Source organism: Stenella coeruleoalba (assembly GCF_951394435.1).
Source record: "Stenella coeruleoalba genome assembly, chromosome: 14".
NCBI classification, from domain to species: Eukaryota; Metazoa; Chordata; class Mammalia; order Artiodactyla; family Delphinidae; genus Stenella; species Stenella coeruleoalba.
The window spans coordinates 66,920,445-67,037,611 of record NC_137160.1 but is presented as its reverse complement, the minus strand read 5'-3'; the positions used below and the strand labels follow the sequence as shown (position 1 = coordinate 67,037,611).

At 41.3% G+C, this 117,167-nt stretch overlaps 1 protein-coding gene across 1 annotated transcript; it reads left to right on the top strand.

The window, feature by feature from the left end:
* Nucleotides 1–5,041: 5,041 nt before the first annotated feature.
* On the top strand, nucleotides 5,042–70,961 carry HORMAD2 (HORMA domain containing 2; the record flags this gene model as incomplete). Its single annotated transcript, XM_079943014.1, is given in 11 exon segments — nucleotides 5,042–5,406; nucleotides 9,355–9,496; nucleotides 11,420–11,483; nucleotides 12,015–12,051; nucleotides 14,901–14,921; nucleotides 15,852–15,878; nucleotides 21,681–21,748; nucleotides 24,931–25,082; nucleotides 25,259–25,518; nucleotides 70,858–70,936; nucleotides 70,939–70,961. Coding segments are annotated over 11 exon segments (924 nt in total). The 5' UTR covers nucleotides 5,042–5,355.
* Nucleotides 70,962–117,167: the final 46,206 nt, after the last annotated feature.

Genomic DNA, 117,167 nt, shown 5'->3' with positions numbered 1-117,167 from the left:
AGTCGGATCGGGAGCTTTGTGGGGGAGGGCTATCTATCTTCTAGGTCAGGTTTTCTCCAGCCATTGAGGTGTTCTGTGAGAATCAATGGCTGGCGCACACCAAGAGGTGTGAGTCCCCACGGGATGACCTCAGCTCCTCTTTCGCCTTATCCAGGATTTGCCGTTTAATCTCATGGACTTTAGTTCCCCAAACAGTGCAGGGGAGAGAGTGTCTTGAAACTCAAGATCAACCAATCACCGAAATGTGTTCAATTGTTCAGAGCACTGGACTCGGTGTGCAGTACATCATGTTACTTGGCTGATGAAAATGAAGAAAAAGTACAGTTCTTGCCCATAAAGGAGTTTTAAACTGATTAGGATAATAATCTAATTTCTCCCCCATTGGGCCATAAATCTCTTGAGGTAGGAACAGTATTTTACATCTTTGTAAGCCTACACGAAGACTAGCACGTGGTAGTCGCCCAGTAAATGTTGAATAGAATGAATAATTGAAGTAGCCTGAAGAAGATATTAAAAAACCAAAAGAGCATGAATAAATACCCAGTTAATATAGTGGAAACCATTTACTCTGAGTGAGCACAGAGTAGGGGAATTAACAGGACCAAATGGGATTTGTTAAAATGGAGAATAATAATTTATGGGAGCAAACTCTGTGAAACCTCTGAGTCACAGGGTGACCTTTAGCAAACCATGTTCCCTTACTGGACTTCACTTTCCTCTTCTTTGTACTGATAGTTTTATATTGTACATTTAAATCTATGATCCATTTTGAATTAATATTTGTATATGGTGTGAGATTTAGGTTGAAGGTTTTCAGGGTTTTTTGGTCTATGGATGTCCTGTTGTTCCAGCACTGTTTGTTAAAAAGACTATCCTTCCTCCACTGAATTGACTTTTCTTTAAAATGAAAGGATTGGATTAGTTTTAGAGGATGTCTCCTCCCCCTTCCAACTCTGATTTAAGCCCATTTATGTTGACAGGTACTTCCTTTGAGTAAAGCCATCTCCTTCATACCATACACATGTATGGAAGGTCATCTAGCTGCATTTTAGAATCTAGCTGTTGGACATTATACATTTGACAGAAAAGGGATTTTCTTGTTTTAAAAAAATGGTTTTGGAAGATTGGGAAAGATGGGTGAAAAGTATTAGGAAATCAACTATTATTGTCTTTGGGCAAATGTAATGAAACTTTTTTGTGTGTGTCACTCAGAATGCCTCCTACACCCCCCCCCCAAAAAAAAGTGGCTTAGGCCTTCAGAAACTAAACAACAGCTGGTTAATTTTTATCTGAATCTTGGATTCACACATAAAAGGGTAAAAGAGTAATTGTGCCACCATTTTAAATAGGGCAATTGTGATGTAGGTCAAGAAGTAAGCCCAGAGTGAGTCTTATCTGAGAAAACACAGAAATTTTGTTTTTCTGGGCTTCCCTGGTGGCGCAGTGGTTGAGAGTCCGCCTGCCGATGCAGGGGACACGGGTTCGTGCCCCGGTCCGAGAGGATCCCACATGCCGTGGAGCGGCTGGGCCCGTGAGCCACGGCCGCTGAGCCGGTGTGTCCGGAGCCTGTGCTCCACAATGGGAGAGGCCACAACAGTGAGAGGCCCGCTTACCGCAAAAAAAAAAAAAAAAAAGAAATTTTGTTTTTCTCAAGATCATAATCCTTGTCACAGAGTAGACATATCAAGCATAAGAGTGAATGTATTGATGCCCTGTGAAGTTTCGGATGTTTGTGGATCCAATATACAAGCAAATATATAAGTCAAAGACATTTGGAAGTTAAAGTTCTGTTCTCAAAACCCATAGTTATGAAATATCTCTTAAGTTTTAGATAATGAGTTAGAACAAGGTGATAAAAAAATATCAGAGTAATTCTCTGAGAGTACATGATCTGTAGAGTCATACCTCCTGGGGCTGTCAGCTTGTGAGCTTTCAAAATTAAGCAGAGTTTGTACTTGAATAGGAGACCTCCACAAAACACCTGCTCAAAGGGAAAAAGACAGTAGCAACAGAATAGTTAGAGGTTGAAAGGAGCCTGGCTATTTAAAATAATTATTTAGATCTTTTTTGCCTTTCTGAAGCCAGTTTATTTCAGGACACCAAAAAGAGACCCTACCATGTTTAGAAATAAGCAAGCAAGCCCAACAACTAAGAAGGTGCTGGTAATGCAGTATTTTAGATGGAATGAAAGCAAGGGAAATTTCATTACAGAGTCATTATAGAAAAACTCCTAAATTGTGAGTCAAATTTTCTTGATTTTTATTCTCAGTTCTGATTGACCTTGAGTAAGTCAATTGACTTCTCTGGACCTTGATTTTCTCATCTAGAAAATTAGATGTTTGGACTAGATGACATTTAAAGTTCCTTCTACTTCTAAAATTCTGTAATTCTATTCTAGACCCTTACTTTTTCCTTGTTCATGTAGTACTTCTCTATTGATTCAGCAGATATTTTTTGAGCACCTACCTACTTTATTCCAGTACTGTCATGGTGCTAAGGATTCAAGAATGAGCTAAACTAGACACAAAAGTTTATATATGATTCCATTTATATCAAATGTCTGGAATAAGCAAATCCATAGAGATGAAAAGTAGATTAATGGTTGCAAGGAGTCAGGCGAGGGGAAAATGAGGTGTGATTGCTAGTGGGTATGGAGTTTCTTTTAACGTAATGAAAATCTTCTGAAATTAGATGGTAGTGATGGTTGCAAAACTTCATGAATATACTAAAACCAACTGAATTGTACCTTAAAAAAAAAACTTAAAAAATATAGAATGAACTAGGCAGATACAACTTTGCCCTCACATTATCTCACAGCAGGGTGGGGTGGATACATAAATGCAATGATATCGAATATATTACAATGGGCACATAACCCAGACTTGGTGGTGAACCAGGGAATAATTCCTCGAGAAACTTATACTAAGCCATGTCTAGAAGATGAGTAGGAATTGGAAAGGGAGGAGGATGTTTCAGGCAGAAGGAACATTACAAAAGCCTGAAAGCTAGAGAGAATATAGGTTAATTAAAGTAGATAAGAGTAGCTGATGCATAAAAGTGTAAGGGAAAATGGTTAGAGATGTGGCTAAAGAGGCATGAGCCAGATCTTGAGGCTATGGTAAGGAGTTTGGATTTCATCCTGAGGACAGTGGGGAGCCACTGAAGTATTTCAGTTGAGGAAGTTACATAGTCAAGTTTGTACTCTAAAAAGAATACTCTGGCTGCAATACAAAGAACAGACTGGAGAAGGGTAAGACCAGTGACAGGCAGACTGGTGGTTGAAGAAATCCAGTCAAAAGATGAGGCTGATCTGATCTGAAGCATAGATGACAACAATGTGTATAAAGTGAGGAGTGGACACTTGAGAAAGGAGAATGGATGTGGGAATGAGGGAGGGAACAGGGTTGAGTCATAGTTTTTAGGCTTGAGCATCTAGGTATTTGATGTTGTCATTCACTTAGCTAAGGTACAGACATAGGTTTCGGGCAAAAGAATTCACATTTGGGTATGCTGGGAACATCAAATTGGAACTGGCTCATAGAGGTATAGATCTGCAACTCCCCAGTGAAACCTAGGTTGGGGGAATACATCTAAGAGTCGTTAGAATAGAAATATAATTGAAACAAGAAAGTATTTGTTCATCCAGGGAGTGTGTTTAGAAGTTAAAAAAAGAAAAAAAAGCTCCTAGGACAGAGCCCTTGAAGAACACCAAAAGCTAAGAAAGGGTCAGGTTACACTCAGAAATGAAGGTTATAATCTGAAGTCAACAAAAGGTACCTTGGAATCATTAAGGACCAAAGGACTATTAGGTGGTTTCAGCCTCATGTAAAATCTTGTAAAAGAGTGTCCCCTAGTGCTGCTCTGAAGAAATAATTTGAGAGAAATTATTACCTGTTTATAATCTCTATCACCACCTTGTGGCAGTGTCCTTAAATAATTCTGCCCTCTTTTATTTGCAAAATCTTCCAGAATCTTGCATTAATTTGTACACAAAAACAAGTCACAGGCTATCCTGAGTGATCCAGAATGGAATTTCTTTAAGTGGGTTATCTACAGATATTTTGGTCAGAACTCCATAAAACCTTGACAAGAAACTACAATATAAATTAAGTCCTTTGAAAAGAAAAAGGGAAATTTACTTCTTTTTTATGTTAGTGAAGCAACAGAATTGAAAACTATGTATTTTAAATATTAATACTTTTTATTGTGGCAAAATGTACATTACATAAAATTCATCATCTCAGCCATTCTTAAGTGTATAATTCAGTGGCACTAAGTGCATTCACAGTGTTGTACAACCATCACCACTACCCATTTCTAAAAATTTTTCATCATCCTGAACAGAAACTCTGTACTCATTGAACTCCCCATTCTTTCTACCCTCCAGCCCCTGGTGACTTCTATTCTATTCTCTGTTGCTATGAATTTGACTACTTTAGGTATCTCTACCTCATATAAGTGGAATCGTGCAATATGTGTCCTTTTGTGTCTGGTTTATTTCACTTAACATAATGTTTTCAAGTTTATCCGTGTTGCAACATGTATCAGAATTTCATTCCTTTCTAAGGCTGAATAATATTCCATTGTATATACCACATTTTAAAAATCCATTCAACTGTTGTTGGACATTTGGGTTGTTTCCACCTTTTGGCTATTGTAAATAATATTGCTGTGAACATTGGTGTGTAATCTGTTTGAATCCCTCCTTTCAATTCTTTTGAGTTTAGACCTAGAAGTGGAATTGCTGGGTAATATGGTAAATCTATTGAACTTTTTGAAGAACTGCCATACTGTTTTCCACAGCAGCTGCACCATTTTACATTCCTACCAGCAGTGTACAAGGATTCTGATTTTTCACATCTTCACCTCCACTTGTTGTTATTTTCCACTTTTTTGAATAGCCATCCTAATGAGTATGAAGTGTAAACTTTAACTTTTGAGTTTACTTTGAAAATCAGTTACACATGAAGTTAATTCAAGAAGTATTTTTGAGCCCCTGTTATATAGAGAGCACTGTTACACTCTGAGGGAATAACAAGGATGAGTAAAATATACTGTTGAATCTTTAGGGGATTTACAATTTATTTTTCCCCTCCAAATGTATTTGGGAACAAGTAAGTCAACTTAAATTTTTATCGGGTGGTTGGAAAAACTAATCCAGAGATCGATCTTTATAGAAAATTGGTAGTGGAGATAAAAATGTTTATTAAACTAATTTTCAAAAGAATACAATCAAATGCTAATTATATAGTTCTTCGGAAAATTCACAATAAGGATTACATTAGGCAAGGTCTCTAATTTTTTTTTTTTTTTACAGGTTAGGCTTGTTAAAAGAATCCTTGATAGATTGCTATAATGGCCACTGCTCAGCTCTCTCATTCTATCAGAATTCACAAGGCACCTAAGGTATTTATTAAGAATTAAAAGAAAATCAATGACTATTTAGTGAGTTAGTTCAGAATCATGACTTTAATCTTTGGTGTTTTTTTAAACAGCAGTTTTATCAGTTAATCGGCACATAATATTCTGGCAGAGTATGTCTACATTTTAACTGGCTAATGGACTGAGGATGTTCAGGAAATCAGAATAGATTTCTACAAAGTAACTTATTGGGTGCTTGTTTCATGTTTATATATTTAGACTTTGTAGAGGAAAAGAAATCAGAAACAAAAAAAAGATGTTTAAAGAGAATGGCTCTTTGTTAGACATTCACTTCCTGACACAATTAGGACACTTCTAATGCACACTATGATGTAATTATAATAACTGGAAGAGAGAGCACTTAGAGAAACTAGGATCCTGGGGCCATGGGGAAGCATGCCAGGGCCAGGCAACCTTGCTGGGTTCACCTGGGCAAATTTATCTTGTCCCATGACATTCATTAATGAACATTCATTGATTCATTGAGAGCTTAATATTATATAATATATATGTAATGCTGTGTTATTCTCTGAGAGAATTAAAAAAAAAGAATCTTCACATTCTAGAAGTTTATAATCTGGTTAGGGAAATAAGATTTACAGGAGGTAAGTCAATATACAAAGCAGTATATGCATTAAATATATGTGAAAAGAGTAAAGCAATACAATTATAGGAATTCAGAGATTTTATATAGACTGGAATGGTTTGTATATTCCTCACGAAGGAGATAGGACTTAAGGTGGACCTTAATTAATGAAAAGGATTAGGAGAGAGGTGAGAGAAGAGAATTCCATGAGGAAAAACTAGCATATGCCTTGGCTCAGAGTAAGAAATGAGCATGGCATGTTTCAGAGAATAACAAAGAATCCATCCTTACTGTAGTGGAGTGTCATCATGTTGGACAGAAGTAGGAAATACAATTGAATAGGAACTTTGGGGACAAATTAATGTGGATCTTAAAAGCCAGGCTAAGGAATTTATGCTTTATTCTGTAATCAATGGAAAGTCAGTGGTTTCACCAGGACAGTGAGTAAAATAATGTTTTAGGAATATTAAGCTGTAGCAGAGGCAGGGAAGATTGAAGTTGAAAGAGAATTAGGGCAGAGAGAAAGCAGTCATCTTTCTGGCTCAAATTCAATATACTCACCAAGCCAACTTCTGATCTCATTGCGTTTCCACTTAGGAAACCCTTCCTGGGGTGAAAATGCTGAGCTGGGTATATGAATTGCAATCAGCTTGGCAGTTATTTTTCTCACTGTAAATTAACAAATTGACCTTTTGATATAAACAGATCTTTGTAGTTTGAACTGCATGAGCTACTTCTCCCAGTAAATTTTAAGTGACTGTATGATTTTGCTATTTAATACTTAAAACAACAATAATAATAACTATAGAAGCTAACATTTATTCAGCACTTACCATGTGCTGGGCACTGTGCCAAGGGCTTTATATTATTATTTCACTTAAACCTTGAAATAAGGGGAAAACTGAAGCTCAGAGAAGTAAAGTAACTTGCCGTAGGTCATGTAGCTTGACAGCTGAGCTGTCAAACATTACTTATATCATTAGCACAATTTCTTATTAAAATAATTTATAATAGTGTTTTATATTATCAAGCCACAGTATTTTCATGTATTAGACATTTATAAAAACATGAATGATAACCCTTAAAGTATTAGATCAACTGAGCTGAGAAAAAAATCCCTGGAGTATAGAAAAGTAACAATTCTAGAGGGCTTTTCCAATCATTGATCTTCATTATTACAAATGGCCTTTTAGATTCTATATTTAAAGTAAACATCTTTATATTTTTAGGTTATTTAATTTAACAAGTGGTTATTACTCAAGTATTGCCTCTAAATTTTGGCATGTTTTCAATAAGTTATTATACATGTATGCCATGCCGGCTATTACCCAATTACCCCCACAGAACCTTAATTTCTCAGGATCTATGGGTACCAAAAGCAATTTTCTGTAAAATTTTACACACATACACATAGACACACATGCATATTACATATTCTCCTTCAACGTTAATCTTTCCTACTTCTGCTATAGCTTAATATTTGTAAAACAATTATTCTGCTCACTCTCCTAATCAAACCTGCTGCTTTTCCACTGGTTACAGAATAAAGCATAAATTCCTTAGCCTGACTTTTTTTTTTTTTTTTTTTTTGTGGTACACGGGCCTCTCACTGCTGTGGCCTCTCCCGTTACGGAGCACAGGCTCCGGACACACAGGCTCAGCGGCCATGGCTCACGGGTCCAGCCGCTCCGCGGCATGTGGGATCTTCCCGGACCAGGGCACGAACCCGTGTCCCCTGCATCGGCAGGCGGACTCTCAACCACTGCGCCACCAGGGAAGCCCTTAGCCTGACTTTTAAGATCCATAATAATTTGTCCCCAAAGTTCCTATCATACATGCAAGAATAATTTTATGTATCTTTTTAACAACTGAATATAATATGGTTTGACAAAATGATGAACTGATAATTCATTTTCGCTATGTAGTGTACCAAAGAGGAAGCAAGCTTACATTGCAAAATCATGTCTAGAATGTCCTGAAGACATTCTAGAACCAGATATAGATAAAGATTTTGGGGCGTTCTCTTTCATCTAAATGCATATTTGTGGGTAGTACCTGCCTCTAAGTAACAGAATTATTAAAACTTCAACAGTTGAAACTGTGCAGTATAGTAAAAAAGACCTCTGAATTTGCATGAGGTAATCAGAGATTTACCATTCTGACTTCTAATATCATAAATTAGTTTCACCTGCTTTTGTATTTTATATAAATGAAATCATACTTTAGTACTCAATTGTATCAGGTTTCTTTGCACTCAGCTTTATCTGTGAGAGTCACTTATACTGCAGAACTTTTGCTTAAGCAAAGCCCAAAGATGTGGAAATACATGGTAGTAGAATAGTAGATGAATAGTAGTTCCACATGGCTAGGGAGTAGGGTGCATAGGAGGGGATAAGGGAGGAGGGGCAGAAGGGAGGGGTGGGAGATGAGACAGGAAAGCTAGGCAAAGATAAGATTTTGACAGTTCTCAAACGCTACACTTGAACTCTACCCTGTATGAACACTGGGAGTGTCATGATAAGATTTGTATTCTTTAAAGTTAATAATGTTGGCAGTATGAAGGACAGATTGAATGAAAGGAACTGTTAGCAGGGAGGTCAGAGGCAACTACAGTAATAAAGGGGAGAAGTGACCATGTCCTGAGCCAAGGCAGTGGCAGTGAGAAGAGAAAGGAGAAAACAGATTTGAGAACTCTCCTAGAGAGGATTAATAGGACTTTGTGATTGGATATGGGGAATGGAGGAGAGAGAGAAGCCTAAGATGACTGTACTTCTAGCTTGGATGATTGGAGTGGATGCTGATCCATTTGTCTGAGAATGAAACTTGGGATCAGGTTTCAGTCAGGGTGATAGAGATAAACTGAGTTTGAGGATGTTATGGCAACTGAGAGAGAGGAGAGTGTAGGCAAAAGTGTTAAGCACTGCAGAGCAGTTTACATAGTACGAGGACCGAGATGAGGTCAATGATAGGATGTACTTGGTGACTTTGGAGAGAATAGTATAGAACAGAGCGGGTGGAAGACAGATTGCAGTGGGTTCTGAGGAGTGTATGAAAGGGAAAATTATATAACCATAGTAAAACTCCCCATTTTGCTTAAATCCATGGGTCATTGTAAAATAAATTATGTCAGTCTTGAATTACTTGGATAACCGTCTCTGCCTTTCTTCTTTGCCTTGCCAGTGAAGATCTAATCTGACGCAATATTCAAAGCCCAGTTTCCTTTTGATTATCTATAAAGGTATCAGATTTGAGGTCTTGAAAAATCTTTCCATTTTACTTGTGATAATGGCATGATGGGCTGAATATATTAAAGAATACTAATCTTTTTCATTTTCCCTCCCTCCCAGCAAACAGTTTTCCCATGTCACATAACTAAGGAGCATGAGTCATTGATAATGGTGAAGAAACTTTTTGCTACTTCTATCTCATGTGTAACATATCTAAGGGGCCTGTTTCCAGAGAGCTCTTACGAAGAAAGCCATTTGGATGGTAAAGTTTAACTAAATGGTTACTTTGGCTGGTGGAGCCCTTTTCCTCTATTTGGCAGGAGTAAAACTTTACTTTCTCACAGAGTGTGCTAATTCCAAGTCATGGGTTCTTTAAGATCAATTTGCTAATTCATTTTCCATTTTAATTTCACTATGTTTAGTGGTTTTACTTATAGGAACCATTAGTTCCTGGCTAATACCAAATCACGGAATGAAGAGAAAAGAAATATGTATGGACAAGCCCAGTAATTCTAAACTGTACCTACAAAAGCAGCAACCAGATCGAAATCTACTTGGGGGCTGTACATTTGCACTATTTTGTGTCTCAACTGAATTTTTTTCTTTGAGGTAGACTTTGGCCTTGAGGAATTTTAATTGAGAAGTTTAATTCTTTCTGTTAACATATACAAATATGTGGAAAATATGCATACCCATGCCAAACCCATTTGTTGATTAACATGGATATGTAGACAATTATTATTCTAATCAGCTCTGGTTTTTTCTTAATTTTCTGTCTTTTCTACTTTTCTTCCTTTTATTTCTTATGTCCTTAAACTCATGATCTCATTTCCTTGTATTGTATTTCCTTGTATTACTATTTCCTTGTAGCTGTTTCTGTCTCCTTTCCTTCTCTTGTATTAAAAAGAATGTACCTAGGACTCTTCAATTTTTCAAAAATCTTTTTGTTTAAAAAGATGGATTATGATAACAATTCAGAAAATTTTGCTGATTTGTCATGAAAGTGGGAAAGTATCATTTGGAAAATAAATATAGAGGGCTACAAGTTTCCTTGTAAGATGTTATTTTTCAAAATCTAACTTTACTTTAAATTTCTCACATCTGTATTTAATGATATACTTAGGCCTCATTCCAATTTAATTTTCTTAAACATTTGATTCTCTACATGAGCATCAATGAAATGCATGTGTGCTATAAACACAAAGGCATTATATTTGCAACTGTGACAGCCTCATTTGTGTTATGTCCTCTTTTGGTCTACAGGATATAAATCTGTAATAGTGAAAATGTTTATATGTAGCATATAGTTGCAGTTTCTCCTCTTGTTTGGAATATAGAATTGGAAAAAGACATATTTGGAGTAATTAAGCGCTTACTGTGTGCCAATCACTAACCTGTGCATGGAGGGCAATACCATTGTTTATAGCTTTATTTTTTGTGACAGTTTTAATGGAAGTTATATATCTCCCTCCCAGTGTTTGTACTTAAAGTAGCATATATCATAAAAGTGCCCAGTACTCCTAAGTTGCTCTCTTTTTGGCAATCTCTAAATGTTATACCAATATGGAATAATTTTCATATCTCTCAATAGCAATAGAGGTAACATCAATTTTAGGATAGGAAAACAATCTGAAAAGGTGAAGTGATTTATATAAAGTTATACATGAATCAGTAATTGATTTTAGACTGATCTAAACCAAAACTTTTAATGTGATTTTCTTATTCTTCCTTCCTATAGTAAGGTAGTCGAATTTCAGATGGAAATTAATATTTGAGAATAATCCATGGAAACATTTTTCATCCTTTTTTTCTTTCATTGAGAGAGAGAGAAATACCAGAGAAGTGATTTGAGACTGAGGTGTACGTTTTAAATTGGTTGATGGAGATGGTCTCAGTACTACCTTATGATAACTTAGAATTCAGCAGAAGCAAAGAAGTGACACAAATTGATTTTGCAACCAAATCAGTTGTGCTACATTGTAGAAGGGAAGACTGCTAATCTATAATAAAAATGGGAACTAAGTCAATTATCAACATAGGATTTATTTTTAAATTAGATATTTTGTGATTCAAAATGTTTTTATAAGCTATAAACTAAGTAAGTTATAAAAATAAAATCATGAAAGGAAATACCCTTATTTAGTATGGACAATTTTAGTGCAACAGACTGTTTCTATTTTTGTAGACCTCAGTTTAAAAATCCTCCGAGAAGATAAAAAATGTCCTGGGTCACTGCATATTATCAGGTGGTAAGTAATTGAAATTCCACCAAAGTTGAACAACATTATTTTTATCATAGCTGAAATTACCCATAAGACTTTATTTGGTAAGATCATTTCCTTAAAACTATTGTCTTCTTCCTTTCTTTCTTTTCATCTTCTTTTTTTTTAATTTCCTAGAAATGTGTAACAATTATTCAATATTATTTTAAGATACTGATTTAGTTTTGTTTTTGAAGAAAGTGGACTTTATATAAGAAAGAAAAATATCAATCAAAATTTGATTACTCATCATATGCATGTCAGTGTCCTAAACATTATGGGAGGCCAAAAGAAAAATAAGATGTGATTCCCTACCTCAAAATTGCTTACATATTATTTATAAAGTACTATCAACATATTAAAAGATATAGGAATTTCTAAAAAATGATTAAATGGGAAAGGTGAAATGGTTATCAATTTAATGTATTTCAAAGCAAGAAACAAATCAGTTTTGTACTTGGGATTCTTTCTGGCTTTGCATCTGGTCCAAATTGACACCAAACATTTATTTCTTGACAGGATTCGAGGTTGTTTTGATGCTTTGGAAAAGAGATACGTAAGAATGTTTTTAAATTTACACCAGGATCAAAGACTCATCCTTTATCCCTTTAAAAGAAAAATTTAGCCTTTATTTTGTTGTTGTGTTTTAACAGTATACCAGTTCCTACATTTGCATTCATGAACCAGTTTCTTTTTATTTTGTGTCTTTGTTGTCCTGTTGATGTCTCGTTTACATCAATTAGAAATGAAACCCTCATTTTTCTCTTTTACATACTCATATCTTTTTGACCACAGAATTTCCTCTGAAGTCACTGGAAGAGATCCACAGGATGTGGGAAAGGGCAGACAAGAATCTGGCATTTAGCACATTGAACATGTTCAAAATAGTGGCGATTCAATTTGCAGATATGAAAGGAAAAAATGGACTTGAATAATCGGTTTTTATTCTATGTTAGTTATTTTGTTAGCTATGCTTGGCATATGTATATAACCTGTTCCCTCAAAATAGCTAGTATTGTAGCTTGAATTTTTTTAAATGCAGCTTGAATTTTAAGTGCATTAGATTTTTCTTGCTGCCCAAGACAGCTGTGAAGCGTGTAAAAATTAGAGGCTCTAGTCCTAGTTGAAGAGATAATATATAAATGAACTTTCCACCACTGCTTTCTCCTTTCCCCATCTCTGTCTTCTTTTTACTTCTCAATTCCTATTCCTTTAAAAAACCTTAAAGTGAGTAAGCCTTACATTGGATTATTTAGTTGCACTGATATATTTCCTTTTTCATTGAATAGTTATTACTTATGATTTATTCAACACTGACTAGGGGGTTGAGGGATACAAAGATAAAACAGATATGAGATTGTGCACACAAAGAGCTTATAGTCCATGGCAGAAGATAGATGACATCATATGCACGGCTGATGATCAGCTATTGCACACTGGCATAGCTGTACCTGTTGTTAAAATGTTGAAGTACTCTATATCCAGTGGTAAATGGTTGCTTCTCTGAGATCCCAAATGACTCCCACCATGTCCGCCCCTTCACCCCACCAGTGTCTCTTCTGGGATGTCCCTAGACTGTTCCACAATCTAGCAACTAAAGGGTTGACACCTGGCCCAGGGGGGAGCTTCCAGGAACCCAGCACCAGGGCTAAGTTGGCATCTTTTCTGATTGGTCAGTACCTGTGCCATGTTGGGCTGTTAAATTTTGATTTTTTCATATCAGTTTGATATTTCATTAGAAAGTGATGCATACCAAAGGCAAGATATTGATCATGTGCAAAGGAAGTATGGAAAAGGAGGGGTTATATCCAGTGAGGGACATAAGGGAAATCTTTGGGAGAAAATGACTTTGAAGGCCCTTAGTATTTAGACAGGTTGAGAGGGGAAGAAGGTCCTCACCAGTACACCGAACAGCACTCATTCATTCTCCTTTGTCCATTCATTTAGCAACATTTCTTGAGTGCCCATCTTTGAGGGGCAGTGAAATATAGTTAAGAGCTCAAGGTTTAGAAGAAGTAAGTCTGAAGTGAATCCTAGTTCTGCCACTTAATACCTGTGTGATCTTGGCACATAACCTACCTCTTGGTAACTTAGTTTCTTTACAATAATAATAGAATGAACCTCTTAGGGTTGTTTGAGAATTAAATGAGTTAATAATCTAAAGCAGTAGTTTTCAAACATTAGCTTGCATCAGAATCACCTGGAGGGCCTGTTAAAACACACATTGCCAGGTTCCACCCCAAAATTTCTGGTGTAAGAATTTTCATTTCAGACAAATTCCAAGTGATGCTGAGACTGCTGGTCTAGGGACCATACTTTCCAAGGCATCACTCTCACCATTGCTCACCATGTTCAAGCACACAAGCATTCGAGAACATGCCAAGTGCCTTTTACCCTTGTACATATTGTTACTTTTGCCTGCAAAATTTTCTTCCCTACCCCACACCCTTTATCTGGCTAATTCCAATTTATCCTTCAGGTCCCAGCTTAAATATTTACTTCCACGGGGAGGCCTTCCCTGACAACCACCCCCCACCCCCGCCACCCCTCTCCCAGCCTAGACTGTCCATCTGTTTAATGGTCACAAGCACTCAGTGCTGCTACTTCATAGCAATTAACACAATTGTAATGATGTACCTATCTGTGTGCTTTTTTTGTTCTCTCCTGCTGGTCTGCATGTTCCCTGAGATCAGGGGCCATTTCTATTTTTGAATGAATGAATGAACTATTAATTAAATAATTAATATAAATTAGAGTTTTACTGTGTAGTCTGAAAATCAATTGTATGCAGTAACCAAAACGGCCACACAGTGTCACTAAAGTTTTAGTCTTTTGGGTGAAATAGGTGAATAATTTGATACAAAATTATGGTCCTGAAATTTTCTCATTTGTATCCTAGTTTTTAATAGGCTTGCTTATATCTCTATCTCTGTATCTATATATTCCATTATTCTTCCAAGCAGAATCTGTTTATAGTAATGTAGTTGTAGGGAGGGCAGAGATTTTGTAGACTTGTATCAGACTTAAAATTTTTTATTTTAGATTACTTTCAAAACACAAACTGTTTTCGAGATGCTTATGGCATAATTAACTTTTAGTAATAATGAATTATTTTGTATATCTTTTGCCTCCCAAACTAGAACGTAACTTATAAAGACTAAGGATAGTTATCTTCTTCTTTTTTTTTTTTTCCATCTCTCCCCTCCCCAGCAGAACCTTGGGTATGTAATAGAGACTCACATGAATGGATGAAAAATTAGTATCCATTTCTCTGACCTTCTGAATAGTATTTTTTTCCTACCCAGATCTTTTAATTTGAAAGTCATATTTTAATTAGACTTTATTGAAAATAATAATAATATAGGTGCAAGTGTATAGTAACAATAGTTTTCTTTTCTCTTGAAGCTACACGTGGCAGTACTTACAGTAAGTGCACATTTAAAGACCAAGCCTCTGTCTCTGCTTCATTGTCTTTTGGCAAGTGAAATAGTAAAACAGTACTCTCCCCCATCCTCCCTGAATTTCATTGTCTGTCCTATGCATTTTGGAAGAAAAAAAAAACTCTATCAGAAGTTTTAATAAAAGATCACAATCTACATATTTCTTTGGCATATTATAATACATGAGGAAATATATAGGCTATACTATCTGCTTCATCTATTGGCTATTAGCATTTCATTTTCTGAGTTAATTTACAGACTCAAAGCTCTTTGTTCTTGAAGTTTTACAGACTTTTTTGAAGCTTTGTATACTTCCTGGTATATAACACGGTATATGTAGTTATGAATAGAAGGAAAATGAGAAGATACTATTTTTTTTTTTTTTTGCGGTACGTGGGCCTCTCACCGCCGCGGCCTGCCCCGTTGCGGAACACAGGCTCCGGACGCACAGGCTCAGCGGCCGTGGCTCACGGGCCTAGCCGCCCCGCGGCATGTGGGATCCTCCCCGACCGGGACACGAACCCGTGTCCCCTGCATCGTCAGGTGGACTCTCAACCACTGCACCACCAGGGAAGCCTGAAAAGATACTATTGAGAGTCTTAGATATATGAGTTATTTTAAAATTTTTAAACCATAACAAATTACTGTGACTGTAGTGCAGTCGCAGTAATCATAAATATCTGGTTATCAATTTCCTTATAATCAGGGTTCACAGAATGCTCTAAAGACTCTCTATGTTCACAAAATAAGAGCTTATTCTATCTCTAGCTTGAAATATATATCTCAAGATACATATATATATATATTTCAGTACTCAATTAATATAGCACAAATTGAACTCTTCACATAGAAAATGTATTCTGTGGGGAGTAATCTAGTTTCAGAAATTAAATGCTGTTTATTTTTCCTTAAATAGCTTTACACAAATCCGAAGGAACCTGAGGTAAGAACACATAAAGAGATGGGCAGTATATTATATTTAAATATGTTTACCTGAGTTGAGGCTATAAATTCTATCACTAGACTACCATATGAACAAAGCAACTTGTAGTGAGCTTTTTCAGTGTGTTTTATTATAAATGTCACCAATTCTTTATTATGAGATTTAAAAAACTACCTAAGGGTATTGGGAAAAAAACATTGAGTAGAACTGAGCGTATTCCCTAACACGTTAACAGTAAGAATCTGTATGAAAACTACCTTTTATTTTTATTTTAAATGATGCTGAATCCTTTCTATTTCTGACCTTTGTGGCATAATGCTAAACTTTTTTTTTTTATGGCTAACTTAATTCTCTCCCTTCTGACATTTTCATAGATTTTTTAAGCTTTACCTCTTTACTTCTCTCTCTAAATTTCTCCCCTCTGCTTATTGAATCCTACTCATCCTCAACACCAACTTATGTTTAAAGCTTTCATGAAAGCCTCTTTGGCTGTTTTGTTCACACTAATTTCTCCTTTCTCTAAATTCCTTTCTCCAGCAGGACCTCACATTTAACACTCTTAATTAATTCATAAAGATTACTTTATCTCCCTAACCAGATTGTGATTCCTGAGGACAAATCTTGTCTTCTTTTCGATCTCCCAGTGTGAATTCATAGTCCTGGATACGTAATAGTAACTTGTGCTACTTTGAATGACAGCTGTGGCAGTGGCACAAATGGAGGGAGAAGCCCTTCGTTCTTTCTTCTCATTCTATCCTCTATTTTCCTCCCAGCTTTCTTTCCTCTTCCCTTTCCCTTTTGCTTGCTTTCAATTTTCCTTCCCTAAACCTATGGATTTAGCCTAACTGGTAACCTTCACAACTAAGTTAAGTGTTTTTTAGCCTTTAATATCCTTTCTTCTTTGGCAAGATTATAAACAGCTGTTTGAGCAAGGCAGAAGAAAACTGGTGCATGAGGTGGGTAACAATTCCTCAATGCCCAAGCTAAACCTATTTTTATCTTTGTCTCTAGTTTAGTTTCAATTTTTTTTGTTTTCAGTAGGTTTGAGGGGAGGTTTCCCAAAGTAAGATCTCCTGATAAATTGTTAATAAATTGGTCATTTCCTTAGTGCAATAAATTATTATGTTTTCTTATGCATGTAAAACTCATCTGAAACTAATGGTTTTGAGGTAGTGAAATGCTGAGGAAATTGGGCTATCTACAGAAAAATATTACAGAGTGGGAAGAAAACTGTGAAATGAGTTTTGATGCAGGCAATGTACATAATAATAAAGTTAGAAAGCAAAAGCTTATTATATAAGTTCTGAGCTATCATTTATGACCCAGAAAAAAATATTTTGAACTCTTACATATTATTTCCTATAGCAGTGATCCCTAACCTCTGTGTTCATGGCACACTCTTGATTACTAGAAAATTTGGTGGCATGTTTAAGGGTATTAAAAGACTTAAAAGGACACCAAATGTGTCAGCAATAATTATGGTATAACTATGGCACAGCAATGTTCATAGTGCCTGAAAGTATCCATGGGGTTACACTGTTTTATGGTTGCTCTTTAGCACCAAGTCACTGATAGAACTATTTACCTCTTTGATCTCTTTCTTCTATATACTCGCAAAACAGCATTCTCACATAAAGTCTTTCTTTGGCATTTATCTGATATGGTACCATGTTTCTTGACTCATACTGGTAGAAGTATATATTGTCCCCTAAGCAAAACTGCACAAACAGTAACAACATTAATATTTACCTGAAGCAAAAATGCATTTTACACGTGGACTAAAATTTGCAGCACTCTTGTGAAGAGTCTGTCATGGTACACCAGTTGAGAACCTCTGTCTTAAATAAGTTTGCTTATCCAGTCCAGAGACCAACAGAGTTTTGGGCATTGCACAAACACAGCTTCTGCACTTGAGGCTTTGTTCTGGTTGCTCCATCTTAAGAAAGAGATGAACTGACGAAAGTAACTAAAGTAGTGAAGAGGGCTAGTGTGTCTTTTCTGCAGATACACACTAAAGAATGGGTGCAGGGTATTAATAAGATGTGTAAGCCGAAATGTAAATATGTTAAGGAAATTTTTACACAGTTTAATGCATGATAGACCCATAAAGAATTACTATATTTGAATATTGTGAGGATTCAAATCCTACTATTTCACCATCTGTTTTTCTTTTTGCCTGTTAGAGGTGGTCAACACCACTTTTAACAGACTGCTTCAGGAACTGAAATATAGATGGTCCCTGCTTCTAGCCACAATATATTTTTAGATACTTTGTTTTTAAAAAATCCTGTAGGATGAAATCCTAATTGAATGTGAACTCTATCCTGGCTGAATATTTATTCATTCAGCAAGTATTAATTGGGTTCCCCTTATGTGCCTGAAACACAGGAGTTAATGGGTAGACAAGGTCCCTGCTGTCTGGAAGCTTACGTTCTTATGAGGGAGGATAAACAATAAACAAGTAAACAAAACTTAGCAAAACAGTTTCAGATAGATCGTAATGCTATGAAGAAAATAAAAGTTGGTATGCTAGAGAGTGCTAAGGTGGGAATGGAGGAAGAAAGATTGGAGGGCAGTCCCTGGAAAGCCTCCCTGAGGGGCCACTGTTTGAGCTGAAACTGAAGAAGAGTCACCCCATGCAGGCCTGTGAGAGGTAATAGCATGTGACTGCAGAACAACACAGTAGTTAACATTGCAGGCGCTGGAGTCAAATCCCAGCTCTACTACTTACTAGCTTCATCTATAATGATGTAATACCTACTCTGAGTGTGGCTATGTAAGAATGAATAGATGTAGAGCATTTAGGGAAGTGCCCAGATATCATGATTATTATCATCAACTGGAGACAACATTTTCCAGAGTACAGTTGTGTAAAGGCCCAAAGGCAGGAAGGCATCTTGTGTGTTCATGGACAAAGAGGGTGCCCTGAGCCTGGAACTGAGTGAGTGGGAGGGAAAGAGGCAGGAGATAAGGTCAGAGAGGTAGGCAGGGGACAGATGAGTAAGGCCCATGGACCAAGGTAAATTCTGGATTTTATTCTAAGGGCAATGGGAAACCATTAACAAAGGAGCGACATGGTCTGATTTGCATTTTCAAAACTTTTTTTGGCTGTAGAACAGAGAATGAATTTGGAGGAGGAGAAGTAGTTCGGAAGCAAGCAGATCAGATGGAAAGAGACGGTGTTGGCTTGGATAGGGTGAAGAGAATGAAGGTGAAGAGAACCAGATGGACTTGGGATGTGCTTTGGAGATAGACCTGAAAAGTCTTGCCGATGGATTGGAGTGTGGAGGGAGAATGAAAAGCTGTGTATGTTGCTGTTGCTTTGGACCATGTGGATGCATTCAGTATGATTAATAGAAACCATTGGTGAGCAGTTTAAAGACTCATACTTATTAGGCAACACATTAATCTGAAAAGCAGGAGAATGTTTTATGAGGTGTTAAGAAGAGACTAGTGCCTGCTGTAAATATACCTTCCTTGATCAATCAGACTCGGATGGAAGTTATTAAGGATTATCATCTTCTATAAAACAATTACAAACATAACTCTTTTATTAGTAGTTGCACTAGGGACCAAATAATAAAATGTTAATAAAATTATCAGCCACTAAAGGATCCACTCTTGATACATTTAAAAAAAATAAAAGATAGCTCAGAGCATCAAAAAGGTAGAGCTGGTTGAGAAACATGGGCAGTCAGGAAGAACAGGCATTGTTTACTTGACAGGGCAACTATACCGCATCAATGCATCAACGCATCAACGGAAGAGAGGATATTGTGTATCTAGCCTGTCTGGAGTGAACCTGTTGCTGTAGGCACCTCTATTCTCACATATCTCTCGTACTCACAAAGCAACATTCTGAACTTGGTTTGATTTCTCAAGTAGACTGTCTTGCTAGAAAAAATCTTTTTCTCTTAAAAATAACTCCATTACAAGTCAGTCTTTTTAGAGTATAAGCACCATGAGCCAGTTTCCCTAGGACCTGCTCACCTATAATTCATGGGATACCAAATCTCAGAATAGACAAAAGTAACAAGAACATTGTGATTTTTTCTGATCAGTCTAACATTCCATCCCCACATTGTCAAGAAACAAACACTGCAATAGATGAATGAAGGGTATTTTTTGTGTTCAGACTTAAATTCATACCCTTGCCTGTCTTTAGCACCTTCTCCAGCTCTGTGTACAGACTACTGTTGACCCTTGAACAACACAAGGGTTAGGGGTGGTGACCCCCAAGCAGTGGAAAATCCATGTATAATTTATGGTAGGTCCTCCATATACACGGTTCCTCTGTATCCTTGGTTCCTCATTTTCAGATTCAACAACCATGAATCATGTACAACTGTAGTATTTACTATTGGAAAAAAATCTGCGTGTAAGTGGGCCTGCATGGTTCAAACCCATGTTGTTCAACAGTCAACTGTACATGTATCTGGGTCAACTGTTAGCTTCAACTATTAGGCAATCACCTTATTTTAAATGGAGTACATCTCTCATGAGGAAATCTGTCCTTTATTTCTAGCTTATTTATATCTGTTTATATTTGTCCATATTTACAGCTAGCAGACAGCAGTGGTGTCTAGTTTTTAGTGCAGGATCAAAAGAACAAAAATAAAAAAACACCTGATACCATAGACCCTGGTTCCTTTCTGATTTTTTCTAGCTTTCCTGTTGCCATTCTAGTCTTCCCTGAATTACTACAGAATTCTCTCTCTCTCTCTCTCTTTCTTTTTTTTAACATCTTTATTGGAGTATAATTGCTTTACAATGGTGTGTTAGTTTCTGCTTTATAACAAAGTGAATCAGCTATACATGTACATATATCCCCATGTCTCTTCCCTCTTGCGTTCTCTCTCTCTTTTTTTTTTCAGAAGTCTCTTAATTGTTCTCATGGTTCCCACTTCTCTGCACTCTTAAAATAGCCAAGGTGATCTTAAAAAATGCAGATCACTCCCATGCTTAAAATCCTTCAGTGGACTTCTGGTTTACTTGGAATAAAGTCCAAACCCCTTAGTTAACAAGGCCCCACAACTTTCTCTACAACCTCATCTCCTACACTCTCCCCCTTGCTCACTCATCGTCAGCCATTTGGCCTCCTCTGTGATCCTAGAAGAGGCTTCCTTTCCTACTGTAGAGCCTTTGCATTGATGTTTCTTCTGCTGGGGTGCCCTGCTCTCCCCTAGCTCTGCACATGGCTGACCTCTCTCATCAATGAGGCTCAGCTCAAACATCACCTCTTTAGTGAGGCCTTCCTTGTTCCTTCCAAACCAAATCACCACCTCTCCCTTCTGTACTCTGTCACAGCATCTGCTTCATATTGTTCACAGCTCTTATTACTACCTGAAATTATTTTATTTGTTTACTTGTTTATCGACCATTTCTCCCACCAGTCTGTGTTTTCCAGAAAAACAGGGACCTTTTCTGTCATGTTCACCATAGTGACTCCACTGCCTGACACAAAGTAGACATTCAATAAATATCCTTATCATGAATGAATGGTTTCTTAACTAGTTCCACTGTTATTTACCTAAGCTGGGTCAGACACTTGACTCTGTGCTTTAGCTTCTCCAGCTTTAAGATGGTAACAAGAGATTATGCCATCTAACTCATTTTCAGCATGGAGGAGAAAAAGTGTTATCTTTATATCTGGAAATATTACTCCTGAATAATGTAATGCTATAAAACAAGTATGTAGGAGGTATAGTAGGTATACAATGAAAGTGTTCCTTACCTATTATCAGATAAGATTCTGGATTTTTTAAAAATAATTTCTTTCTCTATTCCCTTTGCTATTTCTAGAAAGTGACTGAGATATACCAGTTCAAATTCAAATACACAAAAGAAGGAGCCACTATGGATTTTGACAGGTAGAATCTAATTGTTTAATGAACATGAGAAATATGTAGGATTGAGGTAAACATAAGCTTCTTGAGGCCAGAGATAGGTCTTATACTTCCTTTGTAACTTCCCCAACAATCTCACAAAAACCACTATTATGAAAAGGGACTGTAAAAATTGTTTAAATTTCTGAAATCCATAGATGAAGCCAGTAGGAGAAGAGGCTTCCTTTGCTTCTTTCCTTCTTCTCCTATAGGTGATATTAGTAGGGTCTAAAGGCAATTTAGTGGTTAAGAGTTCCAATTCCTAAGGCAGAAAGATCTAGCTTGGAACCCCAGCTCTGACTATTACTGGTCATTTAACTTTGGACAGAATAATAAACCTCCCTAAATATTAGTATTCTCATCTGCAGAGTGGAATTAATAATATCTACTTCATTTGGTTGCTGTGATTATTAAATTATAATGCATATACAAAGCTTTACCCGTGCCTGGCACATAATAAACACACAGTAAATTGTACCTAGTGGTGGGGATGGTGGTGGTCTTTGGAGGCAATGGTGGTTGGTGGGTGGCACAGCAGTAGAAATTATATTAATGAGGCTGTCTATGTGGTGTTGATTGAAGAACTCCATGAGGCTCTATCTAGCCACTAATTCAAAGTTTCTCAATTGCTATGCCAAGATATTAACCCTTTCTACCCTCAATATAGCCAGATCAGGACTGGGGTAGATGAAACCCCTGTGCTATTTACCTATAGACACAAATATTCTCATCTGTTTACCCCAGTATGTCATACAAATATAATTATCTATGTGTCCCTGTATGGAAAAGACTGGAAAGCACTGCATTTTCCTATCAAGTCTGAAATTCCAAGTTTTAGATATACTAATGGGTTAAATAGCAAGGACAAGGACATTTACTTCAGAAGGTCCTTAGTAAAGATGGAGATGTTTTGTTGAGGAGCAACATTTATTCCCCTCCCAGTAGCTTTTGGATTCAGATAGAGCTAAGTATTGCTGATGAGACGGAACAGAAGTGGGGAGGGTGGATGATGGAGAAAAGCCTTGGGTGGTAGAAAGCTGCACCTCAGGGGGATGAGTTTCTCTGAAAGGAATAACACTGAAGAGAAATGTGGCCTAATTCTCAATTTTCCATACTATTAGCTCTGTCTCATCATTTATTATTACAAGTTTAATGATTTCTCTCCAAGATTCACACCCTTAATTATCTTCTCATTTGTAAAATATATGGACAGCATTAGGATGTGACGTGGAAGTAAGTTCTAGGAACAAGAATTAAGGTACTAACCATCATTAGCTAACATCTGTATAACACTTTACAGATTGTTCAGCACTTTTCACACATATTCTCGCACATAAAACAGCTGCCTTTTACTCTCTGTACAACTGACAAGCAGATTAATCTCTTTTGTTACGAAGGCACATATGTCTAGAGGTGAACAGTAAAACATAAATGGCCGAATCTGGGACTTCCCTGGTGGTCCAGTGGTTAAGACTCCATGCTCCCAATGCAGGGGGACCGGGTTCGATCCCTGGTCAGGGAACTAGATCCCACATGCCACAACTAAAAGTTCTCTCACACCGCAACGAAGATCCTGCGTGCTGCAACTAAGGCCCGGCAGAACCAAATAAATAAATAAATATTTTAAAAAAGAAAAAAGAAGAAATGGTCAAATCTTTTACTAAGGGGAAGAGAAGGTAATGCATACGTGACCAAAGGTGGGCACTTGTTCAAGTGATTGTTCATACAAAATTACCTTATCACCTCTTCTATAGTAAAGAAAATTTTCCTTTTAAAAGAGTACAAGGGAGTCTTGAAAATGATTTTACATGAGTATGATTTTATGAATATGGTGTATACTGAAGGATCCCATGTGCTACATGGCAACAGCCCCTCCCTCTCATTACCTATTTCAAATTGGTTAAATCCTGGTAGACAAAACTTTAAGTTTTTCAAAACTGAAAAAGGAGCAAATGTGATTCCTTAATGTTTGTTTTATGAATTCACACTATCTCTAGTAGTTCAATTACTAAGGATTATTTTTCAGTATTGAGAAAGGCATTGTAAAAATATATTGCAGTCATAGTCCTTGGAAACTACTCAAATGTGAGACTAATTGGGGAAAAAATTTTGGAGAGAAATAAAAAATGTTTAGAGTTGGAAGGTAATTTAGTCCAACTTGTCCATTCATTCATTAATACAACAAATGTTTATTGAGTACTTAATATAGTTGGGCACTAAACTTAGTACAGTGGAGATGAAAAATATAGCCATTCATAGTCTGGAGGGAACATACAGTTACAAACAGGGGTGAGGTATAGGGATTACCAGGGAAGACTTCCCTGAAGAGATGACACATGAGATGGGTATTAAAGGATAAATTCGGTAGAGTCAGGAAAAGAAGTGGGAAAAGCACAGTACAAGCAAAGTGAACAGCACATACAAATGCACAGGAGTAAGAAGGAACTGGGTAGTAGTTGCAGATGAAGGTGGAGGTGAGTGTGTGGTTGGTTGTGAAAGGCATTGTACACACACTGTTCTCAAATTTGATTGAAAGTTGATGGATATAATAGAAGAAACTTAAGCAAGAGCATGACATGAGTGGATTTTCCTATTAGGATATTATTTTGGTAGTAGTGTGGAGAATGTTTTGCAGTGTGGGCAAGAAGAAAAGCAGGAAGAATAGTCAGTCATTGTCATAATCCATGTAAGAGTGAGAAGGGGATGCCTCTGAGAGATAACCAGATGATACAAAGGCCCAGAGTTGATGATTGATTTAACTTGGAGAGGTATAGAAATGTGTGTAAGCTTATCTCACATAGGAGCTAACTGACATAGAGTGTCTAAGTGACTTGACTGGGGTCATTCAGCCAGTTAGCAGCAGAGCCAATATTAAATGTCAAGTCCATTGCTCTCACTATTATAGTATGCAGTTATTTGTAAATCAGATTTTTAAAAAATCAGGTCACATTGAAAATGTCTTAAAGGGAACTTGCTACTTAAGAAATCCTTTGTATATACATTGCAAAAAGTACAATAACTCCTCTAATTTACATTCTAAAATAGTCTCAAGAGTGTCCTGAGTTTATATTTATCTGATCATATAGTAAAAAGTTTTGTTCTTTTTAAAATAGATTTTCAGTATTATATGTGATTGAAAAGTATGCTGTTTTTCCATGTGGTTATAGCAGTAGCACAACCTTCGAAAGTGGGACAAACAGTGAAGATGTTAAGAAAGCCAGTGTTCTACTGATGCGTAAATTGTACATGATGATGCAGAACCTTGGACCCCTTCCTAATGATGTTATACTTACTATGAACCTCCACTACTATAATGCAGGTAAGTGGAGACCTCTAGTCAAATTCCTTCAGTGGTGAAGTAAATGTTTTGGATAAATAGAAGGATTTTGGCAAGCATTTGAAAGAGATGTCTGTTGTTACACATGAAAGATTATGCTGACTTGTTCTCCTGAAACTCAACAGTTTTCTCGGTTTTCTGCCCTTTTCATTTTGCAGTGACCCCACATAACTACCATCCCCCTGGTTTTAAAGAAGGGGTAAACTCACACTTCCTGCTGTTCGAGGGGAACCCTGTAAACCTGCAAGCGGGATTGGTCTCCACTGGCTTTCACAGCATGAAATTAAAAGTCACAACTGAGGCCACCAGAGTGTCTGATTTGGAGGACAGAGTCTTTCAGGAGAGCAGCACTACAGAGATCGCCCATCAGGGTCTAGACTGTGATGAAGAGGAAGAGGAAGAGGAATGCAACAATCACGTAAGGCAAAGCTGTAGCGACCCTCCATTGCTTCAGTTAAACCCAGTTGACATTTTTCAGTTCATACACAGGTCATATCATAGTAACAGGATCCAATGGAGTGTGCCGGGTGTAAAAACTGAAACAAAACTAGCCCCTAACCTCGAGTCTTTATTCTAAAAAAGCACTATCTTCGAGAAGGAAATATACTCTGTTAGATGAAGTGGTCCATGGCTAGGAGAAAAAAAGACTTTCTAATATACTTCTTTTTATAAAAGGTACCCATGAATTTAGGAAATTTTGGATTTTCTATAACTTATAAGAGCATATTAAACATATTTTAAAATATTATAGGTGTTTATTCATACTCACTGCAAGTATAAGTAAGTTCTTGATTACTGGGGTAGAAAAGTGTTATGGATAAACTTAAGTCAGAGTGCATTCATTTTCACTGCTGTAGATTATTCTACTCTTGACAGACATTCTTTCTTCCTCTGCAATTGTTATAAACATTCATGTATACACCTCCTCGTACACATATGCAAGAGTGTCTCCAGGGAATATACCAAAGAGTTCTAGGGCTTGCACATTTTCAACTTTATTAGGTAATGAAAAACTGTTCTCTAAAATGGTTGTACCAATTTATGCTCCACCAAAAGTGGAAGGAGTGCTGTACATTATTGTCAATACTTTTTTTTTAAGTAATACTTTAAATTTTATTTATTTAGTTATTTATGGCTGCATTGGGTCTTCGTTGCTGTGCGCGGGCTTTCTCTAGTTGCAGCGAGCGGGGCTACTCTTTGCTGGTGCGCGGGCTTCTCATTGCGGTGGCTTCTCTTGTTGTGGAGCACAGGCTATAGACACGCGGGTTCAGTAGTTATGACTTGCGAGCTCTAGAGCGCAGGCTTAGTAGTTGTGGCGCATGGGCTTAGTTTCTCTGCGGCATGTGGGATCTTCGTGGACTGGGGCTCGAACCCATGTCCCCTGCACTGGCAGGCAGATTCTTAACCACTGCGCCACCAGGGAAGTCCCCTTGTCAATACTTAATTTTACCCAAGTTTATGTTTTCTGCCTAACTCCTGGATGTAAATGGTAATGCTTCATGATTTGATTTTGATTTGCATTTCCCTGATTATTAATGAGTTTAAGTATCTTTTCATGTATATTGGCGGTTCTGGTTTTCTTATGTATAAAGTAACTGTTCAAGTCTTTCATGCATTTTTCTATTGGATTATTTATCTTTTCCTCATTGATTTAAAAATATGTTCTGAATAGTAATTATTTTTCATTATTTATGTTGCAATTTTTTTTCAGGTTTGTGGCTTGTCTCTTCACTTTCTTTAAGATGTTTTTTGCTAAAGAGAAGTTCTTAATTTTAATGTAGTCAACTCTTTTCCTCTAATATGTGCTTTTGGATATTAAGAAATTCTTCCTTATCTGAGTTCATTTTTAATATTCTCCTCTATTTTGTTATAAAAAATTTAAGGTTTTTCTTTTTACATTTTTATTCCACTTGGAGTTTATTTTTATTTGTGGGGTAAGGTAGACCAGACCCCTTTTACATTTTAAAATCCAAGTATAATATACATACAGAAAAATACATATATCATAGTGATACAGCTCAATAAATATTCACAAACTGAACACCAGGGCTGGGATGAGAGTGAGGCAAACAAGGTAAGAGTGAGTACCACCTTAAATATTACTTCCTAGGTATCTTGTTTGCCTCACCCCATTCCAGCCCTAATGAATACACATGTGAAATCAGCACCCAGATCAAGAAACAAAATACTACCAGCACCTTGAGAAAACTCAGTCTTACTTTGCAGTCACTGTTCTACTCAACAGGAGTATCTCTATCCTGGCTTCTATTAGCATAGATTAGTTTCTCTTGTTTTTTATTTTATAGATGTGGAATCATGGAGTATGAAACATTTTTTCACTGCTTTGAACATTCCGAACATGTTTTTTAGTGAAATATATACACATTTCTGGAGGGAATAGATTTACTAGGAGTAGAATTGCTGGGTCACAGGATATGAGTACATTTAGCTTCAACAGATACTACAAAGCAATTTCCAAAGTGCTTGTGCCAATTTACACTTCCATCAGCAAGTTTTGGTTGCTCCACATCCTCACCAAATGTTGGCATTTTCCATCTTTTTAATTTTAGCCATTCTGGTGGGTGTGTAGTGGTAGGTCATTGTGGTTTTAATTTGTAGTTTCCTGATGACTAATGAAGATGAGCACCTTTTCACATGTTTATTGGCCATGTTGGATGTCCTCTTTCGTGAAATGTCTTTTCAAGTCATTTGTCATTTTTCTATTGGGTTCTGTTGGGTTTGTCTTTCATTCTTATGGATTTGTAGGAGTTCTGAATATATATTCCACATATAAGTCCTTTGTCAGATACATGTATTGTGAATATCTCTTCAACTTTCTAACTTGCCTTTTTACTCTCTTAACGGTGTATTGTGATGAACAGAATATTAATTTTAATATAGTTCAACTTATCAATCTTTTCGGCTATCTTCGGCAGTTTTTATTTAAAAATTTTTATCCACTCTAAAGTTTACAGAGATGTACTCTGTTTTTCTCTAACAAGGAGAAATAGCTGCAGAAACAGAAGTGATTTTTAAAATTATAAGATACCTCCATGAATAACATCATACCAAAAATATAAATAACTGACCTTTCTCTCCCCTATCTTCAAGTATTTATATATTTTGGTGTGACGTTATTCATGGAGGTCTCATAATTTTAAAAATTGCTTCTGCTTCTGTAGTTATTTCCCTGTTTTTATATCTGGTATTTATTTGTGCCCCATTCATTTTTCTTGGTTAGATTGGCCCCAAATCAGTATTTTTTATTACTCTTTTCAAAGTCATCTTTCTTTTTTTTTTTTTTTTTGTGGTACGCAGGCCTCTCACTGTTGTGGCCTCTCCCGCTGCGGAGCACAGGATCCGGACGCGCAGGCCCAGCAGCCATGGCTCACGGGCCCAGCCACTCTGCGGCATGTGGGATCCTCCTGTACCGGGGCAAGAACCCGTGTACCCTGCATCGGCAGGCGGACTCTCAACCACTGCGCCACCAGGGAAGCCCTCAAAGTCATGTTTTAGTTGTACTGATCTCTTCTGTTGCTTTGTTTTTCTATTTTGCTCATGTTTTGTTTTTATCTTTGCCTTCTTCTATTTCTCTGGTTTGGTTTTGTCTCCCTTCTTCCAAACTGATCTCTCCATCAATATATAGACATATATATTCTACGAGTACCTCGAATTCAGTATCAAATGGAATTTCAACTTCTTACCAAACATGCTCTTCTTCCTCCCAGGTTCCTTATCTTTGTATTTCATTAAAACTTTACCAAGCAGCCTGACCAGGAATGTGTTCAACTCCTATTTTCTTCTCACTTTTCACAGCCTTTTGGTTGCCATTTCTGTCTGTTTTGTGTCTGAAATACTTCTCCAGTCTGGCCCTATTGCCATTGTACTGATTCAGGCTGTCATCATTGCTTTCTTGGTGAAAGACAGCTGAGCCTCCTAACTGAGTCTCCCTGATGTCAGCATTGCCCCTCTAATTTGTCTTCCAGAGTGCCAGAGAGTGAGGGTACTAAAACTATGATGATCATTTTCAAATATTTCAAGTTGATTTATTTTGTGTAATTTCAAAGGTCAGAATGAGAACCAGAAAATGAAAATTACATTGGCTGGGTGAGGTGTGCAGAGGTTGATTTTGGCTCAAGAGAAGGAAGAACTTTCTCTTAAAAAAAATTTTAAAGCAATATCATAATGATATTAAAGTAATTTAAAAAGCAGTGCAAATTTTCCAGCTGTCCTACCATCCCATCCCATCACTACTGTTTTCTTTCCTTTTTTTTTTTCTTTTTTTTTGGCCACACCATGGCATGTGGGATCTTAGTTCCCCAACCAGGGATCAAATCTGTGCCCCCTGCAGTGGAAGCACAGAGTCTTAACCGCTGGACTGCCAGGGAAATCCCTGTTTTCATTTTTATATTTTCCGTCCCATCTAGTCTTTTTCCACAGATATACATATTTATACACGATTTTAATCATGGTATAAATATAAATTTGTTTTATTGATAATTTTATACTTAATATTAATTTTATAACTATGTCCTACCTTACTCTTCATATTTTTAATTTTAATGAACTTTTTTTTCCATTTAGGTATTATACCATTTTCCTACATTAAATATTTAAGTTAATTCCTGATTTTACTACTGTAAATGGTGTTGTAATAAATACCTTTGTATGTATGGCAGAATATTCCCTTATTTTCTAAGGGTATAGTATCAGGAGTGAAATTTACAGAGCCTGAAAATTTGTATAGCTCTCAAATGAGTATTATCATTTTCCAGAAGTTTCCAGCTTCTCTACCTCCTCAGGATGGATTTTCTAAAAAAGACAACTACTTGATAAAACTGACTGTCTTGAGAAGGGTGAACGCTTTGTCGACAGCTGTGTTCAAGTACAGGTATATACTATGTTCAAGATAGAGTATAGATGATTGTCTCTAGGGTGTTGCAAGAGAAAATCATGATTTAGGGGGAAGGTTGAACTAGACTGACCTCTGAGGTCCCTTCCATGCTAAGATTCCCTGGGTTATATTTTGAATTCCTATTAAGAGAATAATGCCCTACTAAGCACTGTGAGGAAAATTAAGACATATAAAATATAGTTTCTACCTTTGAGAACTTTAGCTGAAGAGACAATATCTACATGATATAAAGAAAAATAATACTGGAGAGTATATGAATGATAGAAATAATATTAACTAACAATACTGAGCATGATACTCAGGGCTTCACATGTATTATCACTTTAAATCTTCCCAGCTATTTTATGAGGTAGATTCTATTATTATCCTGATTTTACAAAGGAGAAAACTGAAACTTAGAGAAATTAGCCCAAGGCTACAGATACAGTGAATAAGTAGCAGTGCCAGAATTCAAATCAAGGCAGTTGGACTCCAAAGCCTGTGCTCTTAGGATACAGAAATAAAGGTAAACTGGCACTGTGTGGGAAGGTTTCATTGAGTTGATTTTATGGATACATCAGTTTGATTGGCAGAGATTAAGGCAGAGGACGTTCCAGGCAAGTTGGAAAGTACAGTGTGGTAGCATCAGAACTTCTGTCTCTATGATTTGGAATTCCAATTCTGAACCTTCCACATCTTTTCCTGTATCCTACCTGGCTTTGCTGAAATCTCTACTTTTCATAAACTTTAACTCAAAGATTTTTAAAAGCTTTTTTAAATCATAAAATTTTTCTATTAAAATATAAAGTTTACAAAATCTTGATCAAAACAGCTTATACTGCTTTTTCACCAGTGATCCATAGTAAAGAAGTAATTTAACATAATCATCTTGTGAGGTTATTGTAAGATTGAAAAAAATATTTTAATACAATTTTCTTTTTCAGGTTATTTCTTATCTCAGTCACAGAAAGACAAATATAAAAGATTTCTACCAGTAGTTGAAATTATTCAATATTTGTACTTTTCATTTTCTGGTGTGATCCTTAAGATCTGAAGAACAATGTAAAACTGAGATCATAGTTTGGCAATGGATTCAGAAATGATTAAAGGAGATAAACTTGAAATTTAAAATTTCTTAGATGATAAGAACTCTTTTTTTTTTTTCTTTTTTTCTTTTTTGCGGTACGCGGGCCTCTCACTGTTGTGTCCTCTCCCGTTGCGGAGCACAGGCTCCGGACGCGCAGGCTCCGGACGCGCAGGCTCCGGACGCGCAGGCTCAGCAGCCATGGCTCACGGGTCCAGCCGCTCCGCGGCATGTGGGATCTTCCCGGACCGGGGCACGAACCCGTGTCCCCTGAATCAGCAGGCGGACTCTCAACCACTGCGCCACCAGGGAAGCCCTGGACAGGCTTCTTTAAAGAATTCACCTATGTGGTGACAATAACCACATGTTCTGGAATTGGTTGTAGAATCTTATTTAAATTTTATGCTAAGTTTAAATGCTGAGGGAAAAGTACTTCTTTCTAATAGAGGTACTTAACCCAGGCTCCTTAAAGGACTAGTAATTACTGATACATCCAGACAGCTATAAAAAGATGGAGAGCTAATGTTGCACATGTCTATTGTAGAGACTGATGGTCCTAGTTTATTAAGACATTACAGCTCTTTGGGAATTCGTATTTTTATCAATTTTTAAGTGGGGATCCATAGGCCGTAATTTTCTGAGCTTTTTATGAATTTTTGTACCTTCAGAAAGGGTTGCTTTTTCTTTTTGATGAAGTCCACAAAATAATACATATAACAATATATGCCTTTTTTTCCCTGTGTGAAGGCCATTTTTTCCCCTGTGTGAAGGCCATTTCTTACCTTTTGCGCTAACACATTTGATTAAAGTGTAAATGATTTGTTTTTGAGAAATTAGAATGTAAAGTACATTGGTGCCGAAGTAAATGGAACCGTTTAAGTGTGGACTAGAAAGATATTTTCTGTAATTCCTTAGAATTGCTTTGTATTCTAGTCAGTGGATTAAAACAAGAGCCTTTTCATTCAGAATCTATTTTCTCCCACTAAACTCTGAACTGAAGTTTTGCATTTTTGAGGTATAGTCTGATGATTTTCACAGTATTACATCTCTTGAAGCATATATGCCTTGTTTGATACAATGTAGTATTGGCAAGAATATCTTAGATTCTTGGAAATAGAGTTGATTATTGAAAACATTGGCACAGGCACATTATCTACAGAAAATATTCAGACTTAAAAACCACACATCATTCTCTCTTTGTCATGGGGCTATATAGTCCTTTTCACAAAGTTTCTTTTTGTCAAATAGGAAATTTTTTCAATTAATTTTTCTGTTCTGCATTACAGAATATAATTATTATCCTCTGTTAAACATGAAAAGAGGAATGAAAGTTGGTTGACTTTTCCATCAGTCATATAAGTCATCTCTTTTTTTAAATGAATCACTCTATAACATACCAGAGAATTATCTCCTTCTTTTGTGAGTGGGAAGAGCCACTCTGATGATCTGTGTATGTTTCATTTACATAAAGAAAAAAAGAGTATATATATATATATATATATATATATATTACAACAGAAGAAAAGCATAGTGAGTAATCTTAGGTAATAACACTTTGGATGTTACTATTATTAAACCCTAGCATTAAAAGAAGTAAGTTTTGTTTTTTTAAAAAAGGAGTAAGACTGAGAATGTTCTTTTTGGTTTAAAAAAAATGCCTGTAATAATCTGAAATAATACAATGTTATCATTATACTAAAACCAGTGTAATATTAGGCTCTATTTAGAGTTTTTTAAAAAATAGAGACTTTATTGAGATTTAGTCAATTACATATTGGAAAAAATATAATGATAATGTTACTTAATTATATAGAACTATATACAGTTGGCCAATTTTTCTAATACTTGTTATATGTGCTGCTAGTTTTCCATCTGAAGTTACATTGCCTGTTGGTAAACAGATGAGATAATGGTTTGTAACAAACCCAGGCATTGTAAGGAGAGTAATTCTTTTGGTATTTATATTAGGATCTCAAAATTGAGATTTAAGACTTCAGAAGATCAGTCCTTCAGACAGTGATAAAGAGGAGCTAGACACTGAAGTATATATATATCCTCTATGGAGCCACCCCCTCAAATTTGCTTCTTCCTGTATGATGGAGGGCTCCTCCTGCTTTGATAACCAAATTCAGAACAAACAGAAACCTTATAGCTAATAGCACTGGTCTGACATTAAAACAAGTCCACACTTAGCTCATTGTGAAGAAAGTTTAAAATAATATTCTAAAATATTCTAATCAACCATAAGGTATCAACATTTATTCAGTCAGCAAATTTATATTGAAGCCTATCATGCTTGACTCACTGTACAAAGATAAACACGTCAAATCCCTGATTCAGAATTGCTCAGGAGAAATGGAACAAGTAGCTGTTATATAAATAATAATAATAATCAGCATTTATTAACTGCCTACAAAGGGCTTTATATACACATGGCTTCAATTGATCCCAACAACTTTGCATAACATTTTATAGCTGAAGGAACAGAAGTTCATAGACATTAAGTAGCATATCCAAGGTTGCCCAACTAGAAAGCATCAGAGTCAGTATCAGAGAACCTAGGTCTCTCTGGCTCCAAAGCTCATCCTCAGTCCATTAAACCTTACATTCATTCATGTAGGAGAGAATGTTAAAAATCCCACAAGAGAGCAAAAATCCTATAGAATGATTAAATTCCACTTTTATTCATGAAGGAATAATGTAACAGACTTGCTCTCCTGTTATAAAAAATTAGGAAACTGGGTAAAATATATGAAGCAACTGTTTTCAGACATTAGATAACAGGAAGGGCAAAACTGTGATCCCTGAGAGAAGAAAAACAAGGTGAGCCTTAAAACTGCACCTTCCATCAGGGGGTTCTTTCTGGACAACTGGTGTGGGAAGGGGGAACCCAAGCAGAGCATGGCATCTTGCTGGGTTGAAGAAATAGACTGGAGTTTGAGGAAGCTGAAGCACCTGGGGACAGAGTATCAGAAGGGAGGGATCTACAGAGAGAAAGAGCTCCAGAAATCATCACTGGCATCCCTTGAGTCTTTTGTTGAATATTCAGCTTCTCAAGTATGGGTTGAAATTCTACAAGGTTGGACACAGAAAACTATTGGGGGAACTGTAAAAGAGTCTTAGAACTCTCACAAGACTGACAGACATTCACATAACGATCAGTTATGTGGAGAGACCTTGTTGAACACCTGGAACATTCAATAGAGACTCCAGAAGGGTTACACCTTAGCATGAAGGCTAAACCAATCCTTTAGTGAAGGCCTCCAAACTGAATTCTAACAGCTTAAAAACAAGCCTTGAAAGGATCAAGCTTATTTGCCTGCCAAAATAACATTCAACACTTTTTAGAGGAAAACAAAGTCCAAACACTCAACTATGTAAAATTCTTATTGTCTAGAATCCGATAACAATTCATTCACATGTAAAGCAGCAGAAATACTGACCTATAACCAAGGAAAATTAGTCAATAGAAGGAGACCCAGAAATGCCAGCAATGATAAAATTAGTAGATAAGGACTTTAAAACAACTATTATACCAAGTGCAATAATAACCTATGTTTACACAAAAACATGTATACAAATGTTTATAGTGACATTATTTGTAATCTCTCAAAACTGGAAACAACCAAGATGTTCTTTAATGGGAGAATGGATAAATTTAAAATAAAAAAGAACAAACTACTGGTACCTGCAACATCATGGATCAGTTGCAAATACATCATGCTAAGTGAAAGAAGCCAGCATCAAAAGACTACATACTGTATGATTCTATTTATACAACATTTTTTTCTTGAACAGCTTTATTGAGATATAATTCATATACCATACAAATTGCCCACTTAAAGTATATAATTCAATGGTTTTTAGTATGTTCAAAGAGTTGTGTAACTATCATTACAGTCAATCCTAGAACATTTTCATCACCCCAGAAAGGAACCCCATACCCTTTAACTATCACCTCCCTATTTCCTCTTTCCATCTCTCCCCCAAGTCTTAAGCAACCATTAATCTATTTTCTGTCTCTATAGATTTTCTTATTCTGAATATTTCATATACGTGAAGTCACACAATATGTTGTGTTTTGTGACTGGCTTCTTTCACTTAGCATTATGTTTTCAAGTTTCACCCATGTGGTAGCATGTATTGGTGCTTCATTCCTTTTTATGGCTGAATAACATTCCATTGTATGGGTAGACCACATGTTTATCTATTCATCAGTGATGGACAATTAGGTTGTTTCTACCTTTTGGCTATTATGAATAATGCTACTATAAACATTCATGTGGGACTTCCCTGGCGGTCCAGTGGTTAAGACTCCGTGCTTCCACTGCAAGGGGTTCGATCCCTGGTCAGGGAACTAAGATCCTGCATCATGCCAACAACAACAACAACAAAATGAAAAAACATTCATGTACAAGTTTTTTGGAACACCTATTTTTAATTCTCTTGGGTATATACCTAGGAGTGGCATTGCTGGGTCCTATTAACTCTGTTTAATCATTTGAAGAACTCCAAAACTGTCTTCTAAAGTGGCTGCACCATTTTATATTTCCCCCTGCAGTGTATGCAAGTTCTAATTTTCTTCACATCCACAAAAAGACTTATGTCACTTTTTGATTATAGCCATCCTAGTAGGTATGAAGTAACTGGTATCTCATTGTTATGATTTCTATATCTGTAGCAACTAGTGATATCATTGTTTATTGTCCATTTATATGTCTTTCACGGAGAAATGTTTATTCAGATATTTTGCCCATTTTTAAGTTAGGTTATTTGTAAACAACAATAAAAACTGTTGAGGTGTAAAAATTCTTTATTTCCTGGGTACAGTCTCTTAACAGATGTATGACTTGGAAATATTTTCTCCCATTCTATGAGTTGTCTTTTCATTTTTGTGATGGTGTCCTTTGAAGCACAATTGGTTTTTAATTTTGATCGAGTCCAAATTATCCATTTTTTCTCTTGTTGCTTATGCTTTGTGCGATGTGTGTATGTGATATCCAAGAATCCTTTGCCAAATCCAAGGTCATGAAGATTTACTCCTTTGTTTCCTTCTAGGAGTTTTATAGTTTTAGCTCTTACATTTAGATCTTTGATACAGTTTGAGAGTCAATTTTAGTATATGGTGTGAGGTAAGAGTCTGACAGCATGCTTTTGCATGTGGATATTCCAACACCATTTGTTCAAAAGACTGTTCTTTCTCCCTGAAATGGTCCTAGTGCTCTTGTCAAAATCAGTTGACCATAGACAGGTGGTTTTATTTCAGGACTCTCAATTCTATTCCATTAGTCTATGTGTCTATCCTTATGCCAGTACCACACTGTCTTGATTACCATTGTTTTGTAATAAGTTTTGAATCAAGTATGAGTCCTCCTACTTCCTTCTTTTTTCTCAGGATTGTTTTGGCTATTCTGAGTTCTTTGCAATTTCATATGAATTTGAGAATCAGCTTGTCAATTTCTATAAAGAAGTCTGCTAGGATTCACATAGGGATTGCATTGAATCTCAAGATCAGTTTGGGGATTAATGACATCTTAATAATATTAAGCGTTTTGATCCATGAACATGGGATATTTATCCATTTATTTAGATTTTCTTTAATTTCTTTCAGCAATGTTAGTTGCACAAATCCTGTTAGTTCTGTTTCTCTGCAGAACCCTAGATAATACACTTGCTGAACTTGTTAGTTCTAATAGTTTTTTAGTGGATTCTTTAGGATTTTCCACATACAAGATCATGTCATCTGCAAATAGATACACTTTTACTTCTTCCTTTCCAATCTGGATGCATTTTATTTCTTTTCCTTTTGTAACTGCCCTGGCTAGAACTTCCATTACAATGTTGAATAGAAGCGGTGAGAGTGGACAGCCTTGTCTTGTTCCTGATCTTAGGAGGAAAGCATCCAGTGTTTCACCATTAGGTATGTTATTGACTATGGTTTTTGGGTAGGTGCCTTCTAACATGTTCAATAAGTTTCCTTCTATTCCTAGTTTCTTCAGTGTTTTTTTTTTCTAATCACGAAAGGCTGTTGGATTTTGTCAAATACTTTTTTTCTATTAAGATGATCAAGTGATTTTGATATGATGTATTACATTAATTGATTTTTACATATTAAACCAAGCTTGTATTTCTGGGATAAATTCCATTTGGTCATGGGAGATTATACATATATTTTTTTTTCCTGAATTCAGTTTGCTAAAATTTTGTTAAGGATTTTTTTGTCCACATATATAAGAGATATTAATCTATAGTTTTCTCTTCTTGTGATGTCTTTGTCTGGTTTGGTATCAGGATAACATTGGCCTCATAAAATGAGTTGGGAAGTGTTCACTCCTTTTCTATAGTTTGTGGAGAGTTTGCATTAGTTTTTCTTTGAATTAAAATAAGCTAGCTAGGTCTGGGTTTTTCTTTCTGGGTAGTTTTAAACTTATTATTAATTCAGTCTCTTCACTTGTTATAGATCTATTTAGATTTTCTATTGATATTTCTTCTTGAGTCAGTTTTAGTAGTTTGTGTCTTTCTAGGAATTTATTATTTCAGCTATGTTATCTCTATTGACATATAACTGGTTGTAGTACTCCTTTATACTGCTTTCTTATATTTTTTTCTTATATTTTTGTAAAGTCAGTAGTAATGTTTGCTATTTTTTTAATTTATTTATTTATTTTTTATTTATTTTTGGCTGCATGTGGGCTTTCTCTAGTTGTGGTGAGTGGGGGGCTACTCTTCATTGTGGTGCACGGGCTTCTCATTGTGGTGGCGTCTCTTGTTGTGGAGCACGGGCTCTAGGCACACGGGCTTCAGTAGTTGTGGCATGTGGGCTCAGCAGTTGTGGTTCGTGGGCTCTAGAGCACAGGCTCAGTAGTTGTGGTGCACGGGCTTAGTTGCTTCCAGGCATGTGGGATCTTCCCGGACCAGGGCTCAAACCCATGTCCCCTGCATTGGCAGGCGGATTCTTAACCACTGTGCCACCAGGGAAGCCCTGCTGTTTTATTTCTGATTCTAGTAATTTGAGTCTTTTCTCTTGTTTTCTTGGCTACAGGTTTGTCAATTCTGTCAATCTTTCAAAGAACCAGCTTATGGATTCATCAGTTTTCTCTATTGTTTTTTGTATTCTCCATTTCATAAATTTCCAATACAGTCTTTATTACCTTTCTTCTGCTTGTTTTAGATTTAGTTTGCACTTTTCCATCGTCTTAAGGAGGAAGTTTAGGTTCTTTGAGATCTTTCTTCTTTCTTAATATAGGCATTTACACCTATTAAATTCCCTCTAAGCACTGCTGTTTTAGCAGTGTTATGTTTTGTTCTGTTGTATCTTCTTTTTTTATTAATCTCAAATGATTTTCTGACTTCTCTTTCGATTTCTTTTTGAACACATTGTTTATTTAGGAGTGTCATTTAATTTTCATGTATTTGTGTGTTTCCTCGATTTTATTCTGTTCTTGATTTCTAACTTTATTCCACTGTAGTCAGAGAACATACTTTTAATTATTTTTATCCTTTTAAATTTATTTGAGATTTGTTTTGTGATTTAACATATGGTCTTTGCTGGGGAATGTTCCACATGCACTTGGGAAGAATGTATATTCTGCTGTTATTGGATATAGTGTTTTATAGATGTCTGTTAGGTCTAGTTGGTTTATACTATTTTTCAGTCCTTTTATTTCCTTATTAATCTTCTGTCTAGCTGTTCTACTCATTACTAAAATTGGGGTATTGAAGTCCCCAACTGTTATTGTTGAATTGCCTGTTTCTCCCTTCACTTCTGTCAGTTTTTGCTTCATGTAATTTTGTGTTCTATTGTTAGGTGTGTATATATGTATATATGTTTATAATTATTTCATCTTCTTGATGGATTGGCCCTTTTATCATCATAAAATGTCCCTCATTATCTCCATTAACAATCGCTTCCTTTTGATGGGATTGTTTAATCCATTCACACTAATGTTATTATTATTTTAAAGTCTTTATTGAATTCATTACAATATTGCTTCTGTTTTACATCTTGGTTTTTTGGCTGTGAGGCATGCGTGATCCCAGCTCCCCGACCAGGGATCGAACCTGCACCCCCTACACTGGAAGGTGAAGCCTCAACCACTGGACTGCCAGGGAAGTCCCTAATGTTATTATTGATAAAGTAGGATTTATGACTATCATTTAACTTTTCATTTTCTATGTGTTTGTTTTTTTTGTTCCTCTAGTCTCCTTTACTGCTTTCTTTTGTATTGAGTGAATATTTTTAATGAAGCGTTTAAAATTAAACATTTTTTCACTAAATTTTTTGGTTTTTTAATTGGTTACTCTATCATATACATCTTAACTCATCAGAATTAGCTTCAGGTTTATGCTAATTTAATTCCAGGGGGATTTAGCAGTGTTACTCCTATATAGCTCTATTCCCTTTCCCCCTTTTCTGTGGTTATTATTGCTATTAATATTACACCTATAATGTTACACACCCAGCAATACATTGTCATAATTATTACTCTGCCATCTGTAGTCATTTTCTTAGCCCAATGCAGCTTTGTTCCTACTCAAGTCCTTTGTGCTTATATTGGCACATATATTACACTTCCTTATGTTATAGATTGAACAATACATTAAATACACATTATTGAATTTCTCCAGGAGTCTCTTCTAACAGGTCTGAGGTGATATCTCATTGTGGTTTTGATTTGCATTTCCCTGATGAGCATCTTTTCATGTGCCTGTTGGTCATCTGCATTTCCTCTTTGGAAAAATGTCTACTTCTGCCCATTTTTTTAATCGGGTTGTTTGGTTTTTTTGATGTTGAGTTATATAAGCTGTTTATATATGTTGGATATTAATCCCTTATCGGTCATGTCATTTGCAAATATTTTCTCCCATTCTGTAGGTTGTCTTTTCATTTTGTCAATGGTTTCCTTTGCTGTGCAAAAGCTTTTAAGTTTAATTAGCCCTCATTTGTTTATTTTTGCTTTTATTTCCTTTACTTTTAGGAGACGGATCCAAAAAATTATTGCTGTGATTTATGTCAAAGAGTGTTCTGTCTTTGTTTTCCTCTAGGAGTTTTATAGTATCCAGTCTTACATTTAGGTCTTTAATCCATTTTGAGTTTACTTTTGTAGATGGTGTTAGAGAATGTTCTAATTTCATTCTTTTACAGGTAGCTGTCCAGTTTTCCCAGTACCACTTATTGAAGAGACTGTCTTTTCTCCATTGTATATTTTCTTGCCTCCTTTGTTGTAGTGAAATTTATTTCTTAAATAATAAGACTTGAATGTCAAAATTAATCCTTGATTGGTGGGCTGCAGAATGGATGTTGTATTAGCAGGCATGAAAACAACATTAATCTCATTGTACATCTCCGTCAGAGCTCTTGAGTGACCAGGTACATTGTCAATGAGCAATAATATTTTGAAAGGAATTTTTTTTTCCTGAGTAGCAGGTCTCAACAGTGTTATCAATAGACATACTGTCATCCAGGCTCTGTTATTCCATTTATAGAGCACAGGCAGAGTAGATTTAGAATAATTCTTAAGGGCCCCAGGATTTTCAGAATGGTAAGTAAACACTGGCTTCAACTTCAAGTCACCAGCAGTATTGGCCCCTAACAAGAGAGACAGCCTGTCCTTTGAAGCTTTGAAGTCAGGCATTGGTGTTTCCTCTGTAGCTATGAAAGTCCTAGATGGCATCTTCTTCCAACATAAGGCTGTTTCATTTACACTGAAAATCTGTTATTTAGTGTAGCTACCTTCATTAATTATCTTAGCTAGAACTTCTGGATAACTTGCTGCAGCTTCTACATCAGAACTTGCTGCTTTATCCACTTTCATGTTATGGAGATGGCTTCTTTCCTTAAACGTCATGAACCAACCTCTGCTAGCCTCAAACTTTTCTTCTGAGAAAAGCTTCTCTGAGCTTCTGACAGCTTCTTCACCTCTCTAAGCCTTCATAAAATTGAAGAGAATTAGGACCTTGCTCTGGATTAGGCTTTGGTGTAAGGCAATACTGTGGCTGGTTTGATCTTCTATCCAGACCACTGAAACTTTCTCTATATCAGCAAGCCTGTTTTGCTTTCTTATCATTCATGTGTTCATTGGAGTAGCATTTTTAATTTCCTTCAAAAATTTTTCCTTTGCTCTCACAGCTTGGCTAACTGTTTGCCACAAGAGGTCTAGATTTGGGCCTAGTATGGCTTTTGACATGCCTTCCTTTATTTAATCTTAAAAAAAAACCAAAAAACGTTTTGATTTAAAGTGAAAGACATTCAACTCTTCCTCTCACCTGAACACTTAGAGGCCATTGTAGGGTTATTAATTGGCCTAATTTCAATATTGTTGTGTTCAGGGAATAGAGAGTCCCGAGGAGAGGGAGAGAGATGGGGAACGGCCAGGCGGTGGTGCAGTCAGAACTCACAAAATGGGCTTCCCTGGTGGCGCAGTGGTTGAGAGTCCACCTGCCGATGCAGGGGACACGGGTTCGTGCCCCGGTCCGGGAAGATCCCACATGCTGCGGAGTGGCTGGGCCCGTGAGCCATGGCCGCTGAGCCTGCACGTCCGGAGCCTGTGCTCCGCAATGGGAGAGGCCACAACAGTGAGAGGCCCGCGTACCGCAAAAAAAAAAAACAAAAAAAACCCCCAAAACTTTTATTGATTAAGTTCATTGTCTTATATGAGTGCAGTTCATGGTGCCCCCAAAAGAGTTACAATGGTAACAATCAAAAGATCACTGATAACAGATCACCATAACAAATATAACAATAATGAAAATATTTGAAATATTTTGAGAATTATCAAATGTGACACAGAGACATGAAGTGAGCAAATGCTATTAGAAAAATGGCACTGACAGACTTGCTCCACACAGCATTGCCACACACCTTCAATTTGTAAAAAACGTAATATTTGCAAAGCACAATAAAATGAGGTATGCCTGTATTAGAAATCAATAACAATATATCTGGGAAATATATAAAAATTTGGAAAATATTGAAAATATCAATAAAATTGATAAACCTATAAGCTAAACTGATTAAAAAATAGAGAAGACACAAATTTCCAATAACAGGCATGAAAGATCGATATTTCCACAAATCTCACAGATATCAAAAGCAAAATAAAGAAATATTGTAAAAACTGTATTCTGATAAATTGGACAACTTAGATGAAATAGTCACATTCCTTGAAAGACACAGATTACCAAACTGACACATATAGAAATAGATAAACTTAATAATCTTATATTGTATAAAGGAGTTGAATTTGTAACTGAAACTCTTCGCATAAAGGAAACTCCAGTTTAGATGGTTTCACTGGTGAATTCTTTCAAACAATTAAGAAAGAAATAATGCTGATCTTAAACAAACTCTTTAAGAAAATATTGAAGACTTCACAACTCATTTTATGAAGCTGGAATTATCTGATTCTAAAACCAGACAAATACATTATAAGAAAAGAAAACTCTGAACCAAACAATACCAATAGCTCTCATGACTGACTATAGATGCAAGTATCTTTAACAAAATATTAGAAAATCTAATTCAGCAATATACAGAAAGAAAAATACATCATGACTATATGGGGTTTATCCCACAAATGCAAGATTGGTTTAAGGTTTTAAAATCAATCAATGTAACTCACCATATTAACAGAATAAAGGAGAAAAACCACATGATCATCTTTATAGATGCAGAAAAAGTGTTTGATGAAATCAACATTTATTTGTAATTTTTTAAAGAGAAACTTCTAGAAGACAAGGAATGGAAGGGAACTTCCTCAACCTTATAAAAGACATTTACACCATGCACCTTTGGTCAATTAATCTATGACAAAGGAAGCAAGAATATACAATGGAGAAAACACAGTCTCTTTGGGACTTCCCTGGTGGTCCAGTGGTTAAGACTCCGCACTCCCAATGCAGGGGGCCCAGGTTCGATCCCTGGTCAGGGAACTAGATCCCGCATGCTGCAACTAAAGATCCCACACGCCGCAACTAAAAATTCCTCATGCCACAAGGGAGATCCCATGTGCTGCAGCTAAGACCCGGCACAGCCAAATAACTAACTAACTAACTAAATAAATAAATAAATAATTTAAAAAGATAGTCTCTTCAACAGCTAGTGCTGGGAAAACTGGACAGCTACATGTAAAACATTGAGAATGTTACCTCACACGATATACAAAAACTCAAAATGGATTAAAGACCTATATGTAAGACCTGAAACCATAAAACTCCTAGAAGGGAACATAGGCAGAACACTCTTTGACATAAATTATAGCAATATTTTTTCAGATCTGTCTCCTCAGGCAAAATAGATAAAAGCAAAAATAAACAAATGGGACCTAATTAAACTTAAAAGGATTTGCAAAGCAAAGGAAACCATTGACAAAACAAAAAGACAACCTACAGAATGGGAGAAAATGTTTGCAAATGATATGACCGGCAAGGGGTTAATATACAAAATATATAAATAGCACATACTACTCAATATCAGAAAAACAAACAACCTGACCTAAAAAATGGGCAGAGGAACTGAATAGACATTTTCCCAAAGATGGCATGCAGATGGCCAACAAGCACATGAAAAGACGCTCAACACTGCTAATTACTAGAAAAATACAGATCAAAACAACGAGATATCACCTTACACCTGTCAGAATGATTATCATTAAAAAGTCTACAAATAGCAAATGTTGGAGAGGATGTGGAGAAAAGAGAACCCTTGTACGCTGTTGGTGGGAATGTAAATTGGTGCAGCCATTATGGAAAACTGTATGGAGGTTCCTTGAAAAACTAAAAATAGAACTATCATATGATCCAGCAGTTCCTCTCCTGGGTGTATGTTCAGAAAAGACAAAAACACTCATTCAAAAAGATACATGCACTCCAATGTTCATAGCATTATTCATAGTTCATAGCAGCATTATTTACAATTGCCAAGATATGGAAGCAACCCAAGTGCCCATCAACAGATGAATGGATAAAGAAGATGTGAGATACATACATACATATGTATATATATATAATGGAATATTACTCAGCCATAGAAAATAATGAAATTCTACCATTTGCAGCAACATGGATGTACCTAGAGAATATTATGCTTAGTGAAATAAGTTAGAAAAAGACAAATACTGTATGATATCACTTATATGTGAAATCCAAAAAAAAACACCAAACATATGAATATATAGGCAAAACAGAAACAGACTCACAGATATAGAAAACAAACTAGTGGTTACCAAAGGGGAGAGGGAAGGGGGAGGAGCAAATTTGGGATTAAGAGATATGAACTGCTATGTATAAAATAGATAAGCAACAAGGATATATTATATGCACAGGGAATTATAGCCATTATCTTGTAATAACTCTTAATGGAGTATAATCTGTAAAAGTACTGAGTCACTATGCCATACACCTGAAAGTAATATAGTATCATAAATCAACTATACTTCAATTTAAAAAAAGACATTTATGGGCTTCCCTGGTGGCGCAGTGGTTGGGAGTCCACCTGCCAATGTAGGGGACACGGGTTCGTGCCCCGGTCCGGGAAGATCCCACATGCCGCAGAGCGGCTAGGCCTATGAGCCATGGCCGCTGAGCCTGCGCTCCGCAACGGGAGAGGCCACAACAGTGAGAGGCCTGCGTACCACAAAAAAAAAAAAAAAAGAAGACATTTACAAAGAACCTAAAGGTAGCATCGTACATAATGGTGAAAGACTAAACACTTTGTACCTAAGATAGAGAGTAAAATAGGATATCAACTCTTACTACTTCTATTTAACATTATACTAGAGGTCCTAGTCAGTGAATTAAAGTAAGAATAAAAAATAAAAGGCATACAGATTGGAAAGGAAGGAGTAAAACTAAATTTCTTTGAAAATGACACAACTGTGCACACAGAAAATCCTGACACTACCAGGATTAATATATGAAATTAGCAAGGTCACAGGATACAGGGTCAACACACAAAAAAACTATTGTATTTCTCTATACTGTCAATGAACAATTGGAAAATGAAAATTTTAAATACTATTTACAGTGGCATAAAAATTCATGAAATACTTAAAGCTAAATTAATAAGACATTTGCCAAAACGTACACAATTAAAACTATAAAACATTGCTGAGATAAATTAAAGAAGACCAAAATAAATGCAGAGATCTACCATGTTCATGGATTGGAATACATAATTAAGATGTCAGTTCTCTCCAAATTGATCTATACATTCAGTGGAATCCCAGTCAAAACTCCACAGGCCTCTCTTTTGTGGAAATTGATAAGCTGATTCTAAATTTGAAAGGAAATGCAAAGGACCTAGAAAAGACAGAACTTTTGAAAAGGAAAAAAGTTGTAGAACTTACTGTATCAGATATCAACACTGTAAAGGTACTAAAAGTACAGTAAACAAGATAGGGTGACCTTGTAGTAAAGATAGACATATAAATCAATGGAACAGAATACAGAATTCAGAAATATACCCACACATATATAGTCAATTGAGTTTTTACGAAGGTACCAAGGTAAAAGATAGTCTTTTTGACAAATGGTGCTGGAACAATTGGATATCCATATATCCATATTAAGTGAACCTTAATCCTTACCTCATACCACACACAAGGTTAATTGAAGACAGATTAAGGACCTAAACATAAGAGCTAAAACTATAAAACTTCTAGAAGGAAACAAAATGTTCAGCAAAAAGTTTTCAGGCAGTTCCCTAAAAATACTAACCATAAAAGGAAAAATATTGATAAATTGGACTTTATCAAAATTTAAAACTTCTCTTCCAAAAAGACATTGTTAAGAAAAAGGCAAGCTAAAAACTGGGTGAATAAAAAAACAAAACAAAACAAAAAAACTGGGTGAATATATTCTTAATACATACATCTGACAAAGAACTTGTATTCAGGATATATAATTTTTATGTGTACAGATGATATTTATACAGATAATTTTCAACTCAAGAAAACAGCCCCATTTTTAAAAATGTCCAAGAATTTGAACAGACACTTCACCAAAAAATATGTACCCATAGCCAAGTAAGCACATGAAAAGATGCTTCATGTTATTAGTCATCTGGAAAATACAAATTAAAACCAAAATGAGATACTAGCATACATTCACTAGAATGACTAAAATTAAAATCGACAATATCAAGTGTTGTCAAGGATGTAAATCTTTTGGAATTTTCATACATTGCTGGTGGGTATGTTAAATGGTACAACCACTTTGGAGAAGATTTTATCAACTTCCTATAAAGCTAAACATATGCTTACTATATGGTACAGCAATCTCATTCCTAGTTATTTATCCAAGAGAAATGAAAACATATAATCACAAAAATACTTGAACAGAAATGTTCATAGCAGCTATATTCATAATAGCTCCTATTATTGGAAACAACCCAAATGCCCATCAACTAGTCCTGGGATCAGCAAACTGTGGTATCTTTGTACAACGAATTAGTATCAGCAATAATAATAATAAAGAATAAACAGTGCAAAAAAAAAAAAAGAATAAACTGTGCAAAACTGTGAATAAATTTTTAGAAGTCAAAAAAAGTCAGACAAGAGTATATACTATATGATTTCATTTACATGAAATTCTAGAAGCAAAACTAATCTAAAATGATAGGAAACAAACTGATGTTTGCCTAGGAGTGGGGGTTGGATGGGGATTTAGTGCAAAGAGGAATAGGGAAACTTTAAGTCGATGAAACATTCTCTATCTTGATTGTGGTGGTGGATATATAGGTTTATCAAAGCTCATAGAAATGTATAATTAAAATAGATGCAATAGTATGTACAATAGTATGTAAACTTTGCCTCATTACAGTTAAATTTTAAAAAGCAGTAATCCATGGTATTACTCATTAAAGCCCTATTGGTAATTGTTACAAATTGGAAACAACCTAAGCATCCCTCAGTGAAAGTTTGGTTCAATAAGTTTTGGTAGACCAATAAGATGAGGCACTATGTAGCCATTAAGAACACAGTAGAGAAGTGAAATTATTGATCTGGAGAAAATATTTGTACTTTTTTGGTAAATGAAGATAAGATAAAACAAGCCACCTAATACTTTCCCAAATATATAATTTAATTTGGGTTATGTCAATAATTTGCATTATATTCTTATAACTATATAATTCTATAAAGAGCTGAGTTATATAGTAAGTCATGATTGCTTTTCCTTTCTTGCATAAGTTTTTGCTTTCTCTGCAGTTAATAATTGTTCTTCATTTGCTTAGTTTTTCCTCTACTTATTCCTAATTCAATTCCAAACTTTCTACTGATTATCTAAACCTGCACTATCCAAAATGGTAGCCCCTAACCACATGTGGCTATTAAAATTTAAATTAATTGTAATTAAGTGAAATGATAAGTTTAGTTCCTCAGTCACACTTGTCACATTTCAAGTGCTCTGGCTAGTGACTGCTGTATTGGACAGTGCAGATATAGAACATTTCCATCATCACAGAAAGATCTAATGACAGTGCTGGCCTAAGTCTCCTCTAAGATACTCAGAAGCAATAATTTTGTCCTCACTGAGAAATTTCTCCTGGAGCTTTTCACCTTTGACCAAATCTGTTGCTCTCTGGTGCCTGGCTCTCATCCTGGAATCTACCTTCAACAATTTCTGGGGAATTCTTTGCCTCTCCTGTGTTAGACCTTTTGTTTGCTATTCTTGGTTTTCTCCCTCATTTCCATGGAACATATCCTCTGATAACTTCCTGAGAAGAGGAGTGATGGGAGGTGAGTTTTTGAAATCATACAAGCCCTAAAAATATTATTATTTTACCCTTATATTTGATTGAGAGTCTAGCTGGAAATAACAATCTAGGAGGACAATTATTTTTCATGAGAATTTTGAGGCATTGTTCCTTGTGTTCTAGCTTCTGGTGTTGCTATTAAGAATTTCCAAGCCATGCTGATTTCAAGTTTTTGTATATTATCTGTTTTTTCCTGTCTGGAAGCTTTTTCCTCAGATTTCTGAAATTTCATAATGTTGTGCCTTGATATAGGTCTGTTTTCATTAATTATTTATGCTTGTCAGTCAGTGGCCAGTTTGAATCTGATAACTTGGGTGATCCTTCAGTTCTGGGAAATTTTCTTGAATTATTTCCTTGATAAAAATTATGTCCCCTCAAAACTCTCTATCCTTTCTTTCTGGATCTCCTAATATTTAGATAGTAGACCTCCTGTATATAGTTACTCTATTTTTAAAAATCTTTTCTCTACAATTTTCCATATCCTTGTGCTTTTGTTCTGCTCTCATGGATAACTCTTCAACGTAATCCTATTCTTCTGTTGAGTTTTTATTTGTGCTATCGTATTTTGTTTCCAAGAGCCTTTTGTTGTTGTTCTCTGAGTGTTCCTTTTTACGGCATCCCGCTCTCGTTAATGCTTACAGAATTGTCTCTTATCTCAGAGGATATTGATATCTCTAGATACATTTCTTCTCTTTGTATGTCTTTGTTTGTTTCTTCTATTTGTTTGCTGTTTCCTCCTTTACCCCCATCCACCTCTCCCACCTCTCTCTCCTCAGAAGGCCAAAGATGGCTGGTAGTCGTTGGTTGTCTGCTTATACTTAAAAGGGGAAGGACTAGAAAGCTCTGAGCTTGTGGATGATTGTGATTGTGGCCTTCATTGTAGAATGATATGATCAGGCCTTTGGGGGGAATGCTCAATATCTGTATTTTTTAAATCATTCCTCTTGGTCAGTTTCTTCAATCTATGCTGGCCACCAGTGTTTTGGGAGCCAAATAGAGATAGAGGGCTGAGGGTCTCCACATTCAGTATGCATAGTTTCACTTAATTCCCCCATTTCCAGTACCATAACCCTGCCTCAACTGTGCTTTGGATCCCATTATCCAAACACCTCTATCACCTTCCCCAGAGAATAAACTTCCAATTTTATGCCTGGGTGGTCAAGGGGCAACTGTTTGGTTTTGCAAAATTGAAGAAGGGGTCTGAGGATTCCAACTGCTTCATAAATGTCTTTTAGTTGGTCTTATTTTAGCTCCTCTACCCACCCTCTTTATCCCTTATTTCACAAGTACCTGATGCTGGAAATTCTTTAGACTGCTGTACATTTGGATGTTTCTTGGTTTGCCCCACTGCTGGTTTAAGTTACCACTACATTAGTTACCTCTCATCCATCTGCTTTCCAGCTTCCAAACTTTCATTGCTGCTGCTTTCTCTCTTATTCTTTCTGTCCTTTGGGGTTTCTACTCTTTAAATAAATCTCTTTACTGTCATTCTAAAGAGGTTTGGGGAGGAAACTAAATAAATGTTGATGGTGTGTGCATCTACCATCTTTACCCAGAAGTCAGTAAATATACTCCTAAAAAAATAAATATGTCAAGAATTACTTTATAGGACCAGCAATGCATTTTTTTCTTTAAGCATTTTGGTCTGAAGAATAAAGGTATTATTACTTGCTTCAGACAGGATTTCTGAGAATTGGTAAAGTATTGCTCAACAATTTTAACATAAAAAACACTTCATAATACTATAAAGATACTACAAAAATCATATTTAAAGAATTTAAGTCTAGGGGCTTCCCTGGTGGTGCAGTGGTTGACAGTCGGCTTGCCAATGCAGGGGACACGGGTTCGTGCCCGGTCTGGGAAGATCCCACATGCTGTGGAGCGGCTGGGCCCGTGAGCCATGGCCGCTGAGCCTGCGCGTCTGGAGCCTGTGCTCCGCAACAGGAGAGGCCACAACAGTGAGAGGCCCGGGTACCGCAAAAAAAAAAAAAAAAAAAAAGAGAGATAATTTAAGTCTAAATGGTTTCAAGAAGAGAATATTAGCTCAGAGTCTTCCACTTGGAAATAAATATCTCAGATGGGTAGAAGGCCACTGGATATAATAATGATATTATCTGAAAATATTTGCATGTTTAAAATTTTTCATGCATACTCTATCTTTTCAGAGCTTGCTAGAACATCCATAGTTTCAATTTAGGAAAAAAATATTAGTATAAAATAGTTTAAAAGTCCACAAAGATACTGTCCTATTAACTTAGAAGAACACACAGAGATCAAATTCTTCCACTTGGTTTTGGATGCTTTGTGTCATAATCCTGACTTTGTTCAAAAGCAAGACTTTGAAATTCTGAGTAGAAGGTGAGGAGGAAAATTTGAATGAAGTTGTTCTAAACATAAGGAAGAAAAAGCCTTCACGTGATCCTGATTATCCCTCTAGTTACTGTGCTGTTTCCTTACCAAATTTTTCAAAAGAGGCTTTCCACTTACTGTACCCCTTCTCACCTGCTCTTTGAATCAGAAAGCTGGCTTCTTCAGTCATCTTCACTTTCCTTCACTTTTCCTAACAATGACTTTTAATTAAGAGATCTCACTGTCTTTACTCCTTTTTTCAATCTTCTTGGCCTGTTTTATGATGTTGACTCTATACTCTCTTTTAAATGTTCCTTTTTATTTCTATGACATTATACTGTTCTCATTCTCTTTCCATCTGTCTGTGCTGTCATCCGCTTCTCTCTGTTACTTTTGTTCCTTCTCCCACCTCTAACTGTGGGCAAAGCCCAACCTCTTCAAGGCCCAGACTATATAATCTTCAATGTCTACATACTTTGGAGGATTCATCCATTCTCAGAGCTTTAATCATCACATGTGTGCTGTTGGCTCCCAAAAGTCTTATCTTGTGCCCTGACCATCAGCACTGAACAGCTTCAGTTCTATATCTTTAATCTTCTGTTGGGCATTTCCCCTTTGATATCTCACTATCATGTCAAATCCAGTATGCTCATCTTTTTATTCACCACTGCCCTCCCCTTTCCACACCCAGAACAACTTTCATCACCCAGTTTCCCTGCCTCTCAGCAGTTTCCTTTATCCTCTCAATGTCTTAAGTTCAGAATCTTGAAATCATTCTTATTTATTCAGTCAGGTATCAAAGTTCCTCCAAGCCTTCCTTTTCCAGTCTGTTCTTACTGCCAAAACTGGAGTCCAGGCCTTCATCCTCTTGCATTTGAATTGCAGCCACAGCTTCCAGGCTCTCCCACAGCCTCCTGCTCTATCCCATATACCACTGCCAGTCAAATCTTCTTTAAATACAACTTTCATCGTATCACTTCCTTAATCAAAATCTCTCATGATTCCTATTTCCTACTACATCAAGTCTAAACACCCCTACCTGGCTTTCAGGCCACTCATGAAATGGCTCCATGTTACCTGTCTTACTTCCCACTCTTACCCAACCTGTTCCCCCTTCCTTAAGTCTGTTTTCTCACTGTCAAAGAAGAAGCCAAGTTTGTTTCTGCCTTCATATCTTAACGAATATACTTTCTCTTGCTTGGAATGCCTTTCTTCTTTCTATTGACCTAAATCATATCCATCTTGCAAGAGAATTGTCTATGCTTGCTGTGTCCACTTCCCTGCTCTCTATTCTCTTTGACCCACTTTAATCAGGTGTTCACTCCCACTAACTCCACTGTCCAATACACAATTATTATTTTCCTATCATGAATTCACACCTATACCATCAATTCCAATCTAATACTACAGAAATCATTCTAGTTTTCTCACTTTCTGTATTTGTCATTTCTTTCTGCATCAGTAAGAAACCTGGCCCCCATTATACTTAACATATTTACTTATGTTATCTGTCCCCTCGAATGTAACCAAGCTCCCATCCTTGCCACCTTCCCCACACACATATAGATACCTATCTCACCCTGCTCAAGCTCTGACACCCCCTGTGAGTCACCCATACTTGTGAGGCCCTCCCCACTCCATTCAGCCTCTGACTTCTCACGCTAGGCCCATCCTCCACATGGAGGCTTTCCTCACGCTGCTCAGGTTCTGACTCCCCTCCGTGCACACACCTCTCTGGCTCTGCCACACCTGACACTGATGTTAGGACTGAACTGCTCATTGAGGGGCAGGAAGAGGAAGAAGAATTAAAGTCAATATTTTATTTAGAAAAAGCTTTCTAGCTAGTGTAGATTTGACTACAAGTTGAGAAGGTGATAACATTTGTTTCCTTTCTCCTAAAAAACACATATTGTCAATATCAATCTGAAATACCATAGCAATCAGTGGACAAGAAGCCAAATCATTTCTGAAAGAATACCCAACCTAGATCAATGTAGAAACAAAACACCCAGATAAAAAAAGAAATATTTCTTCATATTTTTCCATCTTTTGTTTAAATATTTTGGTATTATGGACACAGACTCAGAATCACTATCAAGTGCTTGTGATTATGGTAAATTCATGAACCTTACATTTTTGAAGATGGTGGTTTCTGATGCCTGAGGCTCAAAATTAATTTTATCTTTTAAAACTGAGAAATGCAAATATTTCATCACAATAATATTATAATCATTCAGTCAGACCTCTGCAAGATCGCCCTTGATAACGATTTCACAGAGATGAAGCACTGATGAGGAGTCAGAATGTGGCCATCAAAGAGACTACAGACAGCCCCTGGAGACCACAACTTTCCCAGGACAAAAATACCCAAGTTTGCTTCCAAATCCTTTAAAGATATAAACTCACCATTCCAAGAAGGAGCTTTCTCATTCCTACTGTTACTCCCAACTTTCTTTGTCTGAGAAAGGCAAATTTAGCCTTTCTTCTAAATCAAGATATGATAGACTGGACTTTTGTTTAATTCTAAGCCAAAACGTTCCCAAACTCCCACTGCATTCCTGGGAAGTCCTAAATGCTGTTGAGTGTTCCTTGGCCACGTCTCATTCCTTCAGGGAGTCAAACACTCTCCATCCATACCCTCTTGGAGACCATGAAAAGGGAACATGGCCTCTGTGACTGCTCCCACCAGGTGGGTCCAGATTAACTTTACAGTCCACTTACGAGGAAGCTAACAAGGCTCCTCTGTGGGTGTTTGAGCACACCTTACAAAACTGCTGATGACCTCATGAGCCAAAGAAAGCAGGTCTCACATTGTGGACTAAGCCTAAATATTAATACTACTTTATATTTATGTAGTGTCTTTTTTCCAAGGAGCTCCAAACCTCTTTACAGACATTATGTCATTAATCCTCAAAGCATTGCTGTTTGGTACATGGCAAATACTATCCCCCTCCTTTTTTTTTTTTACTGTGATGGAAACTTGCAAGTCAGTGATGGAACCCAGCCCCCTAGTTCTCAGTCTTTGCACTATACCGTGAAAATAACCAGATGAATAATTTTTCAAGCTTATTCATTTCTTCTTGGGTGGGATTTGAGAGGATGTCTCAGTTTGTATGCATTTCAGTTTTCAGTGCAAGTTTGTAGCTGAAATTTGAAGGGAAGACCGTTACTAAACGTATAATCTCACTTATCACTCAGAGATCCCGTATACTTCTCATACCCCAGGATAAGTTAGATTTTTTAAAATCCCTATGCCAGTTTAGGGCACATTTCATTTACAGCAACCACATATTCACCAAAATTAGGCAATGTTCAACGAGATACAACCAATTTGTATTGAGTGATTAACATGTACCAGATACTGTGCCAAACATTTTCAAGTACATGATCTTATTTTACATATATGATATCCCATGAGGACCTGTTAGATTAAGTCTTATGTGTATGGATACAGAGTGGGGCAAGAAAAAGAAAGGTACTAATAGAAGTATGGCCTCAGCTGCCATGTCCCTGCCTCCAACCTCCCCTCCCACACCCCAAACCAAAGAGCTCAATTAACTCTAATTCCCTTAGTGGAAATCCCCAGCATAAATATTTCCACAAAAAGGGAAAATGTGGGTGAATTCTAAAAACCACTAGGAATTAGCTCAATACCCACCAAAATAAAAACCCTAACACCTTAAAAGATTGGTTCCTGCATATTCACCAATTAATGCAAAGCACAGAGAACAAAACACAACAGTGTCTAATGAAGACAAGTATTTCTCGATTTCACTTGGTTAGACACTTCCTAATCAGGAATATTCGAACCAGGAATTATGAACTATGGTGGCATAATTTTAAACACAAAAATCAATTTCACATCTCATTTTTTTATTCTTTCATGTGACCCACCGTCATATTGTTTTCCAAATTGGTAGATGTCTTTACGCTGCTGAATTAGATAATGGCAGTGAAAAGAGAGATGCTGGGGGAAAACAGAAAAACTCTTCTTCTAAAACAAGGAGAAACTTTCAACTTTTAATCATTAAATCTGAAAGCCTCAGAGTAAAAATGTGCCAGATGCCCTGCAACAATAATACTATTCCACCCTGCTCTCTGGCCCAGCTTGATTTGAAATAGCCTTACATTTCTAAATAAATAGTATTTAATTTGAGACTGAGCAGCCCTATCCCATCATGGAAAATCTTTATAGGTTGGAAAATATGTACAGTATGTCATACTTTAGGTATATAATCTAGCCATATTCTGTAGCATAGCTATACTGCAGTTTATACTCAACAACCTTGGGTTTTTAAGAAAATGTATTCATATTTTAAATATCTGTTTTTTTATTGTCATAGGAAATATTAGCCAAAAGGAATATCCTGTATCCCAAGTAAAAATCTAGTGATGGGGAAACTTAGAAAGTGGTAGTAAAAAAAAAAGTGATGTTTGCCCTACCAGGGTTGCCACGCATGGTTGTATTGATTGTGCACAATTCCAGTGGGGTACCTAAAACATAGATAGCAATGTGAATGGCGCCCCCTGGAGGTGAGCAATGCCTGGCTATTCCGATTTAATTAATTAGTAAAGCTTTGGAAAATATTCATGTTTTTTCTCAGATTCACAACAAAGACAAGTTGTAAGCTGCAGCGGGACTTTTATTATTCATCTTTATGTTTTTGTGTGTGTGCAAGCTCTTAGTTCTTCCTCTCCATAGTGGTTTTTATTTTTAATATATTTATTTCATTTTTGGCTGTGTTGGGTCTTCGTTGCTGCACATGGGCTCTCTAGTTGCGGCGAGCGGGGGCTGCTCTTTGTTGCAGTGCGTGGGCTTCTCATTGCGGTGGCTTCTCTTTTTGTGGAGCATGGGCTCTAGGCACGTGGGCTTCAGTAGTTGTGGCACTCGAGCTCAGTAGTTGTGGCGCATGGGCTTAGTTGCTCCATGGCATGTGGGATCTTCCTGGACCAGGGCTCAAACCCGTGTCCCCTGCATTGGCAGGCGGATTCTTAACCACTGTGCCACCAGGGAAGTCCCTCCATATTGGTTTTAAAAGACTTCCCTACTGACTGAGCTTCAGCACACTGGTCTGGCATTCTCCCAGCTCTAGGTTTTCATGAGTCAGGGAAAAACATGTGCTGTTTTGAGAAGAAGCTCATCAGAGGAGCTCAACCAGCCCCAGGCTAATTTTTGAAGTCCCTCCCCCCATTCGCCTTCTCCCTCTACATTCCTACAGCATCCTGCTTGTATGTTTATTTAGTCCTTACTTCATCTTACCTGTGTTAGATGTTGGTTAGAGTTCACTGTTTCTACATCTTTGTTCCGTACTACCTTGAGACACTCTGCTGCCCATCCCTGCCGTGTCATCCTGCTGTTCCCATCACCACCACAGCACTTAGCATGGTACCTTGAATCTCTGCCTTCCTGACCCTCCTTTTTACCCTTCTACAGTTTGGTTCTCTTTCATTTCCTTTAGTCAGGAGGAAAACATGTGGTCTCCAGATGGGGAAGATAACTGGAGACAACGGGAAGAAAGCCCACCTCCATCTGATATGAGACCAGGAATGACCCTGCAGATAGGTCGGTTACTTGGTCACAACCCTCCACTTCCTCATCAGGCCAGGCCTGATCCAGCTTTAGTAAAACAATTTGAAGAGGATGATATTGTGAATTTTATAGCAGTTTAAGTTTTTTAGTGGTATAGTTGATTTCAACATGAAAACAGAAGTTTCTGGAGGGATGTACAAGAAACTGGTAACAGTGGTTGCCTTCTAGGCAGGGAATTGAGTGGCTCTGGGATGGCAGGGAGAATCTCACTGTATACCTTTATTTTACATTTTGAATTTCATACTATGTGACTGTATTAGTTATTGAAATAGATAAATAAAATCAAGAAAAGGGAACCAGGCAATTAAATAACTAGATGTGAACTGAATGGAAAGTTCTGTTAATTATAGGAAAGGATTCAAATATATTAAAAAATAAAAGTAGATCAGAAGGAGAGGTATGATTATTTTCATTTTCTGTTAAAAACTTTGAAAATGTTTCACTGTTGGCTGAAAAAGTAAAATAAAAATTAAGGTTAGGTGTCTGTCCCTCATATAAAACTTATCCTCACTCTAAACACTCAACTACTTCTTTTTAGTTTTTTCTCTTTTCTTCTTCGAGTGAACTTAGGACCAGTTTAAAGTGAAAATCTGACTTCTTAGTGAATGTATCTTTGCCACTCTGCCTCCACCTTGTATGGAAGAACTGTTCAGGGGATGCCAGAGTTCTTAAGTGTCATCTGCTTTGCCCTCTCCTTCCTGCCAGCAAGAGTAGGCAGTTATGACCCGAGGTCTGGATGTCACACCCATAGAGACCTTGCATCTCAGACAGTCTTCATACCAGAGTGGTCTTTTTCTGTCTATTTTATGGGGCCTAGCTCTATAGTCATTTCTGTACTTACAGTTATACTATGTTCCTTTCAACACCTGCTGAAGCACTTTATAGAGACTCAGACTCAAGCAAATGACCTACATAGCAAGTCTATGAGAAGCAGGGTATCACATCTCCAATTCTGTAACTATTATCTGTTCATCTCTTTTTTGAAGAATCAGCAAACCTATGTCAAGTTTAGTACATCTAATAACATCATCATATCATTGCCTGTAGGTTTCCTCCTACATGCCACAAACCAAAAACAACTTTTTCATTTTTATAATTACTTCAAGTATGTGCTTGAGTGTGTTTATATGTGTTTTATATGTCTACCTTTAGCTACCATAGAGTTAATAGTTAATTACTCAGGCATTTGAAGGTAGGAAAGTAGCTGACATTTTTCTACTGAAAAGTATCTAATAATAGTTCAGAATATTTTATAACTGTAAAACGTAAGCCAAACAAACTTTAAAGGTTTTAATGTTCTTTTATTAACTTTCCAGTTAACAAATTAAAATAGTTTCATAATAAAGCTTTCATCACATTGAAATAAAGGAAAACAAAGAGATAAACCATGTTAATTATAAACACATCAGTTCATAAAAGATATAATTTTAACAATAAGCAAACTAATATGGAACTTTATATTTTTAATATAAATTTAATTATATAAGTTTTACATGAATACATTCTCACAGATAATTCAAACACTACCAATAAGGGTATTCTATACCACTGATTTTGTATTTAAAACACACATACATACACACACACACACACAAGATGTGCTGACCAATATGGTAGCCACTAGCTATATGTGGCTATTAACTACTTGAAATGTGGCTAATTTGAGTTGAAATGTGCCGCAAGTGTAAACTACATACTGGATTGTAATGACATAGTATAAAAAATGTAAAATATCTCAGTTTTCATATTGATTACATATTGAGATAATATTTTTGATATATTGGATTAAATAATTATTAAAATTTAATTTCATCCGTTTCCTTTACTTTTTAAAATGTACCTACTAAAAAATTTTAAATTTTATAATTGTGCATTCTATTTCTATTGGACAGCGCTATATACATGTATAGGTATGTACGTATATATAGTATACATACATACATATATACATGCATATATATATACACACATATATGCATATATTTGTGGATTTTTAAAAATTTATTTATTTTTGGCTGCGTTGGGTCTTCATTGCTGTGAGTGGGCTTTCTCTAGTTGCAGTGAGCGGGGGCTACTCTTCTTTGCAGTGCGTGGGCTTCTCATTGCAGAGGCTTCTCTTGCTGCGGAACTCGGGCTCTAGGCACACAGGCTTCAGTAGTTGTGGCACGTGAGTTCAGTAGTTGTGGCTCGCAGGCTCTAGAGCGCAGGCTCAGTAGTTGTGGTGCATGGGCTTAGCTGCTCCACGGCATGTGGGATCTTCCCGGACCAGGGCTTTAACCTGTGTCCCCTGCATTGGCAGGCGGATTCTTAACCACTCCCTCACCAGGGAATTCCCTATTTGTGGGTAGTTTAAAAGCATAAATGGGATAATATCTTTTCCTGAAACTTGCTTTTTTCACTTAACGTATGTCTTAGAGATTTTTCCTTGCCGGTATATTTAGATTAATCCCATTCTTTTTAAGTACTGCATAGTATTCCTTAGTAGTAAAGTGCTCTAGTTTGTTTCAATTTTCTGCTATTACTGGAACATTTGTTTTCACTTTTCCTTAGGAACATTGTTTCAGGGAATGTCCTTGAACATGACTCTGTGTCATATGGGGACTTTTCTCTAGAATAGATGACTAGAATAGATGTGTATTTGAAATTTTTGTATATCCTCCAGATTGTCCTGTTCAAAGAACGTTTTCCTTACAGTTTCATCTTTTTTTAAATCACGTGCCACTTTTTATTTTTAACTGAGGTAAAATATATATAACAGAAAATTTATCATTTTAACTGTGTTTTAAGTGTACAGTTCAGTGGCATTCACACTGTTGTGTAACCATCTCCAGAACATTTTTCATCTTCCCAAACTGAAATTCCATACTAATTAAATAGTAATTCCCCATCTCTCTCCTCAGCCCCTGGCACCCACCATTCTACTTTCTGTCTCTGTGAATTTGACTACTCTAGGTGCTTCATATAAGTGGAATCATACACTAGTTGTTCTTTTGTGACTGGCTTATTCCACTTAGCATAATGTCTTCAAGGTTCATCCATGTTGTAGCATGTGTCAGAATTTCCCTCCTTTTTAAGACTAGATAATATTCCATTGTATGTATATACCACATTTTGTTTACCCAATCATCTATCTATGGACATTTAGGTTGCTTCCACTTTTTGGCTATTGTGAATTATGCTGCTATTAACATGAGTGTAGAAGTATCTGTTCAAATTTATGCTTTCAGTTCTTTCGGGTATATACCTAGAAGTGAAATTGTTGGATCATATGGTAATTCTATTTTTAATTTTATGAGGAACTGCCATACTGTTTTCCATAGCAGCTGCACCATTTTACATTCCCACCAGCAATGCACAAGGGTTCCAGTTTCTCCACATCATCTCCATTACTTGTTATTTTCTAGTTTTTGTTTGTTTGTTTGTTTGTTTTAACTAATAGCCATCCTAATGGGTGTGAAGTGATATTTCACTGTGGTTTTGATTTGCATTTCCCTGATGATTAGTGATGTTGAGAATCTTTTCATTTGGTTGTTGGCCACTTCTGTATCTTCTTTGGAGAAATGCCTCTTGAGGTCTTTTGCCCACTTTTTAATCAGGTTGTTTGTTTTGTTGCTGTTGAATTGTAGTACTTTATATATTATGGATATTAATCTCTTATAAGATATATAATTTGCAAATATTTTCTCTTATTCTATGGATTGTCTATTCCATCTCATTTGTAGTGTCCTTTGATGCACAAAAGTTTTTAATTTTGATGCAGTCAAATTTATCTATTTTTTCTTTTGTTGCTTGTGTTTTTGGTGTTATATCCAAGAAAGTCTTGCCCAATCCAATGTCATGAGGCTCCCCCCTATATTTTCTTCTACAAGTTTTATAGTTTTTAGCTCTTATGTTTTAGTCTTTGATCCATTTTGAGGTGGTATAAGGGTCCATCTTCATTCTTTTGCATGTGGATATCCAGGTTTCCCAACACCATTTTTTGAAAAGACTTTAGTTTCCGCACTGAATCCTCTTGACATCCTTGTCAAAAATCATTTGAGCTGGGCTTCCCTGGTGGTGCAGTGGTTAAGAATCCACATGCCAATGCAGGGGAGACAGGTTCGAGCCCTGGTCTGGGAAGATCCCACATGCCACGGAGCAATTAAGCCCATGCGCCACAACTACTGAACCTGTGCTCTACAGCCCGCGAGCCACAACTACTGAGCCCGCGCACCACAACTACTGAAGCCCGCGTGCCTAGAGCCCATGCTCCACAACAAGAGAAGACACCGCAATGAGAAGCCCACGCACTGCAACGAAGAGTAGCCCCCACTCGCCGCAACTAGAGAAAGCCCGCGTGCAGCAACGAAGACCCAACACAGCCAAAAATAAATAAATAAAATAAATTTATTTTTTAAAAAACTCTATGAGAAACTTTAAAAAGAAAAAACTCATTTGACCATATAAGTGAGGGTTTATTTCTGGGCTCTCTATGCTATTCCTTGGTCTACACGTCTGTCTTTATGCCAGTACCATGTTTTGATCACTGTGGCTTTGTTGTAAATTTTGAAATCTGGAAGTGTGAGGCTTTCAACTTTGTTCTTCTCTTCCAAGGTTGTTTTGGCAATTCAGGGTCCCATGAGATTTCATATGAATTTTAGAATGGATTTTTCTATTTCTGCAAAAAAAAAACGTCATTAGGATTTTGACAGGGATTGATTGTATTGAATCTGTAGATTGCTTTGGGTAGTATTGACATCTTAACAATATTATGTCTTCCAATTTAGGAACACAGGGTAACTTTCCATGGTTTCATCATTTCATACTTGCTTAAAAAGGTTTTTACAGTGCTAAAGCTGTAAACAAAGTTTTCCATATTTTCTTCTGATAAGTTTTTCTACATTTTCTCCTAATGAAGTAGTTTTGCTTTTTACTTTTGGCTCCCTAAGCTAGCTAGAATATTTTTTTCCTGGTGTGAGAAAGTTTTCCCATTGTGTTGGTACCACTTGAATCATCTACCTTTTCCCTGCTAATTTGAATGCCACTTTTATCATAAATTAAAAACCCATAGATATATAGGTTTTTATACTTGCTATTCTATTTTACTGTATTGATCCATATGTCTATTCCTATATTACTGCTATTGTGTTTTAATTACTCTACATTTATGTTTTGCTGTCTGTATGGGCAACTCTTTTTCCCCTCATAGTTCCTCTATTTCAGTATTTGAGAGATTTTCCTGTGTATTTTCACTTCTAGACGACTACTAGAATCATCTTAATAAGTTCCAAAAGACATATTATTGGGATATTGATGGGGATTGCATTGGTTTGATAAAATTATCTTGGGAAAATTGTGACATTTTTACAATAACAAGTCTTTGCATTTTGAGGAAAATTTATTTCTAATTTCTGTATTCCTATTATCACCATGGTCCCTAGGAAACTTGTTTGCTTGCATTATATAGATTGCCTCTGTAAAGCAGTTCTGTCCAGTAGAACTTCTGTGACGATGAAAATGTTCTATATCTGCGATGTCTGATATGTGGTTATTTATTCAGCACTTGAACTGAGCACCCACATGTGACTTTTGAACACTTGAAATGTGACTAAAGCAACTGACTAAACTGAATTCTAAATTTTATTTAATTTTGATTAATTTAAATTTAAATGGTCATGTATGGCTAATGGCTACCATAATAGACAGTGCAGCTTTAGGCTATGTGAATAACTATGTAATTGAATACTTTTGTAGGTAGTAGAGGTAGGTAGCAAAAGAATTACTGATGTGAGACACACGTAAAGCATTGCAGAGAGTCTAAAGATCATAACATTAATACAAATGAATTCCTAAAGAACAGAAAACCCTGTCCCAGGTAAAGGACAAATTGTTTACAAATATTAATGCTGTCAGGAAAACTTAATTACAAAAAATGGGCTGTGGGTATTCGCTCAAGAAAGAAAGCTCATATTAGATTAAAGAAACAGGAAAGGCTCTGTGGATGAAATACTTTTAGAGATTGATCTTGAAGGAATTATTCAAAATTTAAGAGAGCAAGTAATAGAAGATTTCTGTATTCTGAAATGTGGAGGAATAGAGAAGAGGGAAAAGAATGAGGTGTGTTTGGGGAATAACTGTATTAGTTTCCTAGGGCTGCTGTAACAAATTACCACAAATTTACTGGCTTAAAACATCAGGAATGTTTTCTCTCACTAGAGGCCAGAAGTCCAAAATCAGTGTCACTGGGCTGAAATCAAGCCACACCCCCTCTAAAAGCTCTAGGGGAGAGTCGGTTCTTTGCTTTTTCCAGCATCTGGTGGCTGCTGGCGTTCCTTGGCTTGTGGCCACATCACTCCAGTTTCTGCCTCAGCAGTCACACTGTCTTCTTTTCTGTCAGTGTTTGAATCTCCCTCTGCTTCCCTCTTATAAAAATATATGTGCTTATATGTAGGGTCTGCCTGGATAATCCAGGAAAATCTTTTCATCTCAAGATCCTTAATCACATCTGCAAAGACTGCCCCCCCACCCCATGCCTTTTTTGCCAAATAAGGTAACATTCACAGGCTCCAGGGACTACGACATGCACAATCTTTTGGTGGCCCATTTTTCAGCCTTTCAAACCACAAGGATCCAGTTTGGCTGGAGTAGGGATACCTGTGGCAGTAGAGATGATAACAGCCACCAGTCACTAAATGACTCGCACATATGAGATGTACCAGGTGCTCTATCTGTGCTACTTCATTTACTCATTACAAGAACTCTGTGTAGGCATTAGGAAATGAGAGAGGAATCTAGGGTGACTGTGTTTTCCACCTTTGATGACTGGGAAATGGTGATTAACAGAAATTGAAAAGTCATGAGGAAAAATTGGTTACAAAGGAAAATGAATGAACTCAGTTTTGGCTTTAGTTTGAGGTCGCAGTAGGCTATGCCCAATAATGGTCAACCACAGATAGAAGCCCAAGAACCCTGCATAGAGTTCTGACAGCCTCTCCTGCAATTTCCTACCTTTGTTTACCCCTTTGGGTTGAAAGCAAATTATAAGGAGCACTAAATTTGAAGTCAGGAGACCTGTGTTCAAGACTTCTACTTACTAAATGTGTGAACTGGACAAGTCATTTCACTTCTCTGAGCTTCAGTTTCTAAATCTGTAGAAGAGGAATAAAAACCCCCTCCCTGTCCACATAGTTATTGCAAGGAATAAATGACATAACATTTGTGATGTTCTTAGCACAGTCTGTTGTAAGCCTTCAAATGTTTGTAAAAAGAAGAGCAAAAATTTTAATATGTCAAACTTAAATATTTTAATTTGAAGGTGATATATCTTAAAGTTATCTGGATTCTAAGCAATAACTATTAGTTTTGAAAGTCCATTATTGGCTCCTTTCCCATTGTCCATACTTTTATCACATAAGTGTCTTAAGTGCCACCCATGACAATTCACTCCCTTTCTAAACAGATGACCTAAACTCTACTTCATAGAAATAATTAAGGCCATCAGGTATAGATCATTCAACTTCCTGCCCCCCTATTTAAAGATGTACCTGTATCTGTATCCACTTTTACCACCCTCCTGCAGACCTCAAGTAATAGCCCGTCTTTTATCCAAAGTGAATACACTTTCTACACGTGCTCCTGAGGCAGTGTCTTCCATCCTGTGCTCCAGGTCACATAGTCAGTGCCTTGGTGGACATCTTCATTTGGATATCTCACCTCCAATTCAGAATCTTGAAAACAGAGTCAGTTATTTCTCCATCCATCCTCCCCACCTTGTTTCTACCACCTACCCCCTTAGCTTCCTCTGTTTCCCATCTTTGTCAATGGCATTACCTGGGTAATTCTTGTCATTTTTTACTCCTTTCTTTCTTTTGCCACCTCTGTGCCCATTACAATGGATGGCAAAGATATGTTAGGGTTCAGGTTCAGGCCTTCATTCTCTCTCTCTTCGGACCTCTGCCGCTTTAGCCCTCTCCTGTCTAACCTCACTGCTGCTCTTGTTCTTGCTTGAAGTAGCCTCATTGCTTCTTGTCACACTCCTCCGCAGCTCACCCCTCACAATGCTGCCATAGGGACTTTTCTAAAACAAATCTGCTCTTAGAACCCTTCAGCGGCACTCCACTATAGTACAAAGTCCAAACTTCGGAGAATGACATTGTCTGAACCCAGCCCACCACCCTATGCCCTTCCTGTTAGTCCCACTGAACAATTCCCAATTCTCCAGGAGTATTCTGCTTTATATCTCCGTCCCTGTGCTTTTATCTAGAATGTTCTCTCTGCAAGATCAGTCCCTAATGCCATTTGCCTGGTGAATGTCTGCTCATCTTGCAGTACTTAGTTCAAGTTTCACATCCCCTTTAAAGCCTTGCCAGGCCTCCCCAGGAAGAGCTGATAAGATCTTTTTGGAACCTTTACTGTACCCTATACGTGACTCTATCATTTCATCTGTAGCCAGTTTGTTTCCCCACCATAATCTCTTTAAGGACTTGAAGTATGTCTTGATCAGCTTTGTGTCTTTAGTGCTCAGCACAATGAAGGACACAGAGAAGATGCTCAAAAACATTTGTTGAATAACTGAATTAATTATAGAACTTTAAAGCCATATGATGCCTTAGAAAATACAGAGGAAGGCAGAACCGATATAATAACTTTTAGAGATTAATGGAAATATGTGATTATGACGCTAAGGAGAATACATATTTACCTCCCAAATAGAGATAAACATGGTCCAGAACCCTGGGCATAAACTACAGAAAATCAAGAAAGTAAGTTAATGGGCAAACTCTTCATAAATCTCAGTAAAACATGAGACACTTCCCAACATATCAGAGAGTTCACAGCTCTACTGGAATTGGAGGTAAGCATTCTCTTTAGGTATTTGGTTTCTTACTGCTCATTCATCTCAATGTTAACACGAGCTCCATTTATGCTAATAGCATTTATTTTATAATTGCTGTTGATCTACCTTTCATTGTACAAAAAAGATAAATGTTAAGGGAAAGGATTCAAAACTAACATCACTGCTATAACTTACAGGGGCACAGACCCTCTCTGAACCATAAATTTCCTTGATCTAGGAACTTCTTTCTAAAGAAAAACATTTTGCCATACCTGACCTGACAATTTTGAAGTAAGCAAAATTCACTGCACTCTCACCCCAGGCACAGAAGTACTCACAATATTTCCTGGGTGTCTGGGGCTGCCCACCCCTTGGTCCGCCACACAGATCTACCTCCTAAAGCAAAGCACACTGCCCTGAACTGCTTTTTCTATATTGATACTTATCTATCTTCTTCCCAAAGCCTGTGAGGCCCTGCTTTCAGCAGGCTGCCACTTAGAGACATTTGATAAGTTAATTTACACTAACATCATATTGAGTAATAATTCCAGGGGAATTTATATTTTTAACAGGAGTGTGTCGGATATATAACACCTCACCCTAAGAGCCAATCTAATGAAGGGACATTTCTCACTGTCCCATATACCTTCTGTGTCTTTTTATGCCTTAGTGTCTTTAAACATGCTGAATGAACCTTCCACCTAGAAGGATCTCTCCTATCCACCCCCATCTCCAGTACGGTGAACTCCTACTCGTTCTTCAAGACCCAGCTCAACATCCCTCTTCTGCTAAGGAGGCTTCTCTAAATTCCCCAGGCTGAGCTGGTCACTCCCTCTTGATTTTGATAAAACTTTGCATACTTGCTGTCTCAATTTCTTTAATTTTTTATGCATTCTTCAACGACTTCAAGGTGACTTCTGCCCTGAACAATCCAATGCCCCTAGTAACCTCCATGTGGCTAAATCAAGTAGACATATTTCACTCCTTATCTTGACCTCTCAGCAATACCTGACACTACTGACCACCACCCTCACCTCTTTTATTTTCTCTACTCCTTCTTAAAACTCTCTTCTCTTGGCTTTCTTTGTAGGACAGTCTGCTAGACTTCTTTTCTCTCTCTCTTTCTCAACCTTCTTTGTTGGCTCATCTTCCACCTGATCTCTAACTATTGGAGTTCCTTACGGCTATGTCCTGGCCCCTTTCCCTTCTCACGCTCTGATCTCTCAATAAGCAATCTCTTCCACACCCATGGCATTAATTAGCCTCCATATGCTGATGACTCTTAAATTTACGTGTCCAACCCAGACTTTTGTCCTGAGCTCCAGATTTCCACATATAGCTGCCGATTCAATACGTCTACTTGGGGTTTCTCAGGTACTCCAAACACAGCAGGTTCAAAACTCTCATTGTTCTCTGCCTGAGACAACAGTCCCTCCATCCATTAAGTTAGCTAAACCAGAAACCAAGAGTCATTATTGACCCACCTACCTCAGCTTTACCACTGTATCCAGTTGATCATCCTTCTGACTCTACCTTCTAAATATTTCACTGTTGACTTCTCTCCATCTGCACTGGTATCCAAGTTATTATCTGGCTACTACAGTAGCATGACTCATCACCCTGCATCCATTTGATGCCTCCAATACCTTTCTATACAGCAGGCAGAGTGCTCTTTGAAGACAGATTCATTCATTCATTCATTCATCCATTAAAAAAAATGTATTAAGCCCCTTCTAATGTAAGTTGTGACCAATACAGGCATGTCCCTGATGTCTTGGAACTCTATTAACAGCATATGACTGGGGTACCTAACTTAACTGGAATAGGGGAAGGAAAGTTTCTTTAAGGAAATAATTTTTCAGCTGAGATCTGAAGAATGAGTAGGAATTTATTAGGCAAAAAGAGGGCTGGTGTAGGGGAAAGAGCTTTTTCAACAGAAGGAATATCATGTGCAAAGGTCCAGAATCAAGACGAAGCAAGGTATGAGAAAACTGAGAGGGCAGAGAGCGAGAGGCAGAGTAGAGGAGATGAGGCTGGTACTGCTGGGCACAGCCAGGCCCTGAGGGGGGGTGGCTCTAATTGGGAGGTATTCGGGGGGTAGGAGCCCCTCAAACGGCCCATCACAGTGGATGAGTGTGGGAGTGGGAGTGGGAGCAATTTTCTAAGGAATGACTGCAGAGCTTTCATCAGGGTTTTATAGCCAATCTGTGACCCCTCTCCTTCCCTAGAAGTGTAAAGAACCACTGATGGTGTATGAAAAGCCAAGGCAGGAACTTTGGACTTTGTCCTAAAAGTAGTGAGATGCCATTGGAAATCATTAAGCGAAAAAGTAACATGGCCAGATTGTAAAATCTACAGGGCAGGGATTTTTTTTTTTTTTTTTTTTTTTTTCCCTGTACGCGGGCCTCACACTGCTGTGGCCTCCCCCGTTGCGGAGCACAGCCTCCGGATGCGCAGGCTCAGCGGCCATGGCTCACGGGCCCAGCCGCTCCACGTCATGTGGGATCCTCCCGGACCGGGGCACGAACCCGTGTCCCCTGCATCGGCAGGCGGACTCTCAACCACTGTGCCACCAGGGAAGCCCCATTTTTTTTTTTTAGATTCCATATATATGTGTTAGCATATGGTATTTATTTTTCTTTTTCTGGCTTACTTCGCTCTGTATGACAGTCTCTAGGTCCATCCACCTCACTACAAATAACTCAATTTCGTTTCTTTTTATGGCTGAGTAATATTCCATTGTATATATGTGCCACATCTTCTTTATCCATTCATCTGTCGATGGACACTTAGGTTGCTTCCATGTCCTGGTTATTGTAAATAGCGCTGCAATGAATATTGTGGTACATGACTCTTTTTGAATTATGGTTTTCTCAGGGTATATGCCCAGTAGTAGGACTGCTGGGTCATATGGTAGTTCTATTTTTTAGTTTTTTGAGGAACCTGCATACTGTTCTCCATAATGGCTGTATCAATTTACATTCCCACCAACAGTGCAAGAGGGTTCCCTTTTCTCCACACCCTTTCCAGCATTTATTGTTTGTAGATTTTTTGATGACAGCTATTCTGACCAGTGTGAGGTGATACCTCATTTGCATTTCTCTAATGATTAGTGATGTTGAGCATCCTTTCATGTGTTTGTTGGCAATCTGTATATCTTCTTTGGAAAAATGTCTGTTTAGATCTTCTGCCCATTTTTGGATTGGGTTGTTTGTTTTTTTGATACTGAGCTGCATGAGCTGCTTGTATATTTTGAAGATTAATCCTTTGTCATTGCTTCGTTTGCAAATAGTTTCTCCCATTCTAAGGGTTGTCTTTTCATGTTGTTTATAGTTTCCTTTGCTGTGAGGAAGTTTCATTAGGTCCCATTTGTTTATTTTGTTTTTATTTCCATTTCTCTAGGAGGTGGGTCAAAAAGGATCTTGCTGTGATTTATGTCATAGAGTGTTCTGCCTATGTTTTCCTCTAAGAGTTTGATAGTGTCTGGCCTTACATTTAGGTCTTTAATCCATTTTGAGTTTATTTTTGTGTATGGTGTTAGGGAGTGTTCTAATTTCATTCTCTTACATGTAGCTGTCCAGTTTTCCCAGCACCACTTATTGAAGAGGCTGTCTTTTCTCCATTGTATATTCTTGCCTCCTTTATCAAAGACAAGGTGACCATATGTGCGTGGGGTTATCTCTGGGCTTTCTATCCTGTTCCATTGATCTATATTTATGTTTTTGTGCCAGTACCATATTGTCTTGATTACTGTAGCTTCGTAGCATAGTCTGAAGTCAGGGAGTCTGATTCCTCCAGCTCTGTTTTTCTTTCTCAAGATTGCTTTGGCTATTCGGGGTCTTTTGTGTTTCCATACAAATTGTGAAGTTTTTTGTTCTAGTTCTGTGAAAAATGCCAGTGGTAGTTTGATAGGGATTGCATTGAATCTGTAGATTGCTTTGGGTAGTATAGTCATTTTCACAATGTTGATTTTTCCAATCCAAGAACATCGTATATCTCTCCATCTGTTTGTATCATCTTTAATTTCTTTCATCGGTGTCTTATAGTTTTCTGCATACAGGTCTTTTGTCTCCTTAGGTAGGTTTATTCCTAGGTACTTTATTCTTTTTGTTGCAATGGTAAATGGGAGTGTTTCCTTAATTCCTCTTTCAGATTTTTCATCATTAGTGTATAGAAATGCAAGAGATTTCTGTGCATTCATTTTGTATCCTGCTACTTTACCAAATTCATTGATTAGCTCTAGTAGTTTTCTGGTAGCATCTTTAGGATTCTCTATGTATAGTATCACGTCATCTGCAAACAGTGACAGAAGAACTCGGCTCTCCTACCTCAGAGGCACAGGCCTGACACCCAGCCAGAGTACCAAGACCCTGTCAGCCACATGGCCAGGTACGTGGAGAGTTTCTTGCCTTTTGGGAAGTCTGAGGTCTTCTGCCAGCGTTCAGTAGGTGTTCTGTAGGAGTTGTTCCACATGTAGATGTATTTCTGATGTATTTGTGGGGAGGAAGGTGATCTCCACATCTTACTCCTCCGCCATCTTGAAGGTCTCCCTCAACTCCCAGGTTTTTAACTTGGACACCTCCAGGGGAATGCTTGCCTGGGTGGCTTTGGCATCAAAGGTGCCAACTCAGCCAGTTAGAACACACCTGAAAAATGTTTCTCAAAAACATGTTGCTTTCTATGGATAAATTTGTTGGTTTATATAGTTCAGAATATGGACTATTGATCTATGTTAGGAAGTATCCCCTGACTGATCACACACTTGCTTTCGAACCCACTAGTTTTCTATAAACCAGTGAGACTTCCCAGACCTCACTGGTTGCCCTGAGATTGTATACATTATTAAAGATGTTCTGATGAACTCACTGTAATAAAATTACAGCTCTAAAACTTGTAATAAAACTCTGGTTTACTTTTGAGCAAAGAAGAAAAAGAGAAAAACACTATTAAACCATCAGACCAACTTGTACACCCATCTTGTTTTCTTCCCAGTGTATCCAGACTTGACAGAAGTGAGGATAATTTCATTTGAATAGAAAGCATGCCCAAGCAACATTTTTTAAAAAGCTGAATTTTACCAAGTACTTTTTCTTACAGCTACACTGTAAAAAATTCATCTCCTAGATGCAGAAGTTGGTTTTTGTGCTTTGGGTTTTTATGTTGCTATTTCCTTTCCTTTAGAGCAGACCATTTCAAACTTTGCATATCTAAGCAAACCAGTTACTTGAAAAGCAGCTCTACTTATATTCTCAGAGTTTTACTGCTCTATATAGTCAATGTCTTGGTTTAAGCCAAAGGGAATTTGTGGTTTCTGAGATCAGAAATTCAACTACTTTCTAAAACGAAAAGTTAGTGATTAAATTAGCCATTTGTAGACCCAATCTTTGGTTCTAAATGGTACTTAAATGCTTTAATGACATTTCCACTATTTTGTAGTAAAAACATGTCAATAATAATAACCTGTATCTATAACAAAATAAAAAAAGAATAATGTTGGAACCTCTACTAGATATTCTAAGTCTTGCTTAAAAATATATATCTTCTTCCATTTTCCTCCAAAGAAAGAACAGAGAACATGGAAAAACCTTTCCTCCCATCTAGTGGCTGGAAAATATAAAAATGCCCTCCATGTGTTTCTTGGAATTCCAGGCATTAGGGATTGTCTGACATCTGGTTGTTCACTCAGTTAAGCAAATATAAATTCTAAAATCTTTACCAAAGTTGAGCCCAATGGAGAAATATATGTCTATGATGATTCACTAATCAACTTGTCTTAAATCAATAACATATAAGTCTCATCAAGCAGAAAGAAGGGCCATGGTGCTTCCTAATTCATTAATATGAACCTACGATTAAAAAAAAAATAATAATAAGGCTGTATGTTTCTGCTAACTGAAAAGGGACTTCAATTCTATTTGCCTCTAAACCAGCCAGTGCCCTAGATCTCTCCTGACCCTTAATTGCCCCTTGTTGGCCCCACACCTTGATAACTCTTCTCTCAAGAGCTGGATGTGCTGAATTCACTAAAGAGAGCCAAGAAATTGTCCCTGAAACTGGCTGCATCCAGGGGCCTCAGCTCCTGAAACTTTGAATTCCAGACTCTGATACTGGCAGCAGGGCCTCTGTGCAGGGCTAAACCAGCCCACAGGAAAGCAGGTTTAGATTGGTTATGCAGCAAAAGGGATTAATGCTTGGTCTACCTGTCTTGTATATGCCTTGTGAAGATGTCAAAATCTCTGCTGAATTGTGCCTATCTCTGATGATTCTCACAGATTCAAAGAATGAATTTTGTGTACAGTCAGCAAAGTTCTGAGAGCTCCAGGAAGAAGAGGAAGGTCAGCCAACCAGTGAAGTCTTCATCCCTGACAGAAAATGAAAGTTAGATGCCTTTGCTACTTTTATTCTAAAATAAGTTTATTTTGCAACAAATATGCATGAAGTGTCTTAGTAGGAAAGTAAGTTCCTATCACCAAAACCTTTTACTAAATTTGCTGCTCAACTTTTTGAGTCAGTTTACTAAGTGCTAAATTACTGGGTAGGACATGGGTTCACTTTGCCACAAGGAAACAAGGTCACCAGGGCTGCTTTGGGACAGCATTACTTCAAGGCTGAGTTAGAGATGAGACACCCTTTATATCTGTAGAAGAACCACAGCAGCTATTTTGAAAAGAAATAAGCTGTTGTTCTCAAAGGAAAGAGGGTTTTCTTTGCATAATTAAACTTCCCAGGTACTTAGACTACTGTGAAGCATTTTAACTTGTTGTAACCTGTGTGCTAGAATCCCTCTTTAGCTTTATTAAAACTCCCACAAAATTGCATAGCATGTGTGTGGTGGTGCTTATCCAGGTGTGATTTTTGTGTTAACTTCAATCACGAGGTTGATCAGCTAAGTGCTGGACCAAAACGTACTCTCCCTGTAGAGTTCCTCAAAGCTGGTCCTCCACCCTGTTCTGTTGGCCAGCCCGAGACAGGACTAGCTGCAGTGCAGGAGCCTGGCTCCCTTCTGAAGGCCGATGTTAAATGCTTCCCCCAAAACTTCAGTTTATCAGTCTGTAACCTGCAGATGATGCTACTAGTCCTCTCCTTATTCTGGAAGAATTTTGATAGACTTAATGATTAGTATCAGATGAATAATAAATGATGAAGTATTATTTTTATTATTTATATAACATGAAATTTAATAATTTTGTTTAAATGGATAGGACCAATAAGTTAAATGTTAAGTGTGTGTGCTTTCTGGTTAAATAAAGCCAAAATACGAGGTATTTTTTGGCTCATCTTTTTTTTCTTCATTCAGATCAGTGTAGAAAGGACATCAGTACCTGGAGTGCTTGTTAAAATACAGATTACTAGGCCTGCCTCATTTCTACTAATCAAAATCTCAAGGGGTGGGCCCTATGGAAAACTCCCTGGGTTCTAATGCACACAAAAGATTGAGAACCCAGGACCCCTGATCCAGGCTAAAAGGAGAATCCCTGGGGCTAGACATGCACTTTAGCCAGCAGAAGGCTGTGGGTTGTAATAGAGAAAAATCTGAGGGATCCTGCCTGTCCAGCACTACCTTTTGTGAGACTCTCATCCATTTCTGATGGCCCATAGGCAGCCTCCAAACTGGAATCTTGAATTGGCCTGTAGCACTGGGGCCTGCCAGAGAGGAGCATTTTCCCTTCTCCCAGCATGTTAAGTATACTCACATAAGCTCACTCTGCCACTAAAAGGAGGAGGAGGGGGAAGGTACTGGGTTTATTATATCCTTGATAGAATTGTAGCCTGAGTCACCACAATTTCTTTTAAGAGAATCATATAAAGAGATTAGCTGTCTAGTAGAAGGATTAGGTTTATTTTGTGTCTCTCCAGAGCGTAGATCCAAGACCAAATTGGTGAAAGCTATAGGAGGTCATTTGGACTCAGTATAAGGAGGAACTTTGTAACTCCACAGGTTGTCAAAAATTCGAAACAGCCTGCCTTGTGAGGCAGTGATCCTACCCACCCCCCAAGCGTTTGAACACAAAGAAGCTTCATATATACTCTAGGAGGCTTTGACTCTCAGAGCAAATTAGTTATGGGGGGTAATTAGTCAATCTGGATCTCAGAAAGAACCATTTTGTTTAAAAGAGGAATTTAGCTCTTAATCGATATTTATAATTTTCATAAACTTAGCCTAAGGTGGCAGGTCCTTTAAGTCTAGAATCTGAATCTGTCTAGATACTTTTTTAGTGAGTTTACCGTCACTATTAACACCCCCCCTCCCACAATGGATGCTAATAGGTGGAATGTGTATGTCTGATGCAGTTTGTGTGAGGCAGCAGAGAGAAGTTGCTGGGCCTGTGCCCTGGGCTGGGCACACAAAGGAAGAGATCCGCTATCAAGAGGATCTGAGAACCAAGAAAACGTGAACTAGCTGATTTTACACAGCAGAGTTCATATGTGCAACCAGCTATCAAGATTGGAGGCTGTTCGGTGCTATTTACTGGATGATTTATTGGGATGGGGAAAAAAAAAAAAGAACCTCTTTTCTAGTCTATTCATTTCTGTCCTTAATAATAATGGAATGAGTAAACATAAGTTCATCAAGGAGCTGGAACTTCAGGGAAAAGAAGGAGGACTTAGACCCCGAGCTGGGGAGCCTAAGCTTTGGCACACTAGCCATTCCCTCACCCTGCTGGTGCCTGGGTTATCAGTGTGCTTATAAAAATCAGCTGCAGATAGCTTGGAAACTGGGACATTGTTAAATTAACATTTTTGCAGGGGAAGTTTGGCTGTCTGGGGTTTTTCTGTCTTTACAGAAAATTGGTCTAGCTGGAAAGAGACAGATTATGTTCATGATTGCCACTAGCCTTTGAAGCCAGGCACCAAAACCACACCTTCATTTCCCTTCTTGTAGGTCCCTATGGTATCTGGGTTCTTTCATTCTCCAGCTCACCTCTACCAGGAAGACACTGGACATGTTCATCAGTGTCAGTTACATTCACACAAGTTCAAAGTTGTGTATATGTTTTTTAAAATAACACTAACCATTAGAGACAGTTTTCAGTGTGTCTTAAAATTGTCAATTCATGGTTTCAAACCCAACAGTACTGGATCTTGAGAGATTTCCACAGATTCTTATAGTAAAAATAATTCTCAGTCAGAATTCCTTCACCGGTCAGAAGGAAGACCCAGGTGATAAAATGAGAGTTAACACACTGTGCTTTTAAGAGTTAAAGCAAGGTCCTCCCACGGTATGAGTCTAGATTCCGAACAAGCGAAGAAATGCCTTTGTCCCAAATGTATTCTCTTTAGAAATTATTAGTTTATATATATATATTTTAAAAGGTAATATTTTCAATGTGATTGTGTGTTTGTGTAATGAGGCCCTGGCTGAGACTTGCTATGCAGTTTGCAAGTTTCTGTAGAGGAGGAGGGCCTTAATTAATGGGCTCTTTGGTTTTGCAATGGTAAAGCCAAGATCCTATCCAGAAATGGAGAGACATGAGGTGCTAATCAGCTCACATCACTTCCCCTTGGGTGACTACATCTCTGCAAATAGGGTCTACCTTCTGGGAGTGTCGAAGTTGTTGAGACTGACTCTGGAGGTGGTGGGCTCACAGTGGGGAAGGTGGAGGGTGAACCGATCACTGCAACCTGGCTGGAAGTTGCCGTGAGATTTGCTCAGTAGGGGACCCTGGGAACAAGTCTCACTAAACAGTCTCGTCTGGTCTCAACTGTGCCATGAGGTTCAGCAGTACAAGGGTTTCCCCGTGGCAGGAGTGGTGAGGCAGGCAGATTCAGAGAGCCAAAAACATCTAAGACAGACTGGTGGAGCACAGACCATTCCTTGGGGATTCAAATACTTAGGGATCTGGTATAAGAGTGGGGTTCGTTACTTGTGTACCGCAGGACTCCTGAAGGCTGGAGGAGTCTGGGGCATCTGGATTCCATCTGGATAATTACTAATCGGCTCTAGGGTAAGGAGGCAAATTTAGGTTTTCATCTTTCTGTGAGCAAAGTAGTTAAGGAAAAGGCTAGGGTGCTGGCTGCAGAACCTGGTTGCTGTTTTCTAGACAGGTTATTTCCCTGCTCTAGCCCTCGGATTACTCAATCTATAACATGTGGATAATAGCGGTACCTACCTAGTGACACAGTTGTGAGGATTAAGCCAGGCAATTCAAGCTAAGTGCCCAGCGTGCATATAGTCGGTGCTCAACAGGTGTTCATCACTTTTGCTATTTTTTAGCTCTTGGCACGTCCCCTTCCTTAGTCTCAGGAGCTCAGAGTTCCTGTGCTGCTTTTTGCCTACCCCGAGATCCTGCATGGACACCCTCTCCAAGCCTGGGCTGGCACCTGAACCATGCTCCCAACTGCTTCTGTTCTCAGCACCCTCCCCACTCCTTTCCCTCAAGACAGTTTGATGGAAGGGAAGCATCAGATTAAGCTTAATGTGCTGCCCTCCCACATGTGCACTTTAAAACAAAAGCTTGTTTATAAGAAAACTGAATCTCACATAGGGAATGAGATATGAGAAGAGATTGAATAAACAGGGAAGAAGAAAGTCTAAGGAGAACTTCATAGCTGTCTTCAAATATATGTGAGGCTGTCTGGAAATGCAGGAACCACAGATACAATCTGTGTTGTTCCAAAGACAGAACACACAGACCCAGGAGGAAGAAGTGGCAGGGAGGAAGGTTTGGGCTCAACATATTGAAGACTTTCTCCCCCATGCAAGGTGCCTGGCACACGGATTTTAATGTTTTCGTTAGCAATTAGAGCTGCCCATGACTGCTTCTTTTTTGTTTTGAATGAGTGAATGAGTTTTATATGGAATTTTGATTTTTTTGGAAAATTTTTAAAATTCTTTTTAATCTCTATTTTTATTTATTTAGTTTTTTTAAAGAAGATGTTGGGGGTAGGAGTTTATTAATTAATTTATTTATTTTTGCTGTGTTGGGTCTTCGCTTCTGTGCGAGGGCCTTCTCCAGTTGTGGCAAGCAGGGGCCACTCCTCATTGCGGTGCGCAGGCCTCTCACTATCGCGCCCTCTCTTGTTGCGGAGCACAGGCTCCAGACGTGCAGGATCAGTAGTTGTGGCTCACGGGCCTAGTTGCTCTGCGGCATGTGGGATCCTCCCAGACCAGGGCTCGAACCCGTGTCCCCTGCATCAGCAGGCAGATTCTCAACCACTGTGCCACCAGGGAAGTCCTATTTTTATTTTTACAGTTTGATGATTTATCACAGAGCAAACACCTAAGCATCTACCTCTCATTCAAGAAATAGATCATTGAATTCCCTGGAGGTCCAGTGGTTAGGACTTGGCGCTTTCAGCTGTGGCTCGGGTTCAATCCCTGGTCGGGGAACTAAGATCCCACAAGCGGCGCAGCGCAACCGAAAAAAAAAGATCATTGCCAGCATTCCAGAAATTGCCTTTGTACCTCTAGCAAAGGGCTACTCCTCTCTTCCCCATAAAAGTAACCACTATTCTTTGACTTTTTTATCCGTGACTGCTTCTGACTGTAATGAGTTCCCCATCACTAGAGGTGTTCAAGCCGAGTTGTCCAGGATGTTGCTCTATGGATAAGAATTGAATCAAATGAATATTGAGGTCTCTTCTAGGTGTAAAATTCTATGACACTTATTAAAGGTAGAATTTCAACAGAGAGATTTTGGGAGCAAAGCAACATTTTATAAATCCTTTTCCCAAAAGGCAATAGAGTGAAGTTGTTAAAGCTGAGGGTTCTGGAGTTAGACATTGCCTGGGTTCAAACCCTGGTCATCCTACTTACTAGCTGTGTGACCCTGGGCAAGTTTTTTGCTCTCTCTGTACTTCAGTTTCCCCATCTGCAAAATGCGGTCCATAATAGTGTCTCTATCACAGAGTTATCGTGAGAACTAAGTGAGTTAATATAGGTAAAGCACTTTGAAGAATGCCTGGCACAAAGAGAGTTAATGCTCAATACACGTTAGTTACAAGGTATTATCTGATACCCTTGCTACTCTGCAGCTTTTTACGTCTTTTCAGTATGTGGAAGGAAGTCCCTTCTACCATAATTGACCCTGACCTTGTTTTTTCCTAAATCATATGCCAGCCATGGCCACTGTAATTAACCAGTGCACTGTCTATCTCCTGTAGGCAAGCTTTAAAGCTAAACAAGCAGGCAGAGCCTGTGACGCACAGTTTATGAAGGATCCTGCTGATGAAACTCAATCACGGCCGTGGACACCTTAACCCTGACACATGCCTGGCAAGTGGTGGATGCCCAGTAAATACTTGTTGAATGAATAGATGAACTTGGCAGGGTTCTTATTATTTCCTACATTTTATTTATTTATTTTTGATTCGGTAATTTCATTCACATGACTTAAAATTCAAAAGGAACTAAAGGCTATAGAGTGAAACCCATCCCTCCCGCCCTGTCCCCAGTTTTCCTCCCCATAGGTGACTAAGGTAACCACTCTCTCATATGTCTTTCTAGAGTTATTTTAGGCATAAATAAGTAAACATACTAGCATACGCACGTTGGTTTCTTTCCCTCCTTTTTAAACAAACAGCCACATACACTGTTCCAGGTACGTTTACTGATGTGGTCACAGAAGTGGGGGTGAGCATGGGCGCACTAAGGAGGAATTAGAGAAGAAAAAGCTCAGAGACAGAAAATCAACCAGGCAACTCTTGCATCAACCCACATGTAAAGTGATCAGAGCCTGGGCTAGTATATTAAAGAGGGTAATCAGGGAAAGAATTGTTTGAGTGGGTTTTTTTTTAAGTTTTACACCAGGGTAACTGCCACCACAATCAAGATATAGAGCGTTTCTGTCACCCCCAGAAGTTTCTTCATGTTCCTTTGTAGCTGTGCCCCTCCCTGGGCCCACATACCCACTCCTCTGCTTTGTCAGAGTTTTTCAGCTTCTGTGTTTCAGGCCTACGTGGTGTGGTGGGACCTCCACTCAGCAGAGCTAATCATAGTATTAGTCAACATCAGTGGCACTTCCTCTGGGCTGGGCGTTCTACTAAGCACCCACTCGTGCTCATCCATTTAATCCCTTCCACACCAAAGGAGGCAGGTCCTGCTGTTATCTCGATTTCTGATGAGACATCTAAGATACAGAGAAGTGAAATCACTTGCCCAAGGTCACAAAGCTAGTAGAGCCAGAATTTTGAACCCAAAGCAATGTGAAACTAACCAAGAAAATACTCAGACTTCAACAGAAAGACTTCATTACTATTTAACCAGAGCAAGGGAGCGGGGTAAGAATCCTTCGCAGGTTAATATAGAATGGATTTGTCCAGCAGTCTTCAAGTGTGCTTTAAATGGCTGGTAGCCTTTCTTCATGGGCATTAGTCAGTCAGCAGGCAGAGTTTCATGGCCTGGCCTTCGATGTGCACACCCGCCACACCGCTTTCTCCTAAGAAATTACAACATTCAGAACTATCTCTTTATGGTAAAGAACTGGTGTGGTTAGGGTATTACTGAGAAGACAACTATCTCTGCCTATCTATGGGTCCAAGAATATGCATGTCATTCTGAAACCACAAGGAACGTGGTTAAGTCCCCTGGTCACATCTCTCAACAAAGATTTATCTGTTTTGCTGTTGCCTCCAAAGAGCTTTCCTCCTGGACTAAGATGTTAATTCACGGTGATGTCTACTAATGGGCCTTCCCTAAAGAGGAGCCTATTAAAGGAATTAATTACATTGAAGGTTCAGAAAACTTCCCAGCATAATGAAATGGCTCCCCAGCTGTAATAGCCTGAGAAAGAAACCACCGATCTAAATCCTGAGACAAGTTCCTATAAAGTGAGAGGCAAGTTTGCTCAGGTAACTACAGACCCTAGGAGAAACAAGATAGTGAAAATGTTAACAATGAAACCAATTTTCACTCACTGATGGGGTTGTATTAAATATAGATCATATTTTTCCAAAAATTTCAAGTTCTTTATTACCGCCTCTTTTATGAGACCTATGTTTGCCACTTATTAATACTACCAATTAACATTAAAATGCAATTTTAATGTTTTTTTAATAAGAAAATAGTTCTCTCCAGTCAACATAGAATAAAAGGTAATGGAGTTAGGATGGATTATGTGGCACTCAAATTCAAGAGAAGGTGGTAGAATTATCCTTTCTGGAAGTCTAGATTGGTTTCAATGCAGTGTTGCCTAAAGCCCTGGGAGTAGATTAGACGACTTTCTGGTCTCTTATTCCTCTGTATGGCCTGCTTGTACACTGTCCAAATCTCCAGAAATGACAATAGCAGAAGAAAAAAATAATAGAAGATTAACTGTAGTGCTAGGGATTGTGCTAGTTACTGATAAACCACCAATTTGTCGGTTTCCAGGTAGACTGAGGAGGGCAGCGTAATGTGGGGAACTGGCTAGCAATTTGGCAGAATCTGGGTTTTAATCTTAATCTTGGTTCTCCCTTTATTTCTGGACAAGTCATTTATCTCCTCTCTTCTTCTGTTTCATTAGCTGCAAAATGCAGATGGTGACCCACCTAGGGTTTTTAACAGCCAGGAGGTAGATGCAAGGGGTGGTGACAGCCCACGCTAAATCTGGCCTTGTGCCTGGAATCCCTCTGCCTGGGCTCTGGGGTAGTTTGGAGGAGGAAAGGAGAGCTCCCTTGGGGGCCCAGCCCATTCGCCACTGGTTCTAGAGAAGGCCTGATCCCCAGGAGCCAGGGGAGACCATACCAGTCCTCTGGCCCCTCCTCCAGACATTAAGGTTACTGTTGAGCAAAAGTGGGACTTATCTGAACCTAGTCTACCGTCAACTATAACATGGGCTTCACTTGGAATGAACTCAGCCTTAAGGTTGGGGCCCAGGGGAAAGGTTTTTTAAAATTATTATTATTAACGAAACTCATTTACAATTACGGTATACATAGAACAGTCATTTACATGCTATAAACTCTTTAGGAGATTATGGTGGTGATACACTATGTAAACTGACTTTGAAAAGTTACAGAGGTTGCGAGATGATTAAACACCTTTCACTCTCCTGCTATTGTTTGGATTTTAAGTGTTTCTTAGAATGGGCAAGTGACATAAAATCTAACCTACTTCTAGCTAAAAGTCTAACAGTTCTGATGGAAACTGTTAAACCAATTCTGCAACCAAAAGACAAACGGCTTAAAACTGCCAGGTATCAGTATTATTGTATAATTCCCTTTAACAAAAACTTATAACTGAAATTTATAGGTAAGAATTTACAGTAAGCAGCAGGTACTTGGAAACTTGTCAGTTAAGGTTTCCCATTAGAGAACTTCTGCTGTAAGCTTTTTAAGCCTCTAAAGTCAGAAGAAAGAAAAAAGAACTTTCACAATTAGTTTCTAAGGAAATTATACAAAAGTCATAATAACTAAGAGAAAAGTTTTAGACTGTCATTTCCAACAGGACATGACCTCCTAAAGAAAAACACATTTTTTTTTTTTTGGAGAAGGCTGTATATAAATAACAATCAAAATCTATATTCTTGATATATTTCTAAAGAAAATAGTTAACTAAATCTCTTTAAAGTGATTTTATTTCCTGCTGCTCCCCCAACCTCCTCAAAATTGAGAATACAACAAATATTTGCATAGGTTTATTATTCACATTTAATCATGAATAATTCACTTTGTACAAACAGCTGGGTAAACAAGAGATTTGGAGTTTCCTTTTTCTAGAATATTTTTCCCTTGGCTGAAAGGAAACAGCATCAGTGTGGTTTTATATGGTTTTCAGTGCCATCCTGTCCTCCCTCCCTCGAGCAGGAGGCAACCCCTCTTTTATGCTTTTTTTTTTCCATTTCTTTCTTTCTGTCAGTTATTGGGCTACACCTCACAAATACATTTTTTTTTAAATTATGGAATGAAAAATGAGCTCCACCACTCAGTACTTTGGTCTGCAAGACAATATCAAGTATATGTTCACGGACCTGCTTTTGTGTAGATACTCTCACAGTGTTGGGAAAAGATCCTTCTGAGCTCATCCTGCCTCATCATTAGATCCTTCACCTTCTATCACTCATTAACAATTTCACAATTCTTTGACTATCTACCACAAAGCCGGCTCTCATTTCCCTCTTCTCCTCCCGGGCCTACGTGAGGAAGTGAAGCACGCATCACTGCACACAGGTTTATCCAGGGCATTTCAACCTGGGCAAGGGGGTATAATTTACCAAAGGTCAAGGATCCTTCCAGTTCTGTGAACGTCACCAACCAAACTGTGATAGTATAACTTGTGGTTTAGAAGAGAATTAGGCTTGCTGTATGTAATTCAGCTATGACCAAACTGGGGGTGGGGGGTGGAGGGAGGTCACAGTATACCCTTGAGAAATCCCTGCTCTTTGTCATGACCTGGCAAATTAAGAATTTTAGCCACCCAACAAATGCCATGCGTCCACCCTAACTGCATTAGTTGAGCACAAAACATGGGCATAGGGATGTATGTATCCTCTCTTCAGCAACACGTATCATAAAATATGAATGCCATAGAAGTATGGCCAAGAGCATTCCAGAGAAAATTAACCACGATTTGAGTTAATTAAAAATTATTGTTTTCTTCATTTAACAAAAGTGCTTACCATGTGCTAGACATTTTCTAAACACTTTACACACATAAACTCTTTAATTCTTATAACAACCCTATGAAATAGGTACAATCCTTATCCCCATTTTACAGATCAGGAAAATGAAGCACAGAGAAATCAATCAAGTCATTTGCTTAATGTCACCACAGGAAGTGGTAGGGCCAGGACTCGAACCAGGCAGCCTAGCTCCAAAGTCTGTGCTTTCAATAACCATGCTGTACAATGAGTATAAATACCTGCTTATGGTAAAAAGTTTAGAAAAATAAGAAAAACATAAAGAAGAAAAAAAATTACCCATAGTCCCACCACCCATTTTTGTGTATTTTCTTTGTGTATGTGTATTTGCGTGTGTGTGTACAAAAGCATTTAATTTAGTGGAACTTCTCATCTACCCCCCTCTCTCTTTCAATTAGCTATACCTTACGAACATTCTCCCATAGAAAGATATTACTTTGATTGCACAAACAATTGTCTTAGTCTACTTTGTAAATACCAGCCCAGCCAAGTTTGGAAGCACTTATTTATGATTGGTGGGGTAGAGTAGGGGGCTGCTGATTTAGTAGAGGCCTTATTTCCCTAAATTCAAAGAGCTTCTCTGAAAATGGGCGCAGAATGGTTTCTTTTAAGTGACCTGAAAAATGTGTTGTGTCTAGAAACATAGCGTGACTTTTCCCTTCAAAGCATTTCATGTTATGTCCACTTCATATTGTTCAGTTTCCTTAGGGGCGGGGCAGGGGGAATGAGTCTGGGTGCAAAGAAAAATGTAGGCTAGTCAACAGGAAACCTGAAGTCCCTGAAACAGCACAGTGGCCACTAATCACACCCTGGCAGGGCTGCTTTCTCTTTGACAGGTGTTGCAAAAATAATAATAAATGTTCGAAAGAACCATTTACCTGGTAAACAAAACTGTTATTAAAAACTGGTGTTATACGCCAAGACACTGAAGAACAGTCTCTGAAGCCAAGACAGTAGTGGTCATAGCTATGACCGGTGACAGCTTTGGGCCAAGTCACATGCCATCCCGTCAACAGCCAGGGAGGTAAACAGCACAGCTATGTGCCTGCCGACCTAACCTCAAAACCTCTCAGGAGCACAAGGAAATTGGCTTGAAAAGACTGTTTCTCTTTTTTTTCCTCCTTGTTAATTGAATTTCTAGCACTAATTAAAGCAGCAGAAACAGAAAACCATATACAAAAGGGGAAGTCAAAGAATGACACCCCCCCCCACCCCGTTTCTGAAAAAAACAGTCATCCAGTCATTAGAAACACAGTTGCATCAATTCTCACTCTTTCCTTGAGCTGTTTTACCTATTTGCAGGTGAGGCAGTGGAGAGCAGGGCCGAGGGCCAAGCTTTTCAGAGGGCCCTCTCTGGGAATTACTTTCATATGCACATAAATTTCCACAATAAGTACCTTCTGGAGTTCGCATACAACGAAGTTACTCTTCCAAGCTTCCTGCCCACTGTTCTAACTTGAGTTGTGCTACCAGAAAATCAGATGAGTATCTCAACTGCTAAGTCAAACTTGGCTTTTTCTGGAAACTGGAACTCACTAACTTGAGCCCCTAAATCCACCCCCCACCCCGCCCCGTCTTCCTTTTAAATTACCTCTTACCCATAGTCACTGGTCCTAGGTCCCCTTGGAGCTGTTGAGGCAGGAGCTGTCTGAAATTTAAGATTCAATACCAGGCAGCCAGATGGATCAAAAGAAATTTTTCTTTGACCCTAAAACTAAGGTCAAATCTGTTTTTCTTTCCGTTGCAAGTGTTTTGAAAACTTCTTTCTGTCTGAGTCTTCTAATCCCGGGGGAATGACAAGGCATTGGGACTAAACTAATCAGCTCTTCTAACCAACAACCTACTGGGGATGGAGGGTCACCACTTCTCCCAGATCCCATAGAGCCTCCTTCAAGGGAGGGGTTGATCTGGGGAGAAGTGAGTGGTGAGGACCAGACTAACAGCCTGTCTCTGGAGAGGACCTGAGCAGACAATAACCACAACGCAGGACAACACAGAACGCACCTTTACGTAGGATTTACAGAGTGCCTCTAACGTATATCATTTGTTTGAAGTTTCATATCTGTCTCGTGAGGTGGGTAACGACCACTGCCCACAGCCCGGAGAGGTTGTGTTGGCTGCCCAGATCACAACATTCACGTAGAACCTGGGTCTGAGGGTTGCAAGGCGTGCATGGTGGCCTTGCTCTCCCCCACCCTCCGTCTCCTTGGTCCACACCTTGTTCAGCTCAATATAGGGCCTTCACTGCAGTCAAAGGCTGTCTTTCTCTAAGGCACACTGATCAGTTAAATGACTCTGTTAAACGGTGAACGTCTGGTCTTGGTGACCCTCTACCCCATCCTGAAAGCTTCTCTCCTATGACCTCGGCCACCTCCCATTCTCCCAGGACTCCCTGAGGCAATACCACAGCAGGCCTGCCCGCCTGCGTAACCACTTGGGCCTTGAACCTAGACCTTTTCTCCCACAATTAAACCCACTTACTCTGCATCTCATCTCTCCAAGCCCTACCAGGGGCGCAATTTGTGCTAAGAGGCTACACGCTGGCAATGGTATAACAGTCTAACACCCCAAACCGCCCGGGGACCACTTGCTGGCTGTGTGTGTTTGGGCAAGTAACTCAGCACCCACCCACGAATGTCACCTGTAAAATGCACGTAACAGTTGTTTACAAGTGAGGATCAAGTGAAATCATTCAGAATGTCATGTAATCAACTGAATTCCTTCTCTTCCCCTCAACCCTTCTTTCTCTCCTAAAGCAAATCTCAGGGCACTGTCCTCTCTCACCCAGTTTACAGTAGCAGCCCTTTGACCAGTCTCTCTGCCTCCAGACATGACCCCACCACACACCCTCCACCCTGGCTAAAAGAATCCTTCCCAAGAATGAGTATGAACAGAGTTTTGTTTGTTTGTTTGTTTGTTTTTTTGCGGTACGCAGGCCTCTCACTGTTGTGGCCTCTCCCGTTGCGGAGCACAGGCTCCGGACGCGCAGGCTCAGCGGCCATGGCTCACGGGCCCAGCCACTCCGCGGCACGTGGGATCCTCCCGGACCGGGGCACGAACCCGTGTCCTCTGCATCGGCAGGCAGATTCTCAACCACTGCGCCACCAGGGAAGCCCAGTATGAACAGATTTATCCTCCCTAAAACCTCCAGTGGCTCCACAGGGCCTCAGAGTCAAGTCCAGGCTCCTCAGCGCAGCCCATGTGCCCTGCGTGCTCAGCCTTTGCCCCCCTCACCAGCATCCCGGTGCTCAGTGCCCGGCGGGCATGTGCCATGCTCTCCTCTTCCTCCAGGGCGGTGAGCAGGCTGTTTGCCTACAACCCTCTCTCCCACTGGCCTTTCTCATTTCTATTCATTCTTTAGTTTAAGCATCATTTCCTCTAGGAAGTCTTCCTGAGTTGGGTCAGATGCCTTCCCCTGTGGCCCTGTCCTCTCCTTCTTCTCATCCTGGCACCTAGAACATACTGTAACTGCCTGGCCGCCCACCCCTTGCTTGCTCCTAACTCTCTGGGGCTGGGCAAGCAAGAGAGGGGTGAATATTCACCCTGGCACCTTTCCTGAAATACATAAGGCGGTCAATTATTTTAAGTATGTTACTCTTACTTGAAAATATTTGCATTTCAAAATGCCCACCCTTTTCTTTGCATCTCAAAATCCACTCAGCCTTCAATGCCTTATCCCAAATAAAAGAGTAACTTTGGAATATTAAGTCTAGCCAGTGAATATAGTATTTTTTAATCTAAATGAAAAAGGGGGGGCTCATATGATAATATTATTACAAGATAAATTAGTGTTAATACTTCTATGGCGGGGCTTCCCTGGTGGCGCAGTGGTTAAGAATCCGCCTGTCAATGCAGGGGACACGGGTTCGAGCCCTGGTCTGGGAAGATCCCACATGCCGCGGAGCAACTAAGTCCATGCGCCACAACTACTGAGCCTGCAATCTAGAGCCTGTGAGCCACAACTACTGAACCCACGAGCCTAGAGCCCGTGCTCTGCAACAAGAGAAGCCACCGCAATGAGAAGCCCGCACACCGCAACGAAGAGTAGCCCCTGCTCGCTCTGCAACTAGAGAAAGCCCGCGCATAGCAATGAAGAATAGCCCCCGCTCACCGCAACTTGAGAAAGCCCGCACACAGCAACGAAGACCCAACGCAGCCAAAAAAGTAATTATAATAATCCTTCTATGGCATATTCATACAAATATCTCAATCTATTCTTATAATACTCCTATGGATTGGACTCATATTTTACAGGATATGTTAGTTATGACTCTACAATTGCAAGTGGCAAAACCCATCCTGAGTTAGTTTAAGCAAAAAAAAAAAAAAAAAAATTGGAGAGTTTGCTATACCCATGCAGGGGTGGAACCCAAGGCTTATAGTCAGACGTTGCAAAGGCATTAGATTTAGAAACTGCAAAACCTTTAGAAACCCAAGGTTACTGGGGTCTTGTTTCTGCTTCTTTCTACACATACAACCCATTCTTCTCTCTCTTCATAATGGCTCTTTCTGATACCCAGTCCATTGGCCAAAGATGGCTGCCCATGGTCCAAGGTCAACAGTCACAGGCCCAGCTACATAGGGAGGCTGAGAGGCTGCCCCTTGGATCCAGGCACTGGTCCTCCCGGGAGAGGGTCTGATGGCCCAGCTGAGTCAGGGAGGGGGGAGTGTGGACCACAACGACTGGCAGGGGTGGGAATCACACCACACAGAGGCCCATTCTCCCGACCCTGTGGCAGTGAGGAGAGGGGCTAGGAGGGGAGGAAAATGCCCACAGAAAGGGGTCCCCTACGAAGAGGTTAAGGGACTTGTCTGAGAGCAAATGAGGCCCAGACGGAGCCAAGATGAGAGAACAGGTGTCAGACACTGGCTTTGCCTAAAGGTCTACAATCATGTTTTAAAATCAAGAATCAGAAATATTGAGACTAGGCAGAATTATGACATACGGACCAAGATATGCATTCTACAGTGCACGTGTGACACTAAATATACGTACTAAACACCCATTTATAGAAATGGCCTGTCAGCAGCATGGCAGGAGGGACATTCAAAGCTCTATGGAAACATTTTGCCAGAGCTTAAAATTAAATTAAAACAACCTTATGTTAAATCCCAAACAAGAGGCTTCCCTGGTGGCACAGTGGTTAAGAGTCCTCCTGCCAGTGCAGGGGACATGGGTTCTAACCCTGGTCCGGGAAGATCCCACATGCCACAGAGCAACTAAGTCCATGCACCACAACTACTGAGCCTGCGCTCTAGAGCCCATGAGCCACAACTACTGAGCCCATGTACCACAACTACTGAAGCCCGTGCACCTAGAGCCCGTGCTCCACAACGAGAGAAGCCACTGCAATGAGAAGCCCACACACTGCAACAAAGAGTAGTCCCGGCTCACCGCAACTAGAGAAAGCCCACACGCAGCAACGAAGACCCAACGCAGCCAAAAATAAATAATAAAATTAATTAATTTTTTAAAAAAAAACCCAAAGAGAATTCAAAACCAATTAAGTTTATAAAACAATCATGTTTAAAACAACAGGAATTTCAAAAACACATTTAGTTAATTCATTTAACTTCAGTAGAAGTGGTTTTTTAATATTGATCCTATTGGTTTTAAATTTGCTTTTAAGAATTCTGTAGACACTTAGAAGCAAAAGAGATTAAGCAAGTAGAGGTGGGAACCTGCCCTGAATTTCCTCTTAGCTGTGCGCCTTGCACCCATCCACCTGGGAGTCTCCACTGTCCCTCTATGAAACTCTGGCTTTCTTCTGAGCAAGGGTGCAGCCCTGTTCGAAAAATCTGTGGTCTAGCTCAGATGGACAAATGAGGCCTAGAGCAGTGGTTGTCAAACTTGAATATAGAAAAACACCTGGGGAGCTTTTCAGAAATACAGATTCTCAGACTCCACTCCCAGAGACCAGATCCAAGGAGTCTGCAATCCTCCCAGGGAGCCCAGCCAGTTCTGACTGGGGGGCTGCTCCAACCCACTTCAGCAGGAGCCATCATTCCTAGGCCACTAGCTGCTGAGCCAGAACTGAGACCCAGGTTTCCTGATGTCCAGTTCAATGCTTTTCCCACCATACTCCACCGACTCTCCAACTCTTCAATTGTTAAAATACAAACTTCACTATTTTAAAAAAGACCAGAATCAGACAACAATGAACGGATAAACAAAATGTGGTATACACATACAATGGAATATTATTCAGCCTTAAAAAGGAAGGAAATTTTGACACACACTACAACAGGGATGAACCTTGAGGACACTATGCTAAGTGAACTAAGCCAGTCAGAAAAGGACATTTACTGTGTGATTCCACTTATATGAGGTACTTAGAGCAGTCAAAATCACAGAGTCAGAAAGTAAATGGTAATATTCAGGGGCTTTGGGAGAGAGGAATGGGAGTCATAGTTTTTCTGTTTTTTGGGGTTTTTTTTTTTTGTTTTTTTGTGGTACGTGGGCCTCTCACTGTTGTGGCCTCTCCCGTTGCGGAGCACAGGCTCAGAGGCCATGGCTCACGGGCCTAGCCGCTCCGCGGCATGTGGGCTCTTCCCGGACCGGGGCAAGAACCCGCGTCCCCTGCATCAGCAGGCGGACTCTCAACCACTGCGCCACCAGGGAAGCCCGGGAGTCATAGTTTAATGGGTACAGTTTTAGCTGGAGAAGATGAAAAAGTTCTGGAGGTGGATGCTGATGATGGTCGCACAACAACTGTGAATGTGCTTACTGCCACAGAACTGTACACTTAAAAACAGTCAAGAGAGTAAAAGTTTGTTATGTATATTTTACCACAATTTAAAAAAAAGGAATCAAAATTTTCTCTGTCCTCGAGCAGATTTCACTTACCATTTTGTGGATGGGAAGACACATGTACAAATCAGCTGGCTTCTGGATGGGGGCTCTGGACGTTAAGGTCAACCAACTGCTTTAATCGTGTGCCTTCAGCCACCCCCAGAATGGTCCTCTCTCACAGTCACTCCCAAGGTGCTGCCTTTTGATGTTGCTGTGAAGTTCTGCGTCAGCACCTGCTCATGCCTCAGTCTAACTAACACCTGCTGAGGGGGTGACAGAGGCCCTCGGGTCATGGAGGCTCACCCCAGGGGAAACGAGGGAGGGAAAAGTGGATGCTGGAAAGTAACTCTGGAAACGGTGACAGTGGTCCTGAGCACACATGAAGTGAAGGCCAGGGAAAGCATTAAGATGGGAAACTCTGTGGTCTTTTGCAAGAACCCCTGTAGCATCGCAGCTTCCTAGGAATATGGATGAAGGTCGTGAAGCACGGGGTAGAGATCACTGGAAAATAGGCTTCCTGCCGCCTGGGCAGACTTTCGGACCTTCCTCTCGTGATGCTCAGCCTAACCTTGTGCAAAACCCTCTCCCAACAAGGTGTGCAGATTGAGTTGACCACTGAAAGCCTGCATCCACTTATGCCCAGAGACTAGCCCTTCACTGGAACTTCAGCCTAAGCTGAACAACCAATTGCTCAGAAGTTATAGGAAAGGGCAAAGCTGAAAATCCATGAGTTGTACGTAAGTCCTTGGCGACAGCTGGGAATCCAAATTCCATTCTTAGTGGAGAAAAGGGGCCTGAATTGCCTTGAGCAAGAAGGGAGAGTAAGGAAGGAGGGGAAAAAGAAACAGGGGAGAGGTCAGGACTGACACTGGGGTGAGTTTTCTCTCCCTGCCCTGAGTTCACATGGTGGTCGTAAGTTCACGGTGTCAGGCAATTTCCCAAACATTTGGGGAAGTTACTCATGAAGAAGAAGCCACGTCCAGACAGTTCATTGGGAAATGTGGATAGTCAGTGCCTGGGTGGTTCTCACACTAATCTGAGATTTATTAAGGCTTGGAACGCAAGCAGCAGAGAGAGTTTTTACAATGAGAGTCATCAGCAGGCATTTCGATAGAGAAGAAAGTTTCTCTTTGGTCTGAAGGAAGTGGCAGGCCCCCGGGGGACTAGGAAGGCGGGAGCGGGGGCTCCTTTTGTGAGTGGAGTGGCAGAATCATTCCCTTCTGAGTACCCTCCCTTGCAGGGTACAAGATTTTCAATTGCAGTTGGGAGGAATTGGACTCAATGATCTGAAAGAGCTAACTTTTCCCCCCAAATATTGTGTGATGTGGCATCAGCACCTCAGCCACATTCTGATGCTGCTCGGGGGGAAGTTAAACAGGTGGATTTCACTTTATAACACTGACTTTTTCTTCCAAAGTTATACGGAAATTAAGTTGTTTTAAATCTACAAAGGTAGGGCTTCCCTGGTGGCACAGTGGTTAAGAATCTGCCTGCCAATGCAGGGGACATGGGTACAAGCCCTGGTCCGGGAAGATCCCACATGCCGTGGAGCAGCTAAGCCCATGTGCCACAACTACTGAGCCTGTGCTCTAGGGCCCGCAAGCCACAACTACTGAGCCCGCGTGCCACAACTACTGAAGCCCGCTCATCTAGAGCCTGTGCTCCGCAACAAGAGAAGCCACCACAATGAGAAGCCTGTGCACTTCAAGAAGAGTAGCCCCCCGCTCACCGCAACTAGAGAAAAGCCCGTGCGCACCAACGAAGACCCAGCAGAGCCAAAAATTAATTAATTTTAAATAATTAATTAATTTTAAAAAATTAAAAAAATAAATCTACAAAGGTAGTGAAAGAAACCCTACTGGAAATCTTTCATAAATCTAAATATGTTTCTGAAAGGTGATTAAACACTTCTGAAATATTTTGCACGTTGCTCTGAATTTTGATTCGTCTCCTTTGCCGCTGCAACATTCAAGGTGTTGTAAATGTTGTAGTTTGATCATCTGTCACTACCTATCTTGATTTCCCAGAATGTTACATCAACCAGATTGGTGTCCCTTAGTCAACGATCCAGTAAGTCTATAGCTTCCTTGGGACTTTACAGTATATCAATACTTTACCAAATTTTTCTTTTACCAAAAAAAAAAACCAACCTAAAAAAAAAATTTCCAAACACACTGGAAGACCAGCCGGCCCTAGATCACAGCTCAGGCTGAAGTTCCAATAATGGGCTAGTCTCTGAGCATAAGTGGATGCTGGTTTCAGTGGTCAACTCAATCCACACACCTCATTGGGAGAGTGTTTGGTACAAGGCCAGGCTGAGCACCATGAGAGGAAGGTCTGAAAGTCTGCCCAGGTGGCAGCAGCAAGACCTGAGGAGGGATGTGGTTAACGAATTCCACAAGGACCCACAGCATAGAGAGGCCTAGAATGTGGAGGGACAGCGCCATGGAGGGGGCCCCCTTCCAGCTAGCTCTTGAGGGGAGGTAGAGGTCTGGATACTCAGAGTCAGGCAGGAAAAACCTTTCCTACAGAGGTATGAGGATAGAGGTACACTTGGGGACAGAAAATGGACTGATGTGGCAGGGTTTCTGGAAAGGTTAGATCCTGGAAACGTTTCAGAAGAAATTAAGAATTAAAGGTTTGTAAACACTTATGAGAGAACAGTAATTGTTAGGAATCACTAAGCATGGATTCACTAAGAACTAGTCATTTCCTGTTTCTTATAAGATTACTAGACTGGTAAACTAGAGGGTGTTGTCAAAGGGATCCTTGCGATTGGCTGGAAGTTTCTATGGTCCTGTGCAGGAAAGGAACAGAAGGCCCTGAGTTCTAATGTGTATCTCATTTCAACAGGCACCTGACATAGTTGGGCTCAATGAGATGCTAGTCAAGAGCATGGTTTGTATGAGAAAACATTCATTCCCAAAGGCAGCTGGTGATGGATTGATGGTAGGATGGAGGACAGACTCTGGTACTGACAGGGGCTCCATGTTTGGCCCTTTTTTCCATCTCCATCAATGTTTGCCAACAGCATAAGGAAACACACAGGCTGCATCTATCAGAATTTCAGATAATATAATACCGGAAGGGGAAAATAAATGTATTCGTTGATATATCAGAAAAAGGTCTTTGGGGACTAGAATGATGTCAAAAACAAGCAGCAGAAATACAATAGATATTAAGGGTAAAATGCTGCCTCCATCGTCAAAAAATCAACTTCTTAAGAAGCAGATGGAGAAATATGTCTCAGCAACAGTTGATGCAAGAAGAGACACAGGGCTTTTGGTTCACCGCTAGTGACCTAACGGTGCAACGCACTTGGAAGAAAAGACTGTATTTAAGAAGCATCTAGTCTCTATGTATTCTCTGATTCAACAAACCCTTATTTAGCCCCCCAATATGTGTCACTACTGTGATGGGCAGTGAACACAGGAGGACAAGACGGGTGGAGTCCCTGCCCTCATGCAGGCTGTAGTTTACTAGGGGAAAGAAGTAAACACCAAAAAAAAAAAAAAAAATCGCTGAAACTTGTGACAGGGGCCCAGCAGCACACAAATGAAGGTCAGAAAGAATGTGGTGAGGGATGTGCTTACTTTTCCTGGGTGGTCAGGGCAGGCCTCTCTGGGGAAGTAGCATTGAAGCCAAGGCCATATGAAGAGGAGACAGGGAGATGGAACATTCCAGGCAGGACAGGGAGTGCACTGGCCCTGACCACAGAAGGAGCTTGGTGTGTTCCCAGAATTGAAAGACCAGTGAGCCCTGTCTATATTCATGGCCACCAAGATCCATTCTCGCTTTCCTCCGTGGTGATGCATGCTGACACGCTGTATCATGTTTCCCAGCCTCCTTCGCAGTTCAGTATGGCCACGGGGCCGAGTTCTCACCAGTGAGATGCTAACAAGTGGTCTGTGTCGGGAGCTGGGCCCTTAAGAAATGGACATACCCCCTCCTCACTCTCTGTTCTTTCTTCCTCCTGGTTGCATCTGGGACTTGGTAGCCACCCAGCTTGGACCAGAACACCCCATGGAATAGTGGAGCCCCAGCTCAAGGGGCCTGGGTCCCTGAATGACTGCAGAGAGCAGGGCCACTTGCTAACCTGCATCAATCACCTCAGGCAGGTACTTGAGAGAGAAAAAACATTCTATATTCTTTAAGCCACTGAACTACTGTTGTATCTCTCACCTAACCTGACTATTACAGAAACAAAGGAGACACTAGCTCCATCAACCAGATTGCATTTAGAACATTGTGTTTCCTTCAAAGGGTCACTTTTTTTTTTTTTTAAGAGACACTGACCATTTGAAGCATGCCCAGGGGAAGGTAAGGACAACAACATTTAGGAATCCAAAAACCAAGTCAATGAAAATCTGTTAAGGACACCACAGTTGTTACGTCTGGAAAAGAGATTTCTCAGGGGTGGCATGACAGCTGTCTTCAAACATTGAGAAAGAGGAATGAAGCTGAATTGGAGTAGCTCCTATAGGAGCGATGGGTGGTTGGGATTTACCACGAGGCAAATTCTGATTCAACATAGGAGAGAAGTTTCTAATGATTAGAAATGATTTGAAAAAGGCCAGATTGTTTTCAGGATCAGAGGCTTCTCCCCGCCACTGTGTCCAAGCAGAGACTGGCTGCCCACTTGTGAGGAGACATTTACAGGGGTGATCTTGGCATCATTGCAGAGATTCTAGTGAATTCTAGGATTTTAGGTAGAAGAGGTGGCAGATAATGCAAGCTGAAGCCAGGTCATAATGGGAACTGAATGTCGGTTTGGACTGAATCCTGGAAGCAAAGGGAACCTCGAAGGTTTCTGAGCAGAGTAGAAACAGGTTTCTGAGCGGATTAGCAACATGATAAAAGCAAGGAACATGGCTTTGGCCAACACAGGAGGAAGAAATCCTGATTTTCACAGCCCTTATTGGTCATCTGATGCATGCACTCCCTGAACCAGTAGCCATTTAAGGAAAGCCAAGAGTAAAGAATACAGATTTTCATTGCTTTATTCTTGAGATAATCCAAAAAATATTTGGGGACTAGCATTTTTTTTTTAACTTATCTTCTGAGATGAATGATCCATTTAGTCCAAGGAACTCAAACTACACCCTTGTCTCATTCAGTCTTGTCTCATATCTGAACTGCTCTGTCAGGGGCAAGACCATCAAACCTCCTCTCTCAGATAAGGAGAAGGACTCACAAAGAGGGCCAGTGAGTTGTTCAAGGTCACGGTGAGTCACGTGCACAGTGGCAGGGCAGGCTCCTTGACTGAGGTCTCCCACGCTGCCCCGAGCCCACGCTAAGGGTGCCCTCAACTAGGAATGTCTCCCACATACAGGAAAAACCAACCTAAACCAACAGTCTTTCCAGAGTTGGAAATTACCTGAGACATTTCAAGTTCAACCAATTTCATTTTGCTGGTGAGGAAACTGAGGTTTAGTGAGGTCACCTGGACAAAGGCAGAGCTATGACTTGAACCCAGTTCCCGGGATCACCTGTACTACATCTTACCATCCTGCCTACCGGTAAATTGCCCAGGAACACCCCACACACAATTACCTGGAATCAACTGGGTCATCACCATTAGCTCCACTGTCTGGAAATATAAAGGCTCATATTGGCTTTGGCCACCAAAGAGAGGAAACATTCTGCAATGCTTGAAAACTCACAGCTGAGGGGGTGCTGGGGAGCACTGTTTGAGCCTTGTACTACAAAGTCAAAAGGGAAAACATGTGTTTCACATTTGTCTTGGGATGGGAAAGAAAAACTTTTCCTTTCACTTAATCTCCATTTAAACAAACAGAGAGACTGCCCTTTTTGTAAACTCACCCAACGTCAAATATCATTCACTAGCCTGGCATCGGCTTACTGAGCCACTACAGAGCCACTTTCCTCACTTAATCCCCTCAATTAGAAGGCACTTCAGCTTGAAGAGGGGCAAGTAAAATAATACACATTTCCTCTGATGAACTGAACAAGAGTCAGCTGAGGGAGTCAGGTTTCCAAATCTGTAACCTCTGGTTTCAGCCAGAGACCCAAGGCAATCCGGCTTTAGTCATGACTCAGGATTTGGGGAGTGAAAGCAAGCGCAGTCAAGTGATGTAAGAAAATTCCCCCCATTCCCCCATCCCCCTGGCATCCTGCTCCCTGGGGAATTCACTCTGAGTGCCTCGGGGGGAGGAGTTGCCAGGTCACTGGGTGCTGAGCTGCCTTCTCTCCCATCCCCACTGCAGTGGCCAGGTCTGCAATTGACAAAGGAAGTACTCAATTACAATTACTTTCCTGTTGGCCTGCGAGCTCAGATAATTGCTTTGCAATGTGTGTGTGTGTGAGAACCTCATAAAGTAAACCAAGAAACAGAAGGGCCAGGTCTGGACTAAAGGGAAGTGTCAAGCCGGGGGGAAGGCAGGTGATGCAAGCCTGCCTTTGAAGTCATTTTGTTTGTGAAAAGTCTGCTGTGCTCTCTCTTAAGGAAACTCCTCTGGAATGAGCTTTCTGTGCATGTGGGGTTTAGGGCTATTGTTTTTGGCTCTGAGGTTCACCTCAAGCCCGGCTAGGACATGTATAAATCCCATAACAACAGTCTGACATGAAATTGCTCACCCTCTCATTGCATCAGGGGACTTTTACTCAGGCAGATTTTTGAATGCCTCATTGTTTAACAGGACAGGAAGTTTACTCTTGATGCAAATGAGGAATCTTTCTGTTTTTTTCTCCATAGCTCCTTGGAAGATTTTCACAGAGGCCTGCCTTGTCATCCCTAGTCTAGCTCCTTCCATGCGAGCAGCTGCACCCAAGTTCCTTCTCAGAGTAGGGTTTTCCCTGGAGGTGACTGGGTGATGGGCTAAGGGCCACCCAGGGTCAGGGAAGGGTTGGATCTTCTGAAAGGGGTTGGATTTTTCTCTTTTCAGTTTCTTTTGTTTGTTTCTTATACACACAGAGAGGGAAGCCCCATCACCAAACCTTATCATGCTTTTTCTCTCAAGTGACCAGCTCACATTGGGAACATGGGGCTAGGACTCTGGCATCGAAAAGAAGATGCCTCATTGAGAACCATGACCTACCCTCCACTGGAGCAAATCCCTGAGAAAGAAACTTCTAGAAAAAGCCTTTCAGGGTCCTCCATTTCATGACATAATCTGTAGGCAGACTCTTGAAAAGGCATAAGAAGAACCCTCTCAACCTTTTGCTGATGTCCCCAGCCAAGAGACTGGCCAAGAGAGGCCCTCAAAGAAAGGGTTCACAGATAACTACTTTTAGTCAAAGGAAACCAGATCAAGATGATGACGTGGTAAATGACAGGGACGCCGACCCAAAGCCCTAGTTTATTTGGTTCTGTATCTCCAGAATCTTTTTTTCCTATACATCCAAAAAAAAATCAGTAATGGGAGGGAGGGAGGGAGAAAGGAAGGAAGGAAGGAAGGAAGGAAGGAAGAAAAAGAAAAAAGTCAAGCACTGTGCATAAGCCCTAGAGATTAGCCTAAGGTTACAATACCATTGCAATTGTCTTCTGCACACGGCTGAATCAGCGTGTCCCCAAGAGTCACAATGATACCTGACAACATATATGCTAGATTTTGTTTGTTTAAAATTACAGTGTTGACCAGGATTTTTACGTGTGTGTATGTGTCTATATATATGTACCACTGTGTGCGTGTGTGTTTTCATTGTACCAAGTCAAGTGCAATTAAGCAAGAAGGAGCAACCTCACTGATGGCCAAGTTCTGTCGCATGCCTGCTTTACACTGGCATCACTTGCAGATCTTTAGCCACAACACACAGGTGCCTAAATGTCTCCCCACAGAGATCCTGATTTAATCAGGTGGGGCTGGGATCTGGGGGCAGATTTTTTTTTAAGCTCCCCAGGTCATTATAATGTGCTTCCAGGGTCACCATCCACTGACCTAGGCCAGCCCCCACGCAGCCTCCCTGCACTGGCCCACAGTCAGCCACACTCCTTGCACAACTTCCCTCTTACTCAGGCACTGGCACTTCTCTCTGTGGTCCTCACTCTGGCTTTACCACAAGCTTCCGCATCTGGAATCTGGCACCCCCTGTGACCATGATGATGGCAAAAAAAGTTCTCCCCAAAATGCCCTCAAGCATAATTTAACATCCTAAATTACTCCTTCACACTCAATAAAAATGACTGTGTTTGTAGCACATCTGGTCATTCTTACATGATGAGGTGGGAAACACCAAGCTGTGTTCAGTGGCACTTGACTGCCTGGCTGCACCCTTCCTTGGCTAGTCTGCATCCCAGATCCCTCAGGAGCCAGTGCAAAGCCATCCTGTGCAAGGCACATATAACCACCCGTAGTGAACCGCCCAGGGCCTGGCACAGGGCCGACAGAGGCTCAGCAAACTTCTGATGAAACTGAGACTATTAAAGTCTACAAATTCTGGGTGCTTCCCCAACCTAATTTGGGCCTGGAAATTCAAATGACTGGATTAAGAAAAAGATGTCCTGGTAATTACAAAGCCCCCACTCTGAGAACACAGTGAATGACAGAACTAGCCAAGGAAATGCAGCAGCGATATGCATATATTTTACTCTCCCTGCCCCTCCCCCTTCCAAGCTCTGCCCAGGAAAGGAACAGCCTCTTATGTCTTCACGAGGCCTTCCTCCCCATGAGTGTGTCTGTGTATCTCCAAATGTCTCTCTTCGTAAGGATGTCAGTCACTGGATTTCGGGCCCAGCCTACTCCAATACATCCTCATCTTGACTTGATTACATCTGTAAAGACACTATTTCCAAACAAGGTCACGTTCACAGGTGCCAGGGGTTAGGACTTTAACATATCTTTGGCGGGAGGGGAGACACACTCCTACAACATCCAGTGTGCTGGTCTCTGACCAGGCTACATCTAGAATTTGGGGTCCAGCTCATGAGCCATATTTCAAGATGTCCACTGAAAAAATTGCTCATATCTGTGTGATATAAGTATCGGTTACGGGAACTACATTCAGCTTAGATCCAGGAGGCATTGAGAGGAGTATATATTCAGGAAACCATAATTTGAAAAGATACATGCACCCCAATGTTCATTGCAGCATTATGTACAATAGCCAGGACATGGAAGACACCTAAACAGAGGAATCTGTTTCCATCAACAGAGGAATGGATAAAGAAGATGTGGTACATATATACACAATGGAATATTACTCAGCCATAAAAAAGAATGATATGCCATTTGCAGCAACATGGATGGACCTAGAGATTGTCATACTGAGTGAAGTAAGACAGAGAAAGACAAATATCATATGATATCACTTGTATGTGGAATTTTAAAACAGGGTACAAGTGAACTTAACTACAAAACAGAAGTAGAGTTACAGATGTAGAAAACAAACTTATGGTTACCAAGGGGTAAGGGGGGGGATAAATTGGAAGACTGGCATTGACATATACACACTACTATATATAAAATAGGTAACTAATAAGAACCTGCAGTATAGCACATGGAACTCTACTCAATACTCTCTCATGGCCTATATGGGGAAAGAATCTAAAAAAGAGTGGATATACGCATATGTATAACTGATTCACCTTGCTGTACACCCGAAACTAACACAACATTGTAAATCAACTCTACCCCAATTTTTAAAAAAAAAAGTGTATTATTTGCCTTCAAAGGGAAGCATTTTTCTTTTTAAGATTTTTTTTGATGTGGACCATTTTTAAAGTCTTTATTGAATTTGTTACAATATTGCTTCTGTTTTATACTTTTTGGCCGCAAGGCATGTGGGATCTTAGCTCCCCAATCAGGAATTGAACCTGCACCCCCTGCACTGGAATGCAAAGTCTTAACCACTGGACCACCAGGGAAGTCACAAAGGGAAACACATTTTGGCTCAATATAATTTGACTCAAAGATCCAAATGATCTTTGGACGAAGGCCATCTACCGAGGGCTGTCTACCTGCAGCAGCAATGAGTTACCTCATTCCTCACGCATCTGATAAATACGTACCAAGGCCCAGTATGTGCCAGGCAGCAGGCACCTGGCCAGACGATGGAGCAGTGACAGGCTCCAGAGAGAGATACAGGCCTTGCCCTCAGGAAGCTTCCCGGGTCTAGTGGCCCGGAAAGGGTGCAGGCAGGCTGGGTGGGCGCACGCTTAGGATGTATGGAGGAGGTTCTCTGTTGAGAGGGTGTGGACCACTGTGTCTCCTCAGAGCCAAGGCACTCTAGTCTTTATGATTCCCAAGAGGCTAAATGTAGAGGAAATTGGAGGTGTGGGGCGGGAGCGTGAGGGCGCAATGATTTAAGAAAAAAATTTTAAAGGGTTTAAATGAACACAGAGGGGCTTTCCCGGCGGGACACACGCAGAGACGCAAGCTCCCTCACACCGTCACACGCTCTATGCAGAAGGGGACTTTTATCTCACAAGCCCGAGGCTCCGCTCTCCCGCTTCCCATCTCAGCCTGACCCCACCCACCCTAAGGAGCAGACACTCATAGGCCAGACCCACCGGGGCTGCTCGGGCTGGAGTCACCTCAGTGGGGAAACGGAGTCCCTCTCCCCAATCTCAGCGGACAAAGCAGCCCAGGCCCTAGGTGCTTCCCCTCCTGCCGCGACACCCAGCCAGGGAAAGCAAAGGGAGAAGCTCTAAATCAAGTGTTTTTAGCAGAACCAGGCCCCGGGGGTGGAAGGGAGAGGCCGGCGCTCTCAGCGGCTGCTCCTCCTTAACGAGCCTAAACATGCTGGGCCCGCAGAGTCCGCAGGCGGCCAAGGTAAACCTTCGTCTGTGATGCCCAGGGCGGACAAGCCCAGCCCTCTAGGAAGAGAAACCCCAGCTTTGCTTGCTGCCGTTTTACCACTTGAGAAGATAAATACATTTTAAAAAAAAAGATCTGTCCTCGGTGCTGGGAAACTCCTGGTACTCAACACCAAAGAGGTCTCGCAAAACAAAAAAACCATCTGGTCGCCATCACATCGTTCCCGCCCCCAACTCCATCCTGGCCCAGCTTTCTGACGCATGCGTACACGTCCTCACGTGTGTGCGCAGACGCACTCAGGAGCACACATCCTCATACGTGTATGCGTTCACTGTTCCACCCTTCCACACACAACCCCACACATATCTTCACACATACAGACACATGCCCTCCCACGTTTGTGCACACACCCACCCTCACATGAGGACACAATTGTGCACCCTCGTATAGAAACTTGTGTGCACGCACATCTTCACACAAGGCACACGTCCTCACACATGCACACAATATATTTTCACACATGCATGCATCCACAAACATCCTCTGTGCACACACATTCATGCACAAACACAGACCCTCAATCCTCACGCATGTACGCCCACTTGTATGCGCACACACCCTCACACATAAGTGCATCTTCACACACAAACACACATGTGGGTACACATTTTCATACCGCAACATGTCCTCACATGCAGCACACAAAGGTTCACACGCACATGCACATCCCTGGACATAAACACACATGCATCCTTACATAAACACATGCCCTCACACCTGGCGGCACACTCACACTCACACACCCCTTTTTTTGCTGCTGCTTCCCTGCGAGTTGACTTCTCCTTGACTTGCTTACTGGGCCAGGTTTCGCTTTGAAGCTCATGGCCTGGGACCCAATTGGTAGACAGACGGCTGGTAGCAAAGGCCCAGGGCGTGGGCCATGCACAGACCATGAAGACATTTGTCTGTCATGGAAAGAGCTAGGGCTTTGGAGTTGGGCCAGTAGGGTCCTCTCAGTAGCTGAGTGGCCTTGGGCAAGTTACACAGCCTCTCTGAGTCTTAGCTTCTCATCCAGAAAAGGGGGCTAATATCACCTACTTCATGGGGTTGGGTGAAGAGGCCATGCGGAGTACGTGTTCAGGAGAGAGCTCATTCCATTTGGCTGACCTGAGTCACCAGAACTCCCCAGGCCACAGGTACATGCAGGATGAGACTAATTAAACCGTAGTACTAAAAGCGGTTCATGTTGTTGCTGGTAAAATTAGGGGCATTTTATGAGGTATCTATCTGGCTGTCCCGGCCCTCCCTTTGTGAAGTCTGCCCAGTTGGAGAAAAGCAGAGGAACGAGAAGCTGCAGAAAAGGAGATCCAAAGGATCAGAACCTGAAAGAACTCCACGGCTGCTGCCTGAAACATCTGGAAATACGCTAACGGGCATGAGGAGCAGAGCGTGGCGCCAAGCCATCTCTTGGCACGCGTACTGAGAGCTGCCCAGGGAGCCGGAGCAGACACTGTGGGACTTTTCCTCTGAGTTACTGCAGCTTCTTTCTGAAGCCGGCCTGGTGTGGTGGCTGAAACACAGAAACATGGTCTGAATTCTCTTCCCACCAACCACCACCACCACCTGGCTGTGGTTTCTTACTGTCTAAGGTGAGCAGTTCAGTGACAATGACCAAGCCCACATTTCTAGGGAAAAATTATAATATTGTGGGTGCCAGGCACCATGCCGAGTTCTACACACACATCATCTCAATCCTTAAGGAGGCTCTGGAGGTGGCTATTAACATGCCCATTTTACAGACAGGACAACTGCTCAGAGAGGGTGACAGCCTTGCCTGAGATCACAGAGCTGGCAAGGGGACAGGGTGAGGATTTGAACCCAGAGCCATCTGTCACCTAAGCCCTGTGCTCTCCTGCCAAAGAGGAACAAGTGTTCATCTAGCCGGCTCTCCCCCGCCCTTGGGAGCCAGAACCCCCTGGAACTGAACTGCCGGAAATGGATGACCTCAGCCAGCCTCCTCGTTTCACAGACGATGGGGAAAGTGGAAAAGGCCAGGGACTGGCTCAAGGTCTCGTCCTGTGTCCCATCCTCCTTCCCGGACTTCATTCTCCCCGGCAGCCCCCGGACTGAGCTGGAGAAAAACTTTCAGAGACTTCCCTGGGGAAGACAGCTGGAAGGCAGGGCGAGCCAGGGCTGTAATAATGCGGTGATGAGGTGGTGACGATATGCCTGTGTTTCCCCCTTTTGAGAAATGCTCTGGCGTCAGATAAGTCCTGGGGGGAGGTAAGAGGAATTTGGCAGGGATCTGGTTATAAGCCATCTGGAGGCCGACGTGAGTACCAGAAAAGCCTCTGCCCAGTCAGTGTGGGCTCATCCGTGAGTGCACTCACAGCTCCCCAGAGGCTCCGTCGGGTCAGGCGAGAGTCAGAGAGAGGTGGCCCTACCCACAATCCCACGGCGGGGCAGGAACATTCCCCCCCACCTGTTTTGCAGCCTTTGTCCTGGAGGACCAAGCAAGGACCCATTAGACACTTGCCTGGTGGCCTGGAAGCATGTCTCATGTCATTGCCTCAAAAGGCGGACGGACGTCCTAGCACAAGTCACCACTGTTAATTCCTCTGTGCTGGGACTGTGCTCAGCATCTTACCCACATGCTTGCTTCATCCTCACTACCGCGCTGTGGAGTCGGAACCAATACTGCCCCCGTTTCCACTCCAGGACACTGAGACCCAGAGAGGTTTGATAAGGTTCCAAAGGTGATAAGGATAGAGCCAGAACTCAAATCCAGTAGCGGAGGTCCCGGCCCAGGCTCCCATCCACGACACCGAGCTGCACCTGTCACCACCTCCTGGCACCTCGAGGGACACCTAAGCATCACTCAAGCAGAAACGGCCTAAATCCCGGCCATCGCCCGTCCCCCCCCGCCCCACTTTCCCATCTGAATTGGGGGCCTCGTCAGAGGCAGACCCCAGGAGATTCCACCCGTCCCCTCGTGTTGGCCTTGCTCACCCACGGATGAGTCAGCTGGAACTTTTGGACACCCCGGGCTCACAGCCGTGGTACCAGGAGCAGTCAGGAGGCAGGAATGCGCGGAATGCGGCTCCTTGGGCTCCGGCCTGTCCCCACCCTGACCTGCCCCCACCCCCCAGGCTGAATCCACAGAGAGGCTTGTAAGGTGAATGACAACGTGTTTGTCGAGGCTTTGGGACGACAGGTGCACGCGAAGATGAGGACAAAACCCGATTCTTTTCGCGGGGCTGCCGCCACGGTTTCGCGCCCCTCCCACGCAGTCCGCGTTCCAACCCGGATGCTCAGCGCCCCGGGCTCCGGCGAAGGGCAAGAAACCACTGATTAGGAAGCGAAAAGTAAAAAATGTCCCGGGTTCTCAGGAAGACGGAATGTTCAACCCCTTTGCCCAACTCTGACTCGGCTCTGCAACTCCGCCACCCTGAAACACGACTTGGATTTTGTCGCTTACCTGTTCACAGGCATTTATGCAGGCGAAACGGGCTTTCCAGCACCTTCTCTGCGCGGGGCTCTGTCGGGCACTGCGTCTAGATGGTGGATAAGGCAGCAACAGACTTTCCTTCTCGAGCTTTCCTTCTAGAGGAGAGTTCGGATAATAAACGAGTGAGCGTGTAATTACAGAATGGGATCAGGTGAGGAAGGAAGCAAACCAGGTGCAGGATGGAAATGGGCGGGGGTTACTTTAAAATGAAATCCAACCCTCAGAGCTGCATGCTGCCTAAATTTGTCACCTGCCTCTGAGGCCTTAGCTCATGTCAGCCACCCAGAGCCCTTCTCACCCTCCTGCCACTTTGCCCAGTGGATACTGGGTCACCTCCTCTCTCTGCCTGGCTGGTGAGCCCTTCGGGGGCAGGAAGCATGGTTATCTCACACACCAGAGACTCCTGGGGATCCCCTCTAACACACGTGCCCTGGAACCTTTGATTTTGATGCCCGGCACTGGGGAGACACATAAAAAATACTTCTTTAGGGAATGGGCATCCCCAGACTCCAGCTGACTGTGGAAGGCCAGGAGGACCAGGGGCTCTGAGCAAAGAAACCATATTTAGGAAACACTCCACGCCGGGAGCCAGCCTGGAGCCTCATTGGACTCAGAAAGTCCACATCACACACACGCCGGTTAGGAAAGAGGAAGGGTTGAGGGTAAAAACTGTTTGATCAGCCTCTCATCCGGAAGTTCGGGCCCACAGATGCTGCCTTGATTACCTATCGAGATGAACAAATGCCAGAAGTCACCCCAGGCCTTGCTGACGCAGGGCACTGGAGAGAGAGAAACCGCTCCGCTGATTATCTTGGCTTTATCCGCCACATCTGTTTTAGCTCAGCCTCTCTGCTTCTCATCTTTAAAGAGATGGCTGCAAAGTTAGAGACTCTCAGAGCTTGGAAAGGGCCTGAAAGACCTCACATCTCACCTCCTTATTTCGAAGATAAGAGCCATGTCACTTGAGAGACTGTGACTCACGCATGGCCACTCGTCTTGGAGGTGGGGCGGGCAGCTGGGACCATAGTTCTCACCTCCCAGGCGAGAGCTTTTCCCAGTTCTCCAAGCTGCCTCTCGAATCCCGCCAAGTCATTCCCACGCTTGCCTCAGTTAGGCCTCATTAGTAAGAGAAGCCGGCCATGGCCCTTTCTCATTCCCCTCCCACCTCCTGCCGAAAAAGGAAGGAGATTCCCTTCCACAACTGAGCAAGGATAGTTTTGCTTGTCATCTGATGCCCGGGACTACCCATGCCAGGCTCCCCTCCAGGGGTGCAGCTCCCTGCCCTCACATGGTATCATGGTATCATAAAAGAATTCACCCTCCCGCCAACCTTGAGAACAAGAGGCCATTTCTCAGCTGGGAATCAATCCACCTTGAGGGCCAAGGCATCAGAGGGACTCCGCTCGGCCCTTACCGGCTGCGTGCTCCTTGGCCGAGGCCTCCCCTGGGATGGCAGGTGCTCCCCAAAGCATCCCAACCCCATTTCCTGAGTCCTCTATCCGGCCGGTCACCTCCACCCAAGCCAAGTCCAGAATCCCTCTGGAAGGGGCTTTACATCCATTCTGGAGGGGACGAATTGTTATTCCCATGCCCAGTCTTTTTTTTTTTTTTTTTTTTAGCCGCGCCGTGTGGCTTGTGGAATCTTAGTTCTCCAACCAGGGGTCGAAACTGGGCCCTCGGCAGTGAAAGCACAGAGTCCTAACCACTGGACCGGCAGGGAATTCCCCTTTCTTTTTAACAGATGTAGAAATCCAGGCTCAGAGAGGTTAAGTTACCTGCCCATGGTCACCCAGCTAGTGAGGGGCAGAGTCAGGATTTGAACTCGAGTCTGACTCCAAAGGCCATCTCTTTCCACAACGCCTCTCCGTGGGCCCCGAAGGAGCTGGAGGCATCTCAAGACACCGTTGCACTCGTGCTCAGAAATAGTCCCCACTGGTCTGCCTGAGTGCCTAGAATCCCCCCATTGGAGTCATCTCCTGGTGACCCCAACCGTTCTAACAGGAGAGGCCAGAGGCGGGCAGGAGGAGGGTATACAAAGGTTTGATCATGGCAGGACCAACCTGAGGCCCAGGGGTGAGGGCTTGGGAGGGCTGGGGGTTGACAGGAGGAAAGGGAAATGGCCTGGGAGAGAAAGGGCTGATTAGTGGGGCCCAGAAGCTGGCAGGACAGGGCATGAGGGCAGCACCAGTGGGGATGGGGGAGCCTCCCTCCAAACTCCACAGAGCCAGCTCCAGGACACGGACTGGTTCTGGGGTGGAAGGGCCCAGCGTGACTGGGAGGCATTAGTCAGCAGTGGAGGTTTATGAAAGGAGGGATTGTCCAGAGTCTCCTTACTCACCAGGCCAGTTGCGTTGTCCCCAGAGACCGGGAGCAGGGCCGGTATCAGAAGGGGACCGGGAACTCTGAGCTGCTCACTGCCCAGGTTGAATGGCCCTGGGCGTCGGAGGCCTGCCTGGCCTCACAGCCTGTGAGTCACAGCCGTTGGCTGGCAGGCTGAGTGTCTTCATTGTCCTCTTAGCCATGGGACAGTGGGGCCAGAGCCCTGGCAGGAGGCCCGACTCCCTCCTCTTAGGATAGAGGACACCCAGGGCTGATTCACGGGGCTCCTGTGCCACGTTACCAGCCTGCTGCCCCATCCAAGGCCCCAGCAGTCATCTACCATTCCTTCGTCGGCCATTCACACGGTCATTCTTTCTGTTGCTGTCTTGGGTCAATCTTTATTTTTTCCAATTGCAAAAGTAATCTATTGAATATTATTCACCCATAAAAAGGAATAAAATTCTGACCAAGGCTACAACATGGGTGAACCTTGAGGGCACTATGCTGAGTGAATAAGCCAGCCACGAAAGGACAAATCCTGTCTGAGTCCACTTATGTGAGGTTCCCAGATAGTCAAAATCATCAGGACAGAAAGTAGAGTAGAGAGGTTGCCAGGGGCTCGGGGAGGAGGCGCGGGGAATTTGTACTTAAAGGTGCAGAGTTTAAGTTAGGGGAGGTAGAAACTTCTGGAGAGGGATGGTGGTGATGGTTGCAAAACAATACAGATGTACTAATACTGCTGAACTGTACTCTTAAAAATGATTAAAACAGGGACTTCCCTGGCGGTCCAGTGGTTAAGATTCCGTGCTTCCACGGCAGGGGGCGCAGGTTCGATCCCTGGTCGGAGAACTAAGATCCCGCATGCCGTGCAGCATGGCAAAAAAAAAAAAAATTAAAACAGTAAAGTTTATATTTTGTATATTTTATCACAAAAAACAAACAAAAAATCTGTTATTCGAACAATATATAAAAGGTAATTGGTAAATGTCCTCACCCCACTCTCTGGAATATTCCAAACCTACTTATGTTCCTGTACAATCATGTATGTGTGTGTAACAAAAGTCAGCCTGTGATGGGAAAGGAACACAGTCCCCGGGTGCCAGCCACGCTCCTGGTCTCTCTCTCTCTTTGAAGGACATGCGCATCTCACTCACTAACCCCAGGTGCCAGCTCAGGGCCAGGTGGCAAGGTCATGGCAGAGGTCATGGCATTGACAATCACGACCGTCCAGCGAGAGCTTAGCCATGTCCAGCGTGGTGCTGAAGCCCTAACACGCACGAGCTCACTTCATCCTTCCACCAGTGTGGTGAGGCGGGGGATAGTTCATGCGTACCTCCAAGCCCATTTCATAAAGGAAGACTCAGAGGCTTTGAGAGTTGAGGGACGTGCCCAGATCACATCGCTAGAAAGAGGCAGAGCGGGAGGTCCTTTCCTGTTGAACCGTTAGATTGTACTGCAGATAGAGATCGGCCACGAGCAGAACGATAGGCTACTTGCTCACTTCCTAGTAATCCCTTCATTTCTGGCTTCCCAGGGGGAGGGCTCCTGTGGTCTCATTGACTGTTTGGTCCTCCTCAGGCCCTGGAACACAGTAGGTGTCCAACAAATATTTGCAGAGAGAATAGTTCTCATTCATGTCTCTGATTGTCTCCCACACCCTTGTGAGGTAGCAAATTAGGAAATATGATTGCTGCCGGTGTTAGTCATCTGGCCAGTGGGCGAGATGGTCACATGGCCGGGCTGGGCCACTGAGGTAGAGCCCCCGGGGCTTCTGGCTCCCTTCCCAGGCCTTTCCAAATTTTTTGTTGAGACCTGGGCCCCTGCTGCTACAGAACAAAGATATTAATTGGGAGCAAGACTCCTCTGAGTCATTACCAGCAGTAATAATAATAATAATTGCAGTCATACTCATTGTAATCTTTAACTCGTGTAACCCATATCGATAGCACCAATGAGGCACTAATATTATCTCAGTGCTACAATTAGGCCTAGAGAGGTTGAGCAACTTCCTCAACATCACACAGCTCAGAAGCGGCAGAGCTGGGATTCAGACTCCGTCTGGCTCCAGCCCATATGCCACACACTGCTGACATCTGAGGACCGATGAGCATCCTCAGTTGGACCCACGGCACAGCCAGGCTGAGCTTTGGTGCGAGATGGGGCTGAATTCCGCCTTCATTCATTCTGTCAGTGAGCCTTTGCCGAGCCACACTCGTGTGCTCATCTGAATGTCTGTCCCGAGGACCTGACCCAAATAGGACGGAGGCCCTCCCCACCGTAGCAGAGCCTATGACCTGGTGGGAGAGGTCAATGTCCTTATTACACAGTTAATTGTCTCATTAGAGCAAAGATGGGTACCACTGAAAGGGTATGGGCACTGCCAGCCTCTCATGGGCACAGGGCAGGGCCAGGGCCTGGGGAAGGCTGCCCTGTGGGGCTGACATCTCTGATGAAATTGGAAGGGTGGGTCAGGATTGGGTGAGTGGAGTGGGAGAGCTTTGCAAGCAAAGAGCACAGCCTGGGCAGCGGCTTGGCTCTGACTAGGACGGAAACCAATGTGGCTGGAGCTGGTGAAGGGGAAGGAAAGGGATGGGGGGATGGGGGGTGCAGGGGCCCGTGCCTGAGTCCTCCCATAGCAAAGAGGGCCCCTGTAATCGGCTCACTTTCTCTATTATCCTTAGAGAGAAGTGGGAAAGGGAACGTGAAAAGTTCCCTTTCCTCCCCAGCTGGCGGGGCTGGATGGGTCCTCCCATATGCATTTACTCCACTACCCGGGGGTTCGTACAGCTGTTTGCACTGGCCATCATGCTCACTGTCCTCTTTGACCCTCATGACCACCTGGAGGGAGGAAAGGCGAGCAGGTGTCAGGCATCCCCCGCACAGCAGAGGAAATCAAGTCAGGAAGAGGGGCTGCGCCTCTGGGACACGGTCTGAGGTCCAGGCCTTTCTCTCTCGGTGGCCTTTTCTCCTCTGTAAGATGCACTTAATAGCACCGGAGTCCCTGGGTTGCGGGGAGGGCAGGGTTAGGTGACAGGATCCGGGTAAAGAGCTGAGCAGGTAAAGGCTCAAGGTCAGTGTTCCGGAAGTGGTGGCGGCCATCATCACCATCACCATCATCAGTGCTCTTCTCCCTGAGCACCTGCTCTGCTGTGTGCCGGGCACCGTGCCAGGCGCGGGGGGGCGGGGAGGTATGTGTCCCCTGCTCCTAAGGACAATAACTCCTAATGGGGAGAGAGTTAACTAGCAGCCTGGGGAAGCCAGTGGAGTGCTAGATGGGCTCTGGGTGGGCGTGGCAGGGGAAGCCCAAAGGAGATGGATTCTGAGATGTACTTGGACCTCGGGAAGGGAGAGCAGGTTCGGACTGTGCGGACACCTCAGACGGCTAGTGGTGGGTGTCCTCGGGGCTGGAGCCGACAGAGCTGAGGCTGGAGAGTTAGGGTCACACCGGAAGGGACAGTGAGCGGGTGTGCATGGGGGACCAGGTCTAAGGACCACTGCCTGGACGATCACGGTCAACACAGCCATGACAGACACAAGTTGCGTCATTCAGTGAAGTGGTCAACCAAGTGGAGCAGATGTTTCTGACAATAGCATTTGTTTGGAATTCTTTTCTAATTATACATGTAAATTATGCATAATGTAGAAAAGAGGGGACGCGAACACACACAACGCGGGGACGGCGGGGGGGGGGGGGGAATGTCCAAATCGTTTGCAGCTCACCACCCCAGATAGCCCTGGTTAGCCCATCAGGGTACCTCCTTCCAGCCTCTGCTTATTCCTCAAAGAGGCCGATGCCAACTGATGTGAGGGTGAAGCACAGGGAGGTTACGGGGCCTGGGGACAGACGTTTCTTAAAGCTGTTTAAGAAAGAGAAGATTTGGGACTTCCCTAATGGTCCAGTGGCTTTGGGGAGAAGGTAAGATTCAGACTCGCCCTTCAAGGAGGGGCAGGGTCTGGAAAGACCAGAGGAATTGCAGGCAAGGGGACAGCACTGCTAAGGCGCAGGTCTGGGGAGATGGATAAAGAACGTGACTGGCACTTTCTCTCGTGCCAGCCTCTATTCTCATGCATATCACGCATTACCTCATTTGATCTTCCCAACACCCTGTGGGGCGGAGACAAGAGAAGCCTCATTTTAGGGTGAGTAAATGGAGGCACCCACACTCTGGCCAAGATGTGGCCGTGTTCCTGACCCAGGGTTGGCTTGGTCTCGAGCCCAGGGAGCCACAAAGGACTGTGGGAGGGGGGACTGGTCTGTCCTCGTGGGGAAGGGGGAGGAGTGTTAGGAGCCAGGGCAGTCGAGGCCAGTGAAGGAAGGGGAGCGATGGGACCTTGGGTCTGTCCAGTCCCATGCTGCGGAGGCTTTATCGGGGTGCTGCAGGTCGTGACAATCACCACTGCCCATCTGAAGCCCAGCTTCCTGGAGCTGGGCCTACCGCCCTGGAAGAGATAAGGCAGCCCTGGTCATGTGGCTCTAACCATCGGTGGCCAAGCAGAAGCTGCTGCAGAGCTGGTGGCCGGCTCGAAGGGAAGCCCCTCCAGGGGCTTCTGACCACCTCCCCAGGGACCCTGCGGACAGGTCATATCCGGACGAGGAAAACTGCTGTAAGGAGGATACTTAAAACCCCTCCTATGTGTACTTTTGGTTCACAAAGCACTTCTACTGCCATTCTCAGCATGAAAGAGAAAGGTGGGGCCTGGGAGGCCACCTGGGGTCCAGGCCTCAGGCCACCACTGCGACCCTGCCAGGGGACATCACCTCTCTGAGCTTCAGCTTCCTCATCTGTCCAGTGAAATCAGCAACACCATTTCTCCTTTTCGTGGCTCGTGGCTCCGTGTCCGGCCAGCCTGTTGCCAACCCCCTCCTGGCCCTGCTCCCTCCCCTGCAGCCTCCCCTCCCTGCTCCCTCGAGGGCACCACCTTTGCACTGCACCAGACCCTGGGCCTTTGCCAGGCAGGGAGTTGAGTCAGACCTCAGTCCACCAACATGCTCCTGGAGTGGATGGGCCCGTGCAGCCCGGGATTCTTGTCCCAACTCCCCTCCCGGCTGGGGCTGGGTGAGAAAGAGGGGAGGGAAGAAAGAGGGGAGAAAGAGGGGAGGGGAGCCCCCAAGGGAAGGCTCCAATTTTGCCAGCGAAGGCTTTTGTGCTCTGAAATGCCAGGCCAGGGCAGTCCGCTCTGCCAACGAGGAGACTGGCCTCCAACAATAATGTTTTTCCCTGGGTTTCCAGAAGGCATCAGCTGCTTTCTAATTCAAACCATCAGGAGGAGGTTAACATGTGCTGAGTCTCAAAACGCCTGAGAAAGAAGACGGCTCCCTGCTCCCCTGCTCCCTGTGCCAGACAAGAGCAGCCTGTATGGGGCGGGGCTCAGGCAAGGGGCCCCTGGATGGGAGGCTGGGAGCGTTTCCCTGGCTCCCTTGCGTCCAGCCCAGGTCCTCAGCTGGCACCTCCCCGGGGCGCACGTGCCGCTGGTCACTCCACCCACATCCACTGGGGCCCACCGTGTGCCAGAAACTGCCAGGCTTTGGAGTGATCACTGTAGCTGTTACTGTAGTTCACACTGATCAAGCACATGTTGTATGCCAGCACTTATGCCAAGTGCTTTCCACTCATGATCTCTAGACCACCTACTATTATTCCATTCCACAGACGAAAAGGATGAGGCTCAGCCAGACGAAAAGGATGAGGCTCAGCCAGGTGAAGTCCCCCAGCAGAAGTGAAGAGCTGGGCTTCCAGCCCTGGATCTGCCTCCAGGGCTCCCCTGCCAGGCCTTGCTGCCCAGCACATAAAAGATGTGTAAGACTCACCACTTCACAACTACTAGGTTGGCTAGAATTAAAAAGTCAGATAATAACAAGTGACAGCCAAGATGTGGCGAAATCTATCATCATACTCTGCTGGTGGGAATGGAAAATGGTGCAGCCACTTTGGAAAACAATCTGGTGGTTCCTCAAACAATTCAACATAGAGCTACCATAGGACCCAGCAATGCCACTCCTGGGTATCTACCCAAGAGAAATAAAAACATATGTCCCCACAAAGACACGTATAGGCATATTCATAGCAGCACTATTCATAACAGCCAAAATGTGGAAACAATCCAAAGGGATAAACACAATGTGTTCCGTCCATACAATGGAATATTATTCACCCATACAAAGGAATGAAGTACTGATACATGTTACAACATGGATGAACCTTGAAAACATTATGCTGAGTGAAAGAATCTAGTCACAAAAGTCCACATATTGTATGATTGAATTCATATGAAATATTTAGAATAGGGAAATCCACAGAGATAGAAAAGAGGTTAGTGTTTGCTCAGGGTTGGGGGTGGGGATGAGGGGGAACATGGAGGGTGGGTGATAATAGCCAAAAGTAACAGGCTTTCTTTTTGAGGTGATTAGAATGTTCTAAAATGGACTATCTTGATGACTGCCCATTGTCTGTGAATACACTAAAAACCATTTAATGGGTGAATTGTATGGTGTGTGAATTTGATCTCAGTAAAGCTGTTTAAGAAAGAAAAGATTTGAGACTTCCCTGGTGGTCCAGTGGCTAAGACTTCACACTCCCAATGCAGGGCGCCCAGGTTCGATCCCTGGTCAAGGAACTAGAGCCCGCATGCATGCCACAAATAAGAGTTGGCATGTTGCAACTAAAGAGCCCGCATGCTGCAACTAAAGATCCCACATGCTGCAACAAAGATCCCACATGCCGCAACTGAGACCCGGTGCAGCCAAAAATAAATAATAAATAAATAAATATTTTTTTAAAAAAAAAAAAGAAGAAAGAAAAGATTTAAGGTGCAGCCTTTAAGGCGCTCACAAGTGAGGGAGGGCAGAGAAGCCAAAAATTCCATTCATGACACCAGAAATCACAGGCCAGTGTGAGGATGAGCATGAGTCCTAGTGTGAAAGTAACAAGTTTTCCACCTGAGGCCATGTAGTTATAATGCTATGGGAAGAGAGAAGGACCATCTCTCAGCCCAGGGAGCTGGGGCGAAGGGGGAGGCAATCCAGGGAGGCTTCCTAGAGGAGGTGACACTGGCTGTGTCTTAAAGAATGAGGTGGACAACAAAGTGAGGAGTAGAAAAAGATGTCACAGGTGGAGGAGGCAGAAGCATACCCAGAAAATGTCCTGAGGGTGGCAGTGGGGGAGAGGCTGAGAGAGGATTCCTGCCTGGCACAGTGGGAAAGGCAGGGGACTCCCATCTGCCCCTGCTCGCTGTGTTCCTGCAAGCAAGCCCCTGCCCCTCTCTGAGCCTGGATTCCAACAAAAACCCTCCCATCTCTGAAGTTGTGAGTCTCTGAGCCAGAGATTGAAGAGGGCAAACTGATGACAGATAGAGAGGCAGAAGTAGATGGGGTGGTTGGGTGTCAGGGCCTGGAAGCAGAGGGCCCGGGACCCCGCAGGCACGCTTCCCAGCCTGATGGGTGGCTGCCCATGGGCCACATCCCCCCACCCCTGCCCCAACCTCCCCAGGAAACACGTGGGCCTGAGGAGAAATCGAAACAGAAACGCAGGCGTCTCTTCCTGGGCAGATTCCAAGAAAGAAAAGAAAGTGGCTTCTAAGGAGAGGACCTGTGAGCTTTGAAGTGAGGAAGGAAACAGGCCCGGAGAGGAAGCGGAAGAGGAGGGGGGTATGAAAGAGGGGCAGGTGTCCTGGGTGTGGGCCCGCTCCCTGTGTTCAGGTGAACCCAGCTACAGGAAGCTTCAAAGGGGCAACAGAGGCGTGCGTGACGGCGGTGTTTCCCACGGGTGGTGCCAGGCAGCCTCCTGTCTTACCCCAATGCGTTCCTCTCCCTCCCTTGGCCGCCGTGGTTCTGGCATTTGTGGTCCTGAATTTGAGCCAGAGGATCTGGGTTCAGCGTTTGGCTCTGCCATGTTTTTTTTTAATTGAGATATAGCTGATGTACAATATTATACAAGTTTCAGGTGTATAACACAGTGATTCATAATTTTTAAAGGTTATACTGCACTTATAGTTAGTATAAACTATTGGTTATATTCCCTGTACTGTACAATATACCCTTGTAGCTTATTTTATACATAATAGTTTGTACCTCTTCATTACCTACCCCTGTCTTGCCCCTCCCCTCTTTTCTCTCCCCACTGGTAACCACAAGTTCGTTCTCTATATCTGTGAGTCAGTTTTATTTTGTTATATTCACTAGTTTGTTTTATTTTTTAGATTCCTCATATAAGTGATATCATACAGTATTTATCTTTCTCTGTCTGACTTATTTCACTTAGCATAATGCCCTCCAAGTCCATCCATGTTGCAAATGGCAAATTTTCAGGGTTTTTTTATGGCTAAGTATTGATAGTATTCCATTGTATGGGTACACTACATTTTCTTTATCCGTTCATCCGTTGATGGACACTTCGGTTCCTGCCATGTCTTAACTGTGGTCTCTGCCCCCTCAGTTTGCTCCTATGTAAAATGGGATCACCACTGCCGCTCTGCCTCTGCTATCAGCGAATAGGAAGACAGTCACATACATGAAAATACCTGGCCCAGGGACTTCCCTGGTGGTCCAGTGGTTAAGACTCCACGCTCCCAATGGAGGGGACCCAAGTTCAATCCCTGGTCAGGGAACTAGATCCCGCATGCCACAACGAAGATCTCGCACGCAGCAATGAAGATCCCTCGTGCCGCAACTAAGACCTGACGCAGCCAAATAAATAAATAAATAAATATTTAAAAAAAAAAAAACAAAAAAAAACCCTGGCCCATAAGCTTAACCTCTTATACTGTTCTGTGCAGTGTCTTCACCTTTCTAACACATCTTCCTATCTGTTACCTCCTTTGAGCATCATGGCACCAAGCAAAAAAGCCAGGCTGTCTTCCTACCCATTTGACAGGAGACAAAACTGAGGCTCCGAGAAGCTGCATAACCAAGAGCGTCAAGTGGCATCAGGAGAACCCAGGGACACAAGGCTCCTCGGCCCCAGCCCTGCTGGCTCCCAAGTAGGGGTGCTGAGATCCTTGTGCTTTTCATACAGGCAGCGGACCACCCCACGTCCCAGGTCAAGCTTCCTGATCACATGGAGGGGCCTGGAACAGGGAAGATTCACAAGAATTTGAAGATTCACAGATATTTGAAAATTCACAAACATTTGAAGGTTCATAAACATTTGAAGATTCGCAGACATTGGAAGATTCACAAACATTTGAAGGTTCACAAACATTTGAAGTGTCACAAACATTAGAAGGCATCTGAAGCAGATGCTCAATTTAGGCTAGTTCCAGGGTCAGAACTAGGACAAATGCTTGCAGGTTACAGGAACGTGCAGAAGGGATTTCAAATCATGGTGAAAAGGAACATTGTGAATATGCTGAACTTATGGACGGAACAGTCTGCCTGGCAGTAATGAGCTCCCTGTCCCTGGGGTGTGCTCAAGTGCAGACCTGACAGTCAGTTGGTGGAGGTGGCTCACAGAGGGAGGGAAGTGAGCCTAGAGCCGAGCTCCTCAACCTTGGTGTGGTTGACACTCTGAGTTGAGGCCTACCCTTAGCACCTGTATGATTTTCAGCAACATCTCTGGCCTTTATCTCTAATGCAGCACAGGCTTCCCCACCCAATCTTTGTGACAATCAAAAATGTCTCCAGACATTGCCAAGTGTCCCCTGGGGCAAAATCACACCCATTTCCCCCCTTTCTTGTTGAGAAGCACTGGCTTAGATGACCTTTTAGATCCCCTGAGATCCCATGATTCCGTCATTCTAGACAAGGAATTACAAGAATCACTGTCATTTTTCGAGCCCTTGAGGCCTGCATGATTGTTAAGCGTCATACATGCGTCATCTCACCTAATGTCATCATCTGTCTCCGTCATTCTGTCTTCTTACACATTCTTCCTGCTCCTCTGCCTGACTTACTCCAATTCCTCCAGATTCAATGTCACTCTCCCTGGAGTCCCTCCCTACCCCACCCCCCCATCTCATTCACGCCCCCCTTTCTTATTATATTCCAGCTCCCAGCGCCCCCCTAAATAGCACAGCATCTGAGTTCCTCTATGTCTGTCTTCCCGCTGGGCCGCAGGCTCCTGGAGGGTCACCGGGTCTTGCTCACCTCTGGGACCCCACATGGTAGGGACTCCACACACACGCACGCGTGCGCATGCACACACACACACACACATACACACCCCGAGGGAGCGAGCTCTGAGAATTCAGCTCAGCACATCACTAAGCCAACCCTGGTCAGGGAGGCTGCCTGTGACCACCCTGCGCTACTCGCAGGACCCCTGAACCCCTCCTCGGGAAACCACCTGCTGCCCGGCCGCACCCCAAACCCCTGGTGCCCGAGCAGGTCCTCTTCCTCAAAGCTGGAAGGAGCTCAGTCTGGGATACACGAGGGAAGCCCAGTCAACTTCCGCCAGGGAGATGGGCAGGGCAGAGGGTGTTCTGACTTGGTAGGAATCTAGGCACAGGATGGTGGGAAGCCCACTGCCCTTTATGGGCTCAGGCCGGACCTCAGGACCCAGCAACCAGTGCACAATCGGCCATCCCTGCTAAGGTGCTCAGGGCTCCAGAGGTTTCCTTTGTCAAGTGAGGAAGATTTGAACCATGTTGGTGGTTTCTGACATTTTACGGGTGTTTTTATTTTGTTTTTAGCAAAAGAAACCCCCCTCCTTAAAGGAAAATCTCATGTGATAGCCCAAAATGTAAAACCCTGAGCTCTGCCTTCTCCGCATGCCTCGTTCCCCACTCCCCCAAATAGCCCTGGGTCACCTCCCCGCCCACCAGGGCTCCTCGGGGCCCAGTTTGGAACCCACAGGGGTTTCTTTGAGGCCCTTCTAGCTCCTGTGGTCTGCAGTTCTATAACTGGCCCCACAGATGTTGAAATGCAACCAAACATGCCAGGGACGGGGGTTGGGGGGACGTGTGTGTGATGCACACTCAGGGTCTCGCAAGGCCCAGGGGATAGCTGTGACTGGGGTTATCCTTGAACATGCTGAGATGGAAAATTCTGGTCATTTGAGTATTGTGTTTATTTCTGTGGGTCTCTGGATAAACAGGAATTCACAGTACCCAGCAAAGATAAACGTATGGAACTCATTACCCCAGAAAGGGTTACAGGCCGAGGACATAAGCACACCCGGGCAGGCCCCGCTGTGTTTGGATGACAGAGACGCACAGGTCCGGTCCCAGCCTGACGGCAGCGGCCACAGCCCCAAGACAACAGCTGTAACTCTGAAATGCTGCACAAGCACTTTCTCATCCCTTTGAGGTTTGCTGTACATTCTTTTTCCTTTTTTCTTAACTGGTTAAGAAACCGAGGCTCAGAGAGGTAGAGTCACTTGGCAGCGGCTGAAGCCAGAGTTCTCAGCTCCACTGTCAAGAGCCTCCCAGGCCATCCTCTGAGTGGCCCTGAGCAAACCGAGGCTTGGTCTCCTAACCTGGATGCTGCGGGTGTTTGATGGGAGCCTGCCTTTGCGTTAGAACAAGTGGCTTGAGTGATTGCTCAGGGCTTGGGGATTGAGTTAGATGCTGATGATAGAGAAATGAATAAAGACATGGCCCCTGCTACATCAGGACAAGGGGCTAAGGGTTTACTCTGCCAGGAAGCTGGTGGGTGAGTGTTTGAAGAAGTTTTCATTGAGAGGGGATGTCCGAGCCCACTGGGAGACTGAGTAGTCAAGTGGCAGATGGAAGCAGCAGGGAATAGCATTTCCACCCGAGGGAATAGCCTATGCTAAGGTGCAGAGGCATGAGGAAGGATCTCAAAAGACTCTTCCAGCTCGAACCATCACAGGTATTGATGGGTTATTAAGGGATGATGAGGGAGGAAGGGTAGGTGTCCCAGGATCAATATCTCAGAGAAGGAATAGGGTTTCTCCTTCTCAGGCTTCAGGGACCCTGGGGCTACCCATGGAGAACATATCTGATAATAATGAGAATCTCTGGGTCAGTTCTCACAGGAGCTAGGTGAACCTTTTAGGAATTGTGTTCATTTCCTGTGGCTGCCCATAACAAATGACCACAAACTGGGTGACCTAAAACAGTAGACATTTATTCTCCCACAGTTCTGGAGCCCAGAAGTCTGAAATCAAGGTGTGGGCAGCGCCATGCTCCCTCTGAAGGCTCAGGGGGAGAATCCTTTCTTGCCTCTTCCAGGTGGCTTCTAGAAGATGGCTCTAGGCTTTCCTTAGCTTATGGCTGCATCACTCCAATCTCTGTCTCTGTCTTCACATGGCCTTCTTCCCTGTGTGTCTCAAACCTCCCTTTGCCTTTCTCGCTCCCTCTTTTTTTTTTCCTTCGGCCATGTCGTGCTGCTTGCAGGATCTCAGTTCCCCGACCAGGGACTGAACCCAGGCCACAGCAGTGAAAGCCCAGAATCCTAACCACTAGGTCACCAGGGAATTCCCTCTCTGCCTTTCTCTTATAAGGACACTTGTCATCGGATTTAGGACCTCCCTGGATAATCCAGAATAATCTCATTTAGAGATCCCTGACTTATTACATCTGCAAGAACTCTTTTCCAGATGAGGTCACAGTGACATGTGCTGGGATGTGGATGTACCTTTTGGGGGGACCACCATTCAACCTACTACAGGGATCAACCATCCTATGGCCTTGTTGTGAGGTTGGGGACACTGAGTCTCAGCCAGGAAAAGGCTCTTGCCCACGGCCAGCCAGTCAGTGACAGAGCTAGCACGGGGACCTTGGTATTGAT